General features: G+C 46.8%; 2 protein-coding genes across 2 annotated transcripts; one reads left to right on the forward strand and one right to left on the reverse strand.

Moving 5' to 3' along the window:
- Positions 1–57,508: 57,508 nt before the first annotated feature.
- On the reverse strand, positions 57,509–90,105 carry LOC137561101 (hemoglobin subunit alpha-5-like). Its single transcript, XM_068272359.1, has 4 exons — positions 90,022–90,105; positions 63,788–64,032; positions 58,721–58,925; positions 57,509–57,654 (listed from the first exon to the last, which is right to left on the reverse strand). The coding sequence occupies exons 2-4, from the start codon at positions 63,880–63,882 to the stop codon at positions 57,526–57,528; spliced, it is 429 nt and encodes a 142-aa protein (XP_068128460.1). The 5' UTR covers positions 63,883–64,032; positions 90,022–90,105; the 3' UTR covers positions 57,509–57,525.
- Positions 90,106–99,181: 9,076 nt separating this feature from the next.
- Positions 99,182–119,601, forward strand: CCL27 (C-C motif chemokine ligand 27). The gene is made up of 3 exons (XM_068272370.1): positions 99,182–99,410; positions 114,802–114,928; positions 118,377–119,601. Exons 1-3 carry the CDS (start codon positions 99,344–99,346, stop codon positions 118,468–118,470), a joined length of 288 nt encoding a protein of 95 aa, XP_068128471.1. The 5' UTR covers positions 99,182–99,343; the 3' UTR covers positions 118,471–119,601.
- The last annotated feature ends 10,021 nt before the right edge of the window (positions 119,602–129,622 follow it).

Below are 129,622 nucleotides of genomic sequence, written 5' to 3' on the forward strand. Positions count from 1 at the left end.
ATAAGTTTAGGCATGCTAAGTTCAGGAGTGATAAGTTTAGGCATGCTAAGTTTAGATAAGTTTAGATCGCTTGCAAAGTCCCGCACGCAAAGCAGCGCCATTAAACTTTATACGAAGTGCACCAGACTTTGCTAGCGTAAAACTTTTGATCAGCTGTGCACTGCGGTGCTAACGCAGTTGGCGCTTAAACTTATCATGCCTAAACTTATCACACCTAAACTTATCATGCCTAAACTTATCACACCTAAACTTATCACACCTAGGGCTCGATTTACCAAGCGGTGCAAAGTGTTAGCACCGTGGTGAAAAGGCCCTCTTCACGCCTAAAGTCACTTTAGGCATGATAAGAAGGGCTTCGCGCGAAGTTTCCGCGCGTAAAGTTTTGCGCGCGCTCCCGCGTGCGTGCGCGCGAAGCGCCCCTCACTTCGCGCGATGCGCCCATTAAACCCTATGGGACTTTGCGCGCGCGCCTGTGCGGGTGCGCGCGCAAAACTTTGCGCGCGATAACTTCGCGCGAAGTGCAGCCAAAAACGGTGCTAACTCAGTGGTGAAGAGGTCATCACGCCTAAAGTCCTTTAGGCGTGATAACTGGGTTAGCACCGCTTGGTGAATCGAGCCCCTAAACTTATCATGCCTAAACTGAGTTTAGGCATGATAAAGGGCTTTTCACCAGCGTGCTAACTGTTAGCACCGCTTTGTGAATCAGGCCCCTAAACTTATCATGCCTAAACTGAGTTTAGGCATGATAAAGGGCTTTTCACCAGGGTGCTAACTGTTAGCACCGCTTTGTGAATCAGGCCCATCATGCCTAAACTGAGTTTAGGCGTGATAAAGGGCTTTTCACCAGCGTGCTAACTGTTAGCACCGCTTTGTGAATCAGGCCCCTAGGGCCATATCCTATTCAAGGTGATAAGTAGCTTGCAGATGCGAGCTACTTATCACCTTGCCATCGTGCGAGGATTACCGGCAAATCTTATTGCCCATATCCTTCGCGCGATGGCCGATCGTTAGGGAGCATTACCAATGGGGAGACCAGGCTGCAGATTCAAAGATGCTTTGCCCGGGCTCCTTCTATGCGGATAGTAATTACAATGTTACACTGTAATTACCCGCCGGATTTTGCGGCGAGAGGCGGCGGGTGATCTGCGGTGGTATGTATGCCAACAGGGGTGCCGGTGCAGAGCTGCGCGGGGGCTTCTAAACTGTGCGGCGACCCGACGGGGAGCTCTGGGGGCCTCCTTATTAAAGGAGACCCCCAGATGCTGCGGTGACGACGTGCGTTAGCTAGTTTAGACCTGCTTTTTGCAGGTCTAAGCTAACGCTCATGTCTGCCGGGAAGCATCGCTTCCCGGAGACATGATAAGGGTAATTGGATTCGGTGTTAAGAACTCGCTGGGCGATTATATCGCCCAAGCGAGTTCTTTTCCGCCTAGGGGGGGGGTCTAAAGTTTAATTAGATTAGGCGATGCCCCCATCGCCTAAGTTAAGAACTCGCCAGTGCTTAGCGCTGGCGAGTTCAGCAATCGAATATGGCCCTTAAACTTAACGGGCCTGATTCACAAAGCGGTGCTAACAGTTAGCACCGTGGTGAAAAGCCCTTTATCACGCCTAAACTCTGTTTAGGCATGATGGGCTTGATTCACAAAGCGGTGCAAAGTGTTTGCACGCCAGTGAAAAGCCCCTTATCACGCCTAAACTCACTTTAGACGTGATAAGAAGAAACTCGCGCGAAGTTACCGCGCGTACGCGCGTAAGTGCGCGCGCAGCACCCGACGCTTCGCGCGAAGCTCCCATTAAACCCTATGGGACTTTGCGCGCGCTCTCACGCACAAATTCACAAATGGGATAATTCGCGCGAGTTGCTTCTTATCATGCCTAAAGTGAGTTTAGGCGTGATAAGGGGCTTTTCACTGGCGTGCAAACACTTTGCACCGCTTTGTGAATCAAGCCCCTAAACTTATCACACCTAAACGTATCACACCTAAACTTATCACACCTAGGGCTTGATTCACAAAGCGGTGCAAAGTGTTTGCACGCCAGTGAAAAGCCCCTTATCACGCCTAAACTCACTTTAGGCGTGATAAGAAGAAACTCGCGCGAAGTTACCGCGCGTACGCGCGTAAGTGCGCGCGCAGCACCCGACGCTTCGCGCGAAGCTCCCATTAAACCCTATGGGACTTTGCGCGCGCGCTCACGCGCGTACGCGCTCACGCGCTTGCGCGCGGTAACTTCGCGCGAAGAGCAGGAAAAAGCGGTGATAACTCAGTGGTGAAAATGTCATCACGCCTAAAGTCTTTTAGGCGTGATAACTGGGTTATCACCGCTTTGTGAATCGAGGCCCAGGGGCTCGATTCACAAAGCGGTGCTAACCCAGTTAGCATGCCTAAAAGACTTTAGGCATGATAACCATTGCACCATGCTGGTGAAAAGCCAGTTTAGGCGTGATAAGTTTAGGTGTGATAAGTTTAGATAAGTGTAGATAGCATGCAAAGTCCCGCACGCATAGCAGCGCCATTAAACTCTATGCGAAGTGCACCAGACTTTGCTAGCGCAAAACTTTTGATCAGCTGTGCACTGCGGTGCTAACGCAGTTGGTGCTTAAACTTATCATGCCTAAACTTATCACACCTAAACTTATCATGCCTAAACTGAGTTTAGGGGCCTGATTCACAAAGCGGTGCTAACAGTTAGCACGCTGGTGAAAAGCCCTTTATCATGCCTAAACTCAGTTTAGGCATGATAAGTTTAGGGGCTCGATTCACAAAGCGGTGCTAACCCAGTTAGCATGCCTAAAAGACTTTAGGCATGATAACCTTTGCACCATGCTGGTGAAAAGCCAGTTTAGGTGTGATAAGTTTAGGTGTGATAAGTTTAGGTGTGATAAGTTTAGGCATGCTAAGTTTAGATAAGTTTAGATCGCTTGCAAAGTCCCGCACGCAAAGCAGCGCCATTAAACTTTATACAAAGTGCACCAGTCTTTGCTAGCGTAAAACTTTTGATCAGCTGTGCACTGCGGTGCTAACGCAGTTGGCGCTTAAACTTAGCATGCCTAAACTTATCACACCTAAACTTATCATGCCTAAACTTATCACACCTAAACTTATCACTCCTAAACTTATCATGCCTAAACTGAGTTTAGGCGTGATAAGGGCCTTTTCACCACGGTGCTAACACTTTGCACCGCTTGGTGAATCGAGCCCCAGGTGTGATAAGTTTAGGCGTGATAAGTTTAGGCATGATAAGTTTAGGCGTGATAAGTTTAGGTGTGATAAGTTTAGGCATGATAAGTTTAGGCGTGATAAGTTTAGGTGTGATAAGTTTAGGCATGCTAAGTTTAAGCACCAAGGGCTTGATTCACAAAAGAGTGCTAACTGTTAGCACGGCCGTTTTCGCGCGAATTTTCGCATTGCGCGCGATCGCGAATTTTCGCGTGAAACGGTAGCGGTAACGGTAGCGAATTTTGGGGCTTGATTCACCAAGCGGTGCAAAGTGTTTGCACGCTGGTGAAAAGGCCCTTATCACGCCTAAACTCACTTTAGGCATGATAAGAAGAAACTCGCGCGAAGTTACCGCGCGTACGCGCGTACGCGCAGCACCCGACGCTTCGCGCGAAGCTCCCATTAAACCCTATGGGACTTTGCGCGCGCTCTCACGCGCGTACGCGCGGTAACTTTGCGCGAAGAGCAGGAAAAAGCGGTGATAACTCAGTGGTGAAAAGGTCATCACGCCTAAAGTCTTTTAGGCGTGATAACTGGGTTATCACCGCTTTGTGAATCAAGCCCTTACTGCGAAATCGATATCGTTTTGGCGCGAAAATTCGCGTTTGCACGCGAAAACGTTATCGTTTAGCGTGAAAATTCGCGATCGCGCGCAATGCGAAAATTCGCGCGAAACCAGCCGTGCTAACAGTTACCACTCTTTTGTGAATCAAGCCCCAACTGGGGTAGCACCGCAGTGCACAGCTGATCAAAAGTTTTGCGCTAGTGGTGCTGTCCATCAGCACCACGGCCTCACTCCCCACACATGCGCACTCGCCCGCCGCCATCTTCCGCCGCTGCATCTGGGGGTCTCCTTTAATAAGGAGACCCCCAGAGCTCCCCGTCGGGTCGCCGCACAGTTTAGAAGCCCCCGCGCAGCTCTGCACCGGCACCCCTGCTGGCATACATACCGCCGCAGATCACCCGCCGCCTCTCGCCGCAAAATCCGTCGCGTAATTACAGTGTATCTAACACTGTAATTACTGTCCGCATAGAAGGAGCCCGGGCAAAGCATCTTTGAATCTGCAGCCTGGGCTCCCCATTGGTCCGCTGTCTGAGCCATTTTATTGGTTTAGACAGCGGACCAATGGGGAGCCCAGGCTGCAGATTCAAAGATGCTTTGCCCGGGCTCCTTCTATGCGGACAGTAATTACAATGTTACACTGTAATTACGCGACGGATTTTGCGGCGAGAGGCGGCGGGTGATCTGCGGCGGTATGTATGACAGCAGGGGTGCCGGTGCAGAGCTGCGCAGGGGCTTCTAAACTGTGCGGCGACCCGACGGGGAGCTCTGGGGGTCTCCTTATTAAAGGAGACCCCCAGATGCAGCGGCGACGACGTGCGTTAGCTAGTTTAGACCTGCTTTTTGCAGGTCTAAGCTAACGCTCAGACATGATAAGGGTAATTGGATTCGGTGTTAAGAACTCGCTGGGCGATTATATCGCCCAAGCGAGTTCTTTTCCGCCTGGGGGGGTCTAAAGTTTTATTAGATTAGGCGATGCCCCCATCGCCTAAGTTAAGAACTCGCCAGTGCTTAGCGCTGGCGAGTTCAGCAATAGAATATGGCCCCTAAACTTATCACACCTGGGGCCTGATTCACAAAGCGGTGCTAACAGTTAGCACCGTGGTGAAAAGCCCTTTATCACGCCTAAACTTTGTTTAGGCATGATGGGCCTGATTCACAAAGCGGTGCTAACAGTTAGCACGCTAGTGAAAAGCCCTTTATCACACCTAGGCGTGATAACCATTGCACCACGCTGGTGAAAAGCCAGTTTAGGGGCTTGATTCACAAAGCGGTGCTAACAGTTAGCACGCTGGTGAAAAGCCCTTTATCACGCCTAAACTCAGTTTAGGCATGATAAAAAGGGCTTCGCGCGAAGTTACCGCGCGGACGCGCGTTCGCGCGTACGCGCGTAAGTGCGCGCGCAGCACCCGACGCTTCGCGCGAAGCTCCCATTAAACCCTATGGGACTTTGCGCGCGCTCTCACGCGCGTACGCGCGAACGCGCGTTCGCGCGGTAACTTCGCGCGAAGAGCAGGAAAAAGCGGTGATAACTCAGTGGTGAAAAGGTCATCACGCCTAAAGGACTTGATTCACAAAGCGGTGCTAACAGTTAGCACCCTGGTGAAAAGCCCTTTATCATGCCTAAACTCAGTTTAGGCATGATAAGTTTAGGTGTGATAAGTTTAGGTGTGATAAGTTTAGGCATGATAAGTTTAGGTGTGATAAGTTTAGGCATGATAAGTTTAAGCACCAACTGCGTTAGCACCGCAGTGCACAGCTGATCAAAAGTTTTACGCTAGCAAAGACTGGTGCACTTCGTATAAAGTTTAATGGCGCTGCTTTGCGTGCGGGACTTTGCAAGCGATCTAAACTTATCTAAACTTAGCATGCCTAAACTTATCACACCTAAACTTATCATGCCTAAACTTATCACACCTAAACTGGCTTTTCACCAGAGCGGTGCAATGGTTATCATGCTGGGGCTCGATTCACCAAGCGGTGCTAACCCAGTTATCACGCCTAAAGGACTTTAGGCGTGATGACCTCTTCACCACTGAGTTAGCACCGTTTTTGCCTGCACTTCGCGCGAAGTTATCGCGCGTAAAGTTTTGCGCGCGCACCCGCACAGGCGCGCGCGCAAAGTCCCATAGGGTTTAATGGGCGCATCGCGCGAAGTGCGGGGCGCTTCGCGCGCACGCACGCGGGAGCGCGCGCAAAACTTTACGCGCGGAAACTTCGCGCGAAGCCCTTCTTATCATGCCTAAAGTGACTTTAGGCGTGAAGAGGGCCTTTTCACCACGGTGCTAACACTTTGCACCGCTTAGTAAATCGAGCCCTTAAAGTCTCTAACTGGGTTAGCACCGCTTTGTGAATCGAGCCCAAAGTCTTTTAGGCGTGATAACTGGGTTATCACCGCTTTGTGAATCGAGGCCTAGGGGCTCGATTCACAAAGCGGTGCTAACCCAGTTAGCATGCCTAAAAGACTTTAGGCATGATAACCATTGCACCATGCTGGTGAAAAGCCAGTTTAGGCGTGATAAGTTTAGGTGTGATAAGTTTAGGTGTGATAAGTTTAGGCATGATAAGTTTAAGCACCAACTGCGTTAGCACCGCAGTGCACAGCTGATCAAAAGTTTTGCGCTAGCAAAGTCTGGTGCACTTCGCATAGAGTTTAATGGCGCTGCTTTGCGTGCGGGACTTTGCACGCTATCTACACTTATCTAAACTTAGCATGCCTAAACTTATCACACCTAAACTTATCACACCTAAACTTATCACGCCTAAACTGGCTTTTCAACAGTGTGGTGCAAAGGTTATCATGCCTAAAGTCTTTTAGGCGTGATAACTGAGTTATCACCGCTTTGTGAATCAGGCCCATCATGCCTAAACTTATCACACCTAGGGCCTGATTCACAAAGCGGTGCTAACAGTTAGCACGCTGGTGAAAAGCCCTTTATCATGCCTAAACTCAGTTTAGGCATGATAAGTTTAGGTGTGATAAGTTTAGGTGTGATAAGTTTAGGCATGATAAGTTTAGGTGTGATAAGTTTAGGCATGATAAGTTTAAGCGCCAACTGCGTTAGAACCGCAGTGCACAGCTGATCAAAAGTTTTACGCTAGCAAAGTCTGGTGCACTTCGTATAAAGTTTAATGGCGCTGCTTTGCGTGCGGGACTTTGCAAGCGATCTAAACTTATCTAAACTTAGCATGCCTAAACTTATCACACCTAAACTTATCATGCCTAAACTTATCACACCTAAACTGGCTTTTCACCAGAGTGGTGCAATGGTTATCATGCCTAAAGTCTCTAACTGGGTTAGCACCGCTTTGTGAATCGAGCCCCTAAACTTATCATGTTAGCACCGCTTTGTGAATCAGGCCCCTAAACTTATCACACCTAAACTTATCGGGCTCGATTCACAAAGCGGTGATAACCCAGTTATCACGCCTAAAAGACTTTAGGCGTGATGACCTTTTCACCACTGAGTTATCACCGATTTTTCCTGCTCTTCGCGCGAAGTTACCGCGCGTAAGCGCGTTCGCGCGTACGCGCGTGAGTGCGCGCGCAAAGTCCCATAGGGCTTAATGGGAGCTTCGCGCGAAGCGTCGGGTGTTGCGCGCGCACTTACGCGCGTACGCGCGGCAACTTCGCGCGAGTTTCTTCTTATCATGCCTAAAGTGACTTTAGGGGCTCGATTCACCAAGCGGTGCAAAGTGTTAGCACCGTGGTGAAAAGGCCCTTATCACGCCTAAAGTCACTTTAGGCATGATAAGAAGAAACTCGCGCGAAGTTACCGCGCGCAAAGTTTTGCGCGCGCAACCGCGCACGTGCGCGCGCAGCGGCCCCCGCTTCGCGCGAAGCTCCCATTAAGCCCTATGGGACTTTGCGCGCGCTCTCACGCGCGTACGCGCGAACGCGCGTACGCGCGGTAACTTCGCGCGAAGAGCAGGAAAAATCGGTGATAACTCAGTGGTGAAAAGGTTATCACGCCTAAAGTCTTTTAGGCGTGATAACTGGGTTATCACCGCTTTGTGAATCGAGGCCATGGCGTGATAAGGGCCTTTTCACCACGGTGCTAACACTTTGCACCGCTTGGTGAATCGAGCCCTAGGGGCCTGATTCACAAAGCGGTGCTAACAGTTAGCACCCTGGTGAAAAGTCCTTTATCACGCCTAAACTCTGTTTAGGCATGATGGGCTCGATTCACAAAGCGGTGCAAAGTGTTAGCACCATGGTGAAAAGGCCCTTATCACGCCTAGGGCTCGATTCACCAAGCGGTGCAAAGTGTTAGCACCATGGTGAAAAGGCCCTTATCACGCCTAAAGTCACTTTAGGCATGATAAGAAGAAACTCGCGCGAAGTTGCCGCGCGTAAGTGCGCGCGCAACACCCGACGCTTCGCGCGAAGCTCCCATTAAGCCCTATGGGACTATGCGCGCTCTCTTACGCGCGTACGCGCGAACGCGCTTGCGCGCGGTAACTTCGCGCGAAGAGCAGGAAAAATCGGTGATAACTCAGTGGTGAAAAGGTCATCACGCCTAAAGTCTTTTAGGCGTGATAACTGGGTTATCACCGCTTTGTGAATCGAGCCCCTAAAGTCACTTTAGGCATGATAAGAAGAAACTCGCGCGAAGTTGCCGCGCGCGCAACACCCGACGCTTCGCGCGAAGCTCCCATTAAGCCCTATGGGACTTTGCGCGCGCTCTTACGCGCGTACGCGCGAACGCGCTTACGCGCGGTAACTTCGCGCGAAGAGCAGGAAAAATCGGTGATAACTCAGTGGTGAAAAGGTCATCACGCCTAAAGTCTTTTAGGCGTGATAACTGGGTTATCACCGCTTTGTGAATCGAGGCCTTTGCACCGCTTGGTGAATCGAGCCCTAGGGGCCTGATTCACAAAGCGGTGCTAACAGTTAGCACCCTGGTGAAAAGTCCTTTATCACGCCTAAACTCAGTTTAGGCATGATAAGTTTAGGTGTGATAAGTTTAGGCATGATAAGTTTAGGGGCCTGATTCACAAAGCGGTGCTAACAGTTAGCACCCTGGTGAAAAGTCCTTTATCACGCCTAAACTCAGTTTAGGCATGATAAGTTTAGGTGTGATAAGTTTAGGCATGATGGGCCTGATTCACAAAGCAGTGCTAACAGTTAGCACCCTGGTGAAAAGCCCTTTATCACACCTAGGGCTCGATTCACAAAGCGGTGCTAACCCAGTTAGCATGCCTAAAAGACTTTAGGCATGATAACCATTGCACCATGCTGGTGAAAAGCCAGTTTAGGCGTGATAAGTTTAGGTGTGATAAGTTTAGGCATGCTAAGTTTAGATAAGTTTAGATCGCTTGCAAAGTCCCGCACGCAAAGCAGCGCCATTAAACTTTATACAAAGTGCACCAGTCTTTGCTAGCGTAAAACTTTTGATCAGCTGTGCACTGCGGTGCTAACGCAGTTGGCGCTTAAACTTAGCATGCCTAAACTTATCACACCTAGGGCTCGATTCACCAAGCGGTGCAAAGTGTTAGCACCGTGGTGAAAAGGCCCTCTTCACGCCTAAAGTCACTTTAGGCATGATAAGAAGGGCTTCGCGCGAAGTTTCCGCGCGTAAAGTTTTGCGCGCGCTCCCGCGTGCGTGCGCGCGAAGCGCCCCGCACTTCGCGCGATGCGCCCATTAAACCCTATGGGACTTTGCGCGCGCGCCTGTGCGGGTTCGCGCGCAAAACTTTGCGCGCGATAACTTCGCGCGAAGTGCAGGCAAAAACGGTGCTAACTCAGTGGTGAAGAGGTCATCACGCCTAAAGTCCTTTAGGCGTGATAACTGGGTTAGCACCGCTTGGTGAATCGAGCCCTTAAACTTATCATGCCTAAACTTATCACATTTAGGGCTCGATTCACAAAGCGGTGCTAACCCAGTTAGCATGCCTAAAAGACTTTAGGCATGATAACCATTGCACCATGCTGGGGAAAAGCCAGTTTAGGCGTGATAAGTTTAGGTGTGATAAGTTTAGGTGTGATAAGTTTAGGCATGATAAGTTTAGAAAAGTTTAGATCGAGCGCAAAGTCCCGCACGCAAAGCAGCGCCATTAAACTCTATGCAAAGTGCACCAGACTTTGCTAGCGCAAAACTTTTGATCAGCTGTGCACTGCGGTGCTAACCCAGTTGGTGCTTAAACTTATCATGCCTTAACTTATCACGCCTAAACTTATCATGCCTAAACTTATCACACCTAAACTTATCATGCCTAAACTTATCACACCTAAACTTATCACACCTAAACTTATCATGCCTAAACTGAGTTTAGGCATGATAAAGGGCTTTTCACCAGCGTGCTAACTGTTAGCACCGCTTAGTGAATCAAGCCCTTAGGGCTCGATTCACAAAGCGGTGCTAACAGTTAGCACCCTGGTGAAAAGCCCTTTATCATGCCTAAACTCAGTTTAGGCATGATGGGCTCGATTCACCAAGCGGTGCAAAGTGTTAGCACCGTGGTGAAAAGGCCCTCTTCACGCCTAAAGTCACTTTAGGCATGATAAGAAGGGCTTCGCGCGAAGTTTCCGCGCGTAAAGTTTTGCGCGCGCTCCCGCGTGCGTGCGCGCGAAGCGCCCCGCACTTCGCGCGATGCGCCCATTAAACCCTATGGGACTTTGCGCGCGCGCCTGTGCGGGGTGCGCGCGCAAAACTTTGCGCGCGATAACTTCGCGCGAAGTGCAGCCAAAAACGGTGCTAACTCAGTGGTGAAGAGGTCATCACGCCTAAAGTCCTTTAGGCGTGATAACTGGGTTAGCACCGCTTGGTGAATCGAGCCCGATAAGTTTAGGTGTGATAAGTTTAGGTGTGATAAGTTTAGGCATGATAAGTTTAGGTGTGATAAGTTTAGGCATGATAAGTTTAAGCACCAACTGCGTTAGCACCGCAGTGCACAGCTGATCAAAAGTTTTACGCTAGCAAAGACTGGTGCACTTCGTATAAAGTTTAATGGCGCTGCTTTGCGTGCGGGACTTTGCAAGCGATCTAAACTTATCTAAACTTAGCATGCCTAAACTTATCACACCTAAACTTATCATGCCTAAACTTATCACACCTAAACTGGCTTTTCACCAGAGTGGTGCAATGGTTATCATGCCTAAAGTCTCTAACTGGGTTAGCACCGCTTTGTGAATCGAGCCCCTAAACTTATCATGCCTAAACTGAGTTTAGGCATGATAAAGGGCTTTTCACCACGGTGCTAACTGTTAGCACCGCTTTGTGAATCGAGCCCCTAAACTCAGTTTAGGCATGATAAGTTTAGGGGCTCGATTCACAAAGCGGTGCAAAGTGTTAGCACCATGGTGAAAAGGCCCTTATCACGCCTAAAGTCACTTTAGGCATGATAAGAAGAAACTCGCGCGAAGTTGCCGCGCGTACGCGCGTACGCGCGTACGCGCGTAAGTGCGCGCGCAACACCCGCCGCTTCGCGCGAAGCTCCCATTAAGCCCTATGGGACTTTGCTTACGCGCGGTAACTTCGCGCGAAGAGCAGGAAAAATCGGTGATAACTCAGTGGTGAAAAGGTCATCACGCCTAAAGTCTTTTAGGCGTGATAACTGGGTTATCACCGCTTTGTGAATCGAGGCCTTTAGGCGTGATAACCATTGCACCACGCTGGTGAAAAGCCAGTTTAGGCGTGATAAGTTTAGATAAGTGTAGATAGCGTGCAAAGTCCCGCAGGCAAAGCAGCGCCATTAAACTCTATGCGAAGTGCACCAGACTTTGCTAGCGCAAAACTTTTGATCAGCTGTGCACTGCGGTGCTAACGCAGTTGGTGCTTAAACTTATCATGCCAAAACTTATCACACCTAAACTTATCATGCCTAAACTTATCACACCTAAACTTATCACACCTAGGGCTTGATTCACAAAGCGGTGCTAACAGTTAGCACCCTGGTGAAAAGCCCTTTATCATGCCTAAACTCAGTTTAGGCATGATAAGTTTAGGTGTGATAAGTTTAGGTGTGATAAGTTTAGGCATGATAAGTTTAGGTGTGATAAGTTTAGGCATGATAAGTTTAAGCGCCAACTGCGTTAGCACCGCAGTGCACAGCTGATCAAAAGTTTTACGCTAGCAAAGTCTGGTGCACTTCGTATAAAGTTTAATGGCGCTGCTTTGCGTGCGGGACTTTGCAAGCGATCTAAACTTATCTAAACTTAGCATGCCTAAACTTATCACTCCTAAACTTAGCATGCCTAAACTTATCACACCTAAACTGGCTTTTCACCAGAGTGGTGCAATGGTTATCATGCCTAAAGTCTCTAACTGGGTTAGCACCGCTTTGTGAATCGAGCCCCTAAACTTATCATGCCTAAACTGAGTTTAGGCATGATAAAGGGCTTTTCACCAGGGTGCTAACTGTTAGCACCGCTTTGTGAATCAGGCCCCTAAACTGGCTTTTCACCAGAGTGGTGCAATGGTTATCATGCCTAAAGTCTCTAACTGGGTTAGCACCGCTTTGTGAATCGAGCCCGATAAGTTTAGGGGCTCGATTCACAAAGCGGTGCAAAGTGTTTGCACGCTGGTGAAAAGGCCCTTATCACGCCTAAACTCACTTTAGGCATGATAAGAAGAAACTCGCGCGAGTTTTGTTTTGCGCGCGCAACCGCGCAGGCGCGCGCGTAGCGGCGCCCGCATCGCGCGAAGCTCCCATTAAGCCCTATGGGACTTTGCGCGCGCTATCACGCGCGTACGCGCGGTAACTTCGCGCGAAGTGCAGGAAAAAGCGGTGATAACTCAGTGGTGAAAAGGTCATCACGCCTAAAGTCTTTTAGGCGTGATAACTGGGTTATCACCGCTTTGTGAATCGAGGCCTAGGTGTGATAAGTTTTTAGGTGTGATAAGTTTAAGCACCAACTGGGTTAGCACCGCAGTGCACAGCTGATCAAAAGTTTTGCGCTAGCAAAGTCTGGTGCACTTTGCATAGAGTTTAATGGCGCTGCTTTGCGTGCGGGACTTTGCGTGCGATCTAAAATTATCTAAACTTATCGGGCTTGATTCACAAAGCGGTGCAAAGTGTTTGCACGCCAGTGAAAAGCCCTTTATCACGCCTAAACTCACTTTAGGCGTGATAAGAAGATACTCGCGCGAAGTTACCGCGCGTACGCGCGTAAGTGCGCGCGCAGCACCCGACGCTTCGCGCGAAGCTCCCATTAAACCCTATGGGACTTTGCGCGCGCGATCACGCGCGTACGCGCGGTAACTTCGCGCGAAAAGCAGGAAAAAGCGGTGATAACTCAGTGGTGAAAAGGTCATCACGCCTAAAGTCTTTTAGGCGTGATAACTGGGTTATCACCGCTTTGTGAATCAAGCCCCTCATGCCTAAACTTATCATGCCTAAACTTATCGGGCTTGATTCACCAAGCGGTGCAAAGTGTTTGCACGCTGGTGAAAAGGCCCTTATCACGCCTAAACTCACTTTAGGCATGATAAGAAGAAACTCGCGCGAAGTTACCGCGCGTACGCGCGTAAGTGCGCGCGCAGCACCCGACGCTTCGCGCGAAGCTCCCATTAAACCCTATGGGACTTTGCGCGCGCGCTCACGCGCGTACGCGCGAACGCGCGGTAACTTCGCACGAAGAGCAGGAAAAAGCGGTGATAACTCAGTGGTGAAAAGGTCATCACGCCTAAAGTCTTTTAGGCGTGATAACTGGGTTATCACCGCTTTGTGAATCAAGCCCTAGGTGTGATAAGTTTTTAGGCGTGATAAGTTTAAGCGCCAACTGGGTTAGCACCGCAGTGCACAGCTGATCAAAAGTTTTGTGCTAGCAAAGTCTGGTGCACTTTGCATAGAGTTTAATGGCGCTGCTTTGCGTGCGGGAATTTGCGCGCGATCTACACTTATCTAAACTTATCATGCCTAAACTCACTGGCGTAACAATAGGGCCTGCAACCTCTGCACCCGCGGGGGGGTGCGCCCCCCCCCCCCCTCTGGGGCCCGCTCGGGGCCGTTTTGTGGGGGTTGAAGGGAACGCAGCATGAGGAGAAAGCCATGCAGCAATTCGGCGGGGAGGGGGGAAGGTCCCCCCCCTCCCTCACCTCGGGGCTCTCCCCTCTGCGCTTCCCTCCGCCTTAAATCTAAGTCCGGGCAGTGTCTGGGCAGCGGCGGGCAATCTTCGGGTGATCCAGATAGTAGTTATCCGGATGACACCCAGTACTGCTGTGCTGTGCGGGCTGGGCGGAGGATCCGGTCGTCCCTCGGCGCCTCCCATGATGCGTTCCACTCGGCGCTCACGTGACTTCAAACACTTCCTCCTTCCGGGTTGAAGGAGAAAGTGTTTGAAGTCACGTGAGCGCCGAGTGGAACGCATCGTGGGAGGCGCCGAGGGACGGCCGGAGAAGACGTCAGAAGGGTAAGCTTGATCCTCCGCCCAGCCCGCACAGCACAGCAGTACTACTGGGTGTCATCCCAGACACTGCCCAGACACTGCCCGGACTTAGATTTAAGGCGGAGGGAAGCGCAGAGGGGAGAGCCCCGAGGTGAGGGAGGGGGGGGGACCTTCCCCCCTCCCCGCCGAATTGCTGCATGGCTTTCCCCTCATGCTGCGTCCCCTCCAACTGCCACAAAACGGCCCGGGGGGGGGGGGGCCGCGGGCCCAGGGGCCCGCTCAGAAATTCTGCAGGGGGGCCCGGTGGGGCCTAGTTACGCCCCTGCCTAAACTTATCATGCCTAAGCTTATCATGCCTAAACTCATCGGGCTCGATTCACAAAGCGGTGCTAACCCAGTTAGAGACTTTAGGCATGATAACCATTGCACCACTCTGGTGAAAAGCAAGTTTAGGGGCTCGATTCACAAAGCGGTGCTAACAGTTAGCACCCTGGTGAAAAGCCCTTTATCATGCCTAAACTCAGTTTAGGCATGATAAGTTTAGGTGTGATAAGTTTAGGTGTGATAAGTTTAGGCATGATAAGTTTAGGTGTGATAAGTTTAGGCATGCTAAGTTTAGATAAGTTTAGATCGCTTGCAAAGTCCCGCACGCAAAGCAGCGCCATTAAACTTTATACGAAGTGCACCAGTCTTTGCTAGCGTAAAACTTTTGATCAGCTGTGCACTGCGGTGCTAACGTAGTCGGTGCTTAAACTTATCACACCTAAACTAATCACACCTAAACTTATCATGCCTAAACTTATCACACCTAAACTTATCACACCTAAACTTATCATGCCTAAACTGAGTTTAGGCATGATAAAGGGCTTTTCACCAGGGTGCTAACTGTTAGCACCGCTTTGTGAATCAGGCCCATCATGCCTAAACTGAGTTTAGGCATGATAAAAATGGTTATCACGCCCAAAGCCTTTAACTGGGTTATCACCGCTTTGTGAATCAAGTTTGCCCAGAGTACCGCGGTACCAGAGTTTCTTGTGGGAGGGGTTTCATCACAATATCAGTCATACCGCACCCCCTGATGGTCTGTTTGTGAAATGCAATAGATTTGTCATGTAAAAGGGGGTATCAGCTACTGATTGGGATAAAGTTCAATTCTAGGTTGGAGTTTCTCTTTAAACTAGGATTGGGAAATTGTCTTCGAGGAGCTCTATTGCCCCACCCCCTGATAGATAACAACCTTTTCCTGTGCAGCAGAGTTCTGGTTTGAAAGGAACACTGTTTTCTAAAGAAAAAACAAAAAACAAAAACAGGCTAATGATCATATTTTGGTGCAGATTTTTGTATGATTGCGCTGATGGCGCATTTCCGCCGGTGAATCCGTACATCACACACTCTGTTTATTTCCTACTTTGTACAGTGCCATGGAATTGGTTGGTGCTGTATAAATCAATAATAATAATCATAGTCTTCAGGTTTGACCTTAGGGTGGCCATACATCTATTAACTTGACAGCCAATCGACCATACGAATCAATATTTATTATCGAATTGGATGAAAATCAGAGCTGCCAAGAGCATGCAGCTCACCACGGTGTCCACCGTACTTCGGCATTAGCGCCCCACGTGACTACCGGCATATAGAAGTGGGGAGCGTGTGCGACGTATGCCGGTAGTCATGTGGTGCGCCAATGGGGAAATACAGCATGGACAAGTACCGTATGAGTGCAAGGGGCCCTGGGAGGCACATAAAACATTTGAGGTGACGTAGCCGGGGGCGGCAAGGCAACATCACAAGATTCCTGAAAGATGTATGGGCGGCCAACCGATCTCTCTTTGATCAGATTCAATCAGAGAGAGATCTGTCTCTTGGTTGAATCTGCCCATCATCGCTAGATGTATGGGAACCATTAGGAAGGTTAATATTCCTAGTAAATTCCCTAAATGAGTCTAAATTAGGCTGAAGTAGGTCCATCTGGTTTTTAAGGTTGTAAAGGTCAGAATAATATTGGGCGAATGTGGTGTAGAAAGATGTGGAGGTTGGCACTGCAACAGAGGGTTAATCTTGAGTGGGGAGCTGGCAGGGCCCACTATGCTTCAGGCAATATGGCTGCGATTGCGTGCTCTGGTGTAGAACATAGCATTGCTGTACAAAAGAAGGGAGAGAGAGGAGAGGAGACCGGCACTGCATTCAGCTATTTAATCCATATTGTGACAGTGGCATACAAAAAACACATGGCAGTGTAAGAGATGAAACATACCAGTCAGTGAAGCAGTGTGGGTAGCGGTGGGTGCTGGGCACTGTGGGCCTTACGGCCGTTTAGCGCAGATATGCGCTTCCACGGAGGCTCTAGGGCGAATCTATAGGTATTGTCTTCTGGGTTGAATAGTTTAGATTTTCCATCATTAATTGTGAGGAAAGATATTTTAATCCGTGTTCTCTCTACCTGATTGGCTAATGAAGCTCCTGACTTTTTTTTTCTTCTTTGAGCATAATAAAATCTGGTCCTTGTTTTATACAAGTTGTGCTAATTCTTGTGTAAAGTGAGGTCAGCAGCTCGCTTCTCATCCTTCAGTTTGATAAATGTATGGGTGGTTTCTCATGTCTCTCTTCTAGATTTTTCATCCATCTTCTCTAGGATAGATTGTAGTGTTTGCATACGCTTGTTTCTTGCATTTTGCCTGAAGCGAGATACATCTTTCTCTCCCCTATGCCTTGTGTGTTTCCCACAACAATGAGATCTCAGTTGCAGGGGTCACATTTATCTGAATGAACTCCACCATTGCATTATTTCGTTGTGATTGATCACCTGGAGAGTGAAGTAAAAATGTTTTAAGCCTCCGGGGAGGAAAGTAATTCTCAATATACTTCTCTGCTCAGACAAAGTGTCAGTGGAGCGTGGTCAGACCACATAGTGTCAGTGTCAGTGGAGCATGGTCAGAGCACGCAATGTCAGTGTCAGTGGAGCATGGTCAGAGCACGCAATGTCAGTGTCAGTGGAGCATGGTCAGACCACATAGTGTCAGTGTCAGTGGAGCATGGTCAGACCACGTAATGTCAGTGTCAGTGGAGCATGGTCAGACCACATAATGTCAGTGTCAGTGGAGCATGGTCAGACCACATAGTGTCAGTGTCAGTGGAGCATGGTCAGACCACATAATGTCAGTGTCAGTGGAGCATGGTCAGACCACATAGTGTCAGTGTCAGTGGAGCATGGTCAGACCACATAATGTCAGTGTCAGTGGAGCATGGTCAGACCACATAGTGTCAGTGTCAGTGGAGCATGGTCAGACCACATAATGTCAGTGTCAGTGGAGCATGGTCAGACCACATAGTGTCAGTGTCAGTGGAGCGTGGTCAGACCACATAATGTCAGTGGAGCGTGGTCAGACCACGTAATGTCAGTGTCAGTGGAGCATGGTCAGACCACATAATGTCAGTGTCAGTGGAGCATGGTCAGACCACATAATGTCAGTGTCAGTGGAGCGTGGTCAGACCACATAGTGTCAGTGTCAGTGGAGTGTGGTCAGACCACGTAATGTCAGTGTCAGTGGAGCGTGGTCAGACCACGTAATGTCAGTGTCAGTGGAGCATGGTCAGACCACATAGTGTCAGTGTCAGTGGAGCATGGTCAGACCACGTAATGTCAGTGTCAGTGGAGCATGGTCAGACCACATAATGTCAGTGTCAGTGGAGCATGGTCAGACCACATAATGTCAGTGTCAGTGGAGCGTGGTCAGACCACATAGTGTCAGTGTCAGTGGAGTGTGGTCAGACCACGTAATGTCAGTGTCAGTGGAGCGTGGTCAGACCACATAGTGTCAGTGTCAGTGGAGTGTGGTCAGAGCACGCAATGTCAGTGTCAGTGGAGCGTGGTCAGACCACATAGTGTCAGTGTCAGTGGAGCATAGTCAGATCACATAATGTCAGTGTCAGTGGAGCATGGTCAGAGCACGCAATGTCAGTGTCAGTGGAGCATGGTCAGACCACGTAATGTCAGTGTCAGTGGAGCATGGTCAGACCACGTAATGTCAGTGTCAGTGGAGCATGGTCAGACCACATAATGTCAGTGTCAGTGGAGCATGGTCAGACCACATAGTGTCAGTGTCAGTGGAGCATGGTCAGACCACATAATGTCAGTGTCAGTGGAGCATGGTCAGACCACATAGTGTCAGTGTCAGTGGAGCATGGTCAGACCACGTAATGTCAGTGTCAGTGGAGCATGGTCAGACCACGTAATGTCAGTGTCAGTGGAGCATGGTCAGACCACGTAATGTCAGTGTCAGTGGAGCATGGTCAGACCACGTAATGTCAGTGTCAGTGGAGCATGGTCAGACCACATAATGTCAGTGTCAGTGGAGCATGGTCAGAGCACGCAATGTCAGTGTCAGTGGAGCATGGTCAGACCACGTAATGTCAGTGTCAGTGGAGCATGGTCAGACCACGTAATGTCAGTGTCAGTGGAGCATGGTCAGACCACATAGTGTCAGTGTCAGTGGAGCATGGTCAGACCACATAATGTCAGTGTCAGTGGAGCATGGTCAGACCACATAGTGTCAGTGTCAGTGGAGCATGGTCAGACCACATAATGTCAGTGTCAGTGGAGCATGGTCAGACCACATAGTGTCAGTGTCAGTGGAGCGTGGTCAGACCACATAATGTCAGTGTCAGTGGAGCATGGTCAGACCACGTAATGTCAGTGTCAGTGGAGCATGGTCAGACCACATAATGTCAGTGTCAGTGGAGCATGGTCAGACCACATAATGTCAGTGTCAGTGGAGCGTGGTCAGACCACATAGTGTCAGTGTCAGTGGAGTGTGGTCAGACCACGTAATGTCAGTGTCAGTGGAGCGTGGTCAGACCACGTAATGTCAGTGTCAGTGGAGCGTGGTCAGACCACATAGTGTCAGTGTCAGTGGAGCATGGTCAGACCACGTAATGTCAGTGTCAGTGGAGCATGGTCAGACCACATAATGTCAGTGGAGCATGGTCAGACCACATAATGTCAGTGTCAGTGGAGCGTGGTCAGACCACATAGTGTCAGTGTCAGTGGAGTGTGGTCAGACCACGTAATGTCAGTGTCAGTGGAGCGTGGTCAGACCACATAGTGTCAGTGTCAGTGGAGTGTGGTCAGAGCACGCAATGTCAGTGTCAGTGGAGCGTGGTCAGACCACATAGTGTCAGTGTCAGTGGAGCATAGTCAGATCACATAATGTCAGTGTCAGTGGAGCATGGTCAGACCACATAATGTCAGTGTAGCGTGGTCAGACCACATAATGTCAGTGTCAGTGGAGCGTGCTCAGACCACATAATGTCAGTGGAGCGTGGTCAGACCACATAATGTCAGTGGAGCGTGGTCAGACCACATAATGTCAGTGTCAGTGGAGCGTGGTCAGACCGCATAATGTCAGTGTCAGTGGAGCATGGTCAGACCACGTAATGTCAGTGTCAGTGGAGCATGGTCAGACCACGTAATGTCAGTGTCAGTGGAGCATGGTCAGACCACATAGTGTCAGTGTCAGTGGAGCGTGGTCAGACAACGTAATGTCAGTGTCAGTGGAGCGTGGTCAGACCACGTAATGTCAGTGTCAGTGGAGCGTGGTCAGACCACATAATGTCAGTGTCAGTGGAGCATGCTCAGACCATGTAATGTCAGTGTCAGTGGAGAATGGTCAGACCACGTAATGTCAGTGTCAGTGGAGCATGGTCAGACCACGTAATGTCAGTGTCAGTGGAGCGTGGTCAGACCACATAATGTCAGTGTCAGTGGAGCATGCTCAGACCATGTAATGTCAGTGTCAGTGGAGAATGGTCAGACCACGTAATGTCAGTGTCAGTGGAGCATGGTCAGACCACATAATGTCAGTGTCAGTGGAGCATGGTCAGACCACGTAATGTCAGTGTCAGTGGAGCATGGTCAGACCACATAGTGTCGGTGTCAGTGGAGCATGGTCAGACCACATAGTGTCAGTGTCAGTGGAGCATGGTCAGAGCACGTAATGTCAGTGTCAGTGGAGAATGGTCAGACCACGTAATGTCAGTGTCAGTGGAGCATGGTCAGACCACGTAATGTCAGTGTCAGTGGAGCATGGTCAGACCACGTAATGTCAGTGTCAGTGGAGAATGGTCAGACCACGTAATGTCAGCGTCAGTGAAGCATGGTCAGACCACGTAATGTCAGTGTCAGTGGAGCGTGGTCAGACCACGTAATGTCAGTGTCAGTGGAGCATGCTCAGACCATGTAATGTCAGTGTCAGTGGAGAATGGTCAGACCACGTAATGTCAGTGTCAGCAGAGCATGGTCAGACCACATAATGTCAGTGTCAGTGCAGCATGGTCAGACCACGTAATGTCAGTGTCAGTGGAGCATGGTCAGACCACGTAATGTCAGTGTCAGTGGAGAATGGTCAGACCACGTAATGTCAGCGTCAGTGAAGCATGGTCAGACCACATAATGTCAGTGTCAGTGCAGCATGGTCAGACCACGCAATGTCAGTGTCAGTGGAGAATGGTCAGACTACGTAATGTCAGTGTCAGTGGAGCATGGTCAGACCATGTAATGTCAGTGTCAGCAGAGCATGGTCAGACCATGTAATGTCAGTGTCAGTGGAGCATGGTCAGACCACGCAATGTCAGTGTCAGTGGAGAATGGTCAGACCATGTAATGTCAGTGTCAGTGGAGCGTGGTCAGACCACATAATGTCAGTGTCAGTGGAGCATGGTCAGACCACGCAATGTCAGTGTCAGTGGAGAATGGTCAGACCACGTAATGTCAGTGTCAGTGGAGAATGGTCAGACCACGTAATGTCAGTGTCAGTGGAGCATGCTCAGACCATGTAATGTCAGTGGAGCATGGTCAGACTACGTAATGTCAGTGTCAGCAGAGCATGGTCAGACCATGTAATGTCAGTGTCAGTGGAGCATGGTCAGACCGCATAATGTCAGTGTCAGTGGAGCATGGTCAGACCACGTAATGTCAGTGTCAGTGGAGCATGGTCAGACCACGTAATGTCAGTGTCAGTGGAGCATGGTCAGACCACATAGTGTCAGTGTCAGTGGAGCGTGGTCAGACCACATAATGTCAGTGTCAGTGAAGCATGCTCAGACCATGTAATGTCAGTGTCAGTGGAGCGTGGTCAGACCACGTAATGTCAGTGTCAGTGGAGCATGGTCAGACCACGTAATGTCAGTGTCAGTGGAGCATGGTCAGACCACGTAATGTCAGTGTCAGTGGAGCATGGTCAGACCACGTAATGTCAGTGTCAGTGGAGCATGGTCAGACCACGTAATGTCAGTGTCAGCAGAGCATGGTCAGACCACGCAATGTCAGTGTCAGTGGAGCATGGTCAGACCACGTAATGTCAGTGTCAGCAGAGCATGGTCAGACCACGCAATGTCAGTGTCAGTGGAGCATGGTCAGACCACGTAATGTCAGTGAAGCATGGTCAGACCACGTAATGTCAGTGTCAGTGGAGCATGGTCAGACCACGTAATGTCAGTGTCAGTGGAGAATGGTTAGACCACGCAATGTCAGTGTCAGTGGAGCATGGTCAGACCACGTAATGTCAGTGTCAGCAGAGCATGGTCAGACCACGTAATGTCAGTGTCAGTGGAGCATGGTCAGACCACGTAATGTCAGTGTCAGTGGAGCATGGTCAGACCACGTAATGTCAGTGTCAGTGGAGCATGGTCAGACCACGTAATGTCAGTGTCAGTGGAGCATGGTCAGACCACATAGTGTCAGTGTCAGTGGAGCATGGTCAGACCACGTAATGTCAGTGTCAGTGGAGCATGCTCAGACCATGTAATGTCAGTGTCAGTGGAGCATGCTCAGACCATGTAATGTCAGTGTCAGTGGAGCATGCTCAGACCATGTAATGTCAGTGTCAGTGGAGCGTGGTCAGACCACATAGTGTCGGTGTCAGTGGAGCATGGTCAGACCACGTAATGTCAGTGTCAGTGGAGCATGGTCAGACCACATAGTGTCAGTGTCAGTGGAGCATGCTCAGACCATGTAATGTCAGTGTCAGTGGAGCGTGGTCAGACCACGTAATGTCAGTGTCAGTGGAGCATGGTCAGACCACGTAATGTCAGTGTCAGTGGAGCATAGTCAGAGCACGCAATGTCAGTGTCAGTGGAGCATGGTCAGACCACGTAATGTCAGTGTCAGTGGAGCATGGTCAGACCACGTAATGTCAGTGTCAGTGGAGCATGGTCAGACCACGTAATGTCAGTGTCAGCAGAGCATGGTCAGACCACGTAATGTCAGTGTCAGTGGAGCATGGTCAGACCACGTAATGTCAGTGTCAGTGGAGCATGCTCAGACCATGTAATGTCAGTGTCAGTGGAGCGTGGTCAGACCACATAATGTCAGTGTCAGTGGAGCGTGGTCAGACCACATAATGTCAGTGAAGCGTGGTCAGACCACATAACGTCAGTGTCAGTGGAGCATGGTCAGACCACATTGTGTCAGTGTCAGCAGAGCATGGTCAGACCATGTAATGTCAGTGTCAGTGGAGCATGGTCAGACCATGTAATGTCAGTGTCAGTGGAGCATGGTCAGACCACGTAATGTCAGTGTCAGTGGAGCGTGGTCAGACCACATAATGTCAGTGTCAGTGGAGCATGCTCAGACTACGTAATGTCAGTGAAGCATGGTCAGACCACGTAATGTCAGTGTCAGTGGAGCATGGTCAGACCACGTAATGTCAGTGTCAGTGGAGCATGGTCAGACCACGTAATGTCAGTGTCAGTGGAGCATGGTCAGACCACGTAATGTCAGTGTCAGTGGAGCATGGTCAGACCACGTAATGTCAGTGTCAGTGGAGCATGGTCAGACCACGTAATGTCAGTGTCAGTGGAGCATGGTCAGACCACGTAATGTCAGTGTCAGTGGAGCATGATCAGACCACGTAATGTCAGTGTCAGTGGAGCGTGGTCAGACCACATAATGTCAGTGTCAGTGGAGCATGGTCAGACCCCATTGTGTCAGTAGAGCATGGTCAGACCATGTAATGTCAGTGTCAGTGGAGCGTGGTCAGACCACATAATGTCAGTGTCAGTGGAGCGTGGTCAGACCACATAACGTCAGTGTCAGTGGAGCATGGTCAGACCACATTGTGTCAGTGTCAGTGGAGCGTGGTCAGACCATGTAATGTCAGCGTCAGTGGAGCACGGTCAGACCACGTAATGTCAGTGTCAGTGGAGCGTGGTCAGACCACGTAATGTCAGCGTCAGTGGAGCACGGTCAGACCACGTAATGTCAGTGTCAGTGGAGTGTGATCAGACCACGTAATGTCAGTGTCAGTGGAGCATGGTCAGACCACGTAATGTCAGTGTCAGTGGAGCATGGTCAGACCACATAGTGTCAGTGTCAGTGGAGTGTGGTCAGAGCACGCAATGTCAGTGTCAGTGGAGCATGGTCAGACCACATTGTGTCAGTGTCAGCAGAGCATGGTCAGACCATGTAATGTCAGTGTCAGTGGAGCATGGTCAGACCACGTAATGTCAGTGTCAGTGGAGCGTGGTCAGACCACATAATGTCAGTGTCAGTGGAGCATGCTCAGACTACGTAATGTCAGTGAAGCATGGTCAGACCACGTAATGTCAGTGTCAGTGGAGCATGGTCAGACCACGTAATGTCAGTGTCAGTGGAGCATGGTCAGACCACGTAATGTCAGTGTCAGTGGAGCATGGTCAGACCACGTAATGTCAGTGTCAGTGGAGCATGGTCAGACCACGTAATGTCAGTGTCAGTGGAGCATGGTCAGACCACGTAATGTCAGTGTCAGTGGAGCATGGTCAGACCACGTAATGTCAGTGTCAGTGGAGCATGGTCAGACCACGTAATGTCAGTGTCAGTGGAGCGTGGTCAGACCACATAATGTCAGTGTCAGTGGAGCATGGTCAGACCACATAGTGTCAGTGTCAGTGGAGTGTGGTCAGAGCACGCAATGTCAGTGTCAGTGGAGCATGGTCAGACCACATTGTGTCAGTGTCAGCAGAGCATGGTCAGACCATGTAATGTCAGTGTCAGTGGAGCATGGTCAGACCACGTAATGTCAGTGTCAGTGGAGCGTGGTCAGACCACATAATGTCAGTGTCAGTGGAGCATGCTCAGACTACGTAATGTCAGTGAAGCATGGTCAGACCACGTAATGTCAGTGTCAGTGGAGCATGGTCAGACCACGTAATGTCAGTGTCAGTGGAGCATGGTCAGACCACGTAATGTCAGTGTCAGTGGAGCATGGTCAGACCACGTAATGTCAGTGTCAGTGGAGCATGGTCAGACCACGTAATGTCAGTGTCAGTGGAGCATGGTCAGACCACGTAATGTCAGTGTCAGTGGAGCATGGTCAGACCACGTAATGTCAGTGTCAGTGGAGCATGGTCAGACCACGTAATGTCAGTGTCAGTGGAGCGTGGTCAGACCACATAATGTCAGTGTCAGTGGAGCATGGTCAGACCCCATTGTGTCAGTAGAGCATGGTCAGACCATGTAATGTCAGTGTCAGTGGAGCGTGGTCAGACCACATAATGTCAGTGTCAGTGGAGCGTGGTCAGACCACATAACGTCAGTGTCAGTGGAGCATGGTCAGACCACATTGGGCTCGATTCACCAAGCGGTGCAAAGTGTTAGCACCGTGGTGAAAAGGCCCTTATCACGCCTAAAGTCACTTTAGGCATGATAAGAAGAAACTCGCGCGAAGTTACCGCGCGCAAAGTTTTGCGCGCGCAACCGCGCACGTGCGCGCGCAGCGGCCCCCGCTTCGCGCGAAGCTCCCATTAAGCCCTATGGGACTTTGCGCGCGCTCTCACGCGCTTACGCGCGGTAACTTCGCGCGAAGAGCAGGAAAAATCGGTGATAACTCAGTGGTGAAAAGGTTATCACGCCTAAAGTCTTTTAGGCGTGATAACTGGGTTATCACCGCTTTGTGAATCGAGGCCATTGTGTCAGTGTCAGTGGAGCGTGGTCAGACCACGTAATGTCAGCGTCAGTGGAGCATGGTCAGACCACGTAATGTCAGTGTCAGTGGAGCATGGTCAGACCACGTAATGTCAGTGTCAGTGGAGTGTGATCAGACCACGTAATGTCAGTGTCAGTGGAGCATGGTCAGACCACGTAATGTCAGTGTCAGTGGAGCATGGTCAGACCACGTAATGTCAGTGTCAGTGGAGCATGGTCAGACCACATAATGTCAGTGTCAGTGGAGCATGCTCAGACTACGTAATGTCAGTGTCAGTGGAGCGTGGTCAGACCACATAATGTCAGTGTCAGTGGAGCATGCTCAGACTACGTAATGTCAGTGTCAGTGGAGCATGGTCAGACCACGTAATGTCAGTGTCAGTGGAGCATGGTCAGACCACGTAATGTCAGTGTCAGTGGAGTGTGATCAGACCACGTAATGTCAGTGTCAGTGGAGCATGGTCAGACCACGTAATGTCAGTGTCAGTGGAGCATGGTCAGACCACGTAATGTCAGTGTCAGTGGAGCATGGTCAGACCACATAATGTCAGTGTCAGTGGAGCATGCTCAGACTACGTAATGTCAGTGTCAGTGGAGCGTGGTCAGACCACATAATGTCAGTGTCAGTGGAGCATGCTCAGACTACGTAATGTCAGTGTCAGCAGAGCATGGTCAGACCACGTAATGTCAGTGTCAGTGGAGCATGATCAGACCACGTAATGTCAGTGTCAGCAGAGCATGGTCAGACCACGTAATGTCAGTGTCAGTGGAGCATGATCAGACCACGTAATGTCAGTGTCAGTGGAGCATGGTCAGACCACGTAATGTCAGTGTCAGTGGAGCGTGGTCAGACCACATAATGTCAGTGTCAGTGGAGCGTGGTCAGACCACATAATGTCAGTGTCAGTGAAGCATGGTCAGACCACGTAATGTCAGTGTCAGTGGAGCATGATCAGACCACGTAATGTCAGTGTCAGTGGAGCATGGTCAGACCACGTAATGTCAGTGTCAGTGGAGCGTGGTCAGACCACATAATGTCAGTGTCAGTGGAGCATGATCAGACCACGTAATGTCAGTGTCAGTGAAGCATGGTCAGACCATGTAATGTCAGTGTCAGTGGAGCATGGTCAGACCACGTAATGTCAGTGTCAGTGGAGCATGGTCAGACCACGTAATGTCAGTGTCAGTGGAGCATGGTCAGACCATGTAATGTCAGTGTCAGTGGAGCATGGTCAGACCACGTAATGTCAGTGTCAGTGGAGCGTGGTCAGACCACGTAATGTCAGTGTCAGTGGAGTGTGGTCAGACCACGTAATGTCAGTGTCAGTGGAGCATGGTCAGACCACATTGTGTCAGTGTCAGCAGAGCATGGTCAGACCATGTAATGTCAGTGTCAGTGGAGCATGGTCAGACCACATAGTGTCAGTGTCAGTGGAGCATGGTCAGAGCACGGAATGTCAGTGTCAGTGGAGCATGGTCAGAGCACGCAATGTCAGTGTCAGTGGAGCATGGTCAGACCACATAATGTCAGTGTCAGTGGAGCATGGTCAGACCACGTAATGTCAGTGTCAGTGGAGCGTGGTCAGACCACATAATGTCAGTGTCAGTGGAGCATGGTCAGACCACGTAATGTCAGTGGAGCACGGTCAGACCACGTAATGTCAGTGTCAGTGGAGCGTGGTCAGACCACATAATGTCAGTGTCAGTGGAGCATGGTCAGACCACGTAATGTCAGTGTCAGTGGAGCGTGGTCAGACCACATAATGTCAGTGTCAGTGGAGCATGGTCAGACCACGTAATGTCAGTGGAGCACGGTCAGACCATGTAATGTCAGTGTCAGCAAAGCATGGTCAGACCACATAATGTCAGTGTCAGTGGAGCATGGTCAGAGCACGCAATGTCAGTGTCAGCAGAGCATGGTCAGACCACGCAATGTCAGTGTCAGTGGAGCATGGTCAGACCACGTAATGTCAGTGTCAGTGGAGCATGGTCAGACCACGTAATGTCAGTGTCAGTGGAGCGTGGTCAGACCACGTAATGTCAGTGGAGCACGGTCAGACCACGTAATGTCAGTGGAGCACGGTTAGACCACGTAATGTCAGTGTCAGTGGAGCGTGGTCAGACCACGTAATGTCAGTGTCAGTGGAGCACGGTCAGACCACGTAATGTCAGTGTCAGTGGAGCATGGTCAGACCACGTAATGTCAGTGTCAGTGGAGCATGGTCAGATCACGTAATGTCAGTGTCAGTGGAGCACGGTCAGACCACGTAATGTCAGCGTCAGTGGAGCATGGTCAGACCACGTAATGTCAGCGTCAGTGGAGCATGGTCAGACCACGTAATGTCAGCGTCAGTGGAGCATGGTCAGACCACGTAATGTCAGGGTCAGTGGAGCATGGTCAGACCACGTAATGTCAGGGTCAGTGGAGCACGGTCAGACCACGTAATGTCAGCGTCAGTGGAGCATGGTCAGACCACGTAATGTTAGCGTCAGTGGAGCATGGTCAGACCACGTAATGTCAGGGTCAGTGGAGCATGGTCAGACCACGTAATGTCAGGGTCAGTGGAGCACGGTCAGACCACGTAATGCAAGGGCCCCGGGAGGCACATAAAACATTTGAGGTGACATAACCGGGGGTGGCAAAGCAATATCTTAAGATTTCTGAAAGATGTATTGGCGGCAGATTGGATCAGAGAGAGATCTGTCTCTTGGTGGAATCTGCCCATCATCGCTAGATGTATGGAAACCATTAGGAAGGTTAAAATTTCAGTAAGTTCCTTAAATGAGTGTAAATTTGGCTGAAGTAGTTCCAGCTGGTTTTTAAGGTTGTAAAGGTCAGAATAATATTTGGGTGAATCTATTGGCATTGTCTTCTGGGTTGAATAGTTTAGATTTTCCATCATTAGTTGTGATCTTTTCTGAGCATAATAAAATCTGGCCCTTGTTTTATACAAGTTGTGCTCATTCTTGTGTGAAGTGAGGTCAGCAGCTCGCTTCTCATCCTTCAGTTTGATAAATGTATGGGTGGTTTCTCATGTCTCTCTTCTAGATTTTTCATCCATCTTCTCTAGGATAGATTGTAGTGTTTTTGCATACGCTTGTTTCTTGCATTTTGCCTGAAGCGAGATACATCTTTCTCTCCCCTATGCCTTGTGTGTTTCCCACAACAATGAGATCTCAGTTGCAGGGGTCACATTTATCTGAATGAACTCCACCATTGCATTATTTCGTTGTGATTGATCACCTGGAGAGTGAAGTAAAAATGTTTTAAGCCTCCGGGGAGGAAAGTAATTCTCAATATACTTCTCTGCTCAGACAAAGTGTCAGTGGAGCGTGGTCAGACCACATAGTGTCAGTGTCAGTGGAGCATGGTCAGAGCACGCAATGTCAGTGTCAGTGGAGCATGGTCAGAGCACGCAATGTCAGTGTCAGTGGAGCATGGTCAGACCACATAATGTCAGTGTCAGTGGAGCATGGTCAGAGCACGCAATGTCAGTGTCAGTGGAGCATGGTCAGACCACATAATGTCAGTGTCAGTGGAGCATGGTCAGACCACGTAATGTCAGTGTCAGTGGAGCATGGTCAGACCACATAATGTCAGTGTCAGTGGAGCATGGTCAGACCACGTAATGTCAGTGTCAGTGGAGCATGGTCAGACCACGTAATGTCAGTGTCAGTGGAGAATGGTCAGACCACGTAATGTCAGTGTCAGTGGAGCATGGTCAGACCACGTAATGTCAGTGTCAGTGGAGCATGGTCAGACCACGCAATGTCAGTGTCAGTGGAGCATGGTCAGACCACATAGTGTCAGTGTCAGTGGAGCATGGTCAGACCACGTAATGTCAGTGTCAGTGGAGCATGGTCAGAGCACGCAATGTCAGTGTCAGTGGAGCATGGTCAGACCACATAATGTCAGTGTCAGTGGAGCATGGTCAGACCACATAGTGTCAGTGTCAGTGGAGCATGGTCAGACCACGTAATGTCAGTGTCAGTGGAGCATGGTCAGACCACATAGTGTCAGTGTCAGTGGAGCATGGTCAGACCACGTAATGTCAGTGTCAGTGGAGCATGGTCAGACCACGTAATGTCAGCGTCAGTGAAGCATGGTCAGACCACATAATGTCAGTGTCAGTGGAGCATGGTCAGACCACGCAATGTCAGTGTCAGTGGAGCATGATCAGACCACGCAATGTCAGTGTCAGTGGAGCATGGTCAGACCACGCAATGTCAGTGTCAGTGGAGCATGGTCAGACCACGTAATGTCAGTGTCAGTGGAGCATGGTCAGACCACGTAATGTCAGTGTCAGTGGAGCATGGTCAGACCACGCAATGTCAGTGTCAGTGGAGCATGGTCAGAGCACGCAATGTCAGTGTCAGTGGAGCGTGGTCAGACCACACAATGTCAGTGTCAGTGGAGCATGGTCAGACCACGCAATGTCAGTGTCAGTGGAGCGTGGTCAGACCACATAATGTCAGTGTCAGTGGAGCATGGTCAGAGCACGCAATGTCAGTGTCAGTGGAGCATGGTCAGAGCACGCAATGTCAGTGTCAGTGGAGCATGGTCAGACCACGCAATGTCAGTGTCAGTGGAGCATGGTCAGAGCACGCAAAGTCAGTGTCAGTGGAGCATGGTCAGACCACATAGTGTCAGTGTCAGTGGAGCATGGTCAGAGCACGCAATGTCAGTGTCAGTGGAGCATGGTCAGAGCACGCAATGTCAGTGTCAGTGGAGCGTGGTCAGACCACGTAATGTCAGTGTCAGTGGAGCATGGTCAGACCACATAATGTCAGTGGAGCGTGGTCAGACCACATAGTGTCAGTGTCAGTGGAGCATGGTCAGACCACATAATGTCAGTGTCAGTGGAGCATGGTCAGACCACATAATGTCAGTGGAGCGTGGTCAGACCACATAGTGTCAGTGTCAGTGGAGCATGGTCAGACCACGCAATGTCAGTGTCAGTGGAGCATGGTCAGACCACGCAATGTCAGTGTCAGTGGAGCATAGTCAGACCACGCAATGTCAGTGTCAGTGGAGCATGGTCAGAGTACGCAATGTCAGTGTCAGTGGAACATGGTCAGACCACATAATGTCAGTGTCAATGAAGCATGGTCAGACCATGTAACGTCAGTGTCAGTGGAGCATGGTCAGACCACATAATGTCAGTGTCAGTGGAGCATGGTCAGACCACGTAATGTCAGTGTCAGTGGAGCATGGTCAGACCACGTAATGTCAGTGTCAATGGAGCATGGTCAGACCACGTAATGTCAGTGTCAATGGAGCATGGTCAGACCACGTACAATTTACTCTGCTACATTTAATGTTTTAAGTCACATGCTGCAGCTCAACACAACAGCACACTGGCTGGCTGCGAGTCAGGACAGCAGTGCCACCTCTTCCCTTCTGCTGTGCAAGGCAAATGAAACACTGCTGCTCTTCTGCCTCCCCCCTCCTCACTGTCAGACTCCTCACACAGCACAACAAGCTGCTTTTCCCCAATGATACTCTCCTGCCTCTGTCCTCCTCACTCACTGTCAGACTCCTCACACAGCACAACAAGCTGCTTTTCCCCAATGATGCTCTCCTGCCTCTCCCCTCCTCACTCACTGTCAGACTCCTCACACAGCACAACAAGCTGCTTTTCCCCAATGATACTCTCCTGCCTCCACCCTCCTCACTCACTGTCAGACTCCTCACACAGCACAACAAGCTGCTTTTCCCCAATGATACTCTCCTGCCTCCACCCTTCTCACTCACTGTCAGACTCCTCACACAGCACAACAAGCTGCTTTTCCCCAATGATGCTCTCCTGCCTCTCCCCTCCTCACTCACTGTCAGACTCCTCACACAGCACAACAAGCTGCTTTTCCCCAATGATACTCTCCTACCTCCACCCTCCTCACTCACTGTCAGACTTCTCACACAGCACAACAAGCTGCTTTTCCCCAATGATACTCTCCTGCCTCCACCCTCCTCACTCACTGTCAGACTCCTCACACAGCACAACAAGCTGCTTTTCCCCAATGATACTCTCCTGCCTCCACCCTCCTCACTCACTGTCAGACTCCTCACACAGCACAACAAGCTGCTTTTTCCCAATGATACTCTCCTGCCTCCACCCTCCTCACTCACTGTCAGACTCCTCACACAGCACAACAAGCTGCTTTTCCCCAATGATACACTCCTGCTTCCACCCTCCTCACTCACCGTCAGACTCATCACACAGCACAACAAGCTGATTTCCCCCATTGATGCTCTCCTGCCTCTCCCCTCCTCACTCACTGTCAGACTCCTCACACAGCACAACAAGCTGCTTTTCCCCAATGATACTCTCCTGCCTCCACCCTCCTCACTCACTGTCAGACTCCTCACACAGCACAACAAGCTGCTTTTCCCCAATGATACTCTCCTGCCTCCACCCTCCTCACTCTTTGTCAGACTCCTCACACAGCACAACAAGCTGCTCTTTTTCCCCAATGATGACCTCTTCACCTCGCTCTCCTCTCGCTTCTCCTCCCACTCTGACTGCATGCTGTAAGTGTAAACACAGTACAAACATGCTGCCCCTGTAATCTCTGCGCCTGATGCAAATGTTTCACCTTGCTTCATGAGAGAACCAACACTGATTCTTGAATACTATCTATGAACTGCAGAGAAGAAAGTTCAGTCTCTCTCGGAACCATAGCAAGGAAATGAGCAGCGCTACTTAAAAACAGACTAGTGCCTACCTGCAAAAGAGTGCAAGCCCCACTTGTGGGATAAAATACACACCGAGCATACACATGACCTGTCTACCACTAGAGGAGGATGTTGGTTTCCATTAACAGCTTGCATGCAACCTATTAAGTACTCGTCCCTCCCACTGCGAAGAAGTCAATCCTCCTCCCATGGAAGCTGTTAATGGAAACCAACATCCTCCTCTAGTGGTAGACAGGTCATGTGTATGCTCGGTGTGTATTCGACCCCACAAGTGGGGCTTGCACTCTTTTGCAGGTAGGCACTAGTCTGTTTTCAAGTAGCGCTGCTCATTTCCTTGCTATGTACTAATGTAATTTGTTTTTGGTCAGCTGCTCCCACTTAACAGCCATGCTTTTGGTGTATATGCAGAGCTTCTGTTTGGGTTCAAGGTGCGTTTGTAGTTCCTGGGGGGGCTCAGCGCATCTCTGATGGAGGCCATTCGTGGGGCGGCCTGGTGTTGTGCTGATCCACCTTTTGCGCATCTCTCGGAACCATGTTGGCATCTCCATACATATCAGTGGCGTAGCTAAGGAGCTGTGGGCCCCAATGCAAGTTTTACAATGGGGCCCCCCAAGCACTCTCTACATAACAATTGATACGGCGCACCAAAACCTGCCAATGGCAGCTACAGTGTCAGAGGTGCAAGAAGGGGATGGGGAACAGTTTGTTAATAATTACCACTATTCAAAGCATCTATAGAAGTGATTATTACCAGCACAGGACCAATAGAGAGCTAATACTGAAGTTGAGGGAGGGCCCCTCTGGCCCAAGGGCCCCGATGCGGTCGCTACCTCTGCACCCCCTATTGCTACGCCCCTGATACATATATTGTTTGTTTTTGTGTGGATGGGATGGCTGGGACTATCGGATAAGTAACATGGTCCTAATAAAATAAAAGGCATTTTTTTTTAATCCTTAGATAATTTTTAACTCCAGCCTACCCTATTAACCTATTATTAACCCCTGCATTAACTATAACTGTTTATTAAAGTTTAATGACTGCCACCTGTAGCGATCGGAGGCAATCGCTAGGGTCGAAAGTTTGGAGCCCCAATGCTCTACAGAGGTATCGCTCTGCTGTTGCCTAGCGATGCATCTGTGCAGCACTCTGGCCCCCGAACTGTCGCCCTAGCAAACAGGCTAAGGATAACGGTCTGCCACAGGTTCAGCTCGTAATTAAATATCATTTTAACCGGGAAGGGCCAAATAATTTATTTTTTATAATTGCGGGATGTGTCATATGAGAATTAAAAAATGTGAAAAAAATTGTTATTTTCTGCATTTACGCCTAATTTTTCTCCATAAAATGAAATTAAAATAAAATAGTTTTGGGAAAAAATTATTACCCAATGAAAGCCTAGATTGTACTGAAAAAAACAAGATATAGTTCACTAAGATGGCATAAGCAATTAAAAGGTTACTGCTGTATACCTGATGAAAGGAGGACTTGGTCTTCAGAAACGCATTGCAATATACCTAAATAAACTTCATTCAACACTATACGGCAGTAAATGTCTCTGCTTTCCTACACGCATCACTGCATTACAATTAGACCACCATTCTAACTGCCTGTGCAAGACTCATGGAGCAGCGTAGAGCTTTGCTTTTAGATCCCTCACTCCTGGACCTGATTCTTTGAAATCCACCACAGTCTGTTTTTGCGGCCGCATATAGCAGTACTGGTACACAGACAGGGTGTACAGCCTCAGGGCCCCTCGCTGCCTGCCAACGGCCATCCGCTGAGTGAAGGAGGAATCCAGCTGCTCTTTGTGCCTGATCCCTGGCTAGAGGGATAAGAGCCTACACGCTGGCTACTCCTGTACAGGTTCACCAGCAACTTCTAGAGGTGAGATTATTCTGAATTCACCCAATTTACTGTTATACCGTTCCTCTGAGTGCACTCTGTCTCTTCTTGTCTCAAGCATAGAGACCACACTGGGCTTCTCTGCAGACCACACTTCGGCTATCTACAGACCCCACTAACCTTCTCTGAAGACCACACTGGGGTATCTACAGACTACATTGGCCTTCCGTGAAGAGCATACTGAGCGCTCTCTGAAGTCCACACTTGAGTTATCTCTGTAGACCACACTAACCTTCTCAGAAAATCACACAGGGATTCGCTGCAGACCTCATTTTTGCTCTCTGGGGTCATAGCCCAGATATGGCTAGGGTGACAGTGCAAGTGTTTTTGGTCCGTTTCATGGAATTGACCACGATGTAACAATGAACATGTCAATGGATCTAATGCCAAGAAAAGGATCCATTCAGATCTGTGCAGAGTAGTGACAGAAAATAGATTTTGACCTGCGCATTCTCAGGCATAATAAAGGACCTCTCAAGAACCCGCAAGATAGAGGATATTGGCGTGGGACCTTTTCCGAGGATATTGGCGTGGGAACTTTTTTTTTAAAGGTACTGGTAAGTATTTCTGGTTAATTAAGAATATTAAAATACTTTACTCATTGTTGTGTTTTTAGTTCATTTAACCCTTTGTGAAAATGAGTACTTTGTACCACTATACTCATTTCTCCTGGGAGGGGGATGGGCATCTGGGGGTCCCCTTCTTAAAGGAGCCTCCTCCAGGGCACCAGTGGCCCCCACCTCCTCCTGGGGCACCGGAGGTGGGGAAGATCCCCTTGTCCACGGATTGGAAGAGAGAAAGGCTTGGCCGCCCCTCTCCCCTGGAGCCCCCCCATACCATGGAACATGTGGGCTGGTATAGCTCAGGGTGCGAAGCCCCACTCGGCCAGGTCTCCATGGCTATCCCATCCGGCATGGGGACAAGGGGTTCAAGAGGCTCGGGAGGGGGGACCCCACATCATTTTTTTTATTTCCTACACTCTGAACATTAAAAATATTTTTTAAAAAAATAAGTAACGTTGCCAGGGTCCTTATACAGCCATATTGCGGCTATAGCGACCCCTGGCCAAAGCAATGCAATTCCCACGGGGTTTCCAGGGGGTCCATACGTACTGCGTATGGACCCCCTGGAAACCCCGTCATGAAATTCATTACTCTTTGTTTTGAAATATGTACATTTACACTACGGTTAGGTTGCTACATTATCTGTCATTTACCACATTTCAATGTATACTTTTCCTATTGAAACCTTAAAATCAATATTCTCAAAAACTATAAGGTCTTTTTTAATTTTTTTCTTCTTGACCCCATTGTTCTACTTAACATACTCTGCACATTTGGGGCCTGATTCACAAAGTGGTGCAAACTTTTCTCGCGGACTTTTGCGCGCGCAATTTGCCGCGATTCGCGCGATCGCGGACTTTTGCGCGCCCAATTTGCCGCGATTCACGCAAAACGCGGCAAATTGCGCACGCAAAAGTCCGCGATCGCGCGAATCGCGGCAAATTCGCGCGCGCAAAGGTCCACGAAAAAGTTTGCACCTCTTTGTGAATCAGGCCCTTGGTGTTTCTAGCACCTATGGGGGCTTCGCAATTAACCATTACAGTAAATCACTGATTCCAATTAGTGATCAGGGATGTAAATCGTAATTCTGACTCGAAACTGCATTCAAATTGGAATTCCAATTTTGTCTATGATCACGATCATGGCCAATCCAGAAGTGGGCGAAGCAACCCTGGTTTTAACTTGGTTTCACTTTTGCATGGAGCACTGAAAGGGTCAAACCTCAGTGTCTACTGTATGGCCAGAGCTGCCTTGGCAGAGCTCTCCAGCAGTCTGGTCACAGTTTCTGACAAACAAACACAGAGAAATACATTTCGGCAGCAACTATATGTGGAAAAAAGACTTTCAATTATGTGCTGTGTAAGAGTTCGGCTGGGTTCATATATGGCATAGGGTGAAAAAGTAATGTTTTAGGAAGGTGCATTTGCTATTTTCTATTGCGTTTTTACTGCGTTTTTGGAGCGTTTTGCGTTTGCATGTTTTTTTAAGCAGATGCGTTTTACATGCGTTTTTCGTATGCGTTTTAATGCATTTGTGGGTCGCTAATGTAAAATGCATATGCGTTTTGTATGCTTTTCTTATTTAAATGTATGCAAATCATTAGGAAGACAACAGGAAGCAGAAACACATCAGACATTTTAAATTTTTAATTAACCACTTTATGACATGCTGACTTATTCAAAAACGGATCAGTGAATAATGGCGCACAGCGCCTATGCATAAAAATGGCGCCACATTAAAAAGATACGCTTATCGCTATTTATCGTTAGTACTGCATAATAATGGCGCACAGGGAAAAAAGAAGAAAAACGGCACACACTAACGTTATTTATCAATAGTGGCACACACTAACGTTATTTATCAATAGTGGCACACACTAACGTTATTTATCAATAGTGGCACACACTAACGTTATTTATCAATAGTGGCACACACTAACGTTATTTATCAATAGCCCCCTACATAAGCCAAACTGCAGACGTTATTTAACTGCAAAACGGTGAATGGATTTAATGTGATACTGTCAAGGTTAGGGTTAGGCACCAACGGGGGGGTCTTAGGGTTAGGCACCATCAGGGGGGTGGTTAGGGTTAGACACCACCAGGGGGGGTCTTAGGGTTAGGCACCACCAGGGGGGGTCTTAGGGTTGGGCACCACCAGGGGGGGTCTTAGGGTTAGGCACCACCAGGTGGGTCTTAGGGTTAGGGATAGGTAAAGGGAGGGTTCTGTGTGAGAGTAGGGTTAGGTATAGTTACGGTACAATATACACCACCAGGGGGGTGGTTAGGGTTAGGCACCACCAAGATGGGTGCCGGTTAGGGTTAGGCACCACCAGGGGGGTGGCTAGGCACCACCAGGGGGGTGGTTAGGGTTAGGCACCACCAGGGGGTGGTTAGGGTTAGGCACCACCAGGGGGTGGTTAGGGTTAGGCACCACCAGGGAGGTGGTTAGGGTTAGGCACCACCAGGGGGGTGGTTAGGGTTAGGCACCACCAGGGGGGGGTTAGGGTTAGGCACCACCAGGGGGGTGGTTAGGGTTAGGCACCACCAGGGGGGGATTAGGGTTAGGCACCACCAGGGGGGTGGTTAGGGTTAGGCACCACCAGGGGTGGTTAGGGTTAGGCACCACCAGGGGGGTGGTTAGGGTTAGGCACCACCAGGGGTGGTTTATGGGTTAGGGGTAGGTACAGAGAGGGTTCTGTGTGTTAACGCTAAATAACAATAAGGCTTTAACGCTAAATAACAATAAGGCTTTAACGTTAAATAGCGATAAGTGGCAAACGGATTAGCGGCAACACCGTGCGCCATTATTCTCAGGCGCCATTTTCAGATGTAAGCATTAAAACATCCTGTTTGAACCTGTTAACGGCTCCAGGACGTTTTAATAAGTCGCTCGCTCCCGCCACCGCTCTGCACATGTGCGTGCCCTCCCCCCCCACCCACCCACCCTGCCGCTTTTAACCATCGGGACAGCAGGATGTGTGAGTGGGGAAGAGGACCGAGCGGTCCTCTACCCAATCACAATGCCTGGAATGAATGGGCATGACCCCGATCAGCGGCCATGTTCATTCATAAAACAGAAAGCAGTCAGAAGTAGTAAAATGTAAAAAAAAAAGAGAACACTTCCTTTAAAAAAGGAGTGTTCACTAGCGCCATCTAGTGGCCAAAAAGTAAAATTACACATACAGGGACATACATACACACACACTTGCAAAGTCCCCCCTCCCCCCCCCAAAAAAAACCCCGCTTAAAAAAATGTTTTTTTTACATAAATAGTTGCCTTAGGGACTCTTTTTTTAATCTATATTTTATGAGGGAAAATTACTTTTAATTTACTACATAGGGGCTCGTAATTATGGACCGGACAAAAAAACAAAAACAGAACAGAAAAACAACACCTATATTTCCACATAATATATTGTCCAACAGTTTAACAATTGGGACAACTGGATAAATAAAATGTGTGAGTTTTATCCACAGGAGAACTTTTTTTTTAAAATCTATAATGGCCGAAAACGGAGAAATAATCATTTGTTTTCTATTTTTTTTCTTATTTTTCCCATTAAAATGCATTTAGAATAAAAAAATTCTTAGCAAAATGGACCACCCACAGAAAGCCTACTTAATGGCGAAAAAACAAAATATAGATAACTTTATTGTGATAAGTAGTGATAAAGTTATTGGCGAATAAAAGGGAGGAGAACTGACAGGTGAAAATTGCTCTTGTCCGTTAGGGTAAAACCCCCTATGGGGTGAAGTGGTTAAAACGCATTAAAAAACGCATGCAAAATGCAATGTATATGCATTACCATAGACTTTCATTATGTGCACTTTGGCAGCCAGCCTGCATAATATGCAACACTACACTACTAGCGTTTGCGAAACACATTCTGTAAAACATATTGAAACGCAGCTTCTTCTGCGTCCCATAGACTAACATTGCTGCATAAAACGCAGCGTTTTACGCTACGCTAGCATTTCTGCTATGTGTGCACCCAGCCTCCTGGTCCGCTTTAAGTCAAAGTGATGTTCGGTGCTGTCTCTTCAAGTGGAGCAGTCAGCAGATACAGGGCCTTGTTAGTTGAGTCACACCTGGCAGGTCTCAGCAGGTTGGTTAGGGGGGGTTGGGGGGGGGGGGGGGGTAGAGTAGAGTAGAGTAGAGTAGAGTAGAGAAGAGAGAAAGCTCCCCATCTGTTTGCAGGATCCTGAGGCTGCTCATAAATCTAAATGCAATAATAGTGCACGCTGACACTGCACTATTATTATGTATCGTCACACAGGATCTAGAACTATGACAAACAGATTTACTGCACGGAAGACAGGGGTGTAGCAGTAGGGGGTGCAGAGGTTGTGACCGCATCGTGGACCTTGGGCCAGAGGGGCCCCGAAGGGCCCTCCCTCAACTAAAGTATTAGCTCTCTATTGGTCCTGTGCTCATAATAATCACTTCTATACTTTCAATAGTGGTAATCATTAACAAGCTGTTCCCCATCCCCTTCTTGCACCTCTGACACTGTGGTTGCCATTGGCAGGTTTTGGTGCGCCGTATCAATTGTTATGTATAGAGTGCTTGGTGGACCCCAATGTAAAACTTGCATCGGGGCACACAGCTCCTTAGCTATGCTACTGAGGGAAGATATACTCAATAAACTATTCTTACATCAGCTTTTTTCCCCCCGGAAAAACGTATTATCGGCTTATTGCTATAACCTGTCCTCATAGCCGGCCTTATACCTGAGTGATCAGATCGGTTGCTCAGGGCGCCGGTTTCCAGGGACACATGTGCACAGCACAGATTACCCCCTCCATACTTCTCCTAACTAGTCTGGCCCTGGTCGCATTTGTACCTGGCTCTGGGTCTGTTTGTAGCTGCTGCAAGTGGTAGCTCAACCCCCCTAGTGCCGCTGGGGTTGATGGGGGCGAAGACTCCATGAACCGGCTGCTGCTGCCTCTTGTTGATATCACTGTGTGCACACGCCGCCCTCTAGAGGCTCTAGTGAGAGTAGTGACAGCTAGGCTGTAACAGGTGTTGCAACTGGTAACAGTAAAAAAGGGCGCAGGAGGCTAGTGGACAAATCGGGCGCCGCCATTCACTCCTATAATAATGATCGTTTAATGGGCGCCGAACAGGAAAAAAGGGCGCCCGAGAATAATAACGTTTTCCAACGGCGCCCGAAGATTTTTCATGTTTTATAACTGCTTGTGATGATTTACGTTTCCTATTTCAATAAAACATTATTTTAAATGTTATCCCTTACTGTTTGTAAAACATTATTATTCACAAAACAATGCGATCAGTACGTAATGTAAATTGTAATATATTTTATCCCTTACTGTTTTTAAAACATTATTCTACACACAATACAGTGAGCACTAAGGAGGGTCTTAGGTTTAGGCACCAACAGGGTGGTCTTAGGTTTAGGCACCAACAGGGGGGTCTTAGGTTTAGGCACCAACAGGGGGGTCTTAGGTTTAGGCACCAACAGGGGGGTCTTAGGTTTAGGCACCAACAGGGGGGTCTTAGGTTTAGGCACCAACAGGGGGTCTTAGGTTTAGGCACCAACAGGGGGGTCTTAGGTTTAGGCACTAACAGGGGGGTCTAGGGGTTAGGGGTAGGTACAGGGAGGGTTACTTAGGCACCAACAGAGGGGGTCTTAGGTTTAGGCATCAACAGGGGGGTCTAGGGGTTAGGGGTAGGTACAGGGAGGGTTACTTAGTAATTTTTTTTTTTAAACGTTATTATACGTTTCACTATTTAAACGGAAGATTACCGTTTTTACAATTGCCGATTTAATGCACATTATTTAATGATTTATAACTTTATAAAACATTAATTTTAAACGAAATACAGTACAATACATTTTTAAACGTTATCCATGCTTATCGTTTAAAACCCCGCGCCCTTTTTTCCCAGCGCCCCTTTTTAACGTACGCGTTGCAACCAGTCTGGGTTGGGAGCTACTCAGGAGGATGAGTGGAGCAGTGACTGCCTGGTCTAAAGGCTTGAGGAGCAGTAAGAGACTGCCCATTAGAAATGGGCCGAACGGTTCGCCGGCGAACGGTTCCAGGCGAACTTTGGGGGTTCGCGTTCGCCTGCACCAGGCGAACTTTTGCGGAAGTTTGATTCGCCCCATAATGCACTATGAGGGTCAACTTTGACCCTCTGCATCACAGTCAGCAGGCACATTGTAGCCATTAAGGCTACACTAAGCCCTGGAGCCCCACCCCCCCTTATATAAGGCAGGCTCCGGCGGCTATTAGCCTCACTCGTGTGCCTGCTAGAGACAGACTAGGGACAGCTGCTGCAGACTTGTTCTTCTAGGGACAGATTAGTTAGGTTCTTGGCTGCTTTGCTTGCTCCTGGCTGATTATTATTGCTTTTATAGCACCCCTCAACAGCTCTTTTCAGAGCTCATCCTGTACTTTTTTTTCCCCTCTGTGTGTCAAACTGACACTTTTGTTGCATGCACAGCCTTGCTAATTCATAGTGTGTGTGCCACTGCCAGCAGCCCAGCACATTCAGTGACTACCTGTGTGTGTGACAGGGAGCTGCACATTGTACTACCCAGTACTGCATATACCCAGTACCTGTTGTGCTTACTTAACCCACCTCATCACTGCATATACCTAGCTTTGTGTTGAGTGAACCCAGCTCACTGCATCTAAGTACCTTTACTGTTCAGTGAACCCACCTCACTGCATCTAACTACCTGTTGTGTTGAGTTAACCCACCTCATCACTGCATATACCTAGCTTTGTGATGAGTGAACCCAGCTCACTGCATCTAACTACCTGTTGTGTTGAGTGAACCCACCTCACTGCATCTAAGTACCTTTACTGTTTAGTGAATCCACCTCACTGCATCTAACTACCTGTTGTGCTGAGTGAACCCATCTCACTGCATCTAAGTAACTTTACTGTTCAGTGAACCCACCTCACTGCATCTAACTACCTGTTGTGTTGAGTGAACCCACCTCACTGCATCTAAGTACCTTTACTGTTCAGTGAACCCACCTCACTGCATCTGACTACCTGTTGTGTTGAGTGAACCCACCTCACTGCATCTAAGTACCTTTACTGTTGAGTGAACCCAGCTCACTGCATCTAACTACCTGTTGTGTTGAGTGAACCCACCTCACTGCATCTAAGTACCTTTACTGTTCAGTGAACCCAGCTCACTGCATCTAACTACCTGTTGTGTTGAGTGAACCCACCTCACTGCATCTAAGTACCTTTACTGTTCAGTGAACCCACCTCACTGCATCTAACTACCTGTTGTGTTGAGTGAACCCACCTCACTGCATCTAAGTACCTTTACTGTTCAGTGAACCCACCTCACTGCATCTAACTACCTGTTGTGTTGAGTGAACCAACCTCACTGCATCTAAGTACCTTTACTGTTCAGTGAACCCACCTCACTACATCTAAGTACCTTTACTGTTCAGTGAACCCACCTCACTGCATCTAACTACCTGTTGTGTTGAGTGAACCCATCTCACTGCATCTAAGTACCTTTACTGTTCAGTGAACCCACCTCACTGCATATAACTACCTTTAGCCCAGCGACCATATGGGCTTGAAAACCGCCACGGCCTACACTCTCGCCACGGTGCGCACCAGCCCAGCACGGCTGTCACAACGCAAACAGCTGTTTTCGGTGCATTACACAGTGAGTTTGGTGTGTCAGTGGGAAGCAAAACTCTAATTACACTCCCTGATTGATGTATACACATGCAAGATGTTTGAAAGCACTTTAGGCCTGCAATTTAGCATTCAATGTGATTTCTGCCCTTAAAACGCTGCTTTGCGTCACATCCAGATTTTTCCCTGGGACTTTTGGCATGTATCTCACCCCGCCATGTACCCCCTCCAGGTGTTAGACCCCTTGAAACATCTTTTCCATCACTTTTGTGGGCAGCATAATTTTTTCTATTTTTCAAAGTTCGCATCCCTATTGAAGTCTATTGCGGTTCGTGAACTTTTCCGCGAACCGAACCTTCCGCGAAGGTTCGCGAATGGGGTTCGCGAACCGAAAATCGGAGGTTCGGCCCATCTCTACTGCCCATCACTCAGTAAACAGCAGTGGGAAATCATTCTCTTTTCTCTATGCTATCTAACGCCATCCTGAATCTGAATTGATTGCATTATCTGATAATGACAGATTCTGACATGATGGAGGGGGTGATCCTCCTGCATGAAAAGGTGAATTGCATATGGGCGGGCGTGTGTGTGCGTGAAGAGGATAAAGGGGGGCACCAAAATCAGGTTCTGCTCAGGACGCTGTGAAACCGAAGGCCGGCCCTGCCTATCCTTAAAGAGAACCTGTACTGAGTAAAAATATTTAAAATAAACACATGAGGTAACTTCAAATGAACATTACATAGTTACCTTGCCATCAGTTCCTCTCAGAAGCTCACCATTTTCTTCTGACAATAATCCCTTCCAGTTCTGACAATATTTTGTCAGAAACACTGGTCCACATGACAGCCCAGGGGCCCCAGGTCTCTCTCACTCACTGGGGCCCCCAAACCACCATGTGACACCTAGAGGGAAGTGCGGGCAAGCCCTGGACCTCTCACCTCCAGGGAACTCACCCCACCACCTCTAAACTGAATGCCAACTGCAACAAACACAATTGCTAACTTCCAGTCAGAGCAATATCCTGCCTCTATCTGGCCAGCAGACGCTAGTCAGCCAATCAGGTGCACTGTCATACACCCTTTGCCTGCTGTACCATACCTAGCAGGAATTACATAGATTAGCATTCAGGTGGGAGGCTTCGGTTGGACGCAATCGTGAATTGCGTCGTTTAACAGGGACGCCCCGTGTAGGCACATCTCCCACACGGTCCCCTCCCTAACCACTCACCTGTCAACCGCATCGTAGAAGCTGCAAAAAATAAAATTTAAAATCACAAACACTGGTCCACATGACAGCCCAGGGGCCCCAGGTCTCTCTCACTCACTGGGGCCCCCAAACCACCATGCGACACCTAGAGGGAAGTGCGGGCAAGCCCTGGACCTCTCACCTCCAGGGAACTCACCCCACCACCTCTAAACTGAATGCCAACTGCAACAAACACAATTGCTAACTTCCAGTCAGAGCAATATCCTGCCTCTATCTGGGTGGGGTGAGTTCCCTGGAGGTGAGAGGTCCAGGGCTTGCCCGCACTTCCCTCTAGGTGTCGCATGGTGGTTTGGGGGCCCCAGTGAGTGAGAGAGACCTGGGGCCCCTGGGCTGTCATGTGGACCAGTGTTTGTGATTTTAAATTTTATTTTTTGCAGCTTCTACGATGCGGTTGACAGGTGAGTGGTTAGGGAGGGGACCGTGTGGGAGATGTGCCTACACGGGGCGTCCCTGTTAAACGACGCAATTCACGATTGCGTCCAACCGAAGCCTCCCACCTGAATGCTAATCTATGTAATTCCTGCTAGGTATGGTACAGCAGGCAAAGGGTGTATGACAGTGCACCTGATTGGCTGACAAGCGTCTGCTGGCCAGATAGAGGCAGGATATTGCTCTGACTGGAAGTTAGCAATTGTGTTTGTTGCAATATTTTGTCAGATCTGAAATATATCAGTTGCTGTGTAATAAAATATCAGTTGCTGTCAGTAAAATATCAGTTGCTGTCAGTTATAGCTGAGAGGAAAACTGATGTACCAGGTAATGTCCATGTTTCCCTATGGCTCAAGTGGGCGATGTTACAGTTTAACTGTGTGCTGACCAGAAAGCTGTTATGGGGTAATGGCCATTTTCAAAATGGAGGATGGAAAATTCCCTTGATCACAGTGAACAAACAGGACGTGGGACAGGAGAAAGACACTGAGGAGTAGATTACATGGAAGGTAAGTATGACTTGTGTATGCTTATTTTGACTTTTAATTTTCAGTTCAGGTTTTCTTTAATGTAAATTACAAGATTTACCTGAAAACACACAGGCCCATATGAAATTAACTTTTTCTCCTGAGTATTCTCCTAGGAGATAATTTTCATGTTCTTTTTAAAATAACTTTTAACCACTTGAGGACCGCAGTGTTAAACCCCCCTAAAGACCAGGCCATTTTTCTCAAATTCGGCCACTGCAGCTTAAAAGGCTCGCAGCAGGGCCGCATAACTCAGCACACAAGTGATTCCCCTCCTTTTCTCCCCACCAACAGAGCTCTCTGTTGGTGGGGTCTGATCGCACCCCAGGTGTTTGTTTGTTTTTTTAATAAATATTTACTTCATTATTTATTAAATAAATTTGTGCATTTCTAAAATTATTTTTATACTTGGCCCGCCCTCCCTCACCCCGCCAGCCAATCCCAGTGATCAGCTGTCATAAGCTTCATAGGCTGCAAACCACGCCCCAAGGACCTTACGCCGATCGGTGTTAGGCGGTCCTGGGGCTGCCGCCACGTCCACGCCCATCGGCGTGATGCGGTCGGCAAGTGGTTAAGCATATTACAATTGAAAAAGTACCCAAAAGTTGGTAAAAATTATTATCATAATTATTTTGAGTATTTTCTTGCTTGCTGGTGATTTAAAGGGCATTTAATGACAAGGTGTGAAAGTAAAACCTAGGAGAAAACTCAGGATAAAAGGTGAATTGCATATGGGCCATTGTGTTAATGTGCTTGCTTGCAGCTGTGCGCCTATCCATGCAGACTTAAAGAGACACTGAAGTCTCATAAAACTCATCTTTTTATTTCAAAAATGTCTTTAACATGATAGCCCTAACTAAAACGCTGCATCCCCGCGGCTGAAATCTAACTAATTCCCCCCTAACTCCCCCCTCCCTCTCCCCCTCAAAATCCACGACTTTCTTGGTCGTGGATTTTGCTGCTGGAGGAGGCAGAGCTTTCAGCTGCAGCTCTGCCTCCATACGTGTCAATCAGCGCGTATCTCCGCCTCTCCCCCGCCCCTCTCAGTGAAGGAAGACTGAGAGGGGCGGGGGAGAGGCGGCAATCCGGGCTGACAGACGTGCTGAGAGGCAGGGCTGCGAATCATAGCTCTGCCTCTCATGGAAGCGCTGCCCGGATTGCCTCCCGGGGAGTTTGGAGGGATTTAGTTCGATTCCAGTCGCGGGGATGCAGTGTTTTAGTTAGGGCTATCATGTTAAAGACATTTTTGAAATAAAAAGATGATTTTTATAGAGACTTCAGAGTCTCTTTAAGACTCCTATTGCCCTGTTTGGGGTCCATGTCCCTCTTTCCTCCTCATTTGTCCCTCTTTCAGGACTGATGTACAGATCTATGTAAATATACGCATTTTTCTACAGAAAAAAATGTGTTTAACTGACTCTAAACTTTATTCCCATCAATTAGGTTGATGTAATTCTTACTTCACATGTTAAAAGTAAGAAAAACTAAGAACAGAAAGGACCAATGTGGTTTGAATGGTAATAAAACTACATCTTTTGCCTCTGAATACTTTGTGAAATGCATGGTGAGGGGTGTGGTGTGGGCGTGTTTGAGGTGTGGCAGGGGTGTGTCTTAACCACCTTAGCGGTATGGACGAGCTCAGCTCGTCCATTACCGCCAGAGGGTGCCGCTCAGGCCCTGCTGGGCCAATTTTGATAAAATAAAAAGCAGCACACGCAGCCGGCACTTTGCCAGCCGCGTGTGCTGCCTGATCGCCGCCGCTCTGCGGCGATCCGCCGCGAGCAGCGGCGAAAAAGGGTCCCCTCAGCCGCCCGAGCCCTGCGCAGCCGGAACAAATAGTTCCGGCCAGCGCTAAGGGCTGGATCGGAGGCGGCTGACATCAGGACGTCGGCTGACATCCATGACGTCACTCCGCTCGTCGCCATGGCGACGAGGAAAGCCAAACAAGGAAGACTGCTCATTGCAGCCTTCCTTGTTACTTCTGCTTGCCGGAGGCGATCAGAAGAACGCCTCCGGAGCGCCCTCTAGTGGGCTTTCATGCAGCCAACTTTCAGTTGGCTGCATGAAATAGTTTTTTTTTTATTAAAAAAAAAACCCTCCTGCAGCCGCCCTGGCGATCTCAATAGAACGCCAGGGTGGTTAAAGTGTCCCTCTTTCTTATCTCAAAAAGTTGGGAGGTATGGTGCTACCAGGCGCATCGCTAATGATTAACCACTTTGTCCTCCTTGACGTATAAAAACGTCAAGGAGGACATGCGCGCTCCCGTGGCCGATCGCGCGCGTGCACGCTCACTCCCGGCCGCGGATTCGGTAGCCCAGGAATCAATGTATCGGGCTATGGTGCCCGCTCACTGATTCCTCTCCCCCCCCCCAGAAAAAGCGACAGCTTCTCTCGGAAGCTATGCTTTTTCTGACTCTATGTCTCTCTAAGTGTACATTGTACAATTTCAAAGTAAAACTACATCTAAAAGTAAAAAAACATTACAATACACAAATATTTCCCCAAATAAAACACTATTTATATCCCACCCTCCCAAAAATACCCACATAAAATGTTTAATAAAAAAAAAAAAAAAAAACATTACTATAAAAAAAAAAAAACACATAAATATTTACCCAACTTTTTAAATATCTATGTAAAGATGAAATATTTCTCTATATTTTCTTTTTATAAGCTTGTAAATAGTGATGGATGCAAAACGGAAAAAATGCTCTTTTATTTCCAAATAAAATATTGTCGCGATACATTGTGATAGGGACATAATTTAAACGGTGAAATAACCATGACAAATGGGCAAATACAATACGTGGGTTTAAATTACGGAGGCATGTATTATTTTTAAACTATAATGGCCAAAAACTGAGAAATAATGAATTTTTTCATTTTTTTCTTATTCTTACTGTTAAAATGCATTTACAGTAAGGTAGCTCTTAGCAAAATGTACCCCCCAAAGAAAGCCTAATTGGTGGCAGAAAAAACAAGATATAGATCAGTTCATTGTGATAAGTAGTGATAAAGTTATAGGCTAATGAATGGGAGGTGAACATTGCTCGGATGCATAAAGTGAAAACGACTGAGAGCTTAAGTGGTTAAGATTCGTGGCCCGTGCCACGTGTCTATTCTGGGGTGCCCCGCCCACATGGGAAAGTAGCTGCAGGCAGCAGTACTCACCTCACCACCAATATAGAAAAAGGCACTCCACAGGCTCCAAACTTGCGTTTGTGATTTATTAGAGCAAGACACATTACATGTTACGAGTCTCCTGACCCCTCCTCAAGTGTGTAAGGGTCAGGAGACTCGTCGTAACATGTAGTGTGTCTTGCTCTAATAAATCACAAACGCAAGATCTGCTAGAGGTTTTTGTTGTGCACTGGGCCTAACTCAGATTCCTGAAGCGGGTCATTAAGCCTGATTCAGTTCTGTATAATGAGAGAAGAGGTGAGAAGTATGAGGGGGAGGGATTTCTGGGGAATATTGTCTCTTCACCTGCCGAGACCTGCCGGCTGGAGGGGATCTTCTCCCTTCAGCACTGCACCATAACAGTAGGTGACCCATGCACCACAGTAGTAACCACAGAATGGTTTTGCATGCAGTCCATTTTGGAAGCTTATTTCCTCCGCTTTTGCAGCTGAAAACAATTTTGTTTGTAGTTGTTTTTAAACGTACATTTAAAAATAGCAGCACAGGGTGATGCCGGTAATGACATCTTGTTACTAGTGTTATTTAACATTTTAGGATACTTGTAAAACATTAAACAACATTAGTAACAAGATGTCATTACCAGCATCCATCATATACTACCTCAGGGGCAAACCCAGGATTTTCAAAGGGGGATTCCTTACAGGTCTCCCTCAGCCATGTATAATACAGTATAATAATATGGTAGGGCATCATCCTGGGTACACATAATGCAATTTCCCATCCAACTGACAGATCGACAATGGGATTGATAAGGAGCAGTTTGGATACAGATAATAATGAGGACAGCCGACATTGCTAATGAAGGGAAAAGTGAAGCATTCACCTAGCAGGGCACAGGGCTGTGCTCATACCTGACTCTGTTAAGTTCCCCAGAGCTGCTCTATGCTCTGTACACACGCTGCTGCTCCATGCTCTGCACACACACTGCTGCTCCATGCTCTGCACACACACTGCTGCTCCATGCTCTGCACACACGCTGCTGCTCCATGCTCTGTACACACGCTGCTGCTCCATGCTCTGTACACACACTGCTGCTCCATGCTCTGCACACACGCTGCTGCTCCATGCTCTGTACACACGCTGCTGCTCCATGCTCTGTACACACGCTGCTGCTCCATGCTCTGTGCACACGCTGCTGCTCCATGCTCTGTACACATACTGCTGCTCCATGGTCTGTACACACGCGGCTGCTCTATGCTCTGTACACACCCTGCTGCTCTATGCTCTGTACACACGCTGCTGCTCCATGCTCTGTACACACACTGCTGCTCCATGCTCTGTACACAAACACTGTTGCTCCATGCTCTGTACACAAACTGCTGCTCCATGCTCTGTACACACGCTGCTGCTCTATGCTCTGTACACACGCTGCTGCTCCATGCTCTGTGCACACGCTGCTGCTCCATGCTCTGTACACATGCTGCTGCGCCATGCTCTGTACACATACTGCTGCTCCATGGTCTGTACACATGCGGCTGCTCTATGCTCTGTACACATACTGCTGCTCTATGCTCTGTACACACGCTGCTGCTACATGCTCTGTACACACACTGCTGCTCCATGCTCTGTACACACACTGCTGCTCCATGCTCTGTACACACACTGCTGCTCTATGCTCTGTACACACGCTGCTGCTCCATGCTCTGTACACACGCGGCTGCTCCATGCTCTGTACACACGCTGCTGCTCCATGCTCTGTGCACACCCTGCTGCTCTATGCTCTGTACACACGCTGCTGCTCCATGCTCTGTACACACACTGCTGCTCCATGCTCTGTACACAAACACTGTTGCTCCATGCTCTGTACACAAACTGCTGCTCCATGCTCTGTACACACGCTGCTGCTCTATGCTCTGCACACACGCTGCTGCTCCATGCTCTGTACACACGCTGCTGCTCCATGCTCTGTACACACGCTGCTGCTCCATGCTCTGTGCACACGCTGCTACTCCATGCTCTGTACACATACTGCTGCTCCATGGTCTGTACACACGCGGCTGCTCTATGCTCTGTACACACCCTGCTGCTCTATGCTCTGTACACACGCTGCTGCTCCATGCTCTGTACACACACTGCTGCTCCATGCTCTGTACACAAACACTGTTGCTCCATGCTCTGTACACAAACTGCTGCTCCATGCTCTGTACACACGCTGCTGCTCTATGCTCTGTACACACGCTGCTGCTCCATGCTCTGTGCACACGCTGCTGCTCCATGCTCTGTACACATGCTGCTGCGCCATGCTCTGTACACATACTGCTGCTCCATGGTCTGTACACATGCGGCTGCTCTATGCTCTGTACACATACTGCTGCTCTATGCTCTGTACACACGCTGCTGCTACATGCTCTGTACACACACTGCTGCTCCATGCTCTGTACACACACTGCTGCTCTATGCTCTGTACACACACTGCTGCTCTATGCTCTGTACACACGCTGCTGCTCCATGCTCTGTACACACGCGGCTGCTCCATGCTCTGTGCACACGCTGCTGCTCCATGCTCTGTACACATACTGCTGCGCCATGCTCTGTACACACACTGCTGCTCCATGGTCTGTACACACGCGGCTGCTCTATGCTCTGTACACAAGCTTCTGCTTTAGGCTCTGTACACACACTGCTGCTCCATACTCTGTACATACGCTGCTGCTCCATGCTCTGTGCACAAGCTGCTGCTCCATGCTCTGTACACACACTGCTGCGCCATGTTCTGTACACACACTGCTGCTCCATGCTCTGTACACATACTGCTGCGCCATGCTCTGTACACACACTGCTGCTCAATGGTCTGTACACACGCGGCTGCTCTATGCTCTGTACACACACTGCTGCTCTATGCTCTGTACACACGCTGCTGCTCTATGCTCTGTAAACACGCTGCTGCTCCATGCTCATGCTGCTGCTCCATGCTCTGTACACACACTGCTGCGCCATGTTCTGTACACACACTGCTGCTCCATGCTCTGTACACACGCTGCTGCTCTATGCTCTGTACACACGCTGCTGTTCTATGCTCTGTACACACGCTGCTGCCCCATGTTCTGTACACACGCTGCTGCGCCATGCTCTGTATACACGCTGCTGCTCCATGCTCTGTACACATACTGCTGCTCCATGCTCTGTACACATACTGCTGCTCCATGCTCTGTACACACGCTGCTGCTCCATGCTCTGTACACACGCTGCTGCTCTATGCTCTGTACACACGCTGCTGCTCCATGCTCTGTACATACGCTGCTGCTCCATGCTCTATACACATGCTGCTGCTCCATGCTCTGTACACACACTGCTGCTCCATGCTCTATACACATGCTGCTGCTCCATGCTCTGTACACACGCTGCTGCTCCATGCTCTGTACACACGCGGCTGCTCTATGCTCTGTACACACGCTGCTGCTCCATGCTCTGTACACACGCTGCTGCTCCATGCTCTGTACACACGCTGCTGCTCCATGCTCTGTACACACGCTGCTGCTCTATGCTCTGTATACCTGCTGCTCTATGCTCTATACACACGCTGCTGCCCCATGCTCTGTACACCTGCTGCTGCTCCATGCTCTATACACATGCTGCTGCTCCATGCTCTGTACACACGCTGCTGCTCCATGCTCTGTACACACACTGCTGCTCCATGGTCTGTACACCCGCTGCTGCTCTATGCTCTGTACACCCGCTGCTGCTCTATGCTCTGTACACACACTGCTGCTCCATGCTCTGTATACCTGCTGCTCCATGCTCTATACACACGCTGCTGCTCCATGCTCTGTATACACGCTGCTGCTCCATGCTCTGTACACATACTGCTGCTCCATGCTCTGTACACACGCTGCTGCTCCATGCTCTGTACACATACTGCTGCTCCATGCTCTATACACACGCTGCTGCTCCATTCTCTGTACACAAGCTGCTGCTCCATGCTCTGTACACACGCTGCTGCTCCATGCTCTGTACACATACTGCTGCTCCATGCTCTGTACACACGCTGCTGCTCCATGCTCCGTACACACACACTGCTGCTCCTTCCAAAGTCAACTGTAGCAGGGAAAGAAAGGGGGCAGTGCTGTGAGCTGCAAGACCCCTAGAACATATCATCACATGTGGTGAGGAATCTGCATACCAAGTTCCGTTCAAATCGGTCAAGGCGTTTTCCCGTGATCGTGGCACACACACACACACACACACACACACTGTACACACACACACACACTGTACACACACACACACTGTACACACACACACACACACACACACACACACACACACACACACTACACACACTACACACACACACACACACACACATACATACACACACACACACACACATACATACACACACACACACACACACATTCACACACATACATACACACACACACATACATACACACACACACACACACACACACACACATACACACACACACACACACACACATACATACACACACATACACACACATACATACACATACATACACACACACATACACACACACACACACACACACACATGCACACTATACACACACACACACACAATTTTATATATATATAGATTCACACTTGTCAGTCCACAAGGAAGCTGCATGATAAGGCTTGGTTCCCACTAGAGCCAGATCTCCAATGGCCAGCAGGAGTGGACAGAATAGTGTGTGTACTACGAGGGTCTATTTGGTCCGGGTTATAGTCTGGAGCAGATGCGTTTCCATCATAGGGCTTGATTCACTAACCGGCGCTAAGTGTTAGCGCCGGAGTGAAAAGTCACTTAGTGCCCCATAAGTAGCTTTGCGCGCACTAACAGCCGCGCAAAGCTTCTTCACACACAGCCCCGTGCAGCGCAATAGTGGTAACATCGCACCCGCTTCCCTGTTAACGTCGCACTTGGTTTTTTGGCGCACCAAGTGCGATGTTTACGAGCAGCGGGGTGACGTTATCGTCTCACCGCGCAATTTTACCGGCGCACCGTGCACTGCGCGGGGCTGTGTGCGATGTGTGGGCGCAAACCACCTAACTCCGTGGTTTACGCCCACTACCTCTTAAGGCTCACTAACTAGCTTAGCGCCGGTTAGTGAATCAGGCTCCGATGTGGAAATGGTCAGATTTTTGTCCCAGAGGGAGCGGTGCCTTATTCCCGGACACAGATGTGATTCCCTACAATCCTATGGTGCAAACGCAACATCTGCTCCAGACTCCATCTAGACCAGTGGTCCTCAAACTAAGGCCCGCGGGCCAAATGTGGCCCCCTGAGGCTTTTTTACCCCCCCCCCCCCCCCCCCCACACACACACACACACACACAAAATGTTTTACTTATAGATGTGGTCAGCTACATCTTTAAATATTGGTTGTCCGCATCCTCTATAATAAAACCCTAATGTCTCTGCGTCCGTGTCCCTGTGTGTGCCCCTGCGTGCTACTGCGCATGTGTCACAGGGACAGACGTTGGACGGGAGCAGGACAGGCAGGGGGCCGGGGGGCGGGCGCAGGGCCGGCGCTACCATAGAGACAGAGGAGGCAGCTGCCCCAGGGCCCCAGAGCTTGGAAAAAAAATACACATTTAAAAACAAGCCGACTTTAATGGTTAATAGCAAATCCACCTTAAATTCTAGAAACCCTAAATTTGCAGGATATGTTAAGGGGATCATTGGGAATAAGAGGAAATTTTTTTTTCAAAAAGACCTTATAGTTTTTGAGAAAATCGATTTTAAAGTTTCGAAGGAAAAAAGTCACTGGCGAACTGAGGGGGCTCTTCCGGGTGTCTGGAACCTCCCCCCTGCACTGAGCTGTGTATTCAGCCAGGGAAGCCCCCATAATATAAACAGCCTCATTCTCCCACCCTTCTTACTTCTGGTGCCTCCCTCCAGCTAATAGAATGAGAGAGGCAGCCCAGCTTCCCTCACAAGAAGATGTAGCCTGCAGTGAGAGAATGTTGATTATGGAGTCCTGGACTCTCCACAGTACAGAAGTGTCAGACATGATGAAATTAGAGTACAGGCAAGCTGGTAAATATACACAGCATGATGCAGAGCTTGCCTGGACTCAGGGTCTGTGGGCAAACATCTGTCTGGTCTCTCCCCATTGTTATAATGACTGCATGTGTGGGTAAGGTGTTTAACAAGCTGAAAAGTTTTTGACAGTCCCTAGACTCCAGGAGGGCTTCTTTCTGACTTGTGTGAGAGACTGACAGGGACAGGAGTCCGATTACAGGCAAGTAGCCTGTGTGATGTGGGACTGCAATACAAATACGTTCTCTGCTCCATCTCAGGCTATTCTCAATTTCTCCACTCCTCTCTCTGGGCTAGTGCAACGCCAAAATGACAATAGCAATCGCTAGCAATTTGTGAGTGTGATTTTGTGAAGTGATTTTCAGAGCGATTTTTGAATGAATTGCTCAAAAACATGTTACATGCAGTATACCTGCGATTTTGAAAAAATCACAATGCTGCTGTGGGAACACCCACATAGGGTAACATTAGCCAAGCGCTTTTCAAATCACTGTTGATTTGAAAAACGCTCAGAAGCACTCTTGGTGTGCACCAGCCTCCTTCATTCACCTTTGTTTCCCTCTTCCCCTAGTGCTGGCTGGCTGTGTCTTCTTGTCATACAGGAAAGCTAAATAAAAGTGCAATCCTGGTGAGGCAAAATATTATTATTTAGTATTTATATAGCACCGCCATCTTCCGCAGATGCATATATCCCTGCATCACATGGCTATCGCTTGTGGTATGTGACACTATGTGGCATATTCCACTGAATTGTCCAAACTAAGTCTATCTCCTGTTCCTCTCTTGAGGAGTTGTTCCGTACCCCGTTCAAATTTGCTGCTACCAGAAGACCTCAGAAACACTAGTGTCCTTGAGTACTTCCAAAGATAGGCAGCTCTGTAATACGCCAGCGCGTTTTTGTGCATGGGCAGTATGGAGCCACCTGTATTCAGAAGCACTCGGGGACATACGTGCTTCTGGATCTTTCAGGAACCCCCCCCTTAAAAATCCTGCGTTTGCCCCTGAAAGTATCTATATATATATAATAGAGTAAGTGCCTCAACCTCAACCTTCAAGCAAGAAGAAGAAGTAGAGCCCTGCCCCCAGGGCCGGTCCAAGGCTGGTCCAAGCAAGAAGAAGACGTAGTGTCATATCAAACCAAGGGCAAAGAGGGATAATTTGCATATTCAGTAGAAGTGCATTGTGGGTAACCACAAATGTTCACTGCTAGCTGAATTATTGCAGATTTTCTTCTGTTTTAAGAAGGTAAACTACACCAAGTTTTGCTTTTTTTAGTAGGAGGTCTTTTTGGTCCCTTTTATCCCCCTATACATTCCGAGTGGTTTGGGTCACCCTGAGTTGCTTGGTTACTCTGTTGTACTGGTCCAAGCCCTAGAGATGTAAAGTTTGGATCTTTTCAATGATCTAGATGATTTGAATTGGATCATTGAAAAGATCCAGATCTTTGGTCCGAATCTTGGATCATTTTTACTATGGAAGCATTCGGGGGTGAAATGACTAGCAGGACAGGACTTTCCCTGCAGAGGACAGAGAAAGGGAGAAGATGGACAGAGGGCAGGGAGTGAACAGAGAAGGGAGGAGGGACGAGCAGGGAGCAGAAATGTTTGTTTGCACACAATACCCACATGCTGCAATCATATGCTTTACATATATTTCACCTATATGTTCATCTGTATACTTTGAATGCAAACGTCGCACAGTGAAAGAAAGCATTCCCCAAAGCATTCCCAGAAGTGAAGTGCAGCTGTTTAGAGCAGTGCAGGAGGATCATATTGCACAGCAATCACAGTGCCTGCCCTGTCCTAGCCCAGCACACTGTCTACAAAGTTACTGAGCTGTGCCAAAAGTCTCCAATTTGTTCACTGTGCACAACTACGGAACAGACAGCCTATAATGAGCAGCACATTGCAGCCAGTATGTGAGTATGTGTGCTCTACACATATCTGGCAGTGGCACCGATGTCCCCTCTCTCTCATTTACCTGTCCCTGCAAGGCTGGCTCCCCTCCAACAGAGCGATCCATCTCTGCTCTACTTCCAGGACCCCGCTGCCCGCTGAGAGGGGGCGTGTCGCTCCTGGCCCCGCCCCTTTTGCGATCCGAATCACTCATTTTGATGATTCAGATGATTCGACTCACAAAAGAGATTCAGGATCAAAGATCCGAATCGTTCATGATCTGGACAACACTACCAAGCCCTATCTCATACAGCCATATCAATCCTTGCCATGTACAGATGAGGACCAAAAGTCTGAAACAGGCTGTCACATGTGGGTTTGATATGGCTGTGTAAAATTTAAAGCTATAGGCTTGCTATACACCAGTGGCTCTGGATGCTTGCTTGGCTTACTAAGGGTGAAAAGGAATTATTTACATATTTAGTTGCAGTGCATTGTGGGTAACCACAAATGTTCACTTATAGCTGAATTATTGCATATTTTCTTCTGTTTTAGGAAGGCAAATTACACCAAGCTTTGCTTTTTTAAGTAGGAGGTCTTTTTGGTCCCTTTTATCCCCCTATACATTCCGAGTGGTTGGGTCACCCTGAGCTGCTTGGTTACTTTGTTGTACTGGTCCAAGCCCTATCTCATTCAGCTGTATCAATCCCTGCCATTTACTGATGAGGACTAAAAGTCTGAAACAGGCTGTCTACATGTGGGTTTGATATGTCTGTGTAAAATTTAAAGCTATATGCTTGCCATACACCAGAGGCTCTGGATGCTTGCTTGGCTTACCAAGGGGGAAAAGGGGTAATTTGCATATTTAGTAGCAGTGCATTGTGGGTAATCACAAATGTTCACTTATAGCTGAATTATTGCAGGTTTTCTTCTGTTTTAAAAAGGCAAATTTCACCAATACAGCGTGCGGCATTGCAGGAAGTGACGACAGTGGAACGCATGATGGAACACGGAAGAGGTGAGGCATCCCCGCCCGCTGTCTCTTACTAATAGTGGCGGCTGCTACTGTGCTTAAGCAGGAGGGGGAGCGCACATGGGGGACCCAGGAGAGGGAGGGGAGGGGAGGGGGAGTGCACATGGGGGACCCAGGTGAGGAGGGTTCCTGCTGAGCTTAAGCTGGAGGGGGAGTGCACATGGGGGACCCAGGTGAGGGGGGGTCCAACCCTCCTCCCTGCCGTTGTGCCCAATACCCCCTTCCTGCCCTCTACCCCCTTATGCGGCGTATGCTACGCCGCGGGTCGGCTAGTACTTTTAAATGCGGTAAATGTCACTTTTAGTACCTAACGGTAGTGTAATTTTACATGTATCAAAAGAAAGAACAATAAATTTCCTGACGGGGTTTCCAGGGGGTCCATACGCAGCCGCAGCGCTTTGGCCAGGGATCGTTATACAGTCGCAATATGGCTGTATGAAGATCCCTGGCATTTTTTTCCTATTTTTCCAATTTTTTTTTTTATGTTTAGAGTGTGGGAATTTTTTTTTTTTAAATTATGTGGGATCCCCCCTCCTGAAAACTTTTTAACCCCTTGTCCCTCATGCAGGCTGGGATAGCCAGAATGTGGAGCTCCGACCGATTGGGGCTTCAAACCCTGACTATACCAGCTGCAAAAAAGGTCCCTTAATGCCAATTTTTGCTCCGGGGTATCTGTTGGGGGGGCCCCCCAGGTTTATTTTGCCCTGGGGCCCCATTGTTGCTTAAACCGGCCCTGGGCGGGCGTGCGACGTGCAGCAGGGGGGAGCATGCACGCTGATAGGTGGCAGTGGTGACGGCCCTTGCCCGTTATTAAATGGGCTAAGGTCCCTAGTATAGAATAAAAGTGCTGGCAACACCCATCTACATGGAAGCCAGAAAGCAGTAATTCGCTGGTTTCCAATCAAATACCACATCAGGTGACACTGCTGTCCACTGCAGGTTGTCACCTGGGTATGCTTCACTGTCTGGCCCGCAAAGACTTCTAAATTATTTCATGTATACTCCGGCCCCCCAGCAGTCTGAAGTAGGTTTACCAGGCCCTCGACCCAAAACATTTGGGGACTCCTGATCTAGACCTCAAAGGACCATCAGAGAGGACACTACACAGTCCGCTCCCACTGGCTGTTGGAGATCTGACTCTTGTGTAGACCGAGCCTAAGGGGCTGCCCTGCATACCAGCATGAAAAGGAGCAACACGGACACCTGTGCACTGGTGAAATAGTGTTTATTGAAACAGTGACACTAGTTGGGATGTGTCAGAACCAGTCATCACACCGGCAGATCCAGTTTATCTGTATTTGGACACCAGGGTGGCGGAGACTGCGGCGAGGAACTTGTCCCAGGCGGCCTGAGCGGTGGGGGTGAAGTCCTTCTGCAAATGGGCAGCCAGGGTCACCTGGATGGTGTGAGACAAAAGCTGCGAGAAAAGGGGAAGAGGGACAATTATATTGGAGGACATATCACTAATTGGCATTAATTCACTAAGCAGTTTAGACTGGTCTACAGATGGTTTTTAGTCTACTGATGGTTTAGTGTAATGTTTTAGACCCGTTTTTAGACCTGGTCTAACATTCCGTATTTATACAATTCACAAAGGCAAACAAGGAGTAACCACGCCCACTTTTTCTGACAGAGATTAGACCGGCTGATTTCTTGTTGGTAAAGCAATTGTGTGAGGTATTTCAGATGTGAGGATGGAACCTTTTGAATGAATTATGCAGGAGTGTAATTGTATGCAGAGAGGAGAGCTCATCAGAGGAGAAGAATGTCAGTCATAGCCACTAGTTTGTGAATTGCATCTTTTGATCATTTCCCCTGCTTTACCCACCTAATTACCAAATGGTTTAGACCAGGTCTAAAACAATTGGTAATAGTGAATTCCCCTTTGATGTGACTGACCAAACGAGCAGTAGACTAAAAACCATCAGTAGACTAGTCTAAACTGCTTAGTGAATTGAGGCCATTATCTCTAACTCTGTTAACTCTGATAAGGCGTGTTAACTCTGATAAGGCGTGTCGTTTGTCTTAGTGAATCAAGCCCATTGAATACTACAAGCAGAGCAGGTTGTGTAGGTAAACAGCCATACTACACGGAGGTGGTAAAAGTTAGGGCATGCTCTAGTTCGGGCACATGAGGCTGCAACCACATAACTGTTAATTTATATCCCAGAATCCTCCGCTGTGTTCTAATATGATCCAGGGTAAAGCAGGAATCTATAAAACCGAATAGCACCAGGGCTGCTGGAGAACTTACGAAATACCCACCAGACTTGGATAACTATGGAGATGTAAAACAAACCCACTGTGTTAATGTGTTACAAAACATTACAGCAGTTTTAGCATCTGCTTTGTCCTATTTGCAAAGATGAATAATTATCTCTTTTTATAATCAGTATAATATATTCTTTAGATGTTCCAGTTTCAGGAGTTCTGACGGTGTTTTCTATTTCGTAAATAAAGAAAAATTGATCCCGTAGACTTACTTTGAAGTTGCCGGGGTCAACCCTCAGTTTCTGAGCATGAAGGTCGCTCAGGTTGGACAGAGCGTGGTCAATGTCATCAATGTGCTGGGCGGCGACACCGATGGCGTTGAGGACGAGGCCTCCATGCCTGCTGAGATCGCTGGAACCATGCTTCAGGTTGAAATGGCTGAAGTAGGTCTTGGTCTGGGGGAAGCTGAGAAACAACCTGTACAGAAGAATACTTGGGTTATTACCTCATGATGATAATATGATATCATAGCACACCAGTGCTAATTGGAGTGGACATTGCCGTGTAGATTCTTCACGACCTACACTTAAATATTCTTAGTATTATTTTTGAACACATTACTTGGCATAGGTGTATTTTTGTGTATGGACTAACCATTATGGTTACATTACATTACATCCATATCAATCCCTGCCAGGTACTAATGAGGGCCAAAAGCCTGAAACAGGCTGTCTACATGTGGGGTTGGTGTGGCTGTGTGATATTTAAAGCTGTAGGCTTGCTATACACCAGCGGTTCTGGATGCTTGCTTGGCTTACCAAGGGCGAAAAGGGATAATTTACATTATCAGTAGTGGTGCATTGTGGGTAACCATAAATGTTCACTTGCAGCTGAATTATTGCAAATTTCCGTCTGTTTTAAGAAGGCAAATTTCACCAGGCATTGCTTATTAGTAGGAGAGCTTTTCTGTCTCTTTTATCCCCCTATACATTCCTAGTGGTTTTGGTCACCCCGAGCTGCTTGGTTACTCTATTATAAAGCATGATATGGTATAATGTTTTGCCTTTCGAAGGCCCATCTTAGAGTTTAATGTCAAGCTAAGAAGTGAATTTGAAGCTTAGATTTGGGTTTGGAGGCTGGACTGATAAGAATTCATTTTTAGGTCCAAATCAAGTTGTAGCCTAACCAGGAGATATTAGGTTGAGAAAAAGAACTCAAGGTATGAACTAGGGATAACACTGAGATACAGGAATACAGTTTAGAGTTAGTTTTAGGAGCTAACTTAATTTTATGGTTAATTTAGAATTCGGTTAATTGGTGAGGTTTTGTGTAATGCTTAGACTTGGAAGAGGGTTTGAGGTTTAAAGGGGAACTGAAGTAAGAGGTATACGGAGGCTGCCATATTTATTTCTTTTTAATCAATACCAGTTGCCTGGCAGCCCTGCTGGTCTGTTTCTCTGCAGTAGTATCTGAATCACACCAGAAACAAGCATGCAGCTAATCTTGTCAGATCTGACTTTAAAGTCTGAAACACCTGATCTGCTGCATGATGGTTCAGGGGCTATGGCTAATAGTATTAGAGGCTGAGGCTCAGCAGGGCTGCCAGGCAACTGGTATTGCTTAAAAGGAAATAAATATGGCAGCCTCCGTATCCCTCTTACTTCAGTTCCCCTTTAAGGTAAGAATTGAAGCCAACTGCGCATCTAATTTTGAGAGCTCAATTTTACCACCTCTTTGTAATATGAGAGTCAACATATATTGAATACTATGAGTAGATGGTGTTGGTAAGCTCTCATCCTACATAGATGGGGTAAAATAGGTTGTGGCTGAGTTATCTCCTGATCATAGAATATCAGTGCCACGTGTGTAGTACAGGGCAATGATCATTTCATTATGACAGCTGAAAATGCAGTTGCTCAAAAAACCTTACAGAATCCCACACCATTGTTAAAAGTGAAAATTCAGAGAAATATGGGTGTGCAAAAACATCACTAATAGTAAGAGCAAGATGATTTCAGTAGCTTCTTTGACACATGACTTCATTATTGGGAATTTTTAGCCTAAACCCAACTCTTGCAAAGATACAAGAGGCACAGACCAACCAGCAAGCTCATGGTGACCCAGAACTCATTGGAGTGTGTAAGGGACTACAATGGTCCTAAAAGCCCCCTTACTAAGATGTACTTTTTTTCCTTTGCAAAGTGCTGAAAAGTTATTTTAAATTAAAAATTATCTCCTAGGAGAAAACTCAGGGGAAAAAGTGAATTGCATATGGGCCAATGTATCTTTGCAAAACAAAAGTTTGCTTTCCTAAAACAGAAAGAATTGCGATAATTCAGGTTGGAGTGAGCTTGAGATGTCTACCAGTGCATCACTGCTGAATATATGCTAATTAACCATTGTTACCCTTAGAAGCTAAACACACCTCCAGAACCGCTGGAATGCAATGATGTGTCAGCATGTTAATTTGTACAGAGCCATAATAATCCAACATGCATACAGACTGTTTCGGATTGTTTGATCAATCAGTCCGAAACAGTCTGCATGCGTGTTGGATTATTATGGCTCTGTACACATTAACAAGCTGACACATCATTGCATTCCAGCGGTTCTGGAGGTGTGTTTAGCTTCTAAGGGTAGAATGGTTAATTTGCATATATTCAGCAGTGGTGCCTGGGAGACATCTCAAGCTCACTCCAACCTGAATTATCGCAAATTCTTTCTGTTTTAGGAAAGCAAACTTTTGTTTTGCAAAGATACAATGGCCCATATGCAATTCACTTTTTCCCCTGAGTTTTCTCCTAGGAGATAATTTTTAATTTAAAATAACTTTTCAGCACTTTGCAAAGGAAAAAAAGTACCAACAAGTAGGTAAAACATTACTGTAAAAATATTTTGAGTATTTGTTTGCTTGCTGGTGGCTTAAAATGCATTTTATTTTAAGTTGTAAAAATATCACCTTGGAGAAAACACAGGTGAAAAAGTGAATTGCATATGGCCCCATGTGTTCTATACAGTGTGGGGTGCGTCATCTTTGGGTTTTAAAGTGAACCAGAGGTGAAAGGAATATGGAGGCTGACATGTTTATTTACTTTTAAATAACGCACATTGCCTGGCTGTCCTGCTGATCCTCTGCCTCTAATACTTTTAGCCATAGTCCCGGAATAAGCATGCAGTTCAGATGGCTGACACTTATAATATTAGCTGGATGCTTATTTCAGGTTTGTGATTTAGACCCTATGACCAAAAAGATGAAGCAGGACCGCCAGGTGACTAGAATTGTTTAAGAGGAAATAAATATGGCAGCTTCCATAGGTCCCACACCTCGGGTTCCTTTTAATGCTGTATAGGTATATAGCATTATGGGACCTCCAGAAAATGAGGAGTAGCTATTAAACGTTGTCATAGATTTTATCTGTTCCCACTTGATTAGTTTACATTTGACACTTCCTGTTGAAGGAATGTACCTACTTCCTGTGAGGACAGGAAATCAGGAAAAATCAGACTGCAATTAAAAACATGGAGGTGGACCTGAACAGTGCTATATTTAGTTAGAGATGTAGAAGGAAATTTAAGTCAAGAGACCTCTAATTGGGCCAATCAAGATCAGTAGGAAGTGCCTCTGATTGGCTCAATTCCAAGCCACATACAACCTGCAGTCATTTTTCAAGCAAGCCAAAATAGTGACCATCTCCTTGGCCCTGGCTTTAAAGCCAATGGGTACCGGATTACAAAAGAAAAAGTCGGATACTCACCTAAGGAGAGGGAAGGCTCGGTCCTAATGAGCCTTCCCTCTCCTCTCCCGGTGCCCTCGGTGCTGCGCTGGCTTCCCCGTTCACGTCCGCCGCCGCAGGGACTTCGGAGGTCTTTGGGAGCACTCGGGCTTCCGAAGACGGGCCGCTCCATACTACGTACGCGCGAGTGCGTCATAGAGGGCGCTCGCGCATGCGTAGTATGGAGCGGCCGCGTCATCGGGAGCCCGAGTGCTCCCGAAGCCTTCCGAAAGCTCGCTTCGGCATGCGGAAGTGGCAGTATTTGACCGAACTGGTCGAATACTGCCACGGGGGATCCTGCGCGGGACCGGCCCCCGGGAAAGGCTCGGTCCTAATGAGCCTTCCCTCTCCTTAGGTGAGTATCTGACTTTTTGTTTTTTTAAACGGTAAACATTCACTTTAATGACATTCCCTGAAGACCACTTATGAGGCGCCCAAGTGCTGAGAAAATGCCAAGATTACTACAAATTTAACAGAAGTGCCAGGATTACTGCAAAAGTTAACAGCTGTGAAGAACCAGCATTGAAGTGAATGTGAAGTGAGAGTGATATGGAGGCTGCCATGTTTGTCTCCTTTTATAACAATACCAGTTGCCTGGCTGTCCTGCTGATCTTCTGGCCTAAGTAGTAGAGTCACAACCCTGAAACAAGCATGCAGCTAATCCAGTCAGACCTGAGTCAGAGCACCTTATCTGCATGTTTGTTCAGGGTCTCCGGCTAAGAGTATTCGAGGCCCAGGATCAGGGGGGCAGTCAGACAATGTGCATTATTCAAAAGGAAATACATACAACAGCCGTTATATTAAACTCACCTCCAGTTCTCTTTAATAGAATATACAAAAGCTATAAAGCTAAATATAAAATTACGGTAATGACTACAAAATAATGTTGGGAGGAATTTGGAGAACATTTAAAGGACAACTGAAGTGAGAGGGATATGTAGATATTTATTTTGTTTTAAGCAATACCAGTTCCTGGCTATCCTCTGCCTCTAATACATTTAGCCATAGCCCCTGAACAAGCATGCAGCAGATCAGGTGTTTCTGGCATTATTGTCAGATCTGACGAGATTAGCTGCATGCTTGTTTCTGGTGTGATTTAGACACTACTGCAGCCAAATAGACCAGCAGGACTGCAGTGCCAAGCAACTGGTATTGTTTCAAAGAAAATAAATATGGCAGCCTCCATACACCTCTCCCTTCAGTTGTCCTTTAGCCCCTTGCGGACCTGACAGCTCTGGCTGTTTTCAGACTAGCACCGTCAGTGCCCTTTTAAGAGCAGTGATTGGCTTATAGCAATCACAGGGTCAGTAGCCAATGAAATTAGCTCTTGATAGATACACAGAAGCTCTGCTGTGAGAGTGACAGCAGAGCGAGCAGGTGCAGAGAGGCCGATAGCAGCTGGAACGGTGAGAGCGAGGGGTGCATGCAGCGGGGATGGTTGAAATCTACGCCCTGGCAGGAGTAACAGGACATAAACAGGGCATAGATTTCAATCATCAAGGTCTGCAGGAGGTTAGGAGAGTAATCAGGGATAGAAGCACAGCATGAGAACAATGAGTCTGTTACCTCTCCAGAGCCTCTGCTCCGAGGGCGTTGGTGTTGCCGGACACCTTGGACCAGATGGAGGTGATGGCAGCCTTCTCGGCGTCAGAGAAAGTCATGGTTGCGGCAGGTCGGTGCAGACAAACTGGACAGTCCTAAGTCAGCTCTGCTCCCTCCTCTGCTTATATACAGAAGCCAAACTCCTCAAAATAGATGAGCTCAACATTTTCTCCAATGGCCACCACCAGTCGTCACACCCAAAACTTTATCTTCATACAAAAAAGAATAGGTCAGGAATCCATAATGACTGGTGCAATGCTATATGTCTTTATCAGTCCATACAGTGCTGACAATACAACATGCAACATGCAGCACGCGACATACAGAGCTGATAGCATGCAAGTCTGATAACAGAATGTGTGTGCTGAGTCATCATCACCCGCACTAATCTGCTGCCTTATACAACTCTCACACTTCTGCTGATAGTACATTATTATTACTACTACTAATAGCAACAACATTATATTTATATAGCTGACATATTCCACAGTGCACCAGAAGAGCTTACACTCACCACAGTCACACACTATTATTATTATTATTATACATTTATACAGCGCTGATATATTCCACAGCGCTGTACAGAGATCACTGATCCATTCCCATCAGTCTCTCCACACCAGAGGAGCTTACACTCTAATGTCCTCACCACAGTCACACACTATTACTGATCCATTCCCATCAGCCTCTGCACCAGAGGAGCTTACACTCTAATGTCCTCACCACAGTCACACACTATTATTATTATTATACATTTATATAGCTCTGACATATACCACAGCGCTGTACAGAGATCACTGATCCATTCCAATCAGTCTCTGCACCAGAGGAGCTTACACTCTAATGTCCTCACCACAATCACACACTATTATTATTATACATTTATATAGCTCTTACATATTGCACAGTGCTGTACAGAGATCACTGATCCATTCCAATCAGTCTCTGCACCAGAGGAGCTTACACTCTAATGTCCTCACCACAGTCACACACTATTACTGATCCATTCCCATCAGCCTCTGCACCAGAGGAGCTTACACTCTAATGTCCTCACCACAGTCACACACTATTATTATTATTATACATTTATATAGCTCTGACATATACCACAGCGCTGTACAGAGATCACTGATCCATTCCAATCAGTCTCTGCACCAGAGGAGCTTACACTCTAATGTCCTCACCACAGTCACACACTATTATTATTATACATTTATATAGCTCTTACATATTGCACAGTGCTGTACAGAGATCACTGATCCATTCCAATCAGTCTCTCCACACCAGAGGAGCTTACACTCTAATGTCCTCACCACAGTCACACACTATTATTATTATACATTTATACAGCGCTGACATATTCCACAGCGCTGTACAGAGATCACTGATCCATTCCAATCAGTCTCTGCACCAGAGGAGCTTACACTCTAATGTCCTCACCACAGTCACACACTATTATTATTATACATTTATATAGCTCTTACATATTGCACAGTGCTGTACAGAGATCACTGATCTATACCTCCCAACTTTTTGAGATGAGAAAGAGGGACACTTAAGCCACACCCCTGATCACTCCTCAATCACACCCCTAGTCACACATACCATAAAGATTTCATAAGAAAAATATTTTGTTTTATAATTCAAACCGCACTGGTCCTTTTTATCCTGGTTCATTTTCCTTCATATTAATATTTGAAAATTAGAAATATATCAATTTGAAGAATGGGAATAAAGTTTAGAGTCAAACACATTTTTTAGTAGGTAAATATAGATATTTACATAGAAAGAAGGACAAAGTCCTGAAAGAAGGACAAATGAGGAGGAAAGAGGGACAGAGGGAAAGAGTTCCCAAAGAGGGACAGTTGGGAGCTATGACTGATCTATTACCATCAGTCTCTGCACCAGAGGAGCTTACACTTTCATGTTCTCACCACAGTCACACACTACTATTATTATACACTAGCTGATGGCCCAGCGTTGCCTGGGTATGTATTTGGCTGTGTCGGTGCCATACACTGTACAATAAAAACGTTCAATTTTCCTGTTTATTTGACCAAAATGATTGAATCGAACGAAAGTTTAAAATAATTTTTTTTTCGATCAAGAAAAAAGAATCGATTATCCCGTTTATTCAATAAAAATCCAATCGAACATGTTGGAAAAATCTTTATATTCAATCTAACAGAATAATTGAACAAAATTTTGAAAAAATTGTACCATGTATGGGCACCATAACACACAAACACTCAATGACCAAGTTTGTGAGCTTTGGCATCAATAATTTGTATATTCCCATAGAAAGTAAACAAATCAGATTGGCAGTTTGTGACTCCGCCCCTCTCTAGCATTTGAACCCCAGTCACCCAATGACCAACTGTAGCTGGTTTGAGGCATCTGCTATTAACAGTGCAAAAATGGCAGCAATTCAAATATTCCCCTTGAAAATCAACAGGTGAATTTTGATTGGTGAATATAGGCTCCACCCACTTCCCTGAATATTATTCTCAGTCACCCAGTGACCATCTGGACAAAGTTTGAGAACCCTGCCATTAACAGTGAGTAAGAAGGCCTGCAGTTTATATTTTCCCAGTGAAATTTGTTTTTGCCTCCGCCCGCTTTTTGTAACCTGAACTCACAGTCACTCAATGACCAAGTTTGTGAGCTTTTGGAACCTTGGCATAAATAAAAACAAATCTGATTGACTGTTTGAGGCTCTGCCACTTTTCTGAATTTGAACCCCAGTGACCCAATGACCAACTGTACCAGTTTTGAGGCTTGTGCCTTTAACAGTGTAAGAATAGCAGCAATTTTAATACCCCCCTTGAAAATCAACAAGTGAATATTGATTGGCTTTTTAAGGCTTCACCCACTCAGTGGCGTACCTAGGGCATTTGACACCCGGTGCTAGGTATTGAAAGACACCCCCCCCACCCACGGTCCACCACCTGCGGCGCGCTTCGCGCGCCGCGGCGAAAAAATGGGCGTGGCTATGACCGGATGGGGCGGAGCTAATTTAAAAGTGCACCCAAGTTTTAGTCAACCTTTCTCCAGAAAATTCACATCATTGCGCAGCTTTTCTCCAGAAAATACACAAAATGTCAGAAGCTTTCAACATAAAATACACGTAATGCGAGAACATTTCACCAGACATTACACGTTATGTGAGCAGATTTCACAAGAAAATACATTCAATCATGTCGGCAGATTTGACCAGAAAAAAATCATTCAATCTTGCGGTAGATTTGACCAGAACATACACAATGTCAGCACCAGATTTCACCACAAAATACACAATATCGGTAGTTAAACTGACCACAAAATACACAATGACGGTAGTTAAACTGACCACAAAATACACAATGACGGTAGTTAAACTGACCACAAAATACACAATGACGGTAGTTAAACTGACCACAAAATACACAATGACGGTAGTTAAACTGACCACAAAATACACAATGACGGTAGTTAAACTGACCACAAAATACACAATGTCGGCAGTTAATCTGACCACAAAATACACAATGTCGGTAGCAGATCTGACCACAAAATACACAATATCGGTAGCAGATTTGAGTGTTGGCAAGCTGATAGCCTGGTGGGTAGGTGGTTAAGGGTGAGCAGCCTGATTGCCTAGTGGGTAGGTGGGCAGCCTGCTGGGTAGCAGTGGTGGGTAGGGGGGCAGCAGTGGTGGGTAGGTGGGCAGCCTGCTGAGTAGCCTGGTGGGTAGGTGGGCAGCAGTGGTGGGTAGGTGGGTAGCATGGTGGGTAGGGGGGCAGCAGTGGTGGGTAGGTGGGCAGCCTGCTGGGTAGCAGTGGTGGGTAGGTGGGCAGCCTGCTGGGTAGCAGTGGTGGGTAGGTGGGCAGCAGTGGTGGGTAGGTGGGCAGCCTGCTGGGTAGCCTGGTGGGTAGGTGGGCAGCCTGCTGGGTAGCAGTGGTGGGTAGGTGGGCAGCAGTGGTGGGTAGGTGGGCAGCCTGCTGGGTAGCCTGGTGGGTAGGTGGGCAGCCTGCTGGGTAGCCTGGTGGATAGGTGGGCAGCAGTGGTGGGTAGGTGGGCAGCAGTGGTGCGTAGGTGGGTAGCAGTGGTGGGTAGGTGGGCAGCAGTGGTGGGTAGCCTGGTGGGTAGATGGGCAGCCTGCTGGGTAGCCTGGTGGGTAGGAGGGCAGCAGTGGTGGGTAGGTGGGCTGCAGCGGTGGGTAGGTGGGCAGCAGCAGTGGGTAGGTGGGCAGCAGCGGTGGGTAGGTGGGCAGCAGTGGTGGGTAGCCTGGTGGGTAGGTGGGCAGCCTGCTGGGTAGCCTGGTGGGTAGGTGGGCAGCAGTGGTGGGTAGGTGGGCAGCAGTGGTGGGTAGCCTGGTGGGTAGGTTGGCAGCAGTGGTGGGTAGGTGGGCAGCAGTGGTGGATAGGTGGGCAGCAGTGGTGGGTAGGTGGGCAGCAGTGGTGGGTAGGTGGGCAGCAGTGGTGGGTAGCCTGCTGGGTAGGTAGGCAGCAGTGGTGGGTAGATGGGCAGCCTGCTGGGTAGCCTGGTGGGTAGGTGGGCAGCAGTGGTGGGTAGGTGGGCAGCAGTGGTGGGTAGGTGGGCAGCAGTGGTGGGTAGCCTGCTGGGTAGCCTGCTGGGTAGGTGGGCAGCAGTGGTGGGTAGGTGGGCAGCAGCGGTGGGTAGCCTGCTGGGTAGCCTGGTGGGTAGGTGGGCAGCAGCAGTGGGTAGCCTGGTGGGTAGGTGGGCAGTGGTGGGTAGGTGGGCAGCAGCGGTGGGTAGGTGGGCAGCAGCGGTGGGTAGCCTGGTGGGTAGGTGGGCAGCAGTGGTGGGTAGGTGGTGGGCAGCAGCGGTGGGTGGCCGGGCCGGTGCACCTGTAAAAGAAAAAAAAACCATTCACTTACCTGCAGATGAAACCTCTCTTCCGAATCCCAGGCAGCCTCCGCAGCTCCTCTTGAATGTCCCGCGCCGTCTCCTGCTGCGTCATCAGTGCAGGGCTACGGGAAGATGGCCACCGAAGCCCGCACTGGAGACAAAAATAGACGGCAAGATGGCGTCGGCGGCCATCTTGCCGTCTATTTTTGTCTCCAGTGCGGGCTTCGGCGGCCATCTTCCCGTAGCCCTGCTCGGGTAAACTGAGGGCGGCTATCAGCCGCCCTGTCAGTGCCCGTTCTGCCCTTGGAGGGGAAGCGCCGAAGGAGGGGACCCAGGTGAGGGAGATGTGGGGGGGTATTTCCCCCCTCCCCGCCGACGCTGCCACCCCTCCTTCAGCGCTGCTTCCCCTCCTGTGTCATCAAGGCTTCTGGGGAGGCCTTGATGACACCCCCCCTGGAGCTGACACCCGGAGCGGAGCGCTCCTGGCCGCCCCATGGTAGGGACGCCACTGCACCCACTTTTCTGAATATTAATCCCAGTCACCCAGTGACCAACTGTGCAATGTTTGAGAACCCTGGCATTAACAGTGAAGAAGGGCTGCAGTTTACATTTTTCCAGGGAAGTCTGTTTTTGACTCCACACAGTTTTTGTGACCTTGACACACAGTCACTCAATGACCAAGTTTGTGAGCTTTCGGTTTCCTGGCATCAAAATTGTGTGAATGGAAGCAGTTTATCAAGAAAAGAAATCTGATTGGCTGTTTGTGGCTCCGTCCCAGTCACTTAAAGGGGAACTTCAGTCTAAACAAACATACTGTCATTAAGTTACGTTATGTTAATTAAAATAGATAGGTAATATATTCTCTTACCCGCCCTGTTTTAAAAGAACAAGCAAATGTTTGTGATTTCATGGGGGCAGCCATCTTTGTCATGGGGCAGCCATCTTTTTGGTTGAAAGGAGGTGTCAGGGAGCATGAGACACAGTTCCAACTGTCCTGTGTCCTGATCACCCGTACCAGCTGCGCACGCTAGGCTTCAAATCTCAAATTCAAAATTAAAAAAAAAAAAATTGCACCAAAACAGCAGAACGAGAACAACAACAGAAATCCCATCATGCTTTGCACAGCATCGGAAAAAATGCCCGGGCAGTTTTCTTCTGTGCAGCTAAAAATGAGGCTTGGGTAAGAAAAATAAAGTTCTGATGCTGTGAAACTGTTAAAGAAAAATCAAGCCTTTTCATTGCTGCTGAGTAGATTTTTAGTCTGGACTGGAGGTTCACTTTAATGAGGTTTGAGGCCTCTGCCATTAACAGTGTAAGGCAGCAGTTTCAATATTCCCCTTGAAAATCAATAGGTTAATTTTTTATTGGTTGTTGAAGGCTCCACTTACTTTTCTGAATTTTAATCCCAGTCACCCAGTGACCAACTGTGTGAAGTTTGAGAATCCTGCCATTAACAGTGTAAGAATGGCTACAGTTTATATTTTCCCATGTAAAAAGTTAGTTGTTTTTGTCTCCGCCTACTATTTCTAACCTTGACATACAGTCACTCAATGACCATGTTTATGAGCTTTGGGGTGTTTGGCATCAATACATTGCATTTTCCCATTGAAATTAAACAAACCTGATTGGCTGTTTGTTAGAGTTGGGCCGAACGGTTCGCCGGCGAACGTGGTTCGCGCGAACGTAGGTGGTTCGCGTGCGGGTACCGCACGCGAACCTTTTGCGGAAGAAGTTCGGTTCGCCCCATAATGCACTGAGGGTCAACTTTGACCCTCTACATCACAGTCAGCAGGCCCAGTGTAGCCAATTAGGCTACACTAGCCCCTGGAGCCCCACCCCCCCTTATATAAGGCAGGCAGCGGCGGCCATTACGGCCACTCGTGTGCCTGCATTAGTGAGAGTAGGGCGAGCTGCTGCAGTCTCTCATATAGGGAAAGATTAGTTAGGCTTAACTTCTTCCTGGCTGCATACCTGTTCTGTTCAGTGAGCCCTCAGCCCACTGCATACCTGTACTGTGATCCTGCCACTGCATACCTGTTCAGTGATCCTGCCACTGCATACCTGTTCAGTGATCCTGCCACTGCATACCTGTTCTGTTCAGTGAGCCCTCAGCCCACTGCATACCTGTACTGTGATCCTGCCACTCCATACCTGTTCAGTGATCCTGCCACTGCATACCTGTTCTGTTCAGTGAGCCCTCAGCCCACTGCATACCTGTACTGTGATCCTGCCACTGCATACCTGTTCAGTGATCCTGCCACTGCATACCTGTTCAGTGATCCTGCCACTGCATACCTGTTCTGTTCAGTGAGCCCTCAGCCCACTGCATACCTGTACTGTGATCCTGCCACTCCATACCTGTTCAGTGATCCTGCCACTGCATACCTGTTCTGTTCAGTGAGCCCTCAGCCCACTGCATACCTGTACTGTGATCCTGCCACTCCATACCTGTTCAGTGATCCTGCCACTGCATACCTGTTCAGTGATCCTGCCACTGCATACCTGTTCTGTGAACCCGCCACTGTATACCTGTTCTGTTCAGTGGACCCGCCACTGTATACCTGTTCTGTGAACCCGCCACTGTATACCTGTTCTGTTCAGTGGACCCGCCACTGTATACCTGTTCTGTTCAGTGGACCCGCCACTGTATACCTGTTCTGTTCAGTGGACTCGCCACTGTATACCTGTTCAGTGAACCCGCCACTGCATACCTGTTGTGTTCAGTGAACCTGCCACTGCATACCTGTTGTGTTCAGTGAACCTGCCACTGCATACCTGTTCTGTGAACCCGCCACTGTATACCTGACTGACTGACTACCTGGCCTTAAGTGTGGATGTAGACACTGCTGTGAACAGCGATGAGGAACCCTTGAACTACTGGGTGCGCAGGCTTGACCTGTGGCCAGAGCTGTCCCAATTTGCCATCCAACTTCTCTCCTGCCCTGCCGCAAGCGTCCTCTCAGAAAGGACCTTCAGCGCAGCTGGAGGCATTGTCACAGAGAAGAGAAGTCGCCTAAGTCACAAAAGTGTTAAGTACCTCACCTTTATCAAAATGAATGAGGCATGGATCCCGGAGGGCTGCTGCCCGCCCCAAGACTAAGTCAGTCCCCGCACACACAGCATCTCTGCCTGCACGCCGTGTGACTGGCTGCCTGGCCTGCCCCAAAAAGACTAAGTCGCTCCCAGTCCCTCCACACAGCATGTCTGCCTGCAGGCCGCTTGACTACCTTCTCCGCCACCACCAACAGGGTCCGGGACTCCAGGCGGATTGCTGAATTTTTTAGGCCGCTGCTAGCAGCGGCCGCTGTAATAATTTTTATGGTGCGTGTACATGACTGCCTAATTTTTCTGGCTGCACTGAGGGCAGCTGCAACAACAAAAGAAAAGGCATGTACATGCGCCCATTCCCCTTCGTGATCATTACCTTGCCGTGGTGAAGGGGCTTGCGTATCACAATGAAGCAATGACCGGCGCCTAGATGAGTGTCTCGGGGGGCACACAAAAGATAATAAGGTTGTTGCTTCATTGTGGTCAGACCAAATTTGATCAGCTGGACAGTCACTGGTCTGTCATTCAGCTACATCAGCCAGGCCGACCATATGGGCTGTAAAGCCACCAAAACCTGCACTCTCGCCATGGTGCGCACCAGTCCAGCACGGCCGTCACTAGTACAAACAGCTGTTTGCGGTGCGTTACACGGTGAGTTTGGTGTGTCAGTGTGAAGCAGTACCTTAATTACACTACCTGATTGATGTATACACATGCAAGATGTTTTAAAGCACTTTAGGCCTGTCATTTAGCATTCAATGTGATTTCTGCCCTTAAAACGCTGCTTTGCGTCAAATCCAGATTTTTCCCGGGGACTTTTGGCGTGTATCCCACTCCGCCATGCCCCCCTCCAGGTGTTAGACCCCTTGAAACATCTTTTCCATCACTTTTGTGGCCAGCATAATTATTTTTTTTTTTCAAAGTTCGCATCCCCATTGAAGTCTATTGCGGTTCGCGAACTTTAACGCGAACCGAACGTTCCGCGAAAGTTCGCGAACCCGGTTCGCGAACCGAAAATCGGAGGTTCGGCCCAACTCTACTGTTTGTGGCCCGCCCCCTTTTCAGAATTTAAACCCAAGTCTCCCAGTGACTGACTGTCCCAGATTTGAGGCCTCTGCCATTAAGAGTGTAAGAATGGCAGCAATGTAAACACTCCCCTTAAAAATCAATAGGTGAATTTTGAATAGCTGTTGTAGGCTCCACCAACTTTCCTGAATATTAATCCTAGTCACCCAGTGACCAACTGTGTCAAGTTTGAGAACCCTGCCAAAAACAGAATGGCTGAAATCAATCTAACAAATTTGATTGGCTGTTCCTGGCTCCACCCCCTTTAGTGAATTTGGACCCCACTAACCCAGTGAGTGACTGTAGCGGGTTTGAGCACTCTGCCATAAATAGTGTAAGAATGGTAGCAATGTAAATATTTCTCTTGAAAATCAATAGGTGAATTTTGATTGGCTGTTGTAGACTCCACCCACTTTCCTGAATATTAATCCCAGTCACCCAGTGGCCAACTGTGTCAAGTTTGGGAACCCTGCCATTAACAGTGTAATGGTGGCCACTAATGGTCCAATCTTTTTCATCCAATCTTACCAAATATATGTAGCATAAGGGTAAATTGAGTAAATACATTGAATATAATTTAGGCAGTTCCCTTATATAATATAGAAATGGTAAGATAGGATGAAAAAGGTTGAATTATTAGTGGCCACCTTACAAATGGTTGCAGTTTATATTTTCCAGTGTAAAAAATGTAGTTGTTGGTTCCATCCACTTTTTCTAACCTTGACATACAATCACAAGTTTAGAGCTTTGGAGTCCTTAGTATCCAAAATTTGTATGCTCTCATTGAAATTAAACCAATATGATTGGCTGTTTGTGGCTCCGCCCCTTTCTGAATTTGAAACTCAGTCACCCAGTGACCAACTGTACCAGGTTTGAGGCATCGGCTATTAACAGTGTAAGAATGGCAGCAATTTAAATATTCCCCTTGAAAATCAATAGGTGAATTTTGATTTGCTGTTGTAGGCTCCACCTATTTTATTAATCTCAGTCACCCAGTGACCAACTGTGCAAAGTTTGAAAACCCTGCCAATAAAGGTGTAAGAATGGCTGCAGTTTATATTTTCCCAGTGAAATTTGTTTTTGGCTCCGCCCACTTTTTGTGACCTTGACACAAAGTCACTTAATGATCAAGTTTGTGAGCTTTCAGGTTCCTGGCATCAAAAATGTGTGAATGGAAGCAGTTTATCCACCAAGGAAATCTGATTGGCTGTTTGTGGCCCCACCTCTTTAGTGAATTTGGACCCCAGTCACCCAATGACCGACTGTAGCAAGTTTGAAGCCTCTGTCATTAAAGGGGACCCAAACCAAACAATTTTTTTAATTCAAAATATTTTGTTGCACCACTCTGACACATACAAAGATAAATAAACACTCCTTCAAGCCTATGAGCATTTCAGTGCATGCTTTTCACCCTTCTCTTTTCATAACTAGGGTTATACAGGGGGCAGCCATTAGCAATTCCTCCATTGCTGGAATCACCTACTCCACCAGTTTGCCGGATTTTGTCCCGGCAATATGAAAGGAAGGGAGGGGTTCCTCCAATAAATGTAAAATATTTTATATTTGTCATCATGCAACTGAAAAAAAGGCTGCTATTTATTATTATAATTTAGAAAATAGATTTTATTTCTGAAATCTTGTATTTTTAATTTGGGTCCACTTTAACAGCGTGAGAATGGCTGCAGTTTAAATATTCCCCTTGAAAATAAATAGGTAAATTTTGATTGGCTGTTGTGGGCTCCACCCACTTTCCCGAATCTTAATCTCCTTCACCCAGTGACCAAGTGTGCCAAGTTTGAAAACCCTGCGATTAACAGTCTACGAATGGCTGCAGTTTACATTTTCCCATTGAAAATGAATGGCTGAAAGTTGATTGGCTGTTTTATGCTCCACCCACTTTTCCTGGTTTTGTAACCTCGGTCACCAAGTGACCAACTGTACCAAGTGTGGGGACTCTGGCTTGATTACTGTGAGAATGGCAGCCTTTTACATTTTTTCCATTGACTTGAATGGGTGAAATCTGATTTGCTGTTTGTAGCTCCGCCCAGATGTGTGTGGGGGGGATGCGAGACCCCCAGAACATATCATCCCAGGTAGTAAGGGATCTGTGTACCAAGTTTCATTCAAATCAGTAAAGCCGTTTTCGAGTGATCGATACACACACCACACACACTACTCACACCCCACACACATACACATACACACACTAGAGATGTAGCGAACGGTTCGCCGGCGAACGGTTCCAGGCGAACTTTGGGGGTTTGCTAAAATAGCACCCCTCAACAGCTCTTTTGAGAGCTCTAATGTTTTCCTGATGTGTTTTTTTTTTTTTGTGTGTGTTGCCCACTGAATTATACAGCCCTATCTGTTCCAGCTGGACCTTGGTAATTGTTATTACTGTGCCAGCCAGGCCCTTCCTAACTATCTATACTGGGACACCTACCTATGCCTACCTAACTACTGGGGCACCTACTTACCTATACGGGACACCTACCTACCTATACTAGGGGACCTACCTATGCCTACCTACCTATACTGGGTCTCCTACCTATGCCTAGCTAACTACTGGGGCTCCTACCTATGTCTAGCTAACTACTGAGGCACCTACCTACCTATACTGGGACTCCTACCTATGCCTACCTACCTATACTGGGACTCCTACCTATGCCTACCTACCTATACTGGGTCTCCTACCTATGCCTAGCTAACTACCGGGACACCTACCTATGCCTACCTACCTATACTGGGTCTCCTACCTATGCATAGCTAACTACTGGGACACCTACCTATGCCTACCTACCTATACTGGGACTCCTACCTATGCCTAGCTAACTACTGGGACACCTACCTATGGCTACCTACATACAAGAAGATAGTAAGGTCGTTACTTCATTGTGGACAGACCAAATTTGATCAGCTGGACAGTCACTGTTGTTCTATCATTGAGCTACCACAGCCCGGCGACCATATGGGCTTGAAAACCGCCACGGCCTACACTCTCGCAATGGTGCGCACCAGTCCAGCATGGCCGTCACTACGCAAACAGCTGTTTGCGGTGCGTTACACAGTGAGTTTGGTGCGTCAGTGTGAAGCAGAACTCTAATTACACTCCCTGATCGATGTATACACATGCAAGATGTTTTTAAAGGGAGGGTTCAGGGTAACCTTTAAAAAAATAAAAATCCATATCCACTTACCTGGGGCTTCCTCCAGCCCGTGGCAGGCAGGAGGTGCCCTCGCCGCCGCTCCAGAGGCTTCTGGTCGTCTCCGGTGGCCGACCCGACCTGGCCAGGCCGGCTGCCAGGTCGGGCTCTTCTGCGCTCCAAGGACGGGCTCTTCTGCGTCCCACGCGGGCGCGCTGACGTCATCGGACGTCCTCCGGGCTGTACTGCGCAGGAGCAGTAGTTCTGCGCCTGCGCAATACAGCCCGGAGGACGTCCGATGACGTCAGCGCGCCCGCGTGGGACGCAGAAGAGCCCGTCCTTGGAGCGCAGAAGAGCCCGACCTGGCAGCCGGCCTGGCCAGGTCGGGTCAACCACCGAAGACGGCCGGAAGCCTCTGGAGCGGCGGCGAGGGCACCTCCTGCCTGCCACGGGCTGGAGGAAGCCCCAGGTAAGTGGATATGGATTTTTTTTTTTTGTAAAGGTTTCCCTGAACCTTCCCCTTAAGCACTTTAGGCCTGCAATTTAGCATTCAATGTAATTTCTGCCCTTAAAACGCTGCTTTGCGTCACATCCAGATTTTTCCCCGGGACTTTGGGCATGTATCCTACTCCGCCATGCCCCCCTCCAGGTGTTAGGCCCCTTGAAACATCTTTTCCATCACTTTTGTGGCCAGCATAATTTTTTCTATTTTTCAAAGTTCGCATCCCCATTGAAGTCTATTGCGGTTCGCAAACTTTTCGGTGAACCGAACCTTCCGCGAAGGTTCGCGAACGGTGTTCGCGAACCGAAAATCGGAGGTTCGCGACATCTCTAACACACACATACACACACACTTTTATATATAGATTTATAAAGCTCTGAGATATTCCACAGTGCAGTCCAGGGATCACTGATCCATTCCATTCCCATCAGTCTCTGCACCAGAGGAGCTCACACTCTAATGTCCTCACCACATTCACACACTATTATTATTATACATTTATATAGCTCTGACATATTCCACAGCGCTGTACAGAGATCACTGGTCCATTCCCATCAGTCTCTGCACCAGAGGAGCTAACACTCTAATGTCCTCATCACAGTCACACACTATTATTATTATACATTTATATAGCTCTGACATATACCACAGCGCTGTACAGAGATCACTGATCCATTCCCATCAGTCTCTCCACCAGAGGAGCTTACACTCTAATGTCCTCACCACATTCACACACTATTATTATACATTTATATAGCTCTGACATATAGCTCTGGACTACCACAGGGCAGTTTCTGCCCCCCCCCCGTGGGCTCGAGAACGTTATCTGTGTGATGCGGTATTTAGCCCCCAGTATAGGTGGCCAGGTATAGGTGCCCCCAGTATAGGTACCCAGCTATAGGTGCCCCCAGTATAGGTACCCAGCTATAGGTGCCTCCAGTATAGCTAGCCAGGTATAGGTGCCCCCAGTATAGGTAGTCTGGTATAGGTACCCCCAGTATCGGTAGCCAGGTATAGGTGCCCCCAGTATAGGTGGCCAGGTATAGGTGCCCCCAGTATAGGTACCCAGCTATAGGTGCCTCAAGTATAGGTACCCAGCTATAGGTGCCTCCAGTATAGCTAGCCAGGTATAGGTGCCCCCCAGTATAGGTAGTCTGGTATAGGTACCCCCAGTATAGGTAGCCAGCTATAGGTGCCTCCAGTATAGCTAGCCAGGTATAGGTGCCCCCAGTATAGGTAGTCTGTTATAGGTACCCCCAGTATAGGTAGCCAGGTATAGGTGCCCCCAGTATAGGTAATCAGATATAGGTGCCCCAGTGTAGGTTGCCAGGTATAGGTGCCCCCAGTATAGGTAGCCAGGAATAGGTGCCCCCAGTATAGGTAGCTAGGTATAGGTGCCCCCAGTATAGGTAATCAGATATAGGTGCCCCCAGTGTAGGTTGCCAGGTATAGGTGCCCCCAGTATAGGTAGCTAGGTATAGGTGCTCCCACCAGTATAGGTAGCCAAGTATAGGTGTCCCCAGTATTGGTAATCAGATATAAGTGCCCCCAGGGTAGGTAGCCAGGTATAGGTGCCCCCAGTATAGGTAGCCAGGTAAAGGTGCCACAGTACAGGTTAGCAAGGTATAGGTGCCCCCAGTATAGGAAGCCAGGTAAAGGTGCCACAGTACAGGTTAGCCAGGTATAGGTGCCCCCAGTATAGGAAGCCAGGTAAAGGTGCCACAGTACAGGTTAGCCAGGTATAGGTGCCCCTAATATAGGTAGCCAAGTATAGGTGCTTCACCGTAGGTTAGCTAGGTTCTGCTAACAGGAAGTAGTGACTCTGGAGAAAGAGCAGCTCAGTGGCAGTGAACCTTGCAATGAGTCCGGAAGGAGAGCCTGAACTATGAGGCTTCCTGTTGCTGCAAATCTTTTCATTGGAGGGGGGAGCATGGAGGAGGGGGTCCAAAGAGAGAGAGGGAGTCGTCGGTCCCCATTCTTGCGGCAAAGTCCCTACGTGCTCGCCGCTTCCCCTTCCATCACTGCATCCCGGACGGACACCTGCCTCTCCCGCCCATAGAAACGGGGCTGGTCTCCCTAATTATCTGAGCAGCTACCCTTGTTTAGTGTGCCAATAACTCTTACTTGCGGTTCTCTCCTGCTATCCACAGGGATCTACACTTCAGGTCTATATGAGGACCAGGTAAGGAAGATCTGGCCTTAGGTAGGACCTGCTGGTCTGTTGGATGGGCAGTAGGGAGTGGTGCCAATGTGTGAGAATTGCCATTAGTGATAAAATTGAACGTTTTAGGTGGCTGTCAGATATGAGTTTTTTTCCCAGCACTATGACTCAGGTCTCCTCCGCATGTTATCAGCAGCGTCTGTTGTGTCTGGCCTTTTAGGACAATCAGCTCCGAGACTTTTAGTCAACGCCCAAGAATCTCTTTTCATGACCCAACAAAATTCAGATACTCGTTGTGTTGTTGTAAGTACCTCTATTTATATCACAATATAGCAATGTCACTATAGCCAGAATTCACTGTGTAACAGCACTGCAGCCCAGGAGTAGAAGGGGCCCAGCTCTGCAAGTTGTCTAAAGCTAAGTACACACTTTCAATTATAACTGGCCAATCGCTGACCAATTCGTCCACCTTCCATGAAGTATAAGGTCTAGCAGATTTTGAATACTAAAGCTGGGTACATGCAAGATAAAAGTCTTTGAAACATTAAACATCAATGATAGTCTGCAGATAACCTTTGTAAAAAAAAAAACGAAGTTCACAAAAGACCACCAAAGATAGCAACGGAATATATTTGCCAATGTCTCAATCTTTTAGATCCATCCCAATGGATCGGATCTGCAGACAATTGTTCATTAAAGAACAACTGTAATGAGAGGTATGTGGAGGCTGCCATATTTATTTCCTATTAAACAATACCAGTTGCCTGGCAGCCCTGCTGATCCACTTCCTCTAAAACTTTTAGCCATAGACTCTGAACAAGCATGCAGCAGTTCAGGTGTTTCTGACATTATTGTCAGATCTGACAGATTTATGCTCTTAGATGCCAATTACTGACAGAAAAATGCTTTATGGCTTATGCTATAGTCTGGCCGAGGCCCACCCGGTCCCGACCCGGACATAAACTGTCACTTGCATACCTGATGTTTAACCCTTTCAGGCAGAGAAAGGGAAAAAAGGAACACAGCATAGTTATTTGTGTGCTAGGCTGTAACGATTTGTGTCAGCAAGGAACTGAATTCTGATTATTAGGTGATCTGCAGTATCACCTATAATGCAGATATATACCTGATTATATGGTGATCTGCAGAATCACCTATAATGCAGGTATATCAGAAAGCTGATGTGACAGCAAATAGCAATATAGTGATTGGTGCAACAGTAGTACTGATAGGTTTAGCTATACCTCACCAGAGGAGCTGGTGGGTACTAACAGTACAGCGCCCCTCACCAGAGTCAAGGGCCCTCTGGTGAGAGTAGAGTGGTCAGACAGATCGGGTTGGCAACACAGACAGATGCAGTACAAAATCGGAAGGTAGAGACAGGGAGGTTTAAACAGGCAGAGTCGGCAGCAAGATCAGATGGGCAGAGGTACAGAATCACTGAGCAGAAGAGTAGTCAGAACGAGCCAGAGTCATACACAGATAATAACACAGTAATGAATAATCTTTAAGGCTATCAAACAATTCCTATCTTGTGTGAAATCCCGGGTTTCCTCCCGGATCAAAGCACACCGGAACTAACTAAGGTCTGAGCGCTAACACCAAGTATTCGCAACAGCAGACAAGTTGCGAGTGATTCAGCAAGGCTTATGAAGCAGAGGAGACCCCTCCGGCATGCCCCCTCCTATCAGCCAATGAGGAGCGGCGAGCGTCTCGTCTGACGTCAGCCGACCGGCCGGTCAGCTGACGCACCTCCACCCCGCAGAAAGGTCCTGTCTGTGCGCGCGCTCACGCGACAATGCAACCCTATGTGCTGCTGACAGACCCGTCCTCGGCGTGCTAGACACCTGAGGCACGGATAGATTGCTAGGCAGGGACCTGGAGGCAGCTGCGGTGGTAGCGCTGGTCACCGCAGCTGCCTCTCCAACGTTTGTTACAGTACCCCCCCCCCCCCCCCTCGAGGCGTGGACTCCGGACACGTCCTGCATGGCTTCTCAGGATGCAACTCATGAAACTTTTTCCTAAGTTCCTCAGCATGCATGCGATGACCCGGCACCCAAGATCTCTCCTCAGGCCCATACCCCTTCCAATGAACAAGGTACTGTACCGAGTTACGCACCCGCCGAGAATCCAAAATCCGCTCAATCTCATACTCAGGTTCCCCATCAATCATCTCAGGGGGGAGGGGGGAGAGGAATCCACATGCACAACCGGCTTCAACAGAGACACATGGAATGACTTAACACCTCTCATACTGGGTGGTAGTTTAATGACGTAAGTGACATTATTAATCTTTTTGGAAACAGGGTATGGGCCTATAAATCTGGGGCCCAATTTTGCTGATGGCTGTTTCAGCACCAGATGTCGGGTAGAAACCCACACCATGTCTTCGGGTACAAAGTCACACTCTACTGATCGCTTTCTATCAGCCTGCTTCTTCTGGGTCTGAAAGGCTTTTTCTAGGTTCCTTTTGACCATGGTCCAAATTTCCTTAAAAGATCCCTACCACTCTTCCAAAGCAGGGAAAGGAGAAGATACCACTGTCAATGGAGAGAATTAGGGAGATTTCCCCGTCACCACCTGAAAGGGAGAAAAGCCTGAAGAGGAACTTTTCAGGTTGTTATGCGCAAATTCTGCGAATGGCAAGAACTTTGCCCATTCTAACTGCGCGTCAGCCGCATAGCATCTAAGGAACTGCTCTAAAGACTGGATTAACCCTCTCAGTTTGCCCATTGGTTTGTGGGTGGTAGCCGGAGGAAAATGACAGGTTCATTCCCAGATGATGACAAAAGGCTCTCCAGAATTTGGACACAAACTGGACTCTCCTATCTGACACCACATTTTCTGGTATGCCATGTAAGCGGAAAATGTGTTGAATGAAGAGATCCGCCAGTTCCTAGGCAGAGGGGAGTCCGTCCAGTGGAATAAAGTGAGCCATTTTGCTGAACCTGTCAACTACCACCCATATAACTGTTTTCCCCTCGGACCTGGGGAGTTCGCCCACAAAGTCCATGGATAAATGGGTCCATGGTTCCTCAGGTACTGGCAATGACTGAAGGGTGCCCACAGGAGCCTGTCTGGATGGCTTATTCCTGGCACAAACTGCACAGTTTCTGACAAACCTCCTACAATCTAGGACCAGTGATGGCCACCACACACACCTAGACAGTAGATCCTGTGTTCTGGCCACCCCAGGATGCCCTGCATTTTTATGTGCATGAAACAATTGTAAAATTTGCAGATGAAAATGAAGAGGCACAAATAGAATTCCGTCAGGTTTCCCCTCGGGAACATCCTGTTGATAGGGCCCCAAAGTAAGCGACCAATCCTCCCATGTCTCGGTGGCTGCCACGACAACTTTTTCGGGCAGTATGTTCTCGAGAGTTGGTGGCTGTACTGTCTCAGGCTCAAAAAATCTAGACAGGGCATCTGCTTTGACATTTACTCCTGGCTTATACGTAGTGAGAAATCTGAATCTCGAAAAGAATGATGACCAGCGGGCCTGTCGAGGACTAAGCCTCTTGGCCCCTTGGCCCCTTCAATATATTCCAAATTTTTGTGGTCAGTATAGACTGTAATCATTTGTTCTGCCCCCTCGAGCCAATGACGCCATTCCTCAAACGCGAGTTTAATGGCTAACAGCTCTCGGTTCCCGATATCGTAATTTCTCTCTACGGGAGAGAATTTACGTGAAAAGAAGGCACATGGATGCAATCTGCCCTGGAAACCCGAGTGTTGAGACAGTACAGCCCCGACCCCAATCTCTGATGCATCCACCTCAACTATAAAGGGAGGGACAAGTGACATCGACATGCCGCAAAATAGGGGAGGAGCAAAACAAGTTCTTCAGGGATGAGAAAGCAGAATGTGCTTCGGGTGACCAATTATAAGTGTCAGCTCCTTTTTTGGTGAGATTAGTGAGAGGTGACACTACGGAAGAAAATCCCTTGATAAATTTTCTGTAATAATTGGAAAAGCCAAGAAATCTTTGGAGTTCCTTCAGCCCCATGGGCTGCAGCCACTCCAAAATGGCAGCTACTTTCTTGGGGTCCATGGAGAGTCCCTAGGTTGAAATGATATACCCCAAGAAAGGAACTTCCGACACCTCAAAAAGACATTTCTCAAGTTTTGCATATAAAGAATTCTGTCTCAGTTTTTTCAGGACAAACCTCACATGCTCTCTGTGTTTAGCTAGACTGGGTGAGAAAATCAGTATGTCATCTACATATACCAGGACGATTCGTCCCAGGACCTCTCGGAAAATCTCATTGACCAACTCCTGGAAGACGGCAGGAGCGTTACACAACCCGAAGGGCATAACAAGATACTCGTAGTGCCCGTCAGGTGTGTTAAATGCCGTCTTCCATTCGTCACCCTCCCTTATGCGTACCAGGTTGTATGTCCCTCTTAGATCGAGTTTAGAAAAGACACATGCATCAGTAACCTGGGAGAACAAATCATCAATTAACGGGAGTGGGTAACGATTCTTTATGGTAATTTTATTCAGTTCTCGATAATCTATGCAGGGGCGAAGCCCACCGTCCTTTTTCTGAACAAAAAAGAACCCTGCTCCGGCCGGAGACTTAGAAGGACGGATAAAACCTTTGGCGATGTTTTCTTTAATGTAGTCCTGCATAGCGAGTTTTTCAGGATGGACAGGTTACACAAATGACCTCTAGAGGGCATACAACCAGGCCTTAACTCAATGGGGCAGTCAAAACTTCTATGTGGGGGAAGTTTGTCCGCCGACTTAGGACAAAATACATCAGTGAATTCAGCATATTGTGCAGGTAACCCTTCCACCTGAATCCTGGTGGTGCAAACAGCAACTTTCTCCATACAATGATGATGGCAAAAAGAGGACCAGCTTAACAACTAGCCAAAGCTTCAATCTAACTGAGGAGAATGCTTTTGCAGCCACGGCATCCCAAGGATTACAGTAGAAGTGGCCATTTTAAGCACAAAAAACTGTATTTGTTCTCTATGCAATATCCCCACATGACATAACAAACTCGGAGTCTGAGACAGGGGATGACTCCCTTGAAGTGGAGAGTCATCCACTGCAGTGAGAAAAATCTGTCTGTCTAAGGGGAGCAGGGGGATCCCCAATTTCTTAACAAAATCATAATCTATAAAATTGGCGGCAAGACCCGAGTCTATAAATGCCTGGGTAGACCGGACTTGATTTTCCCAGGAAATAGAACAAGGGAGTAGTAACCGATTATCAAGTAGAGGTAACACTGGCTCGCCTAGGGTAGTACATCTAGCTACTCCTAGGCGGCAGAGTTTTCCGCCTTTTTAGGACAGTTCTGTACTATATGGCCCTTCTCTGTGCAATATAAACAGAGCCCCTCCGACTGTCTCCGATTTTTCTCGACCTCTGACAATTTTGAATGTCCGATCTGCATCGGCTCATCCCGAGGAGGAGAAGGAGTAGGAGAGGTGACGGGAACAGACCTCACAGAGTGTCTACCACGAGCTTGCCTCTGATAACGAATTCGGCAATCTATTCTTACTGCAAGTGAGATCGCATCATCAACAGTCTTGGGTTCAGAATGACTTAGCATTACATCCACAACGGGGTCGGATAACCCTGATAAGAAACAGTCTAATAAGGCAAACTGTCCCCATCTAGCCGATACTGCCCACCGTCTAAACTCTGCAGCATAGGTCTCAGCGGTGTTATGTCCCTGCCTGAGACTTTTAAGTTTACTCTCAGCAGTGACTGCGATATCTGGATCATCGTATATGATAGCCATTGATTTGAAAAAATTCTGAACTGAAGTCAATGCCTCATGACCACTAGGAAGACTGTAAGCCCATGTCTGTGAATCCCCTGATAAAAGTGTTTTAATGAAGGTTACCCTCTGACTCTCAGTCCCTGATGAAACAGGTCTCATCTCAAAGTAAGAAAGGCAGCGGTTTCTGAAATTCTGAAAATCAGATGTGTGCCCTGAAAACTTTCCCGGCATAGGCATTCTAGGCTCTATAACTGAAGAGGACTGCACTGGTACGGTTGCAGTCTGGAGGGTCCGGACCACCCCAGACAGCTGGGTGATCTGAGTCTGTTGGGTATTGACCAATACAGTTAAATCGTTCACCGCTGTGGTCAAGGCCTCAACCTGGTTACACAGTGCGTCCATAGACATTTTGGTTTGCTGTCCTGTAACGATTTGTGTCAGCAAGGACCAGAATTCTGATTATTAGGTGATCTGCAGTATCACCTATAAGGCAGATATATACCTGATTATATGGTGATCTGCAGAATCACCTATAATGCAGGTATATCAGAAAGTTGATGTGACAGCAAATAGCAATATAGTGATTGGTGCAACAGTAGTACTGATAGGTTTAGCTATACCTCGCCAGAGGAGCTGGTGGGTACTAACAGTACAGCGCCCCTCACCAGAGTCAAGGGCCCTCTGGTGAGAGTAGAGTGGTCAGAAAGATCGGGTTGGCAACAGACAGATGCAGTACAAAATCGGAAGGTAGAGACAGGAAGGTATAAACAGGCAGAGTCGCAGCAAGATCAGATGGGCAGAGGTACATAATCACTGAGCAGAAGAGTAGTCAGAACGAGCCAGAGTCATGCACAGATAATAACACAGTAATGAATATCAAACAATTCCTATCTTGTGTAAACAAGGTGTGTATGAGATCTGCAGATACAGTGGTGTAAAAAACTATTTGCCCCCTTCCTGATTTCTTATTCTTTTGCATGTTTGTCACACTTAAATGTTTCTGCTCATCAAAAACCGTTAACTATTAGTCAAAAATAACATAATTGAACACAAAATGCAGTTTTAAATGATGTTTTTTATTATTTAGTGAGAAAAAAACCTCAAAACCTACATGGCCCTGTGTGAAAAAGAAATTGCCCCCTGAACGTAATAACTGGTTAGGCCACCCTTAGCAGCAATAACTGCAATCAAGCATTTGCGATAACTTGCAACGAGTCTTTTACAGCGCTCTGGAGGAATTTTGGCCCACTCATCTTTGCAGGATTGTTGTAATTCAGCTTTATTTGAGGGTTTTCTAGCATGAACCGCCTTTTTAAGGTCATGCCACAACATCTCAATAGGATTCAGGTCAGGACTTTGACTAGGCCTCTCCAAAGTCTTCATTTTGTTTTTCTTCAGCCATTCAGAGGTGAATTTGCTGGTGTTTTGGGTCATTGTCCTGCTGCAGCACCCAAGATCGCTTCAGCTTGAGTTGACGAACAGATGGCCGGACATTCTCCTTCAGGATTTTTTGGCAGACAGTAGAATTCATGGTTCCATCTATCACAGCATGCCTTCCAGGTCCTGAAGCAGCAAAATAACCCCAGACCATCACACTACCACCACCATATTTTACTGTTGGTATGATGTTCTTCTGCTGAAATGCTGTGTTACTTCTACGCCAGATGTAACGGGACACGCACCTTCCAAAAAGTTCAACTTTTGTCTCGTCGGTCCACAAGGTATTTTCCCCAAAGTCTTGGCAATCATTGAGATGTTTTTTTAGCAAAATTGAGACGAGCCTTAATGTTCTTTTTGCTTAAAAAGTGGTTTGCGCCTTGGATATCTTCCATGCAGGCCGTTTTTGCCCAGTCTCTTTCTTATGGTGGAGTCATGAACACTGACCTTAATTGAGGCAAGTGAGGCCTGCAGTTCTTTAGATGTTGTCCTGGGGTCTTTTGTGGCCTCTCGGATGAGTTTTCTCTGCGCTCTTGGGGTAATTTTGGTCGGCCGGCCACTCCTGGGAAGGTTCATCACTGTTCCATGTGTTTGCCATTTGTGGATAATGGCTCTCACTGTGGTTTGCTGAAGTCCCAAAGCTTTAGAAATTGTTTTATAACCTTTACCAGACTGATAGATTTCAATTACAGTACTTTTGTTCTCATTTGTTCCTGAATTTCTTTGGATCTTGGCATGATGTCTAGCTTTTGAGGTGCTTTTGGTCTACTTCTCTGTGTCAGACAGCTCCTACTTAAGTGATTTCTTGATTGAAACAGGTGTGGCAGTAATTAGGACTGGGGCTGACTACAGAAATTGAACTCAGGTGTAATAAACCACCTTTAAGTTATTTTTTAACAAGGGGGGCAATCACTTTTTCACACAGGGCCATGTAGATTTGGAGTTTTTTATTTCTCACTAAATAATAAAAACCATCATTTAAAACTGCATTTTGTGTACAATTATGTTATCTTTGACTAATAGTTAACGGTTTTTGATGAGCAGAAACATGTAAGTGTGACAAACATGCAAAAGAATAAGAAATCAGGAAGGGGGCAAATAGTTTTTCACACCACTGTATTTCTAAAATTTTGTGTGCGCACAAACTATAAAACATTTTGTAGATACTGATCTTTTGCACGTGTTAAACATATTTAGAAAGATCTGTTATTCAAACCCCCCTGACAAATCTCTGTGACAGATACATTCCTCAGTTTTACAAAGATTCTTATCTGATGGGGAGTTCAGCTCCATAGAATAGACTTTGTAGATATGCTCTCATACTACATGGCAGGGGCGCCTCTAGCCATTTTGTCACTCCAGGCAAGAAAACCTGTGGTGCCACTTCCACCCCTCATGGCGCCTCCCCATGAAAAGAATTGTAATGCGGCAATGTTTCCCCATGAAAATAATCATAATGCGGAAATCTTTCCCATAAAATAATTGTAATGCAGCAATGTTTCCCAGAAAATAATTGTAACGCAGCAATGTTTCACCAGAAAATAATCGTAATGCAGCAATGTTTCCCATAAATTAATTGTAACGCAGCAATGTTTCACCAGAAATTAATCGTAATGCAGCAATGTTTCCCATAAAATAATTGTAACGCAGCAATGTTTCACCAGAAAATAATCGTAATGCAGCAATGTTTCCCATAAAATAATTGTAACGCAGCAATGTTTCACCAGAAAATAAATTGTAATGTGGGCAGCGTTTCACCAGAAAATAATCTTAATGCTGCAATTTTTCACCCGAAAATTATCGTAATGCGGCAAATGATCTTTCATTTACCAAAGACCTTTATCTGTGTGTACCTAGCATTAGAGCCTACAAATCTGTTGACCCACATACTGTATGGACAAGAAGTTTTAAATCAGGATGATAAAATACCCTACTGCTACTACTATACTGTATGGAGGTGGTAAAATTGGCCAGTTTTTAGCCAATCAAAATTGAATGTACGTATCCTTGGCTTTGTTCACATCTAAAATTGAGATCAATTTTTTTCCCTCCTCCCAGCGCTTCCCTGCGCGCTCCGATTTTGTGTAAGGTGCTTTTCAAAGTGCTTTTGCAGAGCGATTTCTTTTTTTCACGTTGCAAGTCAGGAAGTGAACTCTTTGACCCGAAAAAGAATAAATACAATGTATTTATCCTCAAAAAATCAAAGCCCGAACGCAATCGCCGCAAAAGGTTTTTTTTGAGCATTTTGCATTTTCCCTATTCTTTACATTGTAGCAAAATCGCCCAAAAAATGGTACAGGCAGCAGACAAAATGCGCAGATATGAACAGTCCCATAAGGATTCATTGCACAAGAGCTTTTAAGGCGAATTTCAAAATCGCCAGTGCTTAAAAAATAACGAAAACGCCCTAGGTGTGAACAAGCCCTTAACCCACTTCTTTTTCATCTCTCCTTAAAGGATACCCGAAGTGACATGTGACCTGATGAGATAGACATGTGTATGTACAGTGCCTAGCACACAAATAACTATGCTGTGTTCTTTTTCTTTCTCTGCCTGAAAGAGTTAAATATCAGGTATGTAAGTGGCTGACTCAGTCCTGACAGGAAGTGACTACAGTGTGACCCTCGCTGATAAGAAATTCCCCTCTGTATCTCTTTCTTGCTCTCAGAAGCCATTTTCTGCTAGGAAAGTGGTTTATATTTGGAATTTCTTATCAGTGAGGGTCACACTGCAGTCACTTCCTGTCTGAGTCATACCTGATATATAACTCTTTCAGGCAGAGAAAGAAAAAAAGGAACACAGCATAGTTATTTGTGTGCTAGGCACTGTACATACACATGTCTATCTCATCATGTCACATGTCACCTCGGGTATCCTTTAGGCCCCATTCACACTGCACGCGTTTCCAGCCGCGTTTTGGAAACGCGTGCAGGAGGCAGACACGCACGGCATCAGACAGTGCATAGAGTGCACTGTCTGATGTTCACACTGCATGCGTTCCGCACCTGTGCGGTCCGGGAACACATGCTGCACGCGTTTTTTGTAAAAACGCGTGGCTATCCCATTCACTTTTCAGTGATGGGATCAGCAACACACACAAACACGGATGGCTTGCGTTCGTAAGCGTTGCGTTCCGCACGCATGGCCATCCGCGTTTGTGATGTGAACGAGGCCTTATTGATAATAATTGGTCAATCCAAATTCAATTTGTGTACGCACCGCACACAAATTGAATTTGGATTGACCAATTATTATCAATTTTACCACTGGTAGTCAACCATCTGTTGGCCCTCATACTACATGGAGGCGGTAAAGTTGCCCAATGATTGACCAATCAAAATTGGATGTGTGCACCATGCTTAAAGCCTGGTACACACACACACAATTTTAATTGGCCAATTTTTAAGCTTCAGCCCTCACTGTCTGCATTAAAGAACTTCTTTGCACCTAAAGTAAATGTGATTGCAGAAAGATGCAACTTCCACAACGTCCAGTGCCTCTAAAGCCTGGCACACACTTTCAATTATGATTGGCCAATCAATGGCCAATTTTATGACCTCTATGTAATATGAGGGTCAACAGACGCTAAATACTATGAGCAGATTGTGGCAATGAACCCTCATACTACAGGAGGTGGTAAAATTGGTCAGAGATTGGCCAATCATAATTGAACATTTGTAACAGGCTCTATATCTTCAGTCAGTGTGTCTGGGCATCTTCCCAGAAATATTGGGGGTCTGTGAACTTGGAACTGAAGAACTTGCCTCTTTATTTTCAGTGACGTCTAATGTAGCCTTTACCCATCAGTCCCCAGTGTGGTTTCCTCAAAGGCGAAAACTGCAGAGAAATGCGTGCCAAGACACCGTATGAAATGAGTGTGATATCCACGAACGTATTATCGCAGCACCACGTGAGTTGGGTGCCGGGATAAGCTAATAGCAGTAAAATATAGGCTTACCCAGAACCTATCCTAACCTTCACCCTCTGGTTAAAGAGACGCTGCTTATTGCCAGGGAGGCTACAGCCTGATTTTTCTTGCTCGTCTCCACTGACTGTGATACCCCCTTAACTCTGATATTGCACCTGCGGCCTCTATTGTCCAAATCTTCAAGCTGTCTGGCCTGTTCTGTGAGCCTATGATTATAATCACTGGCAATGGAGTGTATAGCCGTTAGCTGTGCATCCCTCCCAGCACCTCTCGCTTCTAGAGCCAACAGTCTGAAGCCAATGGTTGCAAGATCAGCACGTACCTCTGCCACTGCTGACAGCATTGATTGCTTGATATCCTCCGCAATGGAATGGAACACATGTCCACCAGGGTTGGGGCTTGCTGCTGGGCGGAATCAGACTTGGGAGCGCTCGGAGGAGATGATTCTGGGGACGGTTGCTGTTGCGTGTCCTTGCTCGGCGCCATCTTTGAAGCCTGCTGGGAGGATCGCTGCGAGCGGAAAATCTCGGGAACCGTTCTTCCAAACAGGATCTGGGTGAGATGAGAGTCTGCAGCTGTGTTTTGCTGCTTACGGGTTCTCCGGCACCCGCATGATATGTGATCATACTCCAAATTTTCTTTCCAGTTAAAATACCTGGTAGACAAAACAAAACTTGGTGTTGGAGATTGAACCCAAATTTGCTGTCAGAAGAGGTCAGGAGATGTCAAATCAAATCAGCTTTGTACGACTACTTTCATTTAAATTCTAATTCTGAGACATCTAAATTGTCTGTCTGGGAAGCGCATAAAGTGGTGAATAGGAGACACTTTATTAGAATGGGTGCAAAATTGAAGAGGGAAAGGGAAGAAGGAATTAAGAAATTCTCAGCTGATATGTTTCGACTTGAGTCTCTACACAAGCAATCCTTAGCAAGTTATCATCTTCTAGAGGAATTGAATGCTATCAGATCTAATTTAGATTGGTTACTATATTCGGACGCTAAACGAAAGACTATGGCTTCTAAACGCATTTGTTATGAGAGTGGTAACAAAAGTGGGAAATACTTGGCTAAAGCACTTAAGAAACAATCTGTACAATCACATATAGCCACTATCATAGATAGCAAACAAAACAAATGAGCTAAGTAAGTCAGAAGAAATTGTCGAGGTATTAAAAAAGTTCTATGAATCTCTGTATAACCTCCGCGGGGCTCAATCGCATCCCCTCCCACATCCGATTAGACAAGCTAAGATTTATCACTTTTGAATAAATATTCTAAACCTTTTGCCCTTGAAAAATCAGATAGAGAGGATTTAGAAGCCCCTTTGAGTGAGGATGAGTTTTTGAGAGCGGTCCAAGCCCTGAAATCAGGAAAGGCCCCTGGCCCAGACGGCCTCACTAGTCAGTATTATAGAACCTTTGGTGCAGCTCTGGCTCTGGCATTCATGGCAGCTTTTAACTCGCTCCTCCCTGGGTCGACCTTATCTCTTCAGTTTTTGGAAGCATACAATACATTACGGTCATTAGAGATGGGCCGAACCTCCGATTTTAGGTTCGCAAACCCCGTTCGCGAACCTACAGCGAGAGTTCTGTTCGCGTGAACTTTCGCGAACCGCAATAGACTTCAATGGAGAGGTGAACTTGGAAATTTAGAAAAAATTATGCTGGCTAGAAAGATTATGGAAAAGATGTTTCAAGTGGTCTAATACCTGGACGGAGACATGGTTGAGTGGGATACACGTCAAGAGTCTCAATAAAAAAACCTAGATTTGACGCAAACCACTCAGAAATCACATTGAATGTTGAAATGCAGGCCTAAACTGCTTTACAACATCTTGCATGTGTATACATCTATCAGGAAGTGTAATTCCTTCTCCCTCCTTCTCCCTCCCTCCCTCTCTCTCTCCTTCCCTCCTTCTCTCCTCCCTCCTTTCCTCCTCCCTCCTTCGCTCCTGTAACAATCAGCCAGGAGCAAGCTAACAAGCCTTCAAGAGCCTAACTAAGCTTTCCCTAGCAGAGTCTGTCTGCAGCTGTCCCTTCACTAATTACACTAATTACTGTAGGCAGATGAGTGAGTAAAACGGCCGGAGAACCTTGCCTTTTATAAGGGGAGGTGGGTCTCCAGGAGTGTGTAGTCTGATTGGCGACAATGTGCCTGCTGACTGTGATGTAGAGGGTCAAAGTTGACCCTAATGGAGCATTATGGAGGCGAACCGAACTTCCGTAAAAGTTTGACTTCGCCGGCGAACGCGAACCACCCAAAGTTCGCCTGGAACCGTTCGCGGGCGAACCGTTCGGCCCATCTCTAACGGTCATACCAAAACCTGGCAAAGATCCTCACCACTGTGCTAATTACAGGCCTATCTCTCTTTTAAATCTAGATGCAAAGTTGTTAGCCAAAATTTTAGCAAATAGGCTTTTGCCTTTTATTCCAAATTCCATTGACTTAGATGAGACTGGGTTTGTCCCCGGAAGAGAGGCAAAAGATAATGTGATGAGAGCTGTGGGAATGATGGCTTATGTGAGGAAATCTGGCTTAAGGTGGCCATACATGGTACAATTTTTCATTTTTTTTCGATTAGATAATTTAGTTCGATTATTCCGTTAGATCGAATATAAAGATTTTTCCATCATGTCCGATCAGATTTTTTTCAAAAAAACGGGATAATCGTTCGAATTTCCTGATCGAAAAAAAAATATTTTCTATTTTCATCCGATTCGATCATTTAAATCGAAAAAACGGGATAATCGAACGTTTTTATTGTACCATGTATGGCCACCAAGAGACTCTGAAGCGAACAAAAATTGCTATTTTTACTTGCTAGTTCACTTCAGAAGTCTAATTAGATGTGAACGACCCCCCCCCCCCCCCCCCAAATCGTTACCTCCCGGCGGCTGGCTTGATCACATTCCCAGGCAAACTCTTGTCCCTTTCCAACAACTCTGCTTTTCCTGTTGCTACAGATATTCCTTTCCTATGCGAGTGGCCACATAGAGGTTGTCCTACGGTCATAGATTTTAAGAGACATGGCTAGGTTCTTACCTTTTCTGAAATGGCGGACATTCGATCTGAGATACCCCTCTCACAATGGCAGTTTTTTTCAGATACGCCACTACCTTAACTCTTTAATTAAACACATAAAATGATTGCGACCCTTGTCACCCTTTGAAAATCTGATACTAAGTAAATCTTCACACAGACATCTGGTATCACAAATCTACCTCCTTCTGGTGTCCTCCACGATAACAACTAGGATTAATTATCAGCATGAATGGGAGAGAGATTTGGGAGCCAGGGCCGGTTCAAGTAACAATTGGGCCCTAGGGCAAAATTAGCCTTGGGGCCCCCCAACAGACCCCCCGACCAAAAAGCGTCATTAGGGGCCGTTTGTTGCAGCCAAATTTCCCTCCTGGGCCCCTGAGCTGGCTGCTGACCCTCCCCCCAATCACCTCCCAACTTAACCAACTCTGCAGAGTCCCTGGGGAGCAACAGTTAAGATCGGGGAGGGACACCTTGGGGGCCCCTACAGGCTCTGGGGCCCTGGGGCAATTGCCCATTTTTCCTATGGTAGCTCCGACGCTGTTGGGATCGCCGTTAGATGATGATCAGTGGCAAATAATCTTCACTTTGAATCATAAGGGATCTTTAAATGTAAATACCCAAGAATTAGGCTTCAAAATTGTGTCCAGGTGGTACAGGACCCCAAAATTACTACACAGAATCTTTCCTTCAGTCTCAGACAGATGCTGTCGGTGTGGAGTTGAAGAGGGGTCTTTATTTCATATTTTTTGGTCTTGCTCTTTATTGGTACCATTCTAGAGAGAGGTGCACCAGCTCACTGAGCAGATATCATCAAAAATCTATTAACCCTTCACACTCTCGCATGCAAATGTTCAAACAAATGCATTCACAGATTCACTCATCCAGGCACCACTGTTATCCCTACAGCTAAGTTAAAAGCCGGGGTCTTAGTTCACAAAAGAATGCATTCTTACGCTATCTGTCCCAGGAGAGGACGTCAGGATGTGTGCTCCTAATCCATTGATAGGTTTGATGCAATTAATGTGTTTGCATGTCTGCACTATGCATGTTACAGGGCTAGAGTTAGGACACCTATGTTTACCTGGGTACTTCTGCGCAGTATAGGTGACTAAGCATAAGAATGCATTCTTCTGTGAACTAAGACCCCGGCTTTTAACTTAGCTGTAGGGATAACAGTGGTGCCTGGATGAGTGAATCTGTGAATGCATTTGTTTGAACATTTGCATGCGAGAGAGCGAAGGGTTAATAGATTTTTGCTGTTTTCTAGCCACACCCCCTTCAGCACCTCCCTTTCCCTAATAACTTATTTAATGTCCTAACTAGAGGCGATGTGCCTGGATATATGTGTTTTTCTTGTTACTGACCCCTGTGGCTAGGGTCTAATTCGGTGCACTCCCTCCTTCCCCTGTATGTTTGTCAGCATGCACACAGCTTATGCTGGTGTATGCGCATGGTGCACATGGACACATAACATTAGCTCCCCTGTGCGATTGGTAAGATGCACTGTCTTTCCCAGGAGAGGAAGTTAGGATGTGTGCTCCTAATCCCTCGATAGGTTTGATGCAATGAATATTTGCATGTCTGCATTATGCATGTTACAGGGCCAGAGTTAGGACACCTACATTTACCTGGGTACTTCTGCGCAGTATAGGTGACTAAGCATAAGAATGCATTCTTCTGTGAACTAAGATCCCGGCTTTTAACTTAGCTGTAGGGATAACAGTGGTGCCTGGATGAGTGAATCTGTGAATGCATTTGTTTGAACATTTGCATGCGAGAGTGCGAAGGGTTAATAGATTTTTTGCTGTTTTCTGGCCACACCCCCTTCAGCACCTCCCTTTCCATAATAACTTATTTAATGTCCTAACTAGAGGCGATGTGCCTGGATATATGTGTTTTTTTCTTGAGCAGATATCATGTGACACCATTGCCTTTACACCTCAGGCTCTGCTGTTACATGATACAACTCAGTCTATCAAGTCGTACAAGAAATCTATACTTGTTCACCTAGTAAATGCGGCTAGAGCATTGATCCCCATGTGCTGGAAATCACCTGCACCTCCTTCTGTTAAGATGTGGGTAAAGAGGGTGGAAGCTGACATGGACGCTCTGGGTGGAGTTTCAGTATTCGGAGGATTATGAAAAACTCATGGGTTCTGTTTAAATGCACCTGGACGGAATTTATGTAAACAATTCTACTTCCGCTGACTACCTTCTTCCTTGCTCCGTTTTATTTCCCTCCTTTAGTTTTTTCTTTTCCCCTTCTTGTTGTTCCTCTTCTTCTGATTCTCTTCTGGTGAGAGAGAGCTGAGACGCCTGAGTGACTATTTGGTCACTTAATGTTAAGTCATTTTATATGCATAGACCTATTGTAACCTTATCCAGAAGTTTTCTTGTTGCCCTGTACCAATGACTGTAATAGGATTTGATGCATTCTCTGTCCACTTTTATATGCAGTATAATAGGCTACTTCATCATGTATGGGCTTGTTTCAGGCCTCCAACTGGAGGTCTTTTTCTTGTTCGTTTCTCTGTTTTGATTACTTTAATAAACTAGAGACACTGGAGCGAAAAAAAAATGATGATATTATGATTTGTATGTGTAGTACAGCTAAGAAATAAAACATTAAGATCAGATACATCAGTCTAATTGTTTCCAGTACAGAAAGAGTTAAAAAACTCCAGTTGCTATCTCTATGCAAAAAAGCAATTAAGCTCTACGACTTTCAAAGTCGTGGAGAGGGCTGTTATCTGACTTTTATTATCTCAAGTGTTATTGAACTAATTACTTTTTTTCTGCCAGAGGAGAGGTCATTAGTTCACAGACTGCTCTGAAAGACTCATTTTGAATGCTGAGTGTTGTGTAATCTGCACATATTATAGAATGATGCAATGTTAGAAAAAACACTATATACCTGAAAATAAAAATATGAGAATATTTTCTTTGCTACTAATCTTCTAGTAATTATTCATAGTACACAACCAATTCATTATATCAATTTTTTTTTTCGCTTCAGTGTCTCTTTAATAGTGAAAAATAAAAAACTCCAAGGGTTCACATACCTTTTCCACCTGCACTGTAAATGTTTCCATGGTGTGTTCAATACAAACATGAAAACATTTAATTATTTGTGTTATTAGTTTAAAGAGAATCTTCAGCCTAAACAAACATACTGTCATTAAGTTACATTAGTTATGTTAATTAAAATAGATAGATAATATAATCTCTTACTCACCCTGTTTTAAAACAACAGGCAAATGTTTGTGATTTCATGATGTCAGCCATCTTTTTGGTTGAAAGGAGGTGACAGGGAGCATGAGACACAGTTCCAGCTGTCCTGTGTCCTGAGCACCTCTCCCAGTTGCTAGGCAACGTGAATAACAACATAGGAAATCCCATCATGCTCTGCACAGCATCAGGGAAACAAAGCCCGGGCTTTTTTTCTTTGGTGGGTGGAGCTTAGCTAAAAATGCAGCTAAAAATGATGCTTTGGTAAGAAAAACAAAATTCTGATGCTGTGAAACTGTTAAAGAAACACCAAGCATTTTCAGTTCTGCTGAGTAGATTTTTAGTCCGGAGGTTCACTTTAAGCAGACTGTGAGTGTCTATTGTATTGACTTAGATGAAGATCAGATCACATTTTATGACCAATTTTTGCAGAAATCCACATAATTCTAAAGGGTTCACATACAGACAGAAGCATCAGGCTCCCATTGTGTCACGATCGGTGTAGCAGAGAGGATCTGATTCTCGGTGATCTGCAGTATCACTGGGAATACAGATATGTATCCGATTATTGATGATCTGCAGTATCACCGATAATCCGATATAACGCTAACCTCTGAACAGCTGAGTAGTGTGAGTGCTTGGTGCAACAGTAATACCGTGAGGACTAAGCCTCAGAAACAAGTGCCGTACAGTATGAAGTACTGCAGCAATACAGATTCCTTCCGAAGGCCTGGACTCTCCCAGGGGAGGAGTCAGGCGGAGCGTAGGAAGGACAGAACGTGAGTGACACCTAGGAGAGAGTGTCACTAACAGATCTGGGAACTGCCTCTAACAGTAAGGTCAGTTCTCGAAGTCAGGCAAGCGAAGGTCGCAACACACGGACAGATACAGTACAGATTAAGAAAGCAGAGGCGGAGTCTAATAAACAAGCAGGGTTCGGCAACAGGGTATCAGAAATATCGGGGTACAGAATCAGGAGTCAGATGCAGAGTCTAAGAGCGAGCCGAGGTTCGGCAACAGGGTATCAGAATGACAGAAGAATACAGAAGACAGAAGAATAGTAACAAGCTTGGGGAACCTGAGGAGCGAGTTCCCAATGAATACAGGATGGGCCCTGAGGCAGCAAATACAGAGCTGGCCCTGTGGAGCAGGTGCCCAACAAATACAGAGCTGGCCCTATGGGGCAGGTGCCCAGCAAATACAGAGCTGGCCCAGTGGAGCAGGTGCCCAGCGAATACAGAGCTGGCCCAGTGGAGCAGGTGCCCAGCAAATACAGAGCTGGCCCAGTGGAGCAGGTGCCCAGCAAATACAGAGCTGGCCCTGTGGAGCAGGTGCCCAGCGAATACAGAGCTGGCCCTGTGAAGCAGGTGCCCAGAACATACAGAGCTGGCCCTGTGGAGCAGGTGCCCAGAACATACAGAGCTGGCCCTGTGGAGCAGGTGCCCAGAACATACAGAGCTGGCCCTGTGGAGCAGGTGCCCAGCACATACAGAGCTGGCCCTGTGGAGCAGGTGCCCAGAACATACAGAGCTGGCCCTGTGGAGCAGGTGCCCAGCACATACAGAGCTGGCCCTGTGAAGCAGGTGCCCAGTACATACAGAGCTGGCCCTGTGAAGCAGGTGCCCAGTACATACAGAGCTGGCCCTGTGGAGCAGGTGCCCAGCACATACAGAGCTGGCCCTGTGAAGCAGGTGCCCAGTACATACAGAGCTGGCCCTGTGAAGCAGGTGCCCAGTACATACAGAGCTGGCCCTGTGGAGCAGGTGCCCAGCACATACAGAGCTGGCCCTGTGGAGCAGGTGCCCAGCACATACAGAGCTGGCCCTGTGAAGCAGGTGCCCAGCACATACAGAGCTGGCCCTGTGAAGCAGGTGCCCAGTACATACAGAGCTGGCCCTGTGAAGCAGGTGCCCAGTACATACAGAGCTGGCCCTGTGGAGCAGGTGCCCAGCACATACAGAGCTGGCCCTGTGGAGCAGGTGCCCAGCACATACAGAGCTGGCCCTGTGAAGCAGGTGCCCAGCACATACAGAGCTGGCCCTGTGAAGCAGGTGCCCAGTACATACAGAGCTGGCCCTGTGGAGCAGGTGCCCAGCACATACAAGGCATGAACTATCTCCTAGCGATAGAGATAGTTCTCAGGGTCGGGAAGGCCAGGTCGGCAACACACAGACAAACAAAGTACAGGATCAGAAGACAGAGGCAGAATCAGGGGCTAGCGGAGGTTGGCAACGGAGTATCAGAAAGGCAAGGTGCAGAATCAGATATCAGGAGAGTAGTCAGACAGGCAGAAAGTCATAACAGATAATCACAATCAACCACTCAGCCAATCATGAGTCCTGCAGGAATCAGCTGACCTTCCTGATCAGCTGACACGTCCCCTGCTGGTATAAAGGTCCTGCATTCAGGCCCGCGCGAGCATAGCTCTCCATCTGCCAAGGTGCACAAACAGACCCAGCCACACCAAGCACACGCTGCTGCATGCAAACAGCCGCTTTGCTGTCAGGACATGCTGCGGCTTTTCCGCGATCCACCATACAACCAGACGCGTGCAAACCGCCGCGTAGGACACGGAGTCAGCCGCCTAGCTCTTGGCACACGCGGCGGCTTTCCGCGTTTCCGCACACATTGGACTGCAAAAGATCAATGAGATTATCCCTCCCCAGGGAGGATCCTCATTGGTTCACTGATGAACGATAGACCAATAATAATCTTCCCTTTTGCAATGAAATGGGGACCAGCTTCTGCCATGACTCTGATCTACATACCGACGAGTGTCTCCTGCAGTGGAGCCAAGCGATGGTGGCTGGCAGCAGTGGCGTCGAATGATGGCAGTGAGAGCAGACCGGGTGTTCAACCTAGTGGGAACCCAAGCTAAACTCAGAGGAAAGTGTTTGTTCAGTTAAATATAGCTGCAAAGAGCTTCATCATTCTCTATCCATGCTTCCCACTGCGTCTCTGTTTCTATTCAAGGACTGAAAGACATGAGAAGAGTTTCTCTGGAATTATTCAATTATATGGGACACCTGGGTGGAGTGAAGTTATGTGGGAGATAGTAAAAGTGAAAGAAGTGAGCCTCTTTATGAGAATCAGCATTCCTAAAATGACATTTATAAGCATGTTTATGTTGAGAAGCCTTTCATGTTCTGGGACTGAAGGTTCTTCTGTTAGCACGCCAGGTCTCTGATTAGCTATTCTTGTAAGAGTGACTTCAGACGTGGAGTTGGGTGAATTCTTCTCTCTTTTGCCTCGAGGGCTAAACGGCTCCTCTGGGTGGGACTTTTCCTCCTATTTATATATATATATATAAAGGGGATCAGATTTCTCCTCATCATTAGAAGAACAGCAGAGAATCTTCTCACATCCCGGACGATGTCCCCCCTGCGACTCCTCACCGCTGTGGCTCTCGCCGTGGTCATCATGGCCGCCGTCTGTCAGGGTAAGTCAAGTGGCTATAGAAGTTGTTTCGGAGGCAGCACTGCTTACACTGTAGTGGATTTTAACATACCGGCCCTCATTCAATTGACTTTTTCTCCTGAGGTGATTTTTTTTTTCACGCCTCTGTCCATAAAATGCCTTTTCAATCACCAGCCAGCAAGAAAACACTTTATAATAATTTTAAGCAGGGCATTTTCAGCTACTGGATAGTGTCATTTAATGGCTCTGCCTCTGACATTGGCTGCCAGGGTTCAAATCTTGGCTCTTCCTATTCAGTGACACTGCACTTACTCAGTAAGGAGTTCTTGGGCAAGACTCCTTACTCTGCTTCTGCCTACGGAGAGCGCTCCAGTGGCTGCCTTGCAAGTGCTTTGAGTCTGACAGGAGAAACAGCGCTGTACAAATGCTGGGATTATTATTACGACTTTTTGGTACTTTTTCAGTTGAAAAGAGCTGAAAATGTATTTTTAAGTGAGAAGAAAAAAACTTATCTCCCAGGAGAAAAAGTTATTTGAACAAGGGCCACTGGCCCATATGCAATATATTATTTTATTTCTCCTGAGTTTTCTCCTGAGTTTTCTCCTAGGTGATGGTTGAATTTGCAATAAAATGACAGTACTTTTGCACCTACGTTGTGTTACTTTTTAAAGAGACACTGAAGCGGAAAAAAAAAATATGATATAATGAATTGGTTGTGTACTATGAATAATTACTAGAGGATTAGCAGCAAAGAAAATATTCTCATATTTTTATTTTCAGGTATATAGTGTTTTTTCTAACATTGCATCATTCTCTAATATGTGCAGATTACACAACACTCAGCATTCAAAATGATTCTTTCAGAGCAGTCTGTGAACTAATGACCTCTCCTCTCGCAGAGGAAAAGTAAACAGTTGAGATAATACAAGTCAGAAAACAGCCCTCTCCAAGACTTTGAAAGTCATAGAGATTAATGGCTTTTTTGTATAGAGATAACAACTGGAGTTTCTTAACTCTTCCTGTACTGGAAACAATTAGACTGATGTATCTGATCTTAATGTTTTATTTCTTAGCTGTGCTACACATACAAATCATAATATCATCATTTTTTTTTCGCTTCAGTGTCTCTTTAAATTGAAATGTGCTGGAAAGGTATTTTAAATCAAAGATGAAAAATGATCTCCTAGGAGAACGCTCAGGTGAGAAAGTGACTTGCATATGGCCTGCTGTGTTTTGTATTCCCCTTTTTACCTGCTGGTTTTCTCCTACTGCATGCCAGATGACTTTTCAGTGATGTTTACTGCGCTGTATTACACAGACATACAGTACCAATGTTTTCTGTTTTTTTTTCAAGTGATTACTTTGTACCTCTGCCATGTGTCCTAAGGCAGCAGCTTCCTGGGGTTAAAGGACACCCGAGGCGGAAATAAGCTAATTAAATAAACGATTGTATCTATTCTCCTTCTCCTAAAAATGACTTTTTAATATATTCCACAGTTTTATTTTATGTTTAAAGTTTTAACTGTTCTATTGTTTTTGCTCAATGACACATTCGTTGAAGTATGCCAGAGCTAAAATCTATGAACTATTAAACCTTTTTATCTCTTTCCTGGTCTCAGAAGCCATTTTCTGCTAGGAAAGTGTTTTATAGTTGGAATTTGTTATCAGTGAGGGTCACACTGTAGTCACTTCCTGTCTGAGTCAGGACTGAGTCAGCCACTTACATACCTGATATTTAACTCTTCCAGGCAGAGAAAGAAAAAAAAGGAACACAGCCTAGTTATTTGTGTGCTAGGCACTGTACATACACACGTCTATCTCATCATGTCACATGTCACTTCGGGTATCCTTTAGGCCCCATTCACACTGCACGCGTTTCCAGCCGCGTTTTGGAAACGCGTGCAGGAGGCATAGAGTGCACTGTCTGATATTCACTTGCATGCGTTCCGGACCTGTGCGGTCCGGGAACGCATGCTGCACGCATTTTTTTGTAAAAACGCGTGTCTGTCCCATTCACTTTTCAGTGATGGGATCAGCCACGCAACGCACACAAACGCGGATGGTTCGTACGCGTTGCGTTCCGCATGCGTGGCCGGCCGCGTTTGTGATGTGAACGAGGCCTTATTGATAATAATTGGTCATTGCAAATTCAATTTGTGTACGCACCGCACACAAATTGAATTTGGATTGAACAATTATTATCAATTTTACCACTGGTAGTCAACCATCTGTTGGCCCTCATACTACATGGAGGCGGTAAAGTTGCCCAATCATTGACCAATCAAAATTGGATTGGAGTGATTAGTCCTTAGAATATGTGCATCCTCAGCACACCCAAATCAAATTGAGGGCCCGTTCACACTAGGGGCGTTTTCGGCCTTTTTTCAAGCACAGGCGATTTGAATGAATGTCTATGAGAAGGTTCATATCAGCGCGGTTCGTGTGCTGTGCGTTCAGATATAGGCAAAATGCAAAACGCTCGCAAAATTGCGCTGTGTAGCGATTGCGTTCGCGTTTTTAAGAATTAATACATACACCAGCGGTTCTGGATGCTTGTCTAGCTTACAGGGGCAAAAAGGGATAATTTGCATATTCAGTAGTGGTGCATTGTGGGTAAGCGCAAATGTTCACTTATAGCTGAATTATTGCAAATTTCCTTCTGTTTTAAGAAGGCAAGTTTCACCAAGCATTGCTTATTAGTAGGAGGGTTTTTCGGTCTCTTTTATCCCCCTATACACTCATAGTGGTTTGGGTCACCCCGAGCTGCTTGGTTACTCTGTTCTTTTCCAGGTCAAAGAGTTCACTTCCCGACTTGCGTCAGGGAATGAATTCAAAAAACGCTGGGGGAAAAGCACTTATAAAAGCACTTTTCACAAAAACACAACGCCCACCCAAGCGCCGGGAATACAATTAAAAAACAAACTCGTCAAAGAACGCCAAATGCGAACGGAATGCAATGTGAATGAGCCCTAAGAGCGTTTTTTTAAATCACTTTAAAAGCGCTAGTCCAATGTTGCTCTACGTGAGTCATCTCACACAAGCGATGAGCTTTGTTTCCGAACGCAAACACGGCTCCTGCACCATTTCCTGAGCGTTTGCGCTTCAATACAAAGTATAGGGAAATCACAAAGTGCTTGAAAAAGCGATTTGAAAAGCGATTTGCCCATCGCTTTTAAGATTAAATACATTGCATTTATTCAGTTCCAGGTCAAAGAGTTCCCTTCCTGAGCCAAGAAGAAAAAAAAACGGTTAGAAAAGCACTTACAAAGCGCAAATCGCTCTGAAAGCAAAGGGAAAATCGCTTTCAAGCTTGCGCTAGCGATTAGACTATGACTATGGTAGGATTAGAGTGTGAGCTCCTCTGAAGACAGTCAGTGACATGACTATGTACTCTGTAATGTGCTGCAGAAGATGTCAGTGCTATATAAATACATAATAATAATATGGTAGGACATTAGACTATGACTATGGTAGGATTAGATAGTGAGTTCCTCTGAGGACAGTCAGTGACATGACTGTGTACTCTGTAATGTGCTGCAGAAGATGTCAGTGCTATATAAATACATAATAATAATAATATGGTAGGACATTACACTATGACTATGGTAGGATTAGATTGTGAGTTCCTCTGAGGACAGTCAGTGACATGACTATGTACTCTGTAAAGTGCTGCAGAAGATGTCAGTGCTATATAAATACATAATAATAATATGGTAGGACATTAGACTATGACTATGGTAGGATTAGAGTGTGAGCTCCTCTGCGGACAGTCAGTGACATGACTATGTACTCTGTAAAGTGCTGCAGAAGATGTCAGTGCTATATAAATACATAATTATAATAATATGTTAGGACATTAGACTATGACTATGGTAGGATTAGATTGTGAGTTCCTCTGAGGACAGTCAGTGACATGACTATGTACTCTGTAAAGTGCTGCAGAAGATGTCAGTGCTATATAAATACATAATAATAATAATATGTTAGGACATTAGACTATGACTATGGTAGGATTAGATTGTGAGTTCCTCTGAGGACAGTCAGTGACATGACTATGTACTCTGTAAAGTGCTGCAGAAGATGTCAGTGCTATATAAATACATAATAATAATAATAATAATAATATGTTAGGACATTAGACTATGACTATGGTAGGATTAGATTGTGAGTTCCTCTGAGGACAGTCAGTGACATGACTATGTACTCTGTAATGTGCTGCAGGAGATGTCACTGCTACATCAATAAATAATAATAATAATAATAAGGTAGGACATTAGACTATGACTATGGTAGGATTGGATTGTGAGCTCCTCTGAGGACAGTCAGTGACATGACTATGTACTCTGTAATGTGCTGCAGGAGATGTCAGTGCTATATAAATACATAATAATAATATGGTAGGACATTAGACTATGGCTATGGTAGGATTAGATTGTGAGTTCCTCTGAGGACAGTCAGTGACATGACTATGTACTCTGTAAAGTGCTGCAGAAGATGTCAGTGCTATATAAATACATAATAATAATAATAATAATAATAATAATAATATGTTAGGACATTAGACTATGACTATGGTAGGATTAGATTGTGAGCTCCTCTGAGGACAGTCAGTGACATGACTATGTACTCTGTAATGTGCTGCAGAAGATGTCAGTGCTATATAAATACATAATAATAATATGGTTGGACATTAGACTATGACTATGGTAGGATTAGAGTGTGAGCTCCTCTGAGGACAGACAGTGACATGACTATGTACTCTGTAAAGTGCTGCAGAAGATGTCAGTGCTATATAAATACATAATAATAATATGTTAGGACATTAGACTATGACTATGGTAGGATTAGATTGTGAGCTCCTCTGAGGACAGTCAGTAACATGACTATGTACTCTGTAATGTGCTGCAGGAGATGTCAGTGCTATATAAATACATAATAATAATAATAATAATACGGTAGGACATTAGACTATGACTATGGTACGGATTATAGACAACTGTAGTGAGAGGTATATGGAGGCTGCCATATTTATTTCCTTTTAAACAATACCAGTTGCCTGGCTGTCCTGCTGATCTATTTGGCTGCAGTAGTCTTTGAATCACACCAGAAACAGGCAAGCGGCTAATCTTGTCAGATCTGACAACAATGTCAGAAACACCTGATCTGCTGCATGCTTGTTCAGGGTCTATGGCTAAAAGTATTAGAGGCAGAGGACCAGGAGGACTGCCAGGCAACTGGTATAGCTTTAAAGAAAATAAATATGGCAGCTTCCATATCCTTCTCGCTTCGGTTTTCCTTTAACTCATGTCCATTCTATCACTTTCTCTGGATCCATCTGAAAATGGCGCCTGTGAATAATGGCGCACGGTGTTGCTGTTAATCCGTTTGTCGCTTATCGCTATTTAACGTTAAAGCCTTATGGTTATTTAGCTCTGTTTATTTTATTGAAAATTAGCATTAACATTGTATCATTACTTATCATTTTAAAAAGCGGTGATATAAAAAGTATACGTAACCCTACTCTTACACAGAACCCTCTCTGTACCTATCCCTAACCCCTAGACCTGCCTGGTGGTGCCTAACCCTAACCACCCACCTGGTGGTGCCTAACCCTAAGACCCCCCTGGTGGGGCCTAACCCTAAGACCCCCCTGGTGGTGCCTAACCCTAAGACCCCCCTGGTGGTGCCTAACCCTAAGACCTCCCTGGTGGTGCCTAACCCTAAATCTCCCCTGGTGGTGCCTAACCTTAAGACCCATTGGTGGTGCCTAACTCTAAGACCCCCCTGGTGGTGCCTAACCCTAAATCTCCCCTGGTGGTGCCTAGCCCTAACCTTGACAGCGTTACATTAAATCCATTCACTGTTTTGCAGTTAAATAACGTCTGCAGTTTGGCTTATGTAGGGCGCTATTGATAAATAACGTTACTGTGCGCAATAACATCTGCTGTTTGGCATATGAACAGCACTATTGATAAATAACGTTACTGTGTGCCGTTTTTCTTTTTTCCCTGTGCGCCATTATTATGCAGTACTAACGATAAATAGCGATAAGCGTATCTTTTTAATGCGGCGCCATTTTTATGCATAGGCGCTGTGCGCCATTATTCACTGATCCGCTTACTCCAGCTTTCCCTCACACTGCCCAATCACAATGTAGGATGAAGAGCTATGATTTATTCCATGCTAGCACTCACATTATACACATGGACTTCATAGCAGTCTGGGATAGTGAATCTATACCTGTCTGGAATAGCTGCTTTTCCTGTTGTTTATTAATGGTCTAATCAGTGACAGGCTGGAAGGACCCCGTGGAAGGTGTTCCTTGTGCTGCCTGACCTCAGTGCCACCATTATTTCTCTTTATACTTTCTTCTGTCAGGGTTTCTCTAGTTCTTGCATGCATTCCTGACAGCACCTTTGTACCCCATCAGAGTTATCTTTAGAAATGAACCCAGGTAGGAGACAGGAAAACCTCTATGTCTGAGTTTGTGAGTGAGGACACAGAAGTAAATTAGCAAGACAATTAGCTCTCCCTGACAGGCAAGGCTTTTAACATTATCACAATGATGACTATATAAATGCCTAATTCTGACAGGTTCTTTAGCACCTCCCCCCCCCCCCCCCCAAAAAAAAAAAGTATCCAAGCTTTGCTTCCTATTCTCTAGTACCACAGAGTAGCATGTACCAGCTATCCAGTGCCCCAAAAGTGTTTACCCAGCTACCCCTTCTCCCAAAACTGCTCCCCAGCTCCCTAGTGTCCCCCATCAAAGTGCCAACCTTACCCCCTGTAATATCCCAGCCACCCTGTGCCCACCCCTTCCACGGGGTACTTCTCATAGGGCATAACAGCTTTGCAGAAGTCTTGTGGTAATTTTACTATTTGGCCACTAAATGTCGTCACCCCCCCCCCCCCCCCTCTCCCCAAACACACAGTTTTATTCCTCTTGTGTACTGAACAGTACACAGAGGAAGTTAGCTGTGCATGTTTAACTTTCTCTTTTGTCAATGACCACGGCATCTCTCAGGCACTTAGATCAGTGAATGGGAACTCTGTTAGGCAGGATGGCTTAAACAGTATGTGAGTATACGGTACCAATATTATAGACAGATAATGTCAGATGTATGCTGAGACAGTTAAGCTAAGTACACACATGCGATGATTGTCGCCCTTCAGGGATCGTCCGGAAACGATCACTCAGACGACAAGTCAGGGACCAATGCTGTACAGACGCCTCGCTAGCCTTCAGGCTAGCAATGCATTCTGTGGCTATGGAGGGGGGCTGAGGGACAACAATCGTGGTACAGCAGGGATACAATATGGTGGATCCTTAAGTGATGTCGGGCAGACGCTGTACACACAATAGGTGGGCGGACGTTCACCAGATCGTAGATCTTTATCGGCTGACTTTTATCTAATGTGTTTACCAGTTTGGTTTCAGTTTGCACTCAGCGCAGGAGGAAATCTGGGCCTGCCGGTGTTCATGTATTGGAAGGAAGGTGATAAATAATGAAATTTCTTTCAGCACATCAGCCTCAGGGGGGAGAAGTGACACCAAACTCGTGACTGAACGCAGGAAATCTGCCCAGACACATAATTCCCCACCTACATTCATCTCCAGGAATACCTGACAACCCTGCGCCCCCGGCAGCTGGCCGCAGCATGGAGTCACATGATACAGACTTCAGCTAAACCCACTGCAGAGAGCTGCACATCTCTCTCTGTCTCTCTACTCTAAGGCCTTAATTCACTAAGCTTTACCGAACACTTTATCGAACGTTTGACAATTTACCTCATGAGTAAAATCTAATTTTGAATTCACTAAGGTGTCAGATTTATCAAATGTTTTACCGATAAAATGTTCAATAAATCTATAACACTTTAGTGATGTCATGAGGTAAATTATCAAACGCTCGATATCAAACGTTCGATAAAGTGTTCGATAAAGCTTAGTGAATTGAGGCCCACGTGTTTACTATCATCTCTAGCATATACTGGCTGTCTAGTACAGGATGCCGATGACAGGCCGGCGCTACCATAGAGGCAAAGGAGGCAGCTGCCCCAGGGCCCCAGAGCTTGTAGGGGCCCCCAGTGGCTACAAGAGGAAAAAAAATTCAAATCGGCCTTATAGTTTTTGAGAAAATCGATTTTAAAGTTTCAAAGGAAAAAAAATACACATTTAAAAACCTGCCGACTTTAATGGTTAATAGCAAATCTACCTTAAATGCTAGAAACCCTAAATTTGCAGGATATGTTAAGGAGATCATTAGGAATAAGAGGAAAAAACAAATTTTCAAAAAGACCTTATAGTTTTTGAGAAAATCGACTTTAAAGTTTCAAAGGAAAAAAGTATTCTTTAAAATGCGGTAAATGTCACTTTTAGTAGCAAACCTAACGGTAGTGTAATTTTACATGCATCAAACGAAAGCGCAATAAATTTCCTGACAGGGTTTCCAGGGGATCTATACGCAGCCGCAGCGCTTTGGCCAGGGATTGCTATACAGCCGCAAAATGGCTGTATGAAGATCCCTGGCATTTTTTCCCATTTTCCCAATTTTTTTTTTTATATTGAGTGTGGGAATTTTTAAAAAAAATTATGTGGGGTCCCCCCTCCTAAAACTTTTTAACCCCTTGTCCCCCATGCAGACTGGGATAGCCAGAATGTGGAGCTCTGACCGATTGGGACTTCACACCCTGACTATACCAGCTGCAAAAAAGGTCCCCTAATGCCGATTTTTGTTCCGGGGTATCTGTTGGGGGGGGGCCCCCCAGGTTTATTTTGCCCTGGGGCCCCATTGTTGCTTAAACCGGCCCTGCTAATAAACACATATTTTAACCTAAAGGGGGGATAGATACTTTAAATTATACCTTTTATTATTGTTATTAAAAATGTATCAGCTACCAATATTGATTGAAATTCTTACAAGCAGAAGTATATAGCTCTACAAGCCTACATTCCTGTCTAGGCACATGAGATCAAACCCACAACTGTTTGCTAATGCTACTAGTTCTTCAAGGTGGCAGATGCGCTCAGGCCCGGATTTACATCACAGGAGCCTATAGGCACAGATGTCTCGGCACCCTAGACTCCGCCCTCCATGAACCTGCAAACCCCTTCCGAACCGAACTGCAAGTGTGCTGGCTGGCCCAGCTGTCACTTCTCCCTTAATTCCCTTGCCCATCATAGGTAGCTACAGTACAGGTGCCCCTTATCATTAGGTAGCAAGAGGAACCTCAGTATTAAGTAGCCATTGTCTGAAGGGAGATCTCATCAGTGTGACTCCTTGTGTCCCCCTTTGTGCCTCCTTCTGACCCTCTTGCCAGGTGGTAACAAGTGCTGTGCAGGGGGGGGGGGGGACACCATGATAAACTCTCCCTCCCCCCGCCAGATGGTGTGTCCCCAGGTGGTGAACTGGCTTTGGCCACAGCCCATAAGCTCACTTCTGCAGCCTGCAGAGTCTGTGGGTTCCAGCAGGCAGAGCAGGGCTACGGGAAAATGGCATCCAAAGCCCTGCACTGAAGACTATTTGTGTCTCCAGTGTAGGGCTTCGGCCTCCATTTTCCCATAGCCCTGCTCTGCCTGTCAGCGTGGGAGTTTTTGCAGCAGACTATTTGTGTCTCCAGTGTAGGGCTTCGGCCTCCATTTTCCCATAGCCCTGCTCTGCCTTTCAGCGCGGGAGTTTTTGCAGCAGACTATTTGTGTCTCCAGTGCAGGGCTTCGGCCTCCATTTTCCCATAGCCCTGCTCTGCCTGTCAGCGCAGGAGTTTTTGCAGCAGACTATTTGTGTCTCCAGTGCAGGGCTTCGGCCTCCATTTTCCCATAGCCCTGCTCTGCCTGTCAGCGTGGGAGTTTTTGCAGCAGACTATTTGTGTCTCCAGTGTAGGGCTTCGGCCTCCATTTTCCCATAGCCCTGCTCTGCCTTTCAGCGCGGGAGTTTTTGCAGCAGACTATTTGTGTCTCCAGTGCAGGGCTTCGGCCTCCATTTTCCCATAGCCCTGCTCTGCCTGTCAGCGCAGGAGTTTTTGCAGCAGACTATTTGTGTCTCCAGTGCAGGGCTTCGGCCTCCATTTTCCCGTAGCCCTGCTCTGCCTGTCAGTGCAGGAGTTTTTGCAGCAGACTATTTGTGTCTCCAGTGTAGGGCTTCGGCCTCCATTTTCCCATAGCCCTGCTCTGCCTGTCAGCGCGGGAGTTTTTGCAGCAGACTATTTGTGTCTCCAGTGCAGGGCTTTGGGTGCCATTTTCCCATAGCCCTGCTCTGCCTGTCAGCGTGGGAGTTTTTGCAGCAGACTATTTGTGTCTCCAGTGTAGGGCTTTGGCCTCCATTTTCCCATAGCCCTGCTCTGCCTTTCAGCGCGGGAGTTTTTGCAGCAGACTATTTGTGTCTCCAGTGCAGGGCTTCGGCCTCCATTTTCCCATAGCCCTGCTCTGCCTGTCAGCGCGGGAGTTTTTGCAGCAGACTATTTGTGTCTCCAGTGTAGGGCTTCGGCCTCCATTTTCCCATAGCCCTGCTCTGCCTTTCAGCACGGGAGTTTTTGCAGCAGACTATTTGTGTCTCCAGTGTAGGGCTTCGGCCTCCATTTTCCCATAGCCCTGCTCTGCCTTTCAGCACGGGAGTTTTTGCAGCAGACTATTTGTGTCTCCAGTGCAGGACTTTGGGTGCCATTTTCCCATAGCCCTGCTCTGCCTGTCAGCGCGGGAGTTTTTGCAGCAGACTATTTGTGTCTCCAGTGTAGGGCTTCGGCCTCCATTTTCCCATAGCCCTGCTCTGCCTGTCAGCGCGGGAGTTTTTGCAGCAGACTATTTGTGTCTCTAGTGCAGGGCTTTGGGTGCCATTTTCCCATAGCCCTGCTCTGCCTGTCAGCGCAGGAGTTTTTGCAGCAGACTATTTGTGTCTCTAGTGCAGGGCTTTGGGTGCCATTTTCCCATAGCCCTGCTCTGCCTGTCAGCGCAGGAGTTTTTGCAGCAGACTATTTGTGTCTCCAGTGCAGGGCTTCGGCCTCCATTTTCCCGTAGCCCTGCTCTGCCTGTCAGTGCGGGAGTTTTTGCAGCAGACTATTTGTGTCTCCAGTGTAGGGCTTCGGCCTCCATTTTCCCATAGCCCTGCTCTGCCTGTCAGCGCGGGAGTTTTTGCAGCAGACTATTTGTGTCTCCAGTGCAGGGCTTTGGGTGCCATTTTCCCATAGCCCTGCTCTGCCTGTCAGCGCGGGAGTTTTTGCAGCAGACTATTTGTGTCTCCAGTGCAGGGCTTTGGGTGCCATTTTCCCATAGCCCTGCTCTGCCTGTCAGCGCAGGAGTTTTTGCAGCAGACTATTTGTGTCTCCAGTGCAGGGCTTTGGGTGCCATTTTCCCATAGCCCTGCTCTGCCTGTCAGCGCAGGAGTTTTTGCAGCAGACTATTTGTGTCTCCAGTGCAGGGCTTCGGCCTCCATTTTCTCGTAGCCCTGCTCTGCCTGTCAGCGCGGGAGTTTTTGCAGCAGACTATTTGTGTCTCCAGTGTAGGGCTTCGGCCTCCATTTTCCCATAGCCCTGCTCTGCCTTTCAGCACGGGAGTTTTTGCAGCAGACTATTTGTGTCTCCAGTGCAGGGCTTTGGGTGCCATTTTCCCATAGCCCTGCTCTGCCTGTCAGCGCGGGAGTTTTTGCAGCAGACTATTTGTGTCTCCAGTGCAGGGCTTTGGGTGCCATTTTCCCATAGCCCTGCTCTGCCTGTCAGCGCAGGAGTTTTTGCAGCAGACTATTTGTGTCTCCAGTGCAGGGCTTTGGGTGCCATTTTCCCATAGCCCTGCTCTGCCTGTCAGCGCAGGAGTTTTTGCAGCAGACTATTTGTGTCTCCAGTGCAGGGCTTCGGCCTCCATTTTCTCGTAGCCCTGCTCTGCCTGTCAGCGCGGGAGTTTTTGCAGCAGACTATTTGTGTCTCCAGTGTAGGGCTTCGGCCTCCATTTTCCCATAGCCCTGCTCTGCCTTTCAGCACGGGAGTTTTTGCAGCAGACTATTTGTGTCTCCAGTGCAGGACTTTGGGTGCCATTTTCCCATAGCCCTGCTCTGCCTGTCAGCGCGGGAGTTTTTGCAGCAGACTATTTGTGTCTCCAGTGTAGGGCTTCGGCCTCCATTTTCCCATAGCCCTGCTCTGCCTGTCAGCGCAGGAGTTTTTGCAGCAGACTATTTGTGTCTCCAGTGCAGGGCTTTGGGTGCCATTTTCCCATAGCCCTGCTCTGCCTGTCAGCGCAGGAGTTTTTGCAGCAGACTATTTGTGTCTCCAGTGCAGGGCTTCGGCCTCCATTTTCCCGTAGCCCTGCTCTGCCTGTCAGCGCAGGAGTTTTTGCAGCAGACTATTTGTGTCTCCAGTGTAGGGCTTCGGCCTCCATTTTCCCATAGCCCTGCTCTGCCTGTCAGCGCGGGAGTTTTTGCAGCAGACTATTTGTGTCTCCAGTGCAGGGCTTTGGGTGCCATTTTCCCATAGCCCTGCTCTGCCTGTCAGCGCAGGAGTTTTTGCAGCAGACTATTTGTGTCTCCAGTGCAGGGCTTTGGGTGCCATTTTCCCATAGCCCTGCTCTGCCTGTCAGCGCATCAGTTTTTGCAGCAGACTATTTGTGTCTCCAGTGCAGGGCTTCGGCCTCCATTTTCTCGTAGCCCTGCTCTGCCTGTCAGCGCGGGAGTTTTTGCAGCAGACTATTTGTGTCTCCAGTGTAGGGCTTCGGCTTCAGCATGGGAGTTTTGCAGCCGGGAGTTGCTGCACGAAGATCATCGGGGGAGCTGCTGCGCGTCTGAGGGAGGCCGAGAGAGGAGTTCTGCAGGTGAGTAAATGTTTTTTTCCTTATAGGTGCAGGCAGGTATCAGGGCTGTTAGGAGAACCAATGGGAGGGGGGAGTGGGAGAGGAGCCCTGCCTATGTGTATTTTATAGTGAAACACTGCCCACATTACATGTATTTTCTAGTGAAACGCTGCCCGCATTGCGTATTTTCTGGTGAAACGCTGACGCATTACGATTATTTTCTGGTGAAACATTGCTGCATTACAATTATTTTCTTGTGAAACATTGCCGCATTATGCTTATTTTCTGGTGAAACATTGCCGCATTACAATTATTTTCTGGTGAAACGCTGCTGCATTACAATTATTTTCTGGTGAAACGCTGCTGCATTACAATTATTTTCTGGTGAAACGCTGCTGCATTTCAATTGTTTTCATTGGGGTGCCACAGGTTTTCTCGCCTGGAATGCCAAAATGTCTAGAGGCGCCCCTGCTATTTATCATTCATACTACACATACAATTCAGTATCTTATAAGTTTCAATTTACTTCAGGTTCACTTTAAAAAAAAAACAAAAACAATCACTTGTAACATTTCATATTTCCCTGATACTTTTTTTTAGAACTAAAACAAACTAACAAAAAAATACAGCAAAAAATGAACAAAAGTTGTTTCTCTAACCTGCTAGATATCTACCATCTCCCAGCCTCTGTGTTAAACAGAACTGAACTCAGAGTTTATTATAAAGATTATTACTATTGTTTATGTGTAAAAAGACTGCGACACCAGAGGAGGAGGAGCAAATCAGCGCTGTCGCTAGCAGGGCCGGATTTGTATTCTTTACAGCCCAAGGCCGCTGTCACCAGCAGCCCCCCTTCAGTATAGGTAGCCAGATGACCCCTTCCATCTAGTATAGGTAGCCTGATGACCTCCCCCAGTATAGGTAGCCAAATCACCCCTCCCCTTTCCTTCCAGTATAGGTAGCCAGATGACTCCCTTAATCCCTCCTTCCCCCCCCCCCCCCTTTTCAGTATAGGTAGCCAGCTCCCCTTCACACCGCAGCAGCCATCAATTAATTTCCCCACTTGTCTCCAGTGCAGAAGCTTCCTTTCTGCCTCCCATGCTGCCCAAGAGGGCAAAGTGACTGCTGCTAGCAGTGCTAGCCTGATCTCCCTGCATTGCAGCATTTGCAAGCTTGCAAATGCTGCAACAGTTTAGCCTGCTGCTTTGGTGCCCTTGCTTCTGTGGTGCCCTAGGCCATGGCCTAGGTGGCCTTGGCTTAAATCTGGCCCTGGTTGCTAGTGATGAGCACAAATTTAGTATAATCATAATTTTGCATTGTAATTCGCAATTTCAATGCAAAATCATAATACTAAATTTTGGGAAAAATCGTAATTAATTTTGTTTATTCAAGTAATTAGGAGCCATCATTTCGCAATTTTGCGTAATTTTCACATAGTTTTGTGCCGACTTTAGCGGTTAATAGCAAAGCCCCAGTACATGCCACTGTCACCAAAAGACCTTGTAGTGTTTGGAAAAATCAATTTATAAAACATCTATTCTTTGCATATTTAAAAAAAAAAAAAAACACTACAAAGCCTTTTTGAAAAAATATTTTTTAACCTTATTCCATTTCCCACCTTTCCCCTTAACATACGAAGCACTTTTGGTGATGATAGCATGTGTGGGGACATTGCTATTAAAGGATATGTCCAAGGTCCCTAAAAAACAAAAACCCACTTACCTGGGGCTTCCTCCAGCCCCAGGCAGCCGTCCTGTGCCCTCGCCGCACCTCCGGTGGCTCCTGGTCTTCTCCGCTGCAGATGCCGACCTCGTCAAATCGGCATCCGGGTAGGCTTCTTCTGCACTCCAGCGTGCGGCTCACGTGGTCACGCTGATGTAATCCGGACTGTACATCCCGGGATGATTGGGAGGCATGCAGACAAAATGGCAATTCTGAGAACTAGCGTATCTGCTGTCACCCTGCACAGCACATCGGATGTAGTTGTAGACCTGACCCTGTAGCTGTACATGAAAAATAAAGGGGCACTACAGCGAAAAACTGTAAAATTTAAAATATGTGCAAACATATACAAATAAGAAGTACGTTTTTTCCAGAGTAAAATGAGCCATAAATTAATTTTCTCCTATAATAGTGTCACCTACAGTAGATAGTAGAAATCTGACAGAAGGGACAGGTTTTGGACTAGTCCATCTCTTCATAGGGGATTCTCAGCAAGGCTTTTATTCTTTAGGAAGATATTCCCTAAAAAGGATTTAGACAATGATGCCGGCCGGCTTCCCTGCTCCCTACACAGTTTTTTGGCAGTTGGACAGAGCAACTGCCATTCACTAACTGCTTTTGAAAATAAATATATCCCTGAGAATCCCCTATAAAGAGATGGACTAGTCCAAAACCTGTCGCTTCTGTCAGATTTCTACTACCTACTGTAAGTGACAGCAACATAGGAGAAGAGTAATTTATGGCTCATTTTACTCTGGAAAAAACGTACTTCTTATTTGTACATGTTTGCACATATTTTAAATGTTACCGATTTTCGCTGTAGTGCCCCTTTAAGCACACAATTGACACTGGTTTACTTGCAGGCACCAAGTATGACAGTGATGCCCACACACTTATGTATGCTGGTTTTTTGTCTCTGCAGGGATGCCAACCCATTCCGTTTCCTGCTGCACCAAACTGGCCAAAAACTTCCCAAAGAACCTGCTGAAGCAAGTTACCAAGGTCCGATTCCAGAAGAAGGACGGAGTCTGCAACCTGCGGGCCATTGTGTGAGTGCTCATCAGGGGGTGCCAACTATGGGCGGGGGCGGTGGGAGTGTTGAGTGCTAATATGGGGGTGCCAACTATGGAGGGGGGGAGTGTTGAGTGCTAATGAGGGGGTGCCAACTATGGGGGAGGGGCATAGATCGTTATCTGCTTGAACTTTGCACACAGATTCCACATTTGATCAGACCTCTGCACAGTTCTGTTTCCTTTTCAGCCCAGCAAATTCCACACAAGATGTCGCTTAAAGAGGAGCTGTTAGGTATAGGGTTTTAGAGAAACCCTATACCTAACACATATATCAGTAGCTAAATATTGGCTGTACTTACATTACATATGCATTTCACTGTCCACGTTTGTACTTCACATAATTTTTATATAGTATTTGCAGAGAATGATGCTCCTGACAGCTCATGGCAGCTTCCATGTTTGTCTGTCTCCTATGAAGCCAATTGTGATGTCATATCCTCCCTGCTTCCTGATGATTCCACTCACAAAAAAGATCCTAATGGTTCATGATCCGGACAACACTACTGTGCAGTGAATATTAATTAGCCATGTGGCTAGGAACAATAGCGGACTCATGCAGTATACTCTGCCCTGTGATTTTTCACTGCTGTGAGCTGGGCTGCATTACAAGCTGCTGTAATATGAGCCTGTAACTTCTCACTAGCAACCGAGGGGAGGACCCAAGGTGGGGAGAAGCAGCCCCAGAATGCTTTGCAGTATGTTTTGCGGCCTCTCGTCCTTTTAAGAGCTTGGGAATAACAGCCTTGCTGTTCAGCACACATCAAAAGTAAGAGAGATTTTTAACTTGAGTATTGCCTTTTTGGCTTCTTTCTAAGGAGAATAGAGGTTTAAATTAGCTTTTGCAGCCTGACAGTTACTCTTTAATTATTTTCCGGATGTATATCTGGCTTCCTTAATAAATCACCATTGAGTGGAAGTAGTGATTTAGTAGAAGACCAAACTTTTTCCATTTCTAATTTTTAAAGGACAACTGAAGTAAGAAGGATATGGAGGCTGCCATATTGATTTCCTTCTAAACAATACCAGTTGCCTGGCAGCCCTGCTGATCTATTTGGCTGCAGTAGTGTCTAAATAACGCCAGAAACAAGCATGCAGCTAATCTTGTCAGATCTGACAATAATGTCAGAAACACCTGATCTGCTGCATGCTTGTTCAGGGGCTATGGCTAAAAGTATTAGAGGCAGAGGATCAGCAGGAAAGCCAGGCAACTGGTATTGCTTAAAAAAGAAATAAATATGGCAGTCTCCATATCCTTCTCGCTACAGTTATCCTTCAAAGCAGTTTTAAACTGAACCTGAGGTGAGAGTGATATGGAGGGTTGTTTCCTTTCAAACAATACAAGTTGCCTGGCTGTCCTTCGCATTTATTTGGCTGCAGTAGTGTCTGAATCACACACCTGAACAAGCATGCAGCTAATCTTGTCAGATCTGACAATCTTGCCAGAAACATCTTATCTGCTGCATGCTTGTTCAGGGTCTATTGGCTAAAAGTATTAGAGGCAGAGGATCAGCGGGATAGCCAGGGAACTGGTATTGCTTAAAAGGAATCAAGATGGCAGCCTCCATATAACCCTCAACTCGGGTACACTTTAAAGCAAATGTAAAGCCAGCTAAAAAAGTTAGACACTCACCTATGGAGAGGGAAAAGTCTAGATCCTATCGAGTCTTCCCGTTACTCTCTCTGTGCTCTCGTTATACCGCCGTCCCACATTGAAATTCAATGCCTTCAGAGGTCCTTACAAAGTCTCAGAAGTCTTCACATCCCTGAGAGCTTCTGAAGACGGATTGCACCCATACTGTGCATGCACAAGCCTGGACCTGAAAGTGGGCAGTATGGATCTGCTCTTCTAGGAGAGTACTCAGGACTAGAGATGGCCCGAACGGTTCCCAGCGAACTTCCGGTGGTTCGCGATCGCGGAGAACCGCAAACTTTTCCGGAAGTTCGGTTCGCCCCCATAGTGCACCATTAGGATCAACTTTGACCCTCTTCATCACAGTCAGCAGGCTACTCTATCTCCTGGAGCCACTCCCCCCTTATAAAAGGCAGGCAGTGCCGGCCATTACACTCACTCGTGTGCCTGCAGTAATTAGATAAGGGACAGCTGCTGCAGACTCTCTCATAGGGAAAGCTTAGTTAGGTTCTTGTAGGCTTGTTAGCTTGCTCCTTGCTGATTCTTATTGCTAAAAAAGCACCCCTCAACAGCTCTTTTGAGAGCTAATCTTGTTCTTCTGATCTATTTTTTTCTTCTGTGGGCTCTATTCATAAAAAAGTTGTTGCGAGAAAACTCCTGGAGGGAAAATACCGCAGCGGTATTTTACACTTCTGGGTGGTCATTCAAAGAAATCTTGAAAGCTGCGATGCAAGAGCGGAGATCTCCCGCTGAAAGCTGGCGGTAAGCTGTCGGAAGGCATGCGGAAACACTTCAGCCGGCAGAGTCCCTCCGTGCACTGCTCTCTCTGGGAGGTCTGTCCCATTCACTTGTATGTAATCCGCAAAATCAGAGGAAGCGGTATTTCCCGTCCACATACCGCTTCCTCTAATCTTTATGAATGGCCATTTTGTTACTTTTTTCTAGATAAATCTAGAAAAACACTGCAGAAGGCGGAAATTTCTCGCTCTGCTGGGGGATTGTAGATTTTCATGCGGGAACAGCTTTTTTGAATGCCCACTTTGCTAAATGGTCAGGAAAGTCCGCTGTTTTGAGCGGAAAACTTGCGGTAAGGTTTTATGAATAGAGCCCTGTGTGTCCCACTGACACTTGTGTTGCATAGACAGCCTTGCTAATTTATACTGTGTGTGTGCCACTGCCAGGCCCAGCACATTCAGTGACTACCTGTGTGTGTGACAGGTGCACATTGTAATACCCATTACTGCATTTACCTACCTACCTGTTGTTCACAGTGCACCCACCTACCTACGTGAGCTGAGTGCACGCAGTGTCACTGTGCCTGTCCACTACCTGTCTGTGTGTGACAGGTGCACATTGTAATACCCAGTACTGCATATACCTACCTACCTGTTGTTCACAGTGCACCCACCTACCTACGTGAGCTGAGTGCACGCAGTGTCACTGTGCCTGTCCACTACCTGTCTGTGTGTGACAGGTGCACATTGTAATACCCAGTACTGCATATACCTACCTACCTGTTGTTCACAGTGCACCCACCTACCTACGTGAGCTGAGCGCACGCAGTGTCACTGTGCCTGTCCACTACCTGTCTGTGTGTGACAGGTGCACATTGTAATACCCAGTACTGCATATACCTACCTACCTGTTGTTCACAGTGCACCTACCTACCTACGTGAGATCTGAGATTGCTTGTATCTTTCTGACAGTGAATAGTAAATGTTGACATTGGCTAGAATGTATTTACACCAAAGCATTCCTGTGTGTAATGGTGACGGACTTCTCTCTCCCCTCCAGGCTGTATATCGGGAACCAGCAGAAATGTGTGGACCCCCAGAACAAAACTGTGCAGACCTGGATAAAGAAGAATCGTCCCGCTAAACACCTGTGATACCGATATCAGCTGACAGGTGGCGTCCGACTGCCCCTCCGTCCCTCTGCGCATCACATGCTGCACGCATCTGGGCACCGAGCATACATTAACAGTGCACTGACTTTACGCTGTGTACCCGGGCCGTTATATATACTGAACTCTGACATCGCTCACTACTGTCCCTCTTCTGGAGTCCCTCTTTCTCCCCACGTGTCCCTCTTTCACGACTGATGTACAGATCTATGTAAATATGTATTTTTCTACTGAAAAATGTGTTTGACTGTAAACTTTATTCCCATCGTTTACATTGATATATTTCTTATTTTGAAATGTTAAAATTAAGAAAAACGAATGATGATAGAAGGAACCAGTGTGTTTTGAATGATAAAACAACATATTTTGGTTCCGAGGGGTGGTGGGGCGTGGTTAGAGGTATGGTGGGGGCGTGGTTAGAGGTGTGGCAGGGCAGTGTCTTAAACTGTCCTTCTTTCTTATCTCAAAAAGTTGGAAAGTATGCTCTGAGTATTCATTAGTACCGCCCTATCCCAATCCTTTTACCTTTACATTAGGGATGATCAATGAGATGCACATTTTCCAAAATTATGCAAACTTTTATGCAAATGTATGCAGTTCGAAACCGGACCAATCAATTTAAACCCAGGTTTAAATTGATTGGTCAATTTTCAAGCTGCATGCATTTGCATAAATTTGCATCAACTCTGAACAATTTGCATATGCGTGATCATCCCTACTTTACATACTGGCTGCTGGACGCACATTAGGGATAGGTCATGAATCACTGAACAATCACACTGTCTATGTATATGCATGGTCTTGGTCTACTGACTCTCATATAAGCTAGGAACCACACAGGACAGATGTCATATTAAGCTGTGATGTATTGTGATAGTGAAAGAATCTATTCTGCACTCTTTATAGGAAATGCGACCCTGTGATTGTACATTACACACATGATGGGCGGAGCCTGGCCCAGGCCGCCTCCCCTCAGAATCTCGCATGTGTACAGCCGTCCCATCAGGGTCGTTTTTCTTATGCATATGATCGCAGATCTGCCTTAATAATCATCGCACAACGTTTTTGTTCATTGCGCATGTTTACTTGTTTGTAATAAATATATTTAATAATATACCTGGTGGCTGGCTCCTACCTCAGCCCCTCAGCTCCTTCATAATATGTCACTGAACATGGGTTTGCTTTTGTTTTTTCAAAGTGAATATTTTTCAAAAGGGTCACTCCACCTAAAAGTTAAAAAAAAAAAAAAAAAAAAAAAAAAAAAACTTGGAAAACAAGTGGAGGGTTTTTTTTTAATTCCCTCATGATGACTTCATAAGGTGCACAGAGCTGGGAAGTTAGGCCTCTTTTCCACGAACTGTTGAGCTGTGTGCTCAGCAAGAAGTTACCATGTAGCAGCGAGCAGTTACTAGGCAGCAGTGAGCAGTTACCAGGCAGCAGTGAGCAGTTACCAGGCAGCAGTGAGCTGTTGTGAGAGTTTGAGAGGCATTTCACTGCCTATCAACAGTCTGTGGAAAAGAGGCCTGGTAACTGCTCACTGCTGTGCCTGGTAACTGCTTGCTGCTGCCTGGTAAATGCTTGCTGAGCACACAGTTAAACTGTCCATGGAAAATAGCCCTTATGGCCCTTCTGTTTTTAGAAAGGCAAACTTTTGTATTACATAGCATTTTAGGCCTCCTTTCCACGGACTGTTGAACTGTGTGCTCAGCAAGCAGTTGTCAGGCTGCAGTGAGCAGTTACTAGGCAACAACAAGCAGTTAACAGGCAGCAGTGAGCCATTGTGAGAGTTTGAGAGGCATTTCACTGCTTACCAACAGTCCGTGGAAAGGAGGCCTTAGTGAGAGGGCTATTTGATCTTTCAGCTCCTTACACTCCTGAGAGTTCTGGTCCATAATGAGCTTGATGGGCAATCTGTAAGGCCTGTTTTCCACAAACTGTTGAGCTGTGTGCTAAGCAAGCAGTTACCAGGCAGCAGCGGGCAGTTACCAGGCAGCAGTGAGCAGTTACCAGGCAGCAGTGAGTAGTTACCAGGCAGCTGTGAGCAGTTGTGAGAGTTTGAGAGGCAGGGCCGGGCCGAGGCATAGGCTGGAGAGGCTCCAGCCTCAGGGCGCAGTGTAGGAGGGGGCGCACAATTCATTCAGCTGTCATTCCTAATTGTGTTTGAAGCAGAAAGAAATAAGAAAAGGGGATACATAGCAGTGACTGCAAGCCAGATAACTAGAGATTAAGGTGTTGGGGAGGTTGTGGGCCCTGTGGCACCTCTTAGTCTAATAGCAATCAGTGTGTGACGGCTGGGGTGGGAGGGATGGGCCTCTTAGTGTAATAGCAATCAGTGTGTGACGGCTGGGGTGGGAGGGATGGGGGAGGGGCCTCTTAGTCTAATAGCAATCAGTGTGTGATGGCTGGGGCGGAGGTATGGAGGGGCGCACTTTGGTGTCTAAGCCTTGGGTGCTGGAGGACCTTGTCCCAGCTCTGTTGAGAGGCATTTCACTGCCCATCAACAGTTCGTGGAGAAGAGGCCTAACTTTGTTCCTTAAAGTAATACAGTAAAGTTTTCTCATTATGTGGTGATTATTCCACTCAGACAAAGGGACAGGAAAGTATAAAACGTGTCACAGATGGCAGAGAACAATGACAAGCAGTATTCTCTCTCTCTCTTGTCTGTATAATCGCAGCTGTTTGATGATTTGGAGAATGCTGTGGCATTTGTGTGTCAGAGGAGGACAGAGCAGGGCGCGGCCGCTGATAATGCAGTCAGACATTACAGGCGACGGAGATAGGGACATTTTTCAGCTGACAAAGCTTCTGAGGGATATCTCGTCTGCAGGGGCTGCGTCTTATTCCATCCTCTTCTGATATCTCCGTCATCTGAGTCTGCAGAGCGATCGCCTGCTGCCACTCGCTGCCTCATCGACCCTCACACCATACCAATAGTGATGAGCAGAAATTACGCCTATGCGTAATTACGTAGTGTAATTCACCGTTACACATCATAAACATAATGCAAAATTCTGGGGAAAAGCGTCATTCATTTCATATGTAATTGTAAACATTCATAATTACGCATGAATTTAATTTTGTGCCGAATTTGGCATTGAATAGCAAAGTCCCTATACAGGCTATTTGTACCAAAATTACTACATATGTTAAGGAGAATATTAGGTACAAGTCAAAAATTAATTGTTTAAAAAGAAGTTTTTGAAAAAATTGATTTTATATATACAAAGAAAAATGGTTTTTAAACTGTTATTTTTCTGAGTTTAAAAAACATTTTTTCTTTGCATTTTTACAATCTATTTTCTCAAAAACTACAAGGTCTTTTTGTAAAATTCTTTTTTTGACTTGTACCCACCATTCTTCTTAACATATGTAGCAATTTTGGTAGCAGTAGCCTGTATGGGGACTTTCCTATTTACCGCCAAAGTCAGCACTAAATTATGTGCAAATTATTATGAATGATTATCCAAAATCAATTGAATTAACAATTTGTAATTGCGTATAGGCGTAACTGCAACAATTTACGTGAAATTTTACGTAATCGTAATTAGCTGATTACGATTATCACTACATACCAACCATAATCCAATCACATAAATAATAATAATAATCCGAACATTTATATAGCGCTTTTCTCCTGTCGGACTCAAAGCGCTCAAGAGCTGCAGCCACTGGGATGCGCTCAAGAGGCCACCCTGCAGTGTTAGGGAGTCTTGCCTTGAACTCCTCACTGAATAGGTACTTGACCTAGCCAGGATTCGAACCCTGGTCTCCCATGTCAAAGGCAGAGCCCTTAACCAGTACTCCATTCAACCACTGTTCCCACCCTGGTGGCTGGAGGTATGATTATTTCTGGATTTTAGGGTCTAAAAGCAGTGCAACTTTTTTCACACTTTCAGACCCTAAAACCAGGAAAACATCTTTCTACTAGAGAGATCTGCAGCAGCCCAGCTCTTATGCTGGGAATACACCATGAGATTTTCTGCAGATTTACTGGCTTATAGATTTTCTGATCTTTTGTTTTTGATCGATTTCTATTTAGTGAAATGGGAAAATCGATCAGAAAAACAATCAAAATCAGATTGGACCTGTTGGAAATGATCTATTGAGCCATCTATCCAAAAAAAAAAAAAAAAAAAAACCTCATGGAGTATTCTCAGCAATACTCACTTCCCTGGGATCTAAAGCTGCAATTCTCCCTCCGTCCTCCAGGTGGCACTGTAAACCTGTAGTGAGATTGCCGTCTGTCGTCATGACGACAAATATCTCACCAGAGGAATGCAGAGCCTCCACCATGCCATTTTTTGTCATTTGATTCGATTCATTGATTCAATTCAATCTGACATGTCCAATCGGGATTCAATTCAATTCGCCACTGCAAAACAATGGCAAATTAAATCGAATCGAATGACGATCGGACTTGTCGGATTGAATCAAATCGAATCAATGAATTGAATCGGACAAAAAATGATATGGTGTAGATGGTGCTTAAAGGACCTCTGTCGCAAAAATTTTAAAATGTAAACATATACAATTAAGAAGTACGTTTCTTCCAGAGTAAAATGAGCCATAAATTACTTTTCTCCTATGTTGCTGCCACTTACAGTAGGTAGTAGAAATGTGACAGAACCGACAGGTTTTGGACTAGCCCATCGCCTCATAGGGGTTCACAAGGATTTCTTTATTTTCAAAATGCACTTAGTGAATGGCAGTTGCTCCATCCAACTGCCAAAAAAGTGCACGTTGAGCAGGGAGGCTGGCCAGCATTTTTGTATAAATCTATTTCAGGGAATGTCTTTATAAAGAATAAAGGCCATGCTGAGAATCCCCTATGGAGAGATGGACTAGCCCAGAACCTGTCGGTAATGTCAGATTTCTACTACTTACTGTAAATGCCAGCAACAAAGGAAAAAAGTAATTTACGGCTCATTTTACTCAGGAAGAAGCGTACTTCTTATTTGTATGTGTTTCAAATTTTAAGATTTTCGTGACAGTTCCTCTTTAAGGCTATATTCACATTATAAATCGCCCAGTGCTATCGCAAGTGCTGAGCGATTTGTTGAGAGTTTTGTCAGCGCTTTTCCCCGCGCTTTGCGCTTAGAAAATCACTTTTGCAGACTATTTTTTTTAACTCTTTCACCCAGAAATGAATAAATACAATGTAGTTATTCATAGAAGCGCTCGGGGAATCGCTATACAAAGCGCTTTGCGATTTCCCTTCCATTGAGGCAAATCGCTCAGAAAATGGTACAGGCAGCACTTTGGTGAGCGGATCGCAATCAAACTGCTCATATGTGAACTCTCTCATAGGAAATTATTGCACAAGCGCTTTTACGGCGATTTCTAAAATCGCCATCGCTTGAAATTTTCAAATATGACAGAGTAACCAAGCAGCTCGGGGTGACCCAAACCACTTGGAATGTATAGAGGGAAGCGGAAGTGACGTCAGCCGCTAGAGCGAGAAGGCGGCGATGGAACGCAAGGAAGAAGGTATGTATCCTGCCGCCGCTGCTGCTCGCTGCCCACACAGGTTCACTAGCTGGAGGGGAGCGCAGAGGGGAGAGCCCCGAGGTGAGGGAGAAGGGGGAACTTCCCCTCTCCCCGCCGACTGTGGGCAAGGCTTTCCCCTCATGCTGCCACCCCTCCAGCCCCCCAAAAACGGCCCCGAGCGGGCCCCAGGGGGGGGCCGGGCCCCCCCCGCGGGCGCAGGCGCTGCAGGGCCTATTGTTACGCCCCTGTGAACCTGAGAGGAAGCACCCTCGTGTATTTTACCATATAGATCAGTGGGAACATTAGAGAAAACACCTACCTTGCTTTCTGTTTCATTCTGCACTGCTCAGCTTGCTTCTTAGCAGCTCTGATAAAATCCCCGACTGAGCATTCAGTCTGGCTTTAATCAGGAATATTTATAGCTCAGTCTGTATTCTCTGATGTCTTTTCAAGCCCAAGCCTGCCCCCTTCTGGCTCTGCTATAATGACTGAGCTATAAATATTCCTGAGCAAAGCCAGACTGAATGCTCAGTCTGGAATTTTATTAGGGCTGATAACAAGCAGGCTGTGCAGTGAAGGATGAAACAGAGAGCAGGGTAGGTGTTTTCTCGAATGTTCCCACTGATCTATATGGTAAAATACATGAGGGTGCTTCTTCTCTGGTTCACTTTAAGTAACCTTTTCAGCCCTCTGAAATTAAAAAGTACCAAAAAGTAGGAGGAAAAAGTACTATCATAATTCATTGAAGTACTTTCTTGCTTGCTAGGCATTTTATTGACAAGTTGTAATAATATCACCTAGGAGAAAAGTGAATTGCATATGGGCCCTGGTCTCCCAGAGTGCACTGGAAGGTGAATGCTGCATAACTAAACAGCCTAGGCTAAACCTCACTAGGGGGCACTTTTATTCATGTGAAAGTGCATATACTTTTAAAGTTAATACACCACCATTGTCTAAGAAATGCTGTAAAATCAAACCCAATTCCAGTAGATCTGGGGGAGGGAGTGATATGATGACATCATAGTTTATCACCACAAGCTGGATAGTGTACTGGTTAAGAGTCCTTGGGCAAGAATTCTTAAAACCGCAGGGTGGCCCTAGTGGCTACAGCTCTTGTGTCTGGCAGGAGAAAAGCACTATACAAAGGTTATGATTTAGGTATGTCTGAGACTTGCTTTGAGGTACATAACAGCCTTGTAAAAACCTGCAGAGACAAATAGTTCTCCAGCACCTATACACAACTGTAATTAGGAGGATGAGCTGGAAACAAAACCTCTGTGCTGCAAACACACATGTGCTTTCTCCAGCCTAACACCAACTGTGAAGCATGGTGGGGAAAATATAAAAGTGGGAGGTTGCTTTGCTGCCTTGGTGCCTGAGCTTACTTTAACAAGCAAAACAGTCATCTGAAGGAAGGAAACTCTTCTTTATATCCAACCAGCAATGTTTTATTTCACTTTTTAGAAGACAGGTCAGCTTTAATTAACAAAGGTTAATAATATTCAGTCCATTCTGAATGATAAAATAATATAGGTCTACAATACTGGGCACAGTACAAATTCATATATGTAAGTATATTCTCGGATACATGAATTCTTACAACCGTTTTTCACAAACCACACACGGCAAGTGACTAACATACATCTAACTTAGATATACAGATGATACTATTCATAGGGACAGATGCTGTCCATATCTAGAGATATTGCTTATATACAGTCTCCGTCACAGAGCGCAGTGTGTGGGCTCCCTGTGACAGACAGACAGACGCAAGTTACCAACTGTCACTTCTAGGTTGTCGCTACATGCAGGCTTATAATGACCCTCACAGTATGGAAGGACTATGGGCCAATCACAAAGGCTGCTCAGTCTACTTCTCTGTCAGAAAGTTTATAGAAGAACTGCAGATAGAACTTTGAAATAAAACCCTGATAGATGTTCTGGTCCAATTACATTTTATCTGAAACTTTCCAATCTTTTTTTTCGTCTTTTGCTTCCTGGGGTGTGACTTGCAACAGGAAGTGAGTTCCCTAAGATCTCTACATCATAACAGGAAGCGAGGGAGACCTCTCTAAGTATTCTCCGTCATAACAGGAAGTGCGGTATACGTCTCCAAGTTCTCTCTGTCGTAACAGGAAGTGAGGTATACCGCTCCCAAGTTTTCTCCGTCCTAACAGAAAGTAAGCTATACCTCTCAATTTCCTCCAACATAAGAGGAAGTGAGGTATATTTCTCCAAGTTTTCTCCATCATAACAGGAAGTGAGGTATATCTTGCTAGGTTCCCTTACTTTCTATTGCTGGTCACGCCCTTCTTCGCTGTATTGTAATTTTATAAAACCATATGTATTACTGGGGATAAACGTCTCTTTGTGACAACCCAGGACAGGAATCTCCCACGCAAGTGATATACATCTAACCTATTATTCTGTATCGTCCGCATACCCACTTGTAAAAAGAAAACTTGCTCAGGAAATCAATATAACATCCCATAGCTCAGTGAGCAGAGAAAAAGAATTTTGCCTTCCTTTTTTGTGTCACAAGGAGGCTTGTACAACCAATGAACCTGTTGCATGACCAATCAAACGAATGACGTCACGGTTTGTGGGACGGAGGTGATGATAGCTGCCCTGCTATTCAGACTGTAAAGGGGTGGAGCTCATAGTCTGATATTACTCTGCAAAATTTTGAGGGCCTGTATACACTGCTGCGCTTGCGATGCGGCTTTTAAAATTGCGTGTGATTTTTACATCGCAAGGCCTTCATGAGAATTGAAAAATCGCATTGCTCCGATGTGAACAGGTCTTCACGATATTCATGATTTTTCAAGACCTTGCGATTAAAAAACGCATGCGATTTTAAAAGTGCAGCGCAAGTGCAGCAGTGTGTATAGGCCCTAACCTTGGTCATATCACAACACAGAAAAGACTGATGTCACATGCAGCACTCAAAGGGAGAACACATTAATACAAGTCATCCTGGATTTAAGATAAGTTGCTGCTGTAGGCGCCACAGTTGGCCGCAGCAGTACAATTTCTAACATTAGCAGCCATCTTCACAGTGTTCTGATATGACCCGGCAGATTTGGAAAAAAAAATGGATCAGTTTGCAAGGTCTCTCATATTCTCCAGTCGAGGTAACTGAACTGTTAGTGGGCGCTCAGTGAACTAAAATACATCTCCACGTATTGTTGTCTATATTCACATTGTTGGAAAGTCTAACGGCGACGTGCAGCTATTACGGATATACTATTATAATGCCCTGATAACTAACGCAAAGCTTACTCACTGACGTCCCTTATCTATCTATAGCTTAATGAGCTGCATGGCTCCGCCCCGCTCTGCACTGGGGGAGGGGCCAGGACCGCCTACGTTATACTGTAAGAACGACAGAAATGTGCAAACAATGACAGTTATTTGGAGGACGTTAGTACACTATGGCTGGCTGAATATATGTCCGGTCTGAGAATTGTGCTTTTATCTTCCTGAATAGCTAATTCCTTATTTTCTCTACACGGTTATGTACTATGGGGAGATCTCTGCTACCTCCAGTATGTACAGTATAAGCTGTTACTCTGTGCCTGTACTGATAGTAAACTAGCTGCAGTGTGTGCTGATCTCTGCTACCTCCAGTATGTACAGTATAAGCTGTTACTCTGTGTCTGTACTGATAGTAAACTACCTGCAGTGTGTGCCGATCTCTGCTACACCCAATATGTACAGTATAAGCTGTTACTCTGTGCCTGTACTGATAGTAAACTAGCTGCAGTGTGTGCTGATCTCGGCTGCCTCCAGTATGTACAGTATAAGCTGTTACTCTGTGCCTATACGGATAGTAAACTACCTGCAGTGTGTGCCGATCTCTGCTACACCCAGTATGTACAGTATAAGCTGTTACTCTGTGCCTGTACTGATAGTAAACTAGCAGCAGTGTGTGCTGATCTCTGCTGCCCCCAGTGAAAACAGTATAAGCTGTTACTCTGTGCATGTACTGATAGTAAACTAGCTGCAGTGTGTGCTGATCTCTGCTACCTCCAGTATGTACAGTATAAGTGGTTACTCTGTGCCTGTAGTGATAGTAAACTAGCTGCAGTGTGTGCTGATCTCTGCTACCTCCAGTATGTACAGTATATTGCGGTTACTCTGTGCCTGTACTGATAGTAAACTAGCTGCAGTGTGTGCTGATCTCTGCTACCTCCAGTATGTGCAGTATAAGCTGTTACTCTATGCCTGTACTGATAGTAAACTAGCTGCAGTGTGTGCTGATCTCTGCTACCTCCAGTATGTACCGTATAAGCTGTAACTCTGTGCCTGTACTGATAGTAAACTAGCTGCAGTGTGTGCTGATCTCTGCTACCTCCAGTATGTACAGTATACGCTGTTACTCTGTGCCTGTACTGATAGTAAACTAGCTGCAGTGTGTGCTGATCTCTGCTACCCCCAGTATGTACAGTATACGCTGTTACTCTGTGCCTGTACTGATAGTAAACTAGCTGCAGTGTGTACTGATCTCTGCTACCTCCAGTATGTACAGTATATGCTGTTACTCTGTGCCTGTACTGATACTAAACTAGCTGCAGTGTGTGCTGATCACTGCTACCTCCAGTATATACAGTATAAGCTGTTACTCTGTGCCTATACGGATAGTAAACTACCTGCAGTGTGTGCCGATCTCTGCTACACCCAGTATGTACAGTATAAGCTGTTACTCTGTGCCTGTACTGATAGTAAACTAGCTGCAGTGTGTGCTGGTCTCTGCTACCTCCAGTATGTACAGTATAAGCTGTTACTCTGTGCCTGTACTGATAGTAAACTAGCTGCAGTGTGTGCTGATATCTGCTACCTCCAGTATGTACAGTATAAGGTGTTACTCTGCATCTGTACTGAAGGTAAACTAGTGCAGTGTGTGCTGATATCTGTTACCTGCAATATGTTTTTACTCTGTGTCTGTACTGATAGTAAACTAGCTGCAGTGTGTGCTGATATCTGCTACCTCCAGTATGTACAGTATAAGCTGTTACTCTGCATCTGTACTGAAGGTAAACTAGTGCAGTGTGTGCTGATATCTGTTACCTGCAATATGTTTTTACTCTGTGTCTGTACTGATAGTAAACTAGCTGCAGTGTGTGCTGATCTCTGCTACCTCCACTATATACAGTATAAGCTGTTACTCTGTGTCTGTACTGATAGTAAACTAGCTGCAGTGTGTGCTGATCACTGCTACCCCCAGTATGTACAGTATACGCTGTTACTCTGTGCCCGTACTGATAGTAAACTAGCTGCAGTGTGTGCTGATCGCTGCTACCTTCAGTATGTACAGTATAAGCTGTTACTCTGTGTCTGTACTGATAGTAAACTAGCCGCAGTTTGGAGTGCTGTTAGCAACTTTTCAAACAACAGACACGGCAGAAACTCATGGTCTGAAGTGCAGAACTAAGATCACAAATGTTCTTTTTTTTCCAAATACAAAAAGATCAGATCATCACTTGTTTATAAACAGGCTTCAATGAGTATGGCAGCGACTGGCTTTTACTGTAAGCAATGAGAGTGACAATCCTGTATGTGTAAGCAAGAGGAAAGTCAGTTATGCATTCTAAATAACAACCCTGTTGTAACCACGCTTAACTAGTACTGTACAACTAAGTTAGCAGAA

The sequence above is a fragment of the Hyperolius riggenbachi genome, chromosome 1, assembly GCF_040937935.1.
Source record: "Hyperolius riggenbachi isolate aHypRig1 chromosome 1, aHypRig1.pri, whole genome shotgun sequence".
NCBI lineage: Eukaryota > Metazoa > Chordata > Amphibia > Anura > Hyperoliidae > Hyperolius > Hyperolius riggenbachi.

Excerpts from the sequence above, each read along its gene's own strand:
- CCL27 (XM_068272370.1), top strand. The coding sequence starts at position 99,344 with ATGTCCCCCCTGCGACTCCTCACCGCTGTGGCTCTCGCCGTGGTCATC. Across the intron at positions 99,411-114,801 it reads CATGGCCGCCGTCTGTCAGG|GGATGCCAACCCATTCCGTT; the intron begins GTAAGTCAAGTG and ends TTGTCTCTGCAG. Across the intron at positions 114,929-118,376 it reads TGCAACCTGCGGGCCATTGT|GCTGTATATCGGGAACCAGC; the intron begins GTGAGTGCTCAT and ends TCTCCCCTCCAG.
- LOC137561101 (XM_068272359.1), bottom strand. The coding sequence starts at position 63,882 with ATGACTTTCTCTGACGCCGAGAAGGCTGCCATCACCTCCATCTGGTCC. Across the intron at positions 58,926-63,787 it reads GGAGCAGAGGCTCTGGAGAG|GTTGTTTCTCAGCTTCCCCC; the intron begins GTAACAGACTCA and ends TCTTCTGTACAG. Across the intron at positions 57,655-58,720 it reads TTGACCCCGGCAACTTCAAA|CTTTTGTCTCACACCATCCA; the intron begins GTAAGTCTACGG and ends CTTTTCTCGCAG.